The sequence below is a fragment of the Leptodactylus fuscus genome, chromosome 3, assembly GCF_031893055.1.
Source record: "Leptodactylus fuscus isolate aLepFus1 chromosome 3, aLepFus1.hap2, whole genome shotgun sequence".
NCBI lineage: Eukaryota > Metazoa > Chordata > Amphibia > Anura > Leptodactylidae > Leptodactylus > Leptodactylus fuscus.
Genome location: NC_134267.1, coordinates 180,545,026 through 180,689,204, shown reverse-complemented (window position 1 = coordinate 180,689,204; position 144,179 = coordinate 180,545,026). Strand labels below are relative to the sequence as shown.

Sequence of the window (144,179 nt, the reverse complement as noted above, 5' to 3'; positions counted from 1 at the left end):
GGACACAGATGAATGCCATAGACCTTCTGACAAGTCTAGTTTGATCTTTTTGGCTTCTTTCTCCAGGTATACCTACAGGCTACCATCAATCATTCTCCAGTTTTACGTTGCAGCACTTAGGTTACACTGTTGTGTTTTTTATCCATAATATTGGTATAAGTAAAAACTTCTCCCCTCCACTTCGAGTGCTTGTATATAAGCCGACTGCAAACTGTGTCAGGTGTTGCTAATTACGATTTTCTGCTATGTGCATTTATATATTGGCTTTGAACTGTGATTATTCATGTCATGTAAAACAGTGACAATCTCTCATAATTTATCTTCTGCTACTATGATAAGCAAATCATTCTTAAGAAATTAGCTATTAGCAAGTAATTATCTGCTCTGAAATTGAGCTTAGTGTGTAATGCCTGTTAGTATCACAAATTCACTTATAAAAACGCCATTCCGTTTTTTTTTTCCCCTTATTTTAAGCGTAATAGCTTTAATATGTAGGCTGTTCGATAAACTGAACTTGTAAGGTCAACAGTCTTAGCATTAAAATCAATTTGTTTGCTTGGATTGTACATAAATTCAAAGAGCCATGAAGTATAAACAGAATACAAGACTCTTTGGATGCATTCCAATATAATTATAGCTCCTCACCCTTGTGACTCTCTATGTGTGTAGCTCACAGCTATTTGCTTGCCCTCAGATAGCTGTATTTTTGTACAAGACGGAATCTGATTGAAATGCAAAAAAAATAAGAAAGAAAAGAAAAAAAAAAAAAACAGCACAAACCTGGAAGGGATTTTAACCAGCCTCAGAAATCATAAGTACAGAATATAATCACTGAATTTGTAGCATTTTGTAGCCGCGGAAAGTAACATGTATGTCTATGGATTTTATAGTATTACATCCCTAAAGGTTTTCTTATAGGTTTTGCCAATATTACAACCATAAAACAAACCATGGAACACAATTCATCACACTTAATTCAAGCATTTCATAAACTGCAAAGCATTTATGCAGCTGTGAATTTCATGTCTATACGTACAGTAATAAGCATGGATTTGCATATAGGAACAGCAGGCAGCAAATAAGTTTGTTTTGGGCCTTTTTAGATGTATAAATTCAGCCTTATCTAATATTTCAGCTTTAATGTACATGGAAATGATGTAGTTTTCTTTTTGCAAATATGATCATTAAAGCAAGAGGAAGCTTTTATGTATCTTTGCTGAAGAATGGCTGTTGGCGTACCAGATCACATCGCCATAACATGAGCAGTCTGCCTAAGATGTAAAAATGAAATGAGAGATGCTCAACTTCTGCCTTGATAGTGACAAGTCCCACAGAGCTATATTGATAGGGGTTGTTACATCAGAACGCATGATCGATTATGGCATATGGATTTTATAGAGTGGAATTTTCTACTTACAACCCCCATTTAGGAGCCATAGTGGAGTGCTGCTAAAAAGCCTACTCAGGGCTGCCGGGTATTACTAGGATGAACATTCATCTGAATAGCACATAATACTATTTCTCTCTTGTCACTCTTACCCTTGGTTGATATCTGCGTTTGAAAACCATTTGGGGGAGTCTGCATGCGGACCCCCCAGAATGGACCACCGAATGCACTAGCAAGCGGCGTGGGTAGTGAAAACACACGGACCCCATAGACTATAATGAGGTACATGTGCTTTCCATGTGCTGCCTGCACAAATCATGCGGACAGGAAAGTAGATCACAGACCCTATTATAGTCTATGGGGTCCGTATGCTGTCACTGCACACACTGCTTGCCAATGTGTTCGATAGTTTGTTCGGGGGGGTGTCCCATGCAGACTCCACCGAATGGATTACCAACGCAGATGTGAACGAGGCCTTACTTCTAGAGTAAACCAGTTGTCTATTATGAGAGCACATGACTTATATAGATTCTACTACAAAACTATACATAACTATAGCTCCACTACCATGAACTAGTATATTGCATGTATTCAACTGCATCTGAAATATAGGCTTGGTGTTTATACCAATGAATCAGAATCCACACTTCACTAGTGCAAATGCGCATTTGCTGATAAATAACTTGAGGTCAAAAGTTATAAAATACAAATATATACTACTTTGTAATATTATATTATCTAATGATCTAATTGCCTCACCAATCTTATTTCACTCTGGGTGTCCCCTGTCTATTGTCTCTATCTCTTTTCCCTCATAAATTATGGGCAGGGTCTTTTCTAATACCATGGCAGTGGTCACTGTTAGTATTGTACTTGTTTTGTGCATTGTATGTAAACCTTCAAATGTACAGCACCATGGAATGAATATAATAATGTAAAGCACCTTGGAATTAATATAATAATGTACAGCACCATGGAATTAATATAATAATGTACAGCACCATGGAATTAATATAATAATGTACAGCACCATGGAATTAATATAATAATGTACAGCACAATGGAACTAATATAACAATGTACAGCAAAATGGAAGTAATATAATAATGTACAGCACTATGGAATTAATATAATAATGTACAGCACCATGGAATTAATATAATAATGTACAGCAACATGGAATTAATATAATAATGTACAGCACCATGGTATTAATATAATAATGTACAGCACCATGGAATTAATATAATAATGCACAGCAACATGGAATTAATATAACAATGTACAGCAACATGGAATTAATATAACAATGTACAGCAACATGGAAGTAATATAATAATTCTACTGGTGCATTTGCTGTGGGTATCTAGTGGATACTGACTACAAACCGTGTTCTCTGCAGACAGATGCAGTAGACGCTTCCCTTAGGCCCCCAGCACACAGACAGTTTTCCCTACTGATTTATCTTGCAGTATCTTTTTTCTTCAGATGTCACACAGCAAGTAGCAATGACCAAAAAGAGCCATGACAGCACATCAGGAAAGAGGGGAGTATGTGAAGTATAGTGCCTTCCAGCTGGCACTCAGAGGGTTGCTTGTGAATCTTCTGTGGCTGATGTATAACCCTGAGATTGTCAGGGAAGGTACATTTACTTGATACAGCCACCTTCATCAGGTTTTTAGAGAATTTTGATACGTACTGTTCACTGGAAGCTACATGGAAACCATCCTAACATTTGGAGGGGTATTTTTTTATGGGCAGAACCGATACTTATAGAAAGATAGCCAGATTATTTGTAGTTAGCAAAATGACAGCATTGAAAGCATTACATCCATTAAAAAGTCACTATCATGTGAATAAGGCTTTAGGCCCCATGTACATGACAATAAAAAATGGACGTGTAACAGACTTTTTATGAACATCTGTTTAATGGCTGTTTTTAGACTAATGAGAGTCATAGGGTACATACACATAGAAATAGCGCATATCCTACCCATGTCCTGTATCTTTGTCCATTTTTCCAGCCTGACAGACCCAATACAAATCTATGGAGTCAGTTTTTAACATCAGTTTTTTGGATGATGTATAACTTTCACTGACAATAAAAATGGAGTGGATTGGGTCAAAAAATATGACCAGTGAAGTTCATCTATTATTTCATTGGTGGTTAAAAACAAATGCAAAAATGACGTTACAAATTGACACATTTCCAGAAAACTGATGAAAAATAAGCAAAACTGATGCAAAAGGAGTCTTAAATGTATGGGGGAATCAATGAAAATGGCCACACCTTGGGTGCAAGACGGCCATGAAAAATGGACGCTTTCACGACCGTTTTGCATCTTGGTCATTTGAGTGTAGTCTTAATGCAAAATGGATGTTAAAAACTTACAGTTTTATCCGTTTTTTATTTCACTCTTCTTCATAGTTGTGTGACTGTAGCCTAAAAGATATTGTGAGAAAAACCGGTATTTCAGTATTCGGAAGCTGGGCAATTAACCAAACTCCCTGCAGCAGATAAATTCCATCTTCTGAATATAGTATATAATATTTGTATATTGCTAGCATATATATATATATATATGATGTTCATATCTATTGTATGGATTGGCAGCAATGCCCAGAGAAAGGTTATTACTTCCAAGTCATGTTCATTGCATAAGGTGTGTAACAGCATTTCTAATATTTTAATAAAGGCCATATTATCAGAAGAGATGGTACACATATAAAAAGACGCATCTACAAAGAAAAAACCTTCAGCCCTATTCTAAGGTCCAGTGACTGGTGACTGGCTTATACCTATAATCTTATCTTATAAAAATGGCTGGAACTGTATAAGCACTTCTACCCCTTGTGTAACCCCTTCTACCCCATAGACCTAAGCTCTTGCGAGCAGGACCCTTACTCTTATTGTGTGAATTGATGGTCTCATGTTGTCTGTGCATGAACTCTATGATTTCCAAAATGCTGCGGAATATATTGGCAGTATATAAATAAAACTGTATTATTATTGTTCTACTCCTAACACAAAGAAATACATTTACAAATACGCACACGTTTTAGTGAATTTACTTTAGTCAGCACTGACAGAGTTAACAATAGAAGTCTATTAGAGTTATGGAAAGCCAACAATGTGATGACTGCCGCCGTCTGTAACATGGAGCTTGGCTATCTCCAGCTCGCAGTGCTTTCCCACATTAGTAGCTGAAAAGACAGTCAGTGATAGAATTTGCAATTACAGTACTTCAGTAACACATAGGGCTGAGTGAATCTGTCCCAAGTAATTCAGAAACAGGTGGCCACCCCATGTGCCATCCAGTTCATTTGAAGTTGGAATTTTATGGTACATTAAAGGAACCATTTTGGATTGGTGACAGGTGCCTTTTGGACTAAAGGCAGTAGAAATGCATTGTGTGCTTGTGTTTTTGTTACTATTGAGTCTACAAAAGATGGAGAACACCAATAGAAGTATTTGCTATACCCATCAAATAATCAACTTCATTATAAGACACGCTTAAGAAAATGCATAAAGAGGACGGAGACTGAAACCATCTACAGATTATTTTATATAAAAATTGAGATGAGAGACGCTTCAGACACCCTACTAATGGGTTGTCATCCCATATATGCCTGCTCAAAGACGAAGAGCATATCAGCAGGTGTCATGTCTGGCACCCCATAAAGTAAGTAAACATGGCTCCAGCAGAATGGTCCAGCTGTGAGATACATCATCATCTACAGTAACGTTGCTGGAAGCCATGGCACAGTAATATAAGTGGTACTCTTCACTTCTCTGCAACCTCTAGGAATAATTCTAAAACAAGGGTGTGTTAATCTGGCACTTAAGAAACCTCTCCTGTGTGCCCTTCTACTATGTGATAAACCTGCCACCCAGAGGACAGAGCGGAGAGCAGCAGGTGGATTGTCTAATCCCTGTCAGCTTTCACAAAGACACAAGTAAAAGCCGATTAACATGGACCCAGACTGTGGTGGTCACATAGAAGCAGGCACGGTCCCTCGTCTTACCTTAGCCCTCTCCCCAGAAAGAGTCAGTCATGTTGGAGTGTTAGAAAAGTATCTCAAATATTTACACAAAAAAAAAATTCTGATTAAAAAGTTAGACCAAATACCCATTTCTTCAAGGCTCTTACACAGTTTAATATTCTCAATGCATCTGTTATGCACAATTTTCATTAATTTTCAGATGCGGCAAGTTAAAGTGACATACTATAAAGGAAATATGATACTGTAATTATACTGTATTTTGGGCAACGTCTCTTTATGTGGCAGGTTTCCGGGTTTTGTATAATTATTTGTGGGGGCGCTGCATCTACATACCTGATGTGATCGGTTGGGAGTCAGACATCGGGGGCATTTATCAAGTGTCCTGCACCTTTCTAATTCTAATTCTATTTTTTAAAGTTTTAGGCTGTGTCCGCAAGACTTATATGTTTGTACCTATTTGTAAGGTTTTTATGCCACGCTCATCAATTTGCATTTTGGTTATGGAAAGTGGATGCGGTTGATCTGGAGTAACATTTTACAAAATACAGAAAGAAAGAGGCAACTGTTCTCCACAACATAGGTATCGTAAAAACCCAACATATCTGACAGTATTGAAATCACATTTAATAAATTCTGTGCAAAATTTAGGAGGCAATTGCGCCTTTTATTAAATTTAGGTGCACGGATTGCCAAACGATAAAAAATGCTTGTCAAAAAAAGGACAAAAATATGGTAAATCCCCCCTAATGCGTACACATATTAATGCAGCGAAGCATTATACAATGCTCATTAAAATCTATACAACATTTTTTGCAGTTCAGAGGACCCCCCTATTTATTCCTTAATAATCATCATCATTATTTTATAGCACCAACATATTAGACAGCATTTTACACTGCAAAGTATTGCAAAATTAGATGTTACAGAGTAAAACGAGAGTGAAAATGAAAATCAATCAGAGCAACATTAATGGATTTTGCTGTTTCCACTGTAAGATTAGAGTATGCCCGGGATATTTTTCAGATGCAGAAGGCATGAGCATACAAGTCGCGGAAAATACAGATGTAGCAAAATGCAACTTGACACTGGTAACTTGTTCCATGGAGTTTTATCACAGAACACAACAAATGTCATTGAAAGAATCAGGGTAAAATTCTATGCCACACATTAAGTGACAAGATAAACTTTGGTGATATGCACAGGGAGTGAAAGATAAAATTATCTATCTAAGCCAAACATTACCCCAAAACAGTGGGAATGCTGCCTGTGCCATGGCTGAGTATATGTAATAATGGGGTTCTCCAAAGAGTTAAACATGTTGGAGCATAAATATAAAAGTACATGGAAATTAAATTGTTATTTTAGTGAATTATAGCAATATCTATTTATTAGAGGACAATTTCCAGAGCAAAATTAACTGTAACCAATATACTATATATTATTTCATATTATGATTTATTTGCTATAGGATGAGGCTATTTTCTGAAACTACAGTAACATCTATATTCGTTTTATTGAGGACAACCTTCATTTTACATTTGCATGGTGGCGTAAAAAACAGGGTAGCGGCTGCCACAGGACACGGGCATTAGGGGACCTGTTTTTTAATAGGCCATTACCTGCTGGAGTAACATCAGCAGGCATTGAGCCCTATTTACTTACTGATCCCCGCTCCTGCTCATGGCCACCTGTGCTTCCCTTCCGCGGAAGCAGAGGTGGCTGTGGTCAGGAGCAGGGATTGGCAAGTAAGGCCGCTGGCCTGCGACCACAACACACCCTGATATCATTATATTCTGGTGTCTTTTCAGAATCCAGGGTATAATGTTCGGAGACCCGATGGAGGTGAGGGAACATAAAAAAACAGTGCTACTTACCTCTCCTTCACTCTAACAGACTGCAGGCCTGTTTGGTGACATCTCAGACGTCGCATGGGCCAGGCCGACGTCATTATGCATAGCGGCACTGGACTGGCTCATGTGATGTCTGGTCCAACATTGCACTGGAGCCGGTGAGAGGTAAGTAACATTGTTTTTTTATATTTTATCCTCCTCTGGGTCTCGGATCATAATGCGCTGGGGTCTAAAAAAGACCCAGAGTATAATAATTGTTCATGGGTGGTCCACAATGGGATATACTTTGTGCAAGGCCATTATGGGGCATAATACTGTGTGCAGGGGCCACCATGGGACACAATAGTGTGTGCAGGGGCCACTATGGTGCATAATAGTGTGTATAGTGGGCACTATGGGACATAATAGTGTGTGCAGGAATGCGGTTTGTGCAGGAGGGCATGTCAAATGTTCACCTTGGAGCGCAGCCATTTCTTACACCACTGCATTTGCAATTAATATTTGGGGTTAAGCAGTTGTGAGCCTTCAACTCCACTGCTTCTCCTGATTCCTCCCTGCTGCCTCACATCAGCTGGCTGGGACTTGTGGTGCCTGAGGTGCATGCTACCATTCTTAAAGGGCTACTCTGTTTCAACACTAGCCAATGATTGTGTTCTATACTAATGTAAACACTGATCTGGGCCTGAGCAATAAGCTCCTTCCTGTTTGCTCCTGTGCTAAGGTGTTGTTCTGCTTTTTCTGATACTGACAAGGCTTATTTGTGATTTCATGGCTTTTGTGTTGCCTGCCTTGACCCCTACCTATCATATTGCCAGAGGTTTGTCAAACCTGACTTCAGTCCACTTGACTAACACTTCATCCTACCAATTCTGTGCTGCTTTTCCCTGCAGAAAAGCCCAGATCATAATATAGGAATTCTTGTACCAGGTTTAGCGCCAATCCTAACCCATTACAGTGCAGAAGGTCCATACCTGCTATACTCATGCCACCTAGCCATAAATCTTGGGTTCTTGTGAGCAAATCTCATTTTTGGGAAATCTTTGTTGACAGTCTAAAGCATATTGAGAAGACCACTGCAGTCTGCTTACTTTTCATTAGAGAAGATCAGAGTTTTTTTCAGGGAGATGTTAAATGATCAATGACCAGGGATTGGACAGGTTCTGTACTAGGAGGTGGCTTTAGTCTGAACCCCTTACACTATGTATTCCTGAAGTTCAGCATGATAGATGTCAGATGGACCATTATCCATTAAATTGTCTTCTGTTGCACCTTTCCTGACCAATCCCTAGTGTTCAGAGATACAGAGATTGTATACAACATGTTTGCAATTGTGATTTATTCACCAATATGTGTAGAGTATATAATACAGTGACGTTTCAGTCAATAAGCAGACCTTCATCAGACTCTGTATGCAATGTAGGTAGAGTAAAAGAGAGAAGTCTTTACCCGAGTGGAATTATGGGTTGGAACCTACTTTGTAACAAAAACAAGGAGTGTCCTCCACACCTCTTTATATATTTATACAGAGAAGCACTCATTGGTAAAATAATGTACAGTCAGGCACTGTTTTGTTTTTAAGTCCATAAGTTGTTCCACCTTCCTCAATGGTGCCCTAGTCAACCATCTCTTCTGCCCAGCCCTCATTCTACCCTTGGTTCTTTCTTCATTTAAAGAAATCCACATTTTTCTAACTTGCATGATTACATTTCATTTTCTTCACCTCCTGAACCACTTGACAATAGAGAGACTCAGTAGTTTGCTTTTTCATCAGTTCTGGCTATATCGTGGGGCAGCCTTACTATTCCTATCTAATATTTAGACCCTGTAAACTTAGACCAGAAAGTCTAAAGTTGTGTCATATTTCTACAATTGTCCTATGCTGAATGATACACTTGTATCCTTAGACACTTTTGCGTAACTTTAAACCACGTAATGGTTGGCTTACTTTTCACTAAACATTTGGCAAAAGTTGGTACATGTTGAGTTACGCCTTGTTTCCTACGATCCCTTTGTCATGCAAGATGCATAAATTGTAACATACACACAAAAATTGGTACAAAGTAAGCCGGAATTCTAGTACATTTATTTTGGCTATTCAGCTTTAGATATTAGATAATGGGTGGAAATTATTAAGACCGGTATTCTGTACACCAGTCTTAATCAAGTTCTCAGCTGGCTTGAGCAGCTCCTGAATTATTAAAAGGCTGCAGGTTACAATAGTTCAGGTACACTCCCATGTAATGTGTGTAGATTTCAAGTTTAATTTACACCAGCTTTCTGGCGTGAGTTATAGTAAAATTGTCTGGCCATGTCATCCCCACACTGAACCTCTTCCTGGCTTCATCTACATGTGTAAAAAGTGGGAGTGGGGCACAGATGGAGCAATGTGGTGCATCTTTGGTGTATAAATGGGCTGTAGTTCAAAGACGTGCCAAATTTACATGTATTCACACCAGAAAACTAGCAGCACCAAACAAATATTAATGTACAAAATACCTCAGCAGAAGCAAATTTCAGCCTGGAAGCATAAAACAAATAGCACAATTCAGCACTAAATACTTAAGCAGAAGCACCAAACACCACTGGTAGCAGCATTGCCCGCCCCCGACCCCCAAACTTTCCCTCTCCTAATAGAAGGTATAATCTCCCCTTTACAACCCTAGCCCATTGGCAACATAATTCTTCACAAATAAAATTTGCAGCAAATCATTCTCACTACCACTCCCATACTGTCAGAGGCATTCCCACAAATTGAGAGAACCAATCTATGATTCCTCTGCCTCCAAATTACAGCCTTCAGCCTGCATATTCCTGAACAGTAGATGCTAGAATGAAGGGGTTAAAATTATTTTCTCCATTGCATGACATGGATCCAGTGGATGGTGCTGCCTCTACTCTGTTGTCCACATCACCTGCTGTGACGGTTAGTATTAGGCACCACCCCTTTGTCCATATCAAATCAGACAGATTAGGACTGTATTTATGGGAGGTATATTTAGTAACTATGTGAAGCATGCTAAGGTACCACGTGGTGACCCGCAGCAAAAAAAAAGCGCTGCAGGATAAACGGTTCTTCCCGTAGCACTTTGCACAGAAAGTGCAAAGAGGTTTCCTCTGCAGACTTTATGCTTCAATTATACCTATAGGAAAACCGCCAGTGTTTCTGTAGGTATAATGGTCATGCTGCAATTTTCAAAACTGCCACGGCTTTGGAAACCACAGCGTGTCTACTGTGCTTATTTTATCGCAAAATACTAGAATTCCATCCATTTTGCTGCGATGGGATTCTAGTCTCAGCCCGAGCTGAACCCTTAAGCCGCTCTAGCTAAGGAGGCTGCACTGACTGGATTAAATAATCAGTCCAAACAATCTCTACTTGTCAGCATAGAAACATGTAGACTAGACATCCAGTACAGATGACATAGAGATGTAGCCTTTAAAAAATTACAAATGACCTAAATACTTACCAAGAGGTGTGATGCAAGATGACCAGCTTTTCAAAAAAGTTTTGTGATGCTCTGTCACAGGAATAATGCTGGACCCCACTCCATTAACAATATGTAAAGCGGTTTGGGGACCAAGCTTGGAGTTCTATGCTGGTTTCACTATATTAACAGTGAAAACCTGATGGACACCCAGCGGATCCCATTATAGGCTATGGAGTCAGCAGGTAACTGCTGTTTTAGTGGACAGTTGTTGAGGTGCCCCAGCGGAGCTGAAGAACAGAGAGCCCAACTCAAGTGTGAACCTAGCCTAGAAACCTTTTCTCTACCAAATGTTTTTTGGGGGGTTTTTTCATTGCCACATTCCAAGACCAGTAATTGATTTTCAGTCAACGGAATTGTGAGTGGGCTTTATTTTTGTAAGAAGACCTGTAGATTTTATTGATGCCATTTTAGTTTTTGTTCACGCTTTAGAACAATTCTTCAGTGAGCAGAAGACAAAAAAAAGGAAATTTTTGCATTTTATTTTACATTTTTTTAATATTACTGTAGCCATGTGGGACAAATATCATTACAGCTTTATCGCTCAGGATATTACCAGACGTATCAATTCTTAATATGTCTATTATATTTAAACGTTTTTTTATAATTTAGAAAACATTTTGGAATGGTAATTGTTTAACTTTTTTAAATAAAAAACTTTAATTATTTCTTACATAATTTGTAAGTCCCACTAGGACACTTTCTTATACAATAATAAGATAGATATATACAGTATATATATATATCTGCTATTGTTGGGTTTGCAGTGTAGGTGTAAGATGTCTAATTACTACGTGCTTACTCTACCTTAAGTAATTATGAGGTTTCTCTTTATATGTTAATCTCGTTACAGTACTTATAAAAATACATAAATACAACTAATAATATATCACATTCACTTTTCTTTATGATTAAATAATTTTTAGAATGCTAAAGTGTGATTCATTGATTTCGGATTATATTTATTGACTTCTCTCCATTTGCGTATTAGTTGCTTCCACTTGTATTGTGAATTAGTGTCCATAAAACAGCTATAGTTGATACCCAGATTCTTTCAGCCCCACTATACAGTGCTGTGCCAAGTGTCATCTGGAATATGGAGCTGATTTTGGTTTCTGACTCAAATTCAACTCCAAATTCATCTGGAGTTAGTTAGGCTTAAGTCCCACATATTGTTTTGGCCACAGCAAAAAACACACTTTATAGTACCTGCAAAGCTGATGGGATTCTTTCTAATCCCATCCACAGATTGCAGAAAAAAATATGCAGCAGAAAAGCTGTGTTTTAAAAAAAAAAAAACGCTTGCATTTCATATAGGTATAATAGGACAGAAAGTCTGCAGAAGAAAATTACAGTGAAAAATGTTGTGGAAAGAAATGCTCCTGGAATTTTTTTCTGCTGTATTTTTCTGCAATGTGTGTATAGGATTCGCTAAAACCCCATCCACTTTGCTGGGACTGTAAACATCATGGTTTTTGCACTGGTTTATTTCACAATTGACGTGGGTTTTCTTGGAATCAGGATATTGATGTCCTATCCTTAGATTATGGAGAGCTGCTGAGCGTTGCACCACACAATGCTCATGTGAGAGCTGAGGCCTATACAGTTTTTACCACAGTCCATCTATATTACAGTCATCTATTTAGTAGTAGTAGTGCATTGTATTGCAGCCTCCTGCCATTCACCTGAGTGGGACAAAGCTGCAATATCATGTACATCTACTAGAAAGACTCAGCTAAACAATGACAAGGCTGTGATGTCTGTGGCCCTTTCAAATATCTGATTACACGTTTAAAACAGGCCATTAATATCCTGATCTTGAAGACCGCAAGTGGTGTAAATTAATTTTACAGTCATTGTAAAATGGATGGGATTCCCTATAGATATAATGGAAGCGCAAAGTACGCAGAGAAAACCTCTGCGGACTTTCTGTGAAAAGCATTGTGGGAAAAACTATGGTGTCAGGCAGGAGCAGACAAGGGTTGTGATTCTGAGCTCTGACACTGGCTGCCTCTGATTGGAGCTCTGAATCATGCCCCCTGCCTGACACCACCGTCCTGACATTACAGAGCTTAAATAGCACATCAGGTACCAAAATTGCCTGCACTTGTTACTTAGGAATGGCGGGGGCTAGAGAAAAAATTCCAACTGCGCTGGAATCAGTGGAGAAGAAACTATTAAAAGATGCTCAGAACTTGAATTGGTGAAGGTGGTGAAATGTTCTGTTCAAGTTTCTTCTAAAACTTCATAAGATTATCGATATACTATAATCTCTTCTACTGCATATCTCTATAGAATCGGTTGGGGAATTCCTAGTTTCAGTGTAATTCTAGCATAATTATTTATGTAACTACCACTCTTATTGTGAATATAATTATTATTGTAGTAGTAGTAGTGCGGTAGTTTTACTAGTAGTAGTAACAGTAGTAACACTCGGATATTAGTGATGGGAGCTTGTACAATATAAAGGTATTTGCCAGAAGATACTAAGTATCAAATCTTCTGCTGAAAGAGTGCTGTGATGTATGCATTGCTACAGTCGGACTGGTAATATGTGCTAATCTATTCTAAGAAAAGAGAAAGCTTCTCATGGGAACATTTGTATAGGTTTAGTTTAGATCAGAGTGCAGGTGGCTGTACAAAGCAGTTGCTAAAGGGCTATGTGTTTATACAGTTGCTGTTGGGGAATGGAATTGATTGGTTATATAACTATTAAAATAAACAACTCGGCTTTTATCTTTTGTGACTATTGTGTCTTAAGAGATTTAAAAGTGGTTTTAATTAGACTTGAATTTATTCATTGTTTTATTCCGTTCTCACCCACATTAAAACATGCTCTTCTGTTTATACAGAGCTACTTATATCCATTGCAGACAGCTAAAATAAGATATAGAAGGAAGTTTGTCATAGTCTGCATGAAGACACTCTTTAATGTGGTCAGGTAGAGACTTACAAATAAATAGTAATAAGTGTGCATTATGTATTACTGTATTGGCATGTGGGGTCAGTACTAGCCATATGGCCAGCATATATAAAACAGTACAAATAACTATATGTATAGTATAAAGAAAAATACTGAAATTAGAAAAGAAAATCTAAAATGTATGTAAATGCCAGTGGCACCATAAGTGTTTAACAGAAATTATTCGAACCAAAAATTGTTCTTTTATGGAAAGAAATATAATATTTAATGGTGGAACAACCTCTTTTTTCATAAAGCCTACTGGTGAGCTATCAGCAAGCCAATCCAGCGAAGATCACAGGATCTATAGAAAGGTATCACAAAATCAACATTTACATGTTCTCAAGATAATTTAAGATAAAATAATCCTTTAATAGTTCCACCATGGGGAAATTGAGTAAATCACAATTTATAAGAATGACTATATGCCCATTTTACAGACTTGTGCCAATTTAATATCACATAAATAACTATTTTGGGATCTCTACTGAACTACCAGGATTCTCAATATACTCAAAATACAAAAAATATTTATAATTATTTTTTTTTTGTACCTTGTTGGGGATTATTGGTTAATAGGGAAGAAATGTGGTTTAAAATGAGCCAATATGCTCAAAAGATGCATTGGATTTATCACACATGAACATTACAGACAGGCACTAGCTTATAGTTACCTCCAGGAGGAATTCCAGGCACACAGACCGAACTCAGATATAATGTATTATGGTCATTGGGTATATTCACAGGTCCAGTTTTCCAATGTGCACTACATTTGTCTGAATTCCATTGTAATGTGCAGTTATAGCATATCCCACCAACCTTGTACACTTTATATCAACATGGAGCTGCTATGAGAATAAGCCCCATAGAGCTCTCTATGTAGTCAGCAATATAGCAGCAGAATTGTCTGTAGCTATACAAGTAGTAATAGACTAAAAGTGTCCATACAGTTCACAATAAGCAGCACAGAAATCATCTCCTCTGTCAGAAATGCCTTTTAATTTACATTATTTAGTTTGTTTTGTTAGGTATATTCTTTTCATTTACGGACATCTGGTTATTAGTTTTATACGACTGTAATATGATTATATTTTCGTGCTTATATTGTTGCCTCAACCAGGACCCCCTGTATTATATGGAATTTAACCTAGATAACAGATGTTTCTACAATGATAACTCAGGTTCAGTAGCATCACAGAAGTCCAGGCGTTATGGTCATATTATGGAAGCTATTATACTTTACGGGAACCAGCCATTGTCAAACAATGCAAATAATAAATTACTGTTTGAGATATTAGAATTTGAAATTAAAATAAATCTTATAGTAATAACTGACATCCTATGTATGTAAGTAAAATTACTTTCTCTCTGCACATGAAGGTTTCACCAATAATGAATAAATTCTATATCGGGGCATTACAGTAGCTTAGTGGCCGACAATGTTGCCTTTATAGTCCTGGAGTCTTCCTCCAGGTACTCTGGTTTATTCCCACAGGCCAAACGCTTATTCATAGTTTGACTGGCTTTCAATAGTATTAAGGTATTCACCTAAATATGTGTCCAAGGTAGTGACAAGTTAGAGTGACTCGAACTGGTGCAGATGAAGATGATCTACTGAGCCGTGCAATATGAGACAGCTATTTAGGCAACAGCAAATAAATAATGTAAGCTAAAATATAGCAAATAGTTACTGATTTTGTGCCTTTATCTGTAGAACATTTACGTAACAGAAATAATAGAAATTCTTTTAAGCTAAGGCCCTAAGTAGCAGGCCGCAGCAATCGAGTGCTGCAGGAAAAAAGCGTATCATCGTAGTTTTTGCCACAGCAATTTTAATAGAAACACTTTCTGCTTTCACTATACCAATAACCCACTCAATGGTTTTTGAAATCGTAGCATGCCCACTGCGCATATTTTTCTGCAATGTGTGGATGTGATTCGCTTTGCAGGGACTGTAAAGCACTACAAGTTTTTGCCGCGGAGCACCGTGGCGATTATGCATGGGGCCTTAAAAACAATTTTATTTTTATTTTTTTTTACACTTTTTAAAGCATTATGCCTTAAAATTCTACAGAAATTGAAAATTTTACATAGAAAAAATAAAAAAGAAATCTGCATTGATCAAAAAAAAGGCCATAAAGACCATATTGACAGGCAAAACATCATTGTGTAAATCTATTTCATAATATTTGTACGGTAGCAGAAACTTTTCAGGATAAGATGCCATGCTTGTGTACATGAGAAGTAACACTATTTTAGGTCAATATATATATATATATATATATATATAGTTTTTTGAAGTTTTCGCCTCTTTGTGCTGTATCTGGAAATTTCAGTTCTCTCTGAGCTGGTGGGTGTAGACTAGCTGCCATACACTGCACACAGTAAGTAGAGGAGACACTCTCACTTAGAAACAGCCCCAAGAACATGCAAGACTTATATGGAAAGTATTGACCTATACTGATGTGAATAACGTGCTTTGGATGTGCTAGAAAACTCAAGGATCAAACTAAAAACTTTTGGTCTTGTCTTAAAACCTTATCTTCCGTTCATTCCCTCTCCTTCCCAGACATAGTCATGTGACCTGTACTCTGTCTCGAGACAGATAAAGCAGGGATTTTCTCAGTGACACTCACTTGAGCAGAGTGCGACGGTGCCTATTATAGGGAGGTCTGAGTGTGAATATTCTAAATTAAAAAGAGCAACATTATGCACCAGTCTACCACCACCATAATTGCTTCTAAACCACTTTTAGTCAGTGTACAGATGAGCTGTTAAGTGTACCGGGTACATTGCCGCACCTGCCAGAACATCTCTTTTTGCCTTCAGTCGCCACCCAGAAATCCCCCTAACATAATATTAGCCCCAATGTGCGGAAACCACTTGTGACTTCAATGCTTCTGTGTTTTTCATGTAGTAGCAGCCCCCAGATGCACTGATAAGGGTGCACATAAGCGGTTTAGAAGCGATTCTTAAGACGTCCATAGAAACAAGAATGTCAATGCCACAAATTATTCCCAAAACCTGATGTCAAGAAGATAATAAAGTGGACAAATGGGTTGAATTGAGTGATTTAAGTATTAATAGGGCCGTTGATCATTGTAATTCTCGGCAAACGCACTATATTTCTTTCTGTCAAGAAAATACATTTTTCTGCTTCCTTTTTGCAATAGTTAATGCTATAGAGAAAAGATGGATAGTACTTTAATTTAATTTCTGCAGCGTGCAGGGGCTATCTGTCTTTGGAGTGGCATAATTACAAGCAATTATATCATATTACTCCTTCAGTCTGAATGCCTATGCGTTACATGGTATGTCAAGTAACTTGGCTCAAGGGTTAGACAGTACTTAACCAACTTTTAAATGTCACCGCTCGTTCTTGTGAATGATTTGGAGTTCTGTACATTAGATGAATAATATCGGAGAAATGAGAATATCTATGCTGACTTTCTCTGTAAATGCTAGATTCCACGTTATTTGTTCACTCAGATTACAAACAATAAGCAGTCACAATGGGATTTCGCAAGAGCGGTAATTGCGCACTTCCTTTTAGCGTGGGTATGTGTAATTTTATATTTGCAGCCTACACTTGTAGATATATAACAAAATGCCGGAGCTGAATCAAAGCAAAATAACACAGGCTGGGAAAAGACAGAATCACATATTATGAATGCAGCTTTTAGCCAAGACATTTTTGAAAAGGTTATTTTCTTGGCACAGCTTGGAGACAATAGAATGCTTTAAATAGGCAGCTTCTATAATGTACTATAATAGCTATTTAACAAAGATGACTTGTGCCACTGGCTTTTAGCTTCCTTCTGTACATTTCTCCTTCTTAGGCATTTAGTCTGTCGTTATAGAATCTTTACTACAAGTACTTATACCCAACCTTTCAGAAGTGTAATTGTCAAGAAATCGCAGGGCCAATCCGACACAGTTTGTACCCGCAAAGGTCCCAGCTCAGGTTAGAAGTAAAATTCTTCTAAATAGGCCACATTTTTCACAAAGTCTTTGTCTGCATGTGTGCACGCAAATACCTTATAGGAAAAAGGACTTTATCCCAAAAATATATTCAAAATATATAATTTGTACATTTCAATATATATTTCTTTTTACAGTGACAACAGTGATATTGGTGGTAATCCAAAAAAAAGCCCAAAATAGTAGTAATATAACTATCCCCAAGCAATTAATGGTACTGAGACAGTGAGATAAGTATAAATAATCGCTTCTTAAAGGGATTCTATCATTGGGAAAACTCATTTTTAACTAAGCATCTATTTGCATAGCCTTTAGGAAGGCTATTCCAGACATACCTTTTATTTGTTAATCCTCTCAGTCATTTTTGAATTAGCCCACTTTTATTGATATGCTAATTAACCAACAAAGTGCATTCTGGAAGTTCACTGAGCACTGTGTGCTATGTGTACACATGGGGAGGTGAAAGCAGATAGGCTGCTGATGCTGACTCATTAGCCTTCCCTACTCTCAACCTCCCCCTGTTTACGCAGATCACACAAGCAGTGCTCAGAGAACATCACAGAGACTTCCGGATACACCCTGGAGGCTAATTGGCATATCAATAAAGGTAGGCTAATTCAAAAACAGTTGAGAGGATTAACAAATAAAAGGTATGTCTGGAATAGCCTTTCTAAAGGCTATGCAAATATATGATTAGTTAAAAATGAGTTTTCCCAATGATAGAATCCCTTAAATCATACACATGGTCATGACTTAAACAAACATTATAACTCAACCTGCAATCGGAACATAAGAAGAATGTAATAATGATGCATAAAGTACACTGTACTGAGTTATAACAAATCGGTCCCTCCTGTGATGGTGCCAACCCCAACACATGTTTTGGCACAGTCGTCTTCCGGAAGAACCAGGATGTGGCAAGAAAACATTCCACAAAACATTACTACACCTTCACTAACCAAAACTGTGGACACCTAGGTCAAGGATTTATATCGCATGCACCAATTCTGACACTCCCATCAGCACAAAATAAGAGAAATTTGGATTTTTCTGACTAGAAGATACAATTTTTTCTCTGACAGCAATAGCTGTCAACTTGGTTGTCTAATTCTTTACACAAGGGCCCAGATTTACTAATAATTATTAGTAATTAGACAGTGTAATCTTAGGCAGGCAATCTGACTATGCATCAAATTTATGACAGTGGCTGATACTGTATGATAACTCTAGTGTATCATTAGATTATCTAGTCTATGTTTATAATGTGTTTCAATTGGCTTTCTTTCAACCAGAATTTTACAACACAATTTTGGCACATTTTGGTGCATTTTTGTCATGCCCTCTTTCCTTGAAAAGCCACACCCACATGTCTAACATGTCACAAACACTTTAGCCAAACTATATGCACCAAGAGGCACTGAGGTGCGTCAGAAATGTGGTACATTTCATCAAGATCTATTTGAGCCATAATTATGTCAGTGTCTAGTTGTAACCGCAATAATAAATCTGGGCTAATCTGTGATCATGAACAATGAGTTGTATATTTAAAAACAATAGGAACAGCAGTGATTTGCTTGCAATTTGCTTGAATGGGTGCCACCTGTTCATCAGAACAAGTCTTGACATCCTTCTCCGACCCCTTTAGTTGATGAGTTGGTTACAAGCACCTCTACACCCCATTGCACAAGAAAACCCCACATTTTTTGCAGATTTTGAAAATACCAGCCCCCTCCCCCAGTCTAGAATCATTGACCATGAAGTCACTTTGATCAACAGATTTTCCTATTGTAACATGGATTCACACTAAAACTGTGAAAACTGACTTTATGCTGCACTCCAGGGTCACATGCCTAATGTCCAGACAGGGAATCCCAGATTATAAAAGGGCAAGCGTCTCTAGCAAAGTGACCATTGAGCATATCTATCTGAGAAATGGTTTCTTACAAGATAAAACTAACTATCCAAAACAATAATACATTGTAATAATGCTAAAGATTATATAATTCATGTCACTTTTTAAGTGTCAGGTTGTTTTTTGAATGCTCAGGCAGTCATATGGGATATCTTCCTACTCTATCGACAACTTCAATGCTGGTGTGTATACAGGATCCCTTTAAGTTCCCTATAAATTCAGAATACTTATCAAAACAAAGTAACAAGTTACCATGTAAAACACACAGACGTGTTCAGACTGGGAAAACAGTTTTTGTATCTGATTTCTGTTCAGCTGATCCAAGCTCAAACCCAGAGAGTCGTAATGCCCTTCAGGTACAATAAAATTCCTTGCATCGAGTAATGCAAAAATGCTGATAGTCTAGAATTGCAGTATCATCATTACCAGAACAGGTAACTGTATAATCCATGCCGTTATTGTAAAATAGGCTTATTTTATTCTGGACTTTATTCCAGCACTTCCCTACTCCTACTATTAATAGAATTGCCTCAGTAAGATGACTCATGTCCATATTGAATGTCCTACTAGGGACTATAGATGTTGTAAATGGGGTTGTTCCTAGGGTATTATAGTTTATTAAATAAAATAAAAAATAGGGTATGGTCATGATAGAAAAGTCTGCTCCCTGCCAATCCAGTCCTCACTGGTCCATCCAAGGTAACATCACATGTACAATGAAACTGATGTTATCACAAAGGGACCACCAAGTATAAGAGTGTCTGGGATTAAAGAAGTAGAGCTGGATTGGCAGGACATGTTGAGCATACCTTGTTCTTGTTATTTTATACACTATTATACCATTTGGCACAAGACCTTTAGGCTGGTTTTACACTAACCAAGTCTCTATCATAAGACTTGTCCCATATATGAGCTGGGTTTACCAGCCTGTAGACCATGATGGGAGATGGACAACTAGCATTATAGTTATATATGTTGCCAGCAGTCTCTGCTTTTCTACTATACACTGTACTGTAGTAGTGACTAGAGATGAGCAAACAGTAAAATGTTCGAGGTTCGATATTCGTTTCGAGTAGCCCCTCAATATTCGACTATTCGAATCGAATATCGAACCCTATTATAGTCTATGGGGGGGAAAATGCTCGTTTCAGGGGTAGGCAACGTTCGATCAAATTGCACTTACCAAGTCCACGAGTGAGGGTCAGTCTGGATCCTCCGAGAAGTCTTCTCCTTGCAGCGTCCCCGCGGCGTCTTCCAGCTCTGAATTCACTCTCCCAGGCATCAGGCCTGGGCAGAGCAGACTGCGCATGCCCGCACTACAAACGCACATGCGCAGTCGGCTCTGCCAGGCCCGATGCCTGGCAGAGTGAATTCAAAGCCAGAAGACGCCGCAGGGAAGCTGCACGGAGAAGACTTCTAAAGGTAGAAGAACCAGCGTTGATTGGCTGTCTGTATAGCATTCAGCCAATCAATGCTGGTTCTGCATCGAACTTTTGCATTCGAATAGTGAGTGGTACTCGATCGAGTACGAGTATTTCGAATACCGTAGTATTCAATCGAATACCTACTCGATCGAGTACTACTCGCTCATCTCTAGTAGTGACAGTATGGGACCGTATGTAGCGGAGAGGCAGGGACTCCTAGTATCATAGATAACTAACATGCTAGAAGTATGTTTCCGAGCATAGTGTAAAGCACAGTAGATCCAGCTCACACATGGACCAAGTCTCACATTTGAGTCTCAGTTAGGGTGAAACCAACCTTAATTCCATTTATTACTACTACATCCATCCTATATAGACATACATTATCATGCACTTTTTTTTAGTGCTGCACAGATTTCTTGGGTATTTGTTCTCTCCATATATTAATGTTTCCATTTTTGTGACAATTTCTTTGCTAAACAACTAATTTGTCTATGGATCCCAATTGAAAAAGTTTAGTGGGATTGTGCCCTTACTTTGTAGGTAATTAAATTCACAGCTCTTCCTAATACATCCAAGCTGAAGAAGAGAAATGTAATTGATACAGTATGTACTTTAATACATATAACCGCAGGCTAGTTTAGTTGGTGGTGCTTAGTATTGTAGTAAAGTAATGTAGAGATCAATAGCAACAGTAAGATGAACAGAGATATGACCAAATCTACTGCAAATGTCTTACTTTTTAAGTAAATCTGCCCTAAACATGGACTACGGCTGTTTCCCACTACAGAATCAGTCGCTGTAAGAGGGACGTGCTAAAATCAGATTATTAAAATTTATCAGCTTACATAATATGGCATGTTTATGTTATACCTGCAGCTATGATATCAATGAAATTATTTCTATATTTTTACTATTTCATTTTACAACACTTTTTTTTTTTTAATATAAATCATTTGGGGTTAGGCCATTATGGGGAAGTCCATTGCCCTTACCCCTTTAGAGATAACAAGCAGGAATATTAAAAACTTGGGGGAACATATCTATATTCTATACCAGCCAGCCGGTAATGGGCCCTATTTACTTACCGATCCTGGCAGGGGCCGGGATCGGTAGGTGATGCCGCGGGCCCCACAAGAACTATTATTATAGGGGCCACACGGTGGCTCAGTGGTTAGCACTGTAGCCTTGCAGTGCTGGAGTCCTATGTTCTCCCCAAGTTTGCATGGATTTCCATCCCATATTCCAAAAAGACATACTGATAGGGAAAAAATGTACATTGTGAGCTCTACATAGGGCCCACAATCTACATTTAAAAAAACAAACAAAAAACAAACAAACCCCAGAACTGTTATTATACTCAGGGGTCTTTTCAGACCCCCGAGTATAATGATCAGAGGCCCAGGAGAGGTAAGGGAACCAAATAAACATTGTTACTTACATCTCCACGCTCTGTACAGGCACCGGGCCTAGTTGTCTGACGTCCCCGACGTCGCATGACCGGGACCTGTGTACCAGGTAATGTGACATCCGTACGTCAATAAAGATTACCAACACCGCCGAGGACTGCAGGGGAGTTGGAGATAGGTAAGTAAAAGTGTTTTTTTTATGTTTGTATCCTCCCTGGGTCTCTGATTATTATCCTCTGGGGTCTGAAAAAACCCCAGAGTATAATAATTGTTCATGGGTGCCCACAATGGGGCATAATACTATGTGGAGGGGCCACTATGGGGCATTATATTGTGTATTGGGGCCACTATGGGGCATAATACTCTGTGCAGGGGCTACTATGGGAAATAATACTGTGTGAAGAGGCCACTATGGGGCATAATAGAGCACGCAGGAGTATGACGGGAGGTCGGTCAGTCAAGGTCGTCGTGTCAGGAAGGCAGGGGGGCCCATGTCAAAAGTTCGCCACGGGGCCCTGCCACTCCTAGTTACGCCACTGGTTTGTACCTATGGTATATTGACCCTGTAGTTCCTATATATATGACTAGGAATTCATATAATCCATATATGACTTTCATATAAAACTTTATATCTATGGGGACTCGACAGAACTTATTCTCCTGCAGCTGTTAAAATCCTTCTAAACAGAGGTAGCCATCATTGCTAGCAGTCATTCTTCCCCTCCATTTACAGAATACAGGCATGGCAAATCAGGTTCTTTTCTTCTTACAATGCCAGGAGAGCAACCACAAAGCTTTCATCTTAATGTACAGGGATTTATTTTAGATATATTTTTAGGAATGCTGGACAGTGTGGTTCATTGAGTAGCAATAGAAGAACATGTCAATCTAAAAGACATAAAACTGAACATAAAGACAATTATACAATTTTTTTAACAAAAAAAAACAAAAAAAAACCATTTGATATCTGCATATATTGCATCTGAATACACTATATTATATAAATTATATCTATATGTACAGCATCAGCATCTGGCAAATCTGAGCAATTCCCAGCTTTACTACTATTGTGGGTACACACTTGGGTTCTGGGCACTTCATTCAGTTGTAGTTGTTATTTGCTAGGTCTAGGAGACTACACTGTGTTCCTCTTTCCCTCACTATTAACAGAAACAGTCTGACTGAGATACTTGTCAGGTTAATGAAGGATACCACAGCTTATACAGTACAACCAGTCACTGTTCAATCTAAGAATATGCAAGTTCAACATGGCCAAAAAGCACTGCAGTCCACGTTCCTTTGGTACTGTGAGTTCTGTTCTGAGCCTGGTTCTGGCTGACAATAAAAGGTGTTCACCCAACCTTCAGTCAGTTTGATCACTTTAGCAGTAACCAGTAAGTGCAGTCAAGTAAGACATTAATTTAATGAGTATGTGTGTATAATTGCCTGTGTTGTGTGGCTAGTGGGAATGCTCCATATACAGGTATAGCCAATACCAGTAAGTCTGCTGGTGCGCTATTTCCCATAAATTCCCTCCTCTTCCCCACAGGTGGTGGCTCTTTGGTGGCTTTTTGATTAGAAGCTCTGCAGATAGGGGGAGGCAAGGGCTAAACTAAGTGTTGAGCTAAAGCCCCACGTTGCCAAAATGTTGCATTTTACAGTGCCTGCAAAGTGAATGAGATTCTGGCTAATCCCATCCGCACATTGCAGAAAAAAATCTGCTGCGGAAAGCTGTGTTTTCAAAAACATTGTTTATAAAAATTGTAGCAAGTCAATAGTAACAGCGATACCGTCATCACTGATAGGACAGTGTTGGAATGTATAGGGGCACCCAACTTTCTGTATAGCAATATATTTCCAGGTGGATAATGGACTAATAGTAATACTCCAATTTTGGATGCTGCACATCTTTTGAGCATCCATTTAAAAGGGTTGTCCAGGATAAACTAATAATTATCCCCTAAACTAAACTCCCTCCCCCCACATAACTTCTAATTTACTTGTAGTAATTGGCGGGATCACTAGACCACAGAGAGACAGGGCAGGGTGGAAGGAATTAGTAATGGGAGTGAGGGTGGGAGAGGTTAGGTCAGTGATATGGAGGGTTCTGTAACACAGTGAGAGAGGGGGGAGGGTTGAATGAGAGGGAGTTAATGCAGCAGCTTACACAGGAAGCTGCACAGCAGGAAGCTACAGTTTTGTAAACAAAGGCAGAGGATGCTGCAGCAACCAGAGACACCCAGAAATCACTCCACTAACTGGTAAAGGTATATAGGTGTATTTATGAACCCATCAATAGCACTAATAGACCTTTATAAAAAAAAAATATATATATTTTATGCCTGGAAAACCCCTTTAAGCATATAGGTAATAAAGTCAGAGGTGCATTTCTATGACAACAAATAGCTATAAAATAGTGGATTGGGGTTTATGCATCCAATTTACAATACATACTCTAAAAAGTCTTAGACCTGGCATATTTATACATCACTTTCTTTCTAACTAATGAAAATTAAATAGAAGTCAGCAGAAAAAAAAGCTTTAAGAGATATATTTCCGATCTGCAGTGTTCACAAAGCTAAATGGACACTTTTTTCACATGTACAATTTCTTTCTCAGTTTGTTCCCTCTCTATCTCTACTTTCCCCATTGCTAAGGGGAATAATTATGGGCTGTCATTTTGTATGCACTGATATCAAAATGTTCAGCTACTTCCCTCACACGTACGTGTTCATTGTAATTATACTGAAGCTTTGCTTTGTCTGCTCTGTAATCACAAGAAATAATGTTCTTCGGGTTATGTAACCTAAGCTGAATTCTATCAGCTTGACCTACAGTATGAACTCCAACAATAAAGTAAAGAAGGCAAAAAAGAGATCAATGCAACTTCACAAAACATATACACCCTAATGTTAAGCCTAATTAGGTCCCCTATAACCCTATTAACCCTATATACTTATCAGTACTAGTGATGTACCTATTATGGGTCTTACACACAGGGTTACATCCCAGATGGAAGGGTTAGTCTTTCTTAGTTTTTATCTTTGCATCTTTCTATCCATTAATAATTTACTTGCTTATTTAGAATGAATTTTTCACCACATCTTGCATGCTAAGGTTTCACAAGTCCCCCTATTACAGATCCATGCCGTAGACATACACATTATAGTCATGTTGGACCATACGATACCACCATGGCCCTCTTCTCAACCACAGAAGTCATACTCGGTTTTTACAGAGTTCCATTACTTTTTAGGCCAACCTACATTAGGTAAATTAACCGCAGTGTAATATCCTTTCCATCTTAATACTTAGGCTAACAGTTCTCTGAGGGCCATTTAGTGACTTGGAGATTGCTCAGTATCAATCCCCCAACTGGTACTTTTCAATGACTTTAATAACACAGTCGTCAGTTTGTCTCTTGTTGTCATTTTTGAATGAAAACTGTCTCATCAGCAATAGGCTCTTCCAGATACAAGTGTATGATACAGCCAATTGAAGAATCTTAAAATAATGATTTGACTAGTTTTGTGAAAACTGAGCAATATACCCAAAATCTTCTTTATGTATCCAAGAAGATAAGTCATTGTTTTCCTCTTCAATCTCAAAATGTTGTGTCTGAGTGTAAGGGTATGTTGATATGCCATAGTTAGGAGCTCATGTTGAGGTGGATTCCCCTTAAAGATCAGCTCCAAATTCCATTGAGCACCTGCCTACCATTGTTTTCGAGATGCTTCTACTTTCACAATGTTATAAAAAAAGAAGTGTCCAGCTCAGTCTTGTTGCAGATTCCACAGCTGATTCCAGGCACAGAACGTATGGTGCGGGACACTCCGCTGAGCCTAATGTGCTGGGGAAAATCAGTGGGAAGTCGTGGTAGAAAGTCAAAGCTCTACCATTGGAAACAGGTGGAAAACCATGTGAACCCAGCAAAAGACAACTGACTGCAACAGGAGTTTTCTCAATTGCCCTGCTGAAGTAGGACACAAAGATAGATAAGTCCTACCTGTAACTAAAGATCCTCTAAGCCTAAGTAGTTTACTATTCACAGATAAAAAGAGATCAACAGAAAATGATATTAGTATGGTTCCTAGAAGACTTTTTCAGGATCATGTAGAAATTCCTGCAGACTAGCATACATTGAAGACATGATCTTCTACTTTTATCATTCATTTACTAGTTTGAGTGTTCCTTTTAAGAGTCTTTAACTGTTGATCAGCATTTAGCAAAGCCTATTGGGAATAAATTAAGCAAAGCATACTAAAAATTGTCAAAACACATATTTTTAATTTTAAGTCTTCCATAGTTTTAAAAACTTAAGCAACTTTGTAGCGTGTACAATTTAATATAGTATATATTTACATAGTATATACACCAGAATATTTTGCTACTTTTAAGCAAGTACTCTACTGAAGTTTTTATACATATAGAAAATATGAAAAACACTCACTGATAAAAACAATACCACATGAAGGATTTGTTGGAATCAAATTAAGCTGCATATATGTGGACATAATGATGATATGTTAGAGTGAAAGGATACAATTATTGGGAAAAACTGTACATTTGAAAGGAACCTCTAGTACTATGTTGGGCCACCTCTAGCATGGATACAATATGAGGTATGGTCGGGTATGGAAGTATACAGGTTCTGTATGGTATCCCGCACACATTTGCCCACAGATGTTGTAACTGGGCCTGTTGACCCTGCATACACATAGGTATGCGAGCTGGCATCACCACCAGTTCTATAAGTGCTTGATTGGTGATAAATATGGCACAAAGCATGCCAAGGAAATATGTACTTCGTGGGGAATAAAGGGAGGGAAAAGAATGTCCACTTGCAGTATATATAATGAGAATGATTCACTCACATGTCCATATAGAGACAGGGAGGCACGGATGAGAGTTTCTTTGGCCCAGAAACAACAGCAATGAAAAGAAATGTGGTAAAAATCCAGCTTCCAACGTCTTGATGAGAAAAACTTAGCTTTTAATTAATATTCAACATAAAAAATGAGATATGTCACACATTGAAGTTACTGACTAGACTAGTCAGTAACTTCGATGTGTGACATATCTAATTTTTTATGTTGAATATTAATTAAAAGCTAAGTTTTACTCATCAAGACGTTGGAAGCTGGATTTTTACCACATTTCTTTTCAATTCCAAGGAAATGTTGGAATCTAGCACAGACACTCTTGGGAAACCCTTGCTGTGTGTGGCCAAGCATTATCCTGCTGAAGTCCTAAGAGGCAATACATGTGGCTGCAGGATGCTCTGAACATATCACTGAGCTATTAGTGTCCCTTGAATCTCTACTAGGGGTGACTATCTGTCGTACGAGATGGCTCCTCAGATTTCCACAGCAGCAGCTGGGGTAGTGTGTTGCTCCAAAGAAAAGGTAAAATTGAAGCAACCAACACAAGTGCTTCATAAATAAACCTGACTGTCATCGAATCCTGAACAGAAACTAGATTTGTCAGTAAAGATGATATAGTTTCAGTTTGTATCAGTGTAAATTTCTCTTTCATGGCACCACTGCAAAAGAAGGCAACGGTGTCTGGCTGTCAGTGGCAGGGCACATGATGGTCATCAGACACCAAATTTTCTTCTGCTAAGCTCCTGTAAATGGTCTTTTCAGACAGGTCTATCACAATTCCTAATATAAACCCTTCCCTAGTTAGATTCCCCAAAACAAACCCTCCTCTGTCCCCGCTCCCACATTACCCCACATGATATGATGTCATTTCAGGCTACGAGGCACTATCTACATGCTAAAGGACACAACTGGTGACAGCTCATACAGTGTTATGTTTGTGTAATGACAGTGACCTCTATTGAAATTGTCGGACAATTGTATAAGCAATTCTACCTCCATGCCACCCCTGCTACCTCTTGTGTCACCCCCTCTACGCTCAGTCCCATTGTGTGAACTGACTCTTTTTTTTTTTTCTTTTTTTAATGTAGATTGTGAGCCGCACACAGAGGTCACAGTGTACATTTTTCCCTATCAGTATGTCTTTTTTTTTTTTTTTTGGAATATGGGATGGAAATCCATGCAAACACGGGGAGAACATACAAACTCCTTGCAGATGGTTTTTTGCCCTTGGCAGGTTTTGAACACCAGGACTCCAGCGCTGCAAGGCTGCGGTGCTAACCACCGAGCCACCGTGTGGCCCTTGAACTGACTATCTTTTTATCTGTACTTGAACTCTACAAATATTACAGTGCTGCGGAATAGGTTGACGCTATATAAATGAAATGTATTATTATTTTTATGGGTGATAAAGCTGTCATCTGTGTCTGGATGGTGGACAAGGAAACTGTGGGTGCTTTTCATACTTATTGCTGGATCAAACAATCCTCTCTACTTGTGGTCTGTCTGGGCCATCTTAACTGCTACAACAGAACGGCCTAGATGGTAATTCAATTAAACGACCATTCTGCTTTTCTCAGTACAATGATGCACCTCCTCTCAAGCTCTTTCAACTAAGCAAGATATCTTCAGGTGTGTTGTACAGACATGTCTAGTAAACAACAATATCTTGCCAAGACTACTACCCAAAAGTAGTCTCCGAGAGCATTTATATAAGACAGTGGTTAAAGCAGTTTTTGCTCTCTTATGGCAAGACCCAATGTCTAATCAGTCCACACTTGTAATCATATACATATCTGATTGAGACATAATTATCTGGATGCATCATTCTTTAATATCAGGGTGATCTCTAATAGCCTGAAGAAGGATTTCCATAACTAAAATAAAGAGGGTAGGGGATAGGGGGCACCCCTGACAAGTTCCGTTTTTAATAATAAATGGATCTGAAAGGGAGCCATTAACTCTGATCCTAGCTCGGGGAGATGACTATAGGGAAGAGATTGCTGTTATAAATGGATGCATCATTCTTTTTGCCAATAAGAGTATAAAATAACCTACCGCCACCCTGTACATTACTGCTATAATCCATTTGGTGCAATTTTCAACAACTCCTAAACTCACTATTACACTAGGAATAAATTATTTCACTTTGTTACCCTAACTTATTATTTGATGAAAGTCAAAAATGGGGGCCCTCTAAATTCATAGAATCCATCATTATACTGTACAGTTCTCCATGTCATAGAACAGGAGTCTCATTGAACATATAAACTGTACTGTATTTGGTCTGATGATATCTCTTTAATTTACAGTACATCACATGGAGATGTCTTCTCTTAAACGTATAAAATAGTAAAACAAAAAGAGTGAAAGCCATTAGCGCAACTAAAAAAAAATTGATCTTCAAATGTCATTAAATTCAAGGGAAGCGACTACAGAGTGAAAAGTAAAAAAAATAAATAAATAAAAACTGTAGAAAATTTGTGCACACAGGCTTTTTACCAGTTCCAGTCTCAGTGTGTGCACAGTAGGTTGTTTCTTACCTGAGATGATAGTAGCTGAGTTGGCTTAATCAATAGCCACAGGCAGTCTTAGAGGCTTCCGCCATTCATTCACATGCACAAGAAATTAAAGATTAAAAATGTTTGTAAGTCAAGGTATAAAGTGGCTCATTGTCTTACCTTTCCTTGATAGAAGGATCAGCTCCACTCATTCAGAAAATATATTACTTTGGTGCTACATGTCTGGGAATCTCCGTCCCATGCGTCTGGATAAATCCTATAAACTGTCAGATGTCAAGTTTCCATGATATTCAATTTATAATGACTGTCAGTTTCCAAACCATTATATACAGGCTGTTATATATAGTGAATAGTGACTGATCTTATTGTTATATATGAAAAATGAAAGAAGTACTGTGCAGATAAAAGAATCATTATTCATTAAAAAAAAAAAACCTTTAAAAAACAGAATAATATACTGTGATAATGATTTCAATGGTTTAATCCAATTTGGATGGTTTGTCAATGGAAAAAAAAAAGTATCAAAGCATATGAGTGAGTGTTCAAAATTGTAGATATCATCATTTAAAGGGGTATTCCCATGAATCCAAATTGTAGGTATCATCATTTAAAAGGTTATTCCCATGAATCATTAATAACACATGTTAATGATTATATATGTTTGCAAATATGTTTCATTAAAAATTTTCCAGCATATTGGAAAGATAAAGAAAGCACTTACACCACTCCCTTCTGGATTTGGCTCAAAAACTACAACAAAATCTGTAACAAAAAAAGCAACTCTTCCGCAACCTAAAACTCTCCAAAATTTCAATGACTTTTTTTCAAAAAAATGTTTAACTTTAATTGTTTACAAATTTAAATATGGTTATGGTAGTGGGAAAACCCCATGTATATGATCTAGCTTTGTCTGTATCTGTTCATCCAGAAGTAAGACACCAATGTTGGATTACAGGGAGTAGTTTGCAACCTCTATTCTAGTTCGTCATAAAGGTGTATGATGGGTTGGGTTGGCCAGAGCTCTGTGTAGGTCAAGTTCTTCTACACCAAACTCAGCCAGCCATATCCTTAAGGACCTTTCTGCACTGGGGTAGAGTCAGAGTGGAAAAAAAGGGCATTCCTCAAAATGTTCCTAGAAATTTGACAGCATACAGTTGTCCAAAAGCTTTAAAATTTTCTTGCACTCAAACTAAGAACCCTAGGCGGAGCCCTAAAAAACAACTCTATTGTAAGGGGATTGCAATAGGAGAAATTCTCCAGTAGCTGCTGGTGAACCCTAGAGGGAGGGCACAATAGACCGTGAGCTCTAAGCTGAATTCCCCCCACTGTCCCTTCTTGCTTGCCGGTCCTATCCTAAGCAATAGGTGGCAACTGCTCAACGGGCCCTTCCCATATAAGTGACAACACAGAACGAAGACAAGACAATCAACAGCAAAGGGAATTCAGCTAGCCAAGGGTCCAGTAACAGTTGCAGTACATAATCAAAATCCAAGAGAGTAGTCAAAGGGTAAGTCAGAGGTCAGCAATACAATAGTTGCAGAAGAGGAGCTTAGCAGGGACAAAGTCACAATAAACAGCAAGTCTATGAGGGCTGCACTCATATGTAGGAAGCCCAAGACCCGCCCTAGGTTTGATTGGAAGACAGGCTGTCAATCACATAGGCAAGGCTAGAATTAACCATTTTATGAATAGAGGGAAACAAGGTGCAGGAGATGAGTATGGTGGAAATTCAATGACAGTGTTAGAGCATTATTCACACAGTACAATGAAAAACACTAAGCAAAGAACCAAACTGGATACGCCTCCTCGTAGCGTGCGAGTGGAGAGTGTCGCAGAGACAATAACAGGCAGAGACTTTTCCCCTATAGTATTATCTCTCCTCCACTAAATGTTACACTTGGCATACTGCAGTACGAAGATAATGTTCTCCTGGCATTTGCCAAACCCATTTTTGGTGCTCTACATATATAAAGTCAACAAAACATTGGTGATTTTAACGCAATATGTACCACCGAACTCGGCAACCCCATCTGTTACATCATGTGGGGTCTACCACTTCATGGCTGAGTTGCTCTGGTTCCTAAAAACTTTGATTTTTCAATTACACCACCACATAGGTCATGGAATATCTAGGAGTGAAAAAATTTCGAAGTGACTTTTTTACAATGGTGGTATCCTACCACGCTGGCATTCTTAAGCTCTTTTGAATGACCCATTCTACCACAAATGTGTGTAAGGGCAGACTGCAATGCTAGGGGCTGGACTTTATATACCTGTTACAATGAATGAAACACCTGAATTGAATAAGAGGTATGTCTCAATACTTTTCTCCATATAGTGTAGCTTCCTGGGAGTACAGATTCTCCTTGAAGAGACGCCACTTGGTGTAGCCAATTAGTATCCTATAATGGAATATAGTAGGCACAGGTCTAAGAAAATGATGCACTTTATCCACAGTCTCTTTCACATTAATGGTCATGTAATGTATGTGCTAACTGTTGTAGACAGTGCAAAGCTGAACATGAACATCAATTTTCCATCCTGATTGTACAAGTCACAGTCTCGGAGACAAACATGTTATCTTCTCTCCTCATGAATCTAATGTAGAGCCATTATTTTGAACAATAGTATACTTATCTCATTTAACAGCAGGATAATTGTCGCCACGTTTATAGAAATGTTCTCCTGAATGTTCCTTTTGTTGTTATAGTAGATGCTGATGGTTTCTACTATAGGGAAGATAAAGATTGTCATAAACACTTTGAACACCATGCTTATATCCCATATTTTTCTTTTAAATAACCAATATGTGGAATAAAACCAGATTGTAACATCTATTCCATGTGTACTAGTTATCACAAAAGAAAGGCATGAATTAAAGCATCCAAGAAAGAAAAAGTTTCTTAAGATATCTTAAGTCATTAGTAGAGATCAGTGAGTAGTATTCGATCGAGTAGGCATTCGAAATATTCGTACTCGATGGAATACTACTAGCTATTCGCAGTAAATATTCAATTCAGAGCCAGCTTTGATTGGCTGAATGCTATACAGTGTACAGCATTCAGCAAATCAACGCTGGTTCTGCAGCAGGCTCGTCCTTGCTAGTCAGGAGAGCTGGCAGCTTGCTGTTACGAGTGAGCTTACTTTTTCTCATAGGAATTAATTGACCGGCGTTGATTGGCCAGTGTACAGCATTCGGCCAAACAACGCTGGTTCTGCCGGAGGCTCGTCTGTGAGGAGGCGGAGTCTAAGATCAGACCACAGCAGTCTCCATTGTGGTCCAATTTTAGACTCTGCCTCCTCACAGATGAGCCTCCGGCAGAACCAGCGTTGATTGGCCGAATGCTGTACACTGGCCAATCAACACTGGTCAATTCATTTCTATGATAAAAAGTAAGCTCCCTTGTAACAGCAAGCTGCCAGCTCTCCTGACTAGCAAGGACAACCCTGCTGCAGAACCAGCATTGATTTGCCGCAGGCTCGTCTTTGCTAGTTGGGAGAGCTGGCAGCTTGCGGTTACGAGGGAGCTTACTTTTTATCAGCGCAAGCGCTGTGCAGTTAAAGCACACGGACCCCCATATAATGGGGTCCATGCGCTTTAACTACACACGCTCCTCCTAAAAACACTCCTCCTAAAAACTCTCCTCCTTGTATTCGTGGACTTAGTGACTCTCCTTTAGTCCAATAGTGGTTTCCCCTGAAACGAGCATTTTTTCCCTTAGACTATAATGGGATTCGATATTTGATCGAGTAGTCGAATATTGAGGCTTTACTTGACACGAATATCAAATCTCGAATATTTCACTGTTCGCTCATCTCTAGTCATTAGCGCTCTGCATTGTACATGTAGTGCAAGTCCTTATGGCTCAGTACTATACATATACGATGCAGATATGGCATCAGGAGGTGAGCCAGGGCCATGAGCACAGGATCTTAGCTGTAACTTGCGATAAGAGTTATCCAAAAGCATCATGACATTGACGCACCCCATGTGACTGCTGAGGTCACATGACCTTAGTGTTGACCTGGTGCCAGTGATATTACCCAGGAAATTGGAAGATGGTGCAAGAGAGGAGCAAACCTCAAGAGAGGTGAGGAGAGGTGAGTATTGATCTATTTTTTTTCCCAGCCTCCACTTAATATACTCTGGGGTCTAAACTGAAACTTGCAGGCAAACCTCCTGAAGATACTAATGCAGCAGTAGAACAGTCATGGATGTATTATCTACAAACAACCCACAACATCAATACCACCAGTGTTCAAAGGAGTCAAGAGACAAGTCTCTGACATTAGAATTGAGAGTATAATTCCCCATATACAGGGAATCTTAGGTGGGGAAGGGGTGATTACATACAGACTTCTGATGTGATTTCTATAGGTAAACTGGAAATTTATAACAGAAGGAAAGCTAAAAGGATACGTCATACCCTACTTGACAGTACAGTTGAAAACCTTGGTGATATGTCCTATTTAATGGAGTAGTGTACCAAGCTGGTTTTGTTACGCTAAATTCACTCTTGCGCTAGGGTGTCCATTGGAGAACCTGAACAATGGACACACAGACCACTTAAACAGCTGACCACCAGTGACCAACTGAACCCACTGACTAAAATGGGGTCCGTTGGATGTTCATTATTTGAAATTGAAACCACTAGAGGAAAAAGTTGCATTTTTTCGTCTGTTGATTGTCAATGGTCACTGCAACAGTCTCCAAATAGAGACTTCCATGCAGATGTTAACCAATCTCAGTGGCTGCTATATCTGCTGTAAAAGGGAAACTTTAAAAATGATATAGGGGCTCTACTATATAACACCATGACTTTGACTTCAATATGGAGGCACAAGGATTTTTCAGGCAGATTATGTATGGGAAAAATCTAAGCATTGCTCATATTGTAATCCAAGGTTGTACAGAGACACCTACTAGTTTGGAGACGCCGGGTCTCTGTGTGCCTCTAGACAGGCTATGTACACATGACTTGGCAGGTGATAGAGGATATTGTCACCCATATATATATATATATATATATATATATATATATATATATATATATATATATTTTATATATATATATATATATATATATATATATATATATATATGTACACACACACATATATATATATATATATATATATATATATACAGTCCTATGAAAAAGTTTGGGCACCCCTATTAATCTTAATCATTTTTTGTTCTAAATATTTTGGTGTTTGCAACAGCCATTTCAGTTTGATATATCTAATAACTGATGGACACAGTAATATTTCAGGATTGAAATGAGGTTTATTGTACTAACAGAAAATGTGCAATATGCATTAAACCAAAATTTGACCGGTGCAAAAGTATGGGCACCCTTATCATTTTATTGATTTGAATTCCCCTAACTACTTTTTACTGACTTACTGAAGCACAAAATTGGTTTTGTAACCTCAGTGAGCTTTGAACTTCATAGCCAGATGTATCCAATCATAAGAAAAGGTATTTAAGGTGGCCAATTGCAAGTTGATCTCCTATTTGAATCTCCTCTGAAGAGTGGCATCATGGGCTACTCAAAACAACTCTCAAATGATCTGAAAACAAAGATTGTTCAACATAGTTGTTCAGGGGAAGGATACAAAAAGTTGTCTCAGAGATTTAACCTGTCAGTTTCCACTGTGAGGAACATAGTAAGGAAATGGAAGATCACAGGGACAGTTCTTGTTAAGCCCAGAAGTGGCAGGCCAAGAAAAATATCAGAAAGGCAGAGAAGAAGAATGGTGAGAACAGTCAAGGACAATCCACAGACCACCTCCAAAGAGCTGCAGCATCATCTTGCTGCAGATGGTGTCACTGTGCATCGGTCAACTATACAGCGCACTTTGCACAAATAGAAGCTGTATGGGAGAGTGATGAGAAAGAAGCCGTTTCTGCACGTACGCCACAAATAGAGTTGCCTGAGGTATGAAAAAGCACATTTGGACAAGGCAGCTTCATTTTGGAAACAAAAATTGAGTTGTTTGGTTATAAAAAAAGGCGTTATGCATGGCGTCCAAAAAGAAACAGCATTCCAAGAAAAACACATGCTACCCACTGTAAAATTTGGTGGAGGTTCCATCATGCTTTGGGGCTGTGTGGCCAATGCCGGCATCGGGAATCTTGTTAAAGTTGAGAGTCGCATGGATTCCACTCAGTATCAGCAGATTCTTGAGAATAATGTTCAAGAATCAGTGACGCCGGGGATGGATATTTCAGCAAGACAATGATCCAAAACACCGCTCCAAATCCTCAGGCATTCATGCAGAGGAACAATTACAATGTTCTGGAATGTCCATCCCAGTCCCCAGACCTGAATATCATTGAACATCTGTGGGATGATTTGAAGCGGGCTGTCCATGCTCGGCGACCATCTAACTTAACTGAACTTGAATTGTTTTGTATAGAGGAATGGTCCAAAATCCCTTCATCCAGGATCCAGGAACTGATTAAAAGCTACAGGAAGCGACTAGAGGCTGTTATCTTTGCAAAAGGAGGATCTACTAAATATTAATGTCACTTTTCTGTTGAGGTGCCCATACTTTTGCACCGGTCAAATTTTGGTTTAATGCATATTGCACATTTTCTGTTAGTACAATAAACCTCATTTCAATCCTGAAATATTACTGTGTCCATCAGTTATTAGATATATCAAACTGAAATGGCTGTTATAAACACCAAAATATTTAGAACTAAAAATGATTAAGATTAATAGGGGTGCCCAAACTTTTTCATAGGACTGTATATATATATATATATATATATATATATATATATATATATATATAGCCACCCTTAGGCACGTATTGAAATATTGCACTGATGTAACAATATACCTAGATATATCTGGTATCCAAGACTCCAATAGTATTCCCTTCATATGCTGTAATCTCAAAGGTGTAACTAATAGAGTGCAATGGTAAGTGCAATGGTAAGTGCTGCATCTTCCATTGTCGGGTCCCACTTCCCAAATCCCCATTAATGCCCCTCTCTTGAACATGTCAGAAAATAGACACAAAGGTGCACATAATATATACAGAAGAGGCTTTGAAAAATATTTTGGTTTTATGCTAAAGAGGCGCAAAGGGCTGACATAACATAGTATGAACTGTATTAGGGATGGAGACAGTCTGACCATATCAGAATAATTCAGCTGTCTGCAAACACTGCACTACATACATATTTAATATATTGGATATCTTGCATTTGGAATTTCTGCATTTTATAATATAAAAGCTATAATAAACAAAATACGCTCTCCTTTTGTATGCAAAACTTGTACTTGTGGAAAACATCTACAAATCCAAGAAAGTTTTTCTTTCTTCTTTAAGTTTGTCTCAAATTAACAAAAAGAAAGTAACTTTATTTTTACATTAGAGGATTATTAGGCTAAGGTAAAGTTTAAAGGGAACCTGTCAGTGGGGTTTTGGATGTGAAACCGTCACCACGAGTCACCACATGTTATGACCCGGTCTTTGCTGTCTCAGCAGGTGCGAAGTGTCTGAACGGCATTCTGCATGTGAATTGTCCGATGCACGGTAGGGGAATATTCACACTGGGCATGCGGTCTCTGTAGTTGCACTCTTGCATGGATCGTGCAATGAGCTGCACTGCTGATCATTGCTGTAGTGTGTCTTGGCCTCTGATGGATTAAGTTTCTCTGCTGTGCTAGGACTCCATTCAGGTTTTGAGCGGTTCCGAGTTCTTATATCCAATTGGCGTTCTGAATACTCCTGCTTCTAGCTATTTAAACTCCACTTTGCATGATGTCTATTGCCGGTCTAAGGGCCTGTTCACACGGAGTAAACGCGTGTGTATTTTGGCAAAATACACGTGTAAAAATAAGACTCCCATTGACTTCAATGACATTTTACACATGTATTTTGATGTGTATTGTGACATGTTTTTTTTACACGTGTAAAAAAAATGTCATTGAAGTCAATGGGAGTATTATTTTTACACGTGTATTTTGCCAAAATACACGTGCGTTTACTCCGTGTGAACATAAGGGAGCTTTCACATGGAGTAAACCCTCTGCTGATTCTGAACGTAAACTCGTTCAGAATGAGCGGCGTTAAAACAGATCCCATTGATTTCTGTGGGTGTCGGCATACGTGCGCTTCCCATTGAAATCAATGGGAGGCTTTTTTACCTATTGCTTTCAATGTGATACGTGCGTATACAGCACCCATCCAAGTCAATGGGAGCTGGTTTTTACGCGCTCATCTGAATGACTTTTGCGTTCAGAATGAGCGGAGCGTATACTCCATGTGAAGGCTCCCTCACATTTATTTTCTGCACTATACTTTGTGTTCCTCATATTCACCGTTAGTCCAGTCGGACCTCTGTGGGGGGCTTTTTTCTGTATCTTTTCTCTCCTCATAAATGTGAAACTAGTCAGGGGTTTCTGTTTCACTAATAGGTGAGTTATTTCTCCGGCTGTGTCCGCGCCCACTCAGGCAAGTTAGTGGGGCCCACGGCTACTTCTAGTGTGCAAGGCAGGGTGTAGGAGTATCACACACTAGCTATTCCAAACTGCTCATAATCCTGATTTTTGTTTTTTCTTTTGTGTTTTCTCTTTTACTTAATTGAGAAGTTATCAGTCAGGGGCCAGTCCATGGTCAGAGATCCCCAGACCATAACACCACAAGTAGTTCACAAATATGGTTATGAAATTACTTTTATTGCAAATGCAAATTACTTGACCTAGTCATCTAGGGGGGCAGCCACTTTAACTAGTCACAATCCCCACTGTAATATTGCCTTTATTACCAAGACTGAAGGGGGACTGATGTCATATAGGAATCCATACAATACAATACCCAGAGTATGTCAAATGTCCCAGTGCATCTTCTGAGTTCTTACATGGGTACATCAGCTCCCCCTGCTCTCAGCGCATGCACAGCGCACACATGACATTTGTACCATTATACCTGGCTGGGGTTTTTTGTTTTATGGGCCCTTGGGTGACAAAGCCTCAGTGGGCCCCCTTGTAAAGGAGGTGGGGGAGTTGAGACACTGTGCGTCGTAGATGAAGTGAGTGACGTCACGCAGGAGTGTGGCCTCACCAACACCATACCTCCCAATTTTTAAAGAGCAGAAAGGGGTAAAATGTGCGGCGCGCTCTGCACGCCGTGGCAAGTTTGGCTCCACCCACTTTTGTGTTGACTCCGCCCATTCTCATTTATTTATCATGTGACTCCCCCAGTTTCATATACACCCTTTCTCTGCCCCCAGTTTCATGTCCCCCCTCCATCTTTGTCCCCAGTTTCATCACGTTCTCCCCCTTCATCTGCTCAGTTTCATGTCCCCTGTCTCTGCCCCAGTATCATGCTGTTCCACCCCCCCATCTGCCCCAGTTTCATGCCGTTCCCCCCTTCCCTTCATTTGTCCCCCCCAGTTTCATTGGGCCCCCGCCTTCTCTGTCCCCTGTTTCATGCCGTTCTCTCCTCACCCCCTTCATCTTCCCCAGTGTCATGCCGTTCCCCCCCTCCCCTTCATTTTCCCCCCCAGTTTCATTGGGCCCCCTCCATCTCTGTCCCCAGTTTCATGCCGTTCTCTCCCCACCCCCTTCATCTTCCCCATTGTCATGCTGTTCCCCAACTCCCCTTCATTTGCCCCCCAGTTTCATGAGCCCCCTTCATTATGTTCCACCTTAATATTTAATACAAAACAAACACTTACACTCACCTTCCATCGCTCCCCGACGCTCCTCTCTCCGCTCTCCCACTCCATTCACATAGGCGATTAAAGCAGGAGCTGTGAGCTCAGCTCCTGCTTTAAAGCTGCGGCCCGGCTTGCGTGTGTAAGCGCAATGTGATGACGTCATTGCGCCTACATATGCACGCCGGGCCACAGCTTTAAAGCAGGAGCTGAGCTCACAGCTCCTGCTTCAATCGCTTATGTATTCAGCTCATCGGCGTCCGACGGACGCCGATGAGCTGAAATCAGGACAGGCAAGTGCTGGGGCGGGCAAGTGCCAGGGGGGCCCCCAGAGGCTCTGTGGGCCCCGGCACTTGCCCAACTATGCCGTGCACCGACGCCGGCCCTGAGGGGAGTGTAGGGTTATAGAATGGACTTGATGGACTGATGTCTTCATCCAACCTCATCTACTATGTAACTATGCATATCCAGAAGTAGGAAGAACAGAGGTGCACATATGTACTAACTCAGAAGAAGCACCAGGTAGCCTTCCATCCCAGATGACTGACATGCATGTAGAATATAAGTAATTTTGGTACTATTCCGTTATCGGGCCAGCAGCAGCGCATTTCAGCACCAGCTTTCGGGACAGCAGTTCAGTTCAGCAGCGGGAATTACAATGACATCCGAGGACTGCTGGCCCGATGCTTGTGCCCAGTAGCCAGTACATCAATGACCCCCCCTCCATCTCCTCCTCCTTCCAGTGCTGCCCCCCAGCTCTCCTTACATCTACCCCGTACCCTCTCCCCGCCACATGACTAAGCCGATGCTGGCCCGATGATAGAGGCCGTGCTTGTGTGTAGTAGGCAGTACATCGATCGATGCCCTCATCCTCCTCTTCCTTCCAGTGCTGCCCCCCAGCTCTTCTTACATCTGCCCCGTACCCTCTCCCTGTAATAGGCCTCACCGTAAATCTTGAGCAATGAATGCTACTAGATAGCCGCCGGACGCTGCAGAAAGTTTGTCCCTCCGGCTCGCTGTAGCTCACCGTTCCTATAGTCGGCGTGTTTCTTGTCAGGGCCTGGATTGAGCCCCGGTGTCTTTCCTTTCGGTCTCGGTACTAGCGCTGAGGTGAGGCCTAGTCGTGTGGCGGGGAGAGGGTACGGGGAAGATGTAAGGAGAGCTGGGGGGCAGCACTGGCAGGAGGAGAAGGATGGGGGAGGGGGGTCATCGATGTACTGGTTACTGGGCACAAGCATCGGGCCAGCAGTCCTCGGATGTCATTGTAATTCCCGCTGCTGAACTGCTGTCCCGAAAGCTGCTGCTGAACTGCGCTGCTGCTGGCCCGATAACGGAATAGTACCAAAACTTGTAAACAGCTAAAGCCTGGCATGGAGGGTTTCACACCCAAATTCTACCTAACAGGTTCCCTTAAATGGGACCTCCTCTCCTCATTTGAATGGTGTAACAGGGCTGAGTACAGCAGCATACATGTGTAAGGGGAGTTCACACTTGCGTCTGCTATCCATCTGCCTTGACTCTGCCGAAATTGCATACGGTCAGTTTAAAAACTCATTCATTTCAATGGATTTTGAGAGCAAACCGCTGGTGTCCATATGCAGCCTCGCCGCCATGAAACCTCTTTTTTTGCACGGACACAAAGTCCTGCATGTTCGGCTTTGTGACCATGCAAAAAATGTGGTTTCACGGCGGAAAGGCTGCATACGGACATTGGCGGTTTGCTTTCAAAATCCATTGAAATGAATGTGTTTTTAAACTGCAAGCCGCCAATTCTGTTTTTGTGCAATTTCGGTGGAATCACAGCAGGCGGACAGCAGGCGCAAGTGTGAACGCTCCCTAAGTAACACTCGAGGCTAACAGGGGAACTCTATTCTTATGATCAGGACTTCACATGAATGGGACTGAGCTGCAGCATGGCCAGGTGACCTATGCATGTAGCGTCACTACCTGAATAGAGGAAGTGGAGCTCTTTATTAAAGAAATAATCCATGTTTTCTAATTCTGGATAACCCCTTTAAGCTTCTAGAAAGGATCTATTCAGAACATGTCTGGTATGAATATTCAGCTTTTGTGGTGGAAAATAAACCCAGCACATCTGTTTTTGGCATATGCCGAGTGTTTACATTGGGATGCCTTATATAGAATAGTGTTGCCACATAGCGTAATTTTTTTGTTCTATATGGCAGTCTGTGGATGAAGCATACAAGAGCTGCTTATGTTGGAGGCTTATACCCTATTCACATCTGCTTTTGTATTCCGTCCAGGGGGGAGTCCACGTTGAGACCCCCGAATGGAATACAAACACAATTGCAAGCACAGTGCTGAAAAAGCACACAGATCCCATAGACTATAATGAGGACATGATTCGTATGAGCAGTGCACGACAAGCACACAGACCCCATTATAGTCTATGGGGTCTGTGTGCTTTTACAGCACAGTGCTTGCAATTGTGTTTGTATTCTGTTCAGGGGTCTCCACGCGGACTCTCCCCGGACAGAATACAAAAGCAGATGTGAACAAACCCTTACCTTCAACACATAGGTCACGTGACTTTTCTGTACTATGCCCTGAATCTATCATGGTGTGAACAGAGCCAAACAGTCTAATTCAAAAAATAAATAAAATCCCATTGTCCTTTGATTCTACATAACGCCAGCTTCTCAGTGTCAATCATGATGCTACCATTTATAATTCCCTCCATCACACATAATACAACAGGTATATAGCGGACATGCATGTGGTATTATATTCTAGCTTTTTCTGGTGTATTATGTGACTATCAGTCAGGTGTTTCAGAGAGGTTTAATGCGGCTCCATGATAGTTATACCGTGCAAAACCCACATCTCAGTAGTTCAAGTATACAGACAATGGGCCAAATTTATCACCACGTATTATATGTGTCTTTATTATCCCTGCTAAGGCCATTGCAAGCAACAGAAAAACAACCCAATTTTGGTGCAGAAAGGTCTGCAAGGAATATGGCCCATGTGAACAGAAGATACAAGAATGTAAAATATCTCCCATAGACTGCTGTCGAGCTATGCCGTACATCTGCGTGCTTTCAATATTTTATGTAAACATATGGAGTATTTTTTTTCTTTGTAGCATACATATGGAATCTGTAATGTAAAACTGCGGTATGTCCCACTGAATGCTATATTGCTTCTATACGTCTGTAATACTTAGTGCATGATTGTACGGTTTATATATAGGTTTAGTGTATATACATTACGTTTTAGCTTTTTATCTAGTTTGTTGTCAATGAATTCCATGGACACTGCATAGTGTGAGAACAGAGATGTGATGATACACTAGAAAGAACAAAATAATAAAGTTCAGATTATTTTATCTGACAAACCTTAACTTTATCATTAATACTGTCATATGTAGCAGTTGTAATGTAACAGTGTTAAAAACATGTTCACTGTCTATACATAGGACAACAGTGCCACATAGTGGACAATGTCTTAATTGCATTATCTTCAATATTCACAATGGGAAATACAAGCTCTCTACAGGAACGTTTAGTCTAATTACTAATCAGCTAGTACTTCTTGGCTTATAAATGTTTATTTCTTCTATACTAGAAGGCTTTGTTCTTCTCATATTTGCTGATAATGTATATTGTTAGTAATTTTGTCATTCCTTCTTCCAATATGGGACATGAGCACACAACTAGGCTCCTCCTACTTAACTGTCTCAATGAAGACAGTCAATTATACAAAGATCTAACATGAAAAAGAAATGTACATATCTTACAACTATACCATTCAGATTTTCAATATTCAATATTGAGAACCTAAGTTACTATCTATGGGGCACTGCCATAGGATGCCACAAGTCTGCCCATAAACTGTGTGCCTTGTCACTGTTACGATGGTCACACAGAATGGATTTGCTAAGTTATAAAGCAACTAGATTCTATAAATCACCGTCCTTGGCTGTAACAACATCAGCAATACGACAAGGAGAAGGAGATCAAGGAAACATCTTATTTCCACTATTTAGACTCTTGAATGATGTGCGTGACATTGACCACAGTATACAATGAGAAAGGGAAAGGATTTATACAGATGAGCGAGTACTATTCGAAACTCCCGTTTCGAATAGCACGCAGCCATAGGAATGAATGGACGCAGCCGGCCAGCCATCGGCGAAGTCTGCGTGCCGGCCGCTTCCATTCATTCCTATGGGTGCGTGCTATTCGAAACGGCCGTTTCAAATAGTACTTGCTCATCTCTAGTAAGGATGGCCCCCTTTAAGATTGTAACACAGAAACAAATAAAATATAAACGTAAACTCGAAAAAAATTTGTAAAAAACAATCAAACATTTTCTACAATAAACTTTAATAAATATCAGTCCCAAGACATAAAATATAGCATACTCGCAACATAGTGTCATGACATGACCTTAAAATACTTTATAGTGATCAGTATGTGCTGTAAAAAGAATTACTAAAAAAAACTTGGAAATTACCTTTTTACATTTTTAAAAATGATAAAGAGAAATGAATATACCATATATACTCGAGTATAAGCAAAATTTTTCAGCACAGTTTTTGTGCTGAAAAAGCCCCCCCCTCGGCTTATACTCGAGTCAGCAAAAAAAAAAAAACTTTTTTTTTTTTTTTTTTTTTTTTTTCGGGAGGGGTGGGGGGGGGGTCTATGACCTGCCGCAATAGTAATGTATAGAATCTCCCATAAAATAGTGGGGAAAAAAAAGCTTTAAAAAATATAAAAAAAAATAAGTAAATAAAAGTTCTAAATCACTCCTTTCCCAGAATACATATAAAAGTAGAAAATTACTGTGAAACACATGGGAAGAATATGCAAATCTGCCTTCCATGATGTAATTAGGAAGACAGTTGCTGCCTCATTGTTGCAAACCAATAGAGGGCGCTCACTGTAATGTGCAAGCCTGTCTTAAGACAGGATTCCAGTGAAATAACCCAATAAAGGCTGCTCCCTTTAGCCTCATGCCTGACCTTCCAAGAGGCCTTTGTTTAGCAATGACGCTGGGATTAATACCAGGTATAGTCTCTCAATCGAGGACAGCTGTTTCGATCTGGTTGGATCTCTTCAGCCCGATGTAGAGAGGACTATACACATGTATATGTATGTACCTAAGGTACTGGGGAGTGAGTGCCTGTCCCGACTTGTATACCTCCTGTATTGTCAACATGGGTAAGCCACAGTGCTATTAAACCTGTATATAGTGGTATAGGATATACAGTATGTGAACCTATGTTGTTATAGTCACCAACGTGTGTGTATCAATACTATTACTTTAATGGATAGGAGACATATATTGGACCACATGGTAACTTTAAACTTCTAGCATTTTCTTTGAGCTGTTGTGGCAATGTGTATAACTTAGTGGCCAATCATGATATATACCTCAGCGGCTATTGACACTATTGCTATGTGTATATAATGTCCACACACGGTGTATAAAGGACTCCAATGCTGAGGTCCTTTCTGGCATTAGCTTAATCCATGTGCATTCCATTGTATGTAAATACTTAAAGGGACCACATACCATCTGTTGCACTTCATTTTTACCCAGTCAGTTTGTATTTGTAGATACTCCTTCTAATATCCATCTTTTATATATGTGTATGATGTAATAAATAAAATTATGACAAGTTTATCGACCAAGACTGGATGTGTAATATATTCCTTTTATACTAAGTGTCATACTCATGATTGTTTTTCTTGTGGATATTTGTCTGTGGAGACAGTAGTCCTCCCCCAGCTGATATGAGCCAACTCCATTTGGTTGGAGACAATGGGCATCTATCTCAAAGAGAACATCTCTTAACAATGGTGGAAAAACCAGTTAGGCTGTCAAAGCATGAACAGATAAAATTCAATTAACCCCCAGCCCTCACATATCTAGTGGATGGAGTTCAGAGTTAAGCCAATGCTGTATACTAAGCTACATGTATATACTGTAATGCACGCATGGAATTGTGAAGATTGAGGCTGCAAAGACATTCCTGTGTGTTATAGGTTTTTGACAATGTACCAGACATCATGACAAGATGGCCTCTATGGTGTCCTCAAGTGTAGGCCACCGACCATGTGCAAGCCACATGGCAAGAAGCCACTCCCACAGGAAACGACTTCACAAAAACCACATGGCAAGAAGCTACATCACTTCCTGAAGGTAGTGCCCTGGAGCTGATGTCACAGGAAGCGGATACCTCAACCAACCAATCAAACTTGCTGTTTACTTCCTGTATGTGGATATAAAAACCTGCCCTTCTGTAATAAAGTTCTCTTTTTGTCTGCACTGCTCAGGATAAGAAAGAAGTTCTTATACCAAACTTTTCTTGTGTGGTGTGGCATTTCATCGCTAGCACGTAGTCTTTGAATTTGGCCAGCCATTGTCACTCACAGTTAGTTGCTGAACAGGTGACCACTAAGGCCCCTGCTTCTGACAGACAATGCAGAGTAATGTGAACACCTCACACAGTGAGGCGGGATTCATACTATTCCATAGGAGAGTCCACCACAAAATCTGCTTAAAATCGGTGGAGAGAAAAGTCCCACAAAGGAGAAATTTTCCCTCTGCTAGTTTCAGTATAAAACCGACGTAAACCGGGAAAAATCCAGCGGATCCCTTTATAGTCGATGGCAAGTTTCCATATTCAACCGCTTTGTTAGCAGACAGGGTATCCATCTTTTGGGTCCCCATGCAAACTGAAACAACGGAAATCCAAACACTAGTGTGAACCTAGTGTTACATGACCATCGCACCCAGGAACGTGGTCACTGCATGCAAGAGAGCGGTCACACAAGAATGTGGTCACAACACAGGAATAAGGTCTAGAAAAGAGGCAAAGGTCAATAACAAAAGAAAAGTTTAGAAATGCAATATGGTATCTAAGAGTCAAGACAACGGTGCAGCAGCAATCAGGTAATAGTACAAGTAGCAAGAAGTAAGCACCAAGAGGAGTCAACAGGAAGTAGTTGGAACAGGAAGTTGTGAGTAACAGCATGAACAATGCTGTTTATTACACTAAAGCGGCGTTCACACTACCGTTTGTAGATTCCATAGCTAGAATATGTTACAAAATGTTAACAATGGACACTACACTGTCTACCAATAAATACTTGGACACCCATGCAAATGAAGATATCTGCGGTCTTGATGCATGTTAAGCCTTCCGCCGTTAAATAGGAAACAGCATTGGCTTTAGTCACATGCAAGATGCCACGAAGTGCAGAGTTTCCAAGGACCATAAACAGAGGACAGAGCTTCACCCAATAGGTTTAAACAACTTCATACAATTTTATTGAGGTTCAGAACACAATGCGTTTCTGGTCATACTATCCATTTTCAAGTGTATAAGAACCATTGCTGTTGGATGGGTGGGATGTTTATTTTTCTATATTCAATGATGACATACCCTAAAAAGTAACTATTAGCATTAGCTGGTTGAAAATGAGTTTCTCTTAAGATTTTGACACCCGACATATAAATTCTAAATTCTCAGGTCAAGAAATACAATTTCAGTTTGATTTATATTCCACGTAATCAAAAGTTCTCAAACATTATTTCTCAAAACCTAAATAAATTATGTTGTATCAAATGAAAATAATATTATTATTAGAGATGAGCGAGTAGTATTCTATCGAGTAGGTATTTGATCGAATACTACGGTATTCGAAATACTCGTACTCGGTTGAATACCACGCGGTAGATGACTTTTACGTTTACCGCGTGGTATTCGACCGAGTATGAGTATTTTTAATACCGTAGTATTCGATTGAATCCCGTAGTATTCTATCAAATACCTATTCGATTGAATACTACTCGCTCATCTAATTATTATGCATCGTTTGTAAATTATTATCCTAGAATCCTTAATATATGTCTCAAAGGCATCCATGTATGTGTTTGAGTAACAGGACGCAAATTTTGAGCACATGGACATCCCCTCAATTTGCAGATAAAACAGACTGCCAGATTTACAAGAATTCTGAAGAACAAAATAGATAATGTCTAAATAGATCTCTTGCTGTTTTCTTGGCATTACCATACTAAAAATTGCTGAAAAAGAGATATCCTAGGTATATTATGTGAAAAGCAATTTGTCAGAAAAGCAAAGCAATAATGTACAGTATTACAGATTGTGACAGCTTCATCACAAAAATGCTGCAATATGGCAAAAACCTGTACAGTATTCTCCTCTTTATACATACTGCTTTGTTAGCAAGTGAGGGGTCAGGAATTGGCTCAGTCATGGGAACGGATGTGTGGGGGAAACAATCACCAGTAGGGTTGAGCGATCGGGATCAGAAAAGATCAAATCCCGATCGGCGTTTGAGTATATTTCACGATCACGATCGGGTTCTGATCCCGCCTAAAAAAGATTGGGATTGCTGGTTGAGCAATTTCCAAATGCGGCTGCTGAAACCAGGGAGGAAGGGGAAGACAGAGACAATGATTCCTAAACTTGCCACAGCCCCTGTCTCTACCTACTTACCACAACTGTGCTAACGACAGGGACAACTTGGTGTCAGTCCCTTTTCTGAATAAGTGTTACACAGAACAGGACAAGAAAAACAATACAGAAGCAGAGTCAGCAAGCAGACTCAAGAAAAGACGAAAGTCAAAAATCAGTAAGTACAAGAGCAAGTAGAAAGTAGACTTGATTGGTAGGTAGGCTGTCAATCACACAGGTAAGGTAAGGGTCACACTACCATTGGATTCCATTATGAAGGTGTCCATTTAAAAAAAAAAAAAAAAAAAATGGACACCTATCATAACAGACATAAACGGCTATCAGTTACTGCTCATTATAAGACTGTTGCCCATAGACTTCAATGTTAAAAAAATAACAAACAATTGCCGTCCTTTCTTTTTCTAATGGACAGAAAATTCCTGCATTTTTCAAGTCCTAGGATATGTCCGCTGGAAAAAAACTGACTTGGATGAAAACAGACACAAACGGACACAAGATAAAATCCCATTGGAATGAATGAAAATTTTAACAGACTACTGACGATTCAGTTTGTGTCTGTTGCTAAAATCTTGTAATAGACAATAGCTATGGACACTGCTGATGATCACCAACGGTAGTGTGAACGCCCCTTAAGGCTAAGACTAACTATTTGAGGAGCAGAGGGAAACCGAGGAGAAGGAGATGGGTGTGGTGGAAAATCAATTACAGAGAAGAGAGAATGAGGCTAAGGCCCCAGGGGTGAAAACCGCGGCAGGAACACATCGCGGTTCTTCCCGCAGTGCTTTGAACAGAAATTTCACATAGTTTTCCTCCGCGGACTTTCTGTTACCATTATATCTACGGGGAAGCCACCAGCATTTCCATAGATGTAATTGACATGCTGCGATTTCCAAAAATGTACCGGTTTTGGAAATCACAGCGTGTCCGTGCTGCGGTTTTTACTGGAAAGTGGGCATGGGAGTCGTATGAATCCCATCCACTTTGCAAGTACTGTAAAACACCGCAATTTTTCCCGCAGCGTTTCCGCCCCGGGTAAATTGTGGCGTTTCCAGCCCGTGAGGCCCCAGCCTAAAGCAGTGTTCAAACAGAGCAACAAGAATCTAAAGCAAGGAATCATTACTGAACATGCCTCCTGCACCACAGCGTGCGAGCAGAGGGTGGCACAGAGACCCAAATAGACAAAGACGTTACGCTAAGACAGAAATACAGCATAGAAGCATTCTTCTTAACTAGACTGCTAGAATCAATCTTGTTCTACTACATGATAATTTAAAGCTGCATTTATACAAATCCTGTCGACTATATGTGATGTTAAGAGTGGTATAACTAGCTAAATACAGTTGGACCAATGGAGTTAAAATATGCATACTGTACTCATGTAGCAGTATATAACCTGTGCATTGTGATCACTGATATAGTAAAGGAGCTGACCAGGTATTTACTGTTAGGGAATTCTGTCTCATAACATTATTTATTTATTTAATTGCTTACTTATATAGCGCCTTCATATTCCACTGTTTTCCTCCATGGAGGCTGCCGGCCCGCTCTGTCTTCCGCTCTCCTGTGAAGGAGGGCCAGATCTTCCGGATTAGTCTGCGGGAATTCCGGTCTTTTCCTGGAATCAGAACTGGCACTTCCAGGGTTGGGGGATCAGTGGCGGGCCGGAGGCTACTTTGGCCTCATTCTGGCTCCGACCCACCGCTGATTATTCAATTTCACCTGGTGACAGCTCCCCCTGCGCTTTGTCCTGCTCCTGACCCTCTTTTGCTTCCACTGTGTTCCCATTTTTTTTTTACCTTGGCTTGCCTTCCAGACTACCTATCTTTGACCTCTCGATTTGGATACCTTCTGACCTCCTCGGCTTATTTCTTGACTACTCCTGCTTGACCTCTGGTTACTCCGTGACCTCTTGTGTTTGACCTGGCTTTCCTCACTACGCATTTTCTTCTTCCTCCTGCTGCCTCGTGACTTCCTGTGTACCGACCCAGCTTGATTGACTTCGTCTTGGCTATAGACAAACAAACAAAATAAGGGGAAACTAAAGCATTAAGTCAGTCCAAACGTAATATCCTGAATTCAATAATGAACAGAAAACCAAAAAACGAACCACAGGATAAAGATACAAAATATAAATTTTATTAGGGAACAACATACATATAAAGATAAATAATTAAATAGTTAAAAGGTGACTAACATCACAAAACCACCAGTTGACAGTGGGCACAAAGGGTAATTGAATGAGCAAAATAGCTGCAATAAGTATCGTAAAATATCATGAATGTGACAACTTACATTAGGAATGTACAACAAGGAGACTTGAAGCCTTGACTTCAATATCATGATAAGAAGCGCCAACTTGAGTTTGTGAAAAAATATGAGCAGTGGACAGTAGAAAATTGGAAATTGGTGATTTGTAGCGATGAGATGAAAGTCAATAGTCCACTTCTTCCAGACATTTGCACCCATCAGAGTCCAGCCTAAGGGATTGAGAAATTGAAGGAAATTCCAAGTTTGGTGGAGGAAGCCTAATGATATATGATTGTATCACTGCCAAAGCCATTGGATATTTGGATCAGGATCAACCACCAAGATTAATTACTTGGTGCACTCGAGTACTATGGGTATGAAAAGGAGGACAAAGTCTTTCAGCTGGACAATAACGAAACTGTAGCGGATGTAGAGACATGGAATCTGATAGTCAAAGTTCAAAATATTGTTAACCTTTTGCTTGTCAGTGTATATGTAAATCTATTTTCAGATACATCTGTGGCCTTATTCACCAATACCTTTCAATCGTACTTTCTCCATGCTCCTGTAATAGCTGCAAGCATAGCCACTACACTTCCGGTCACAGCCTACCCTACACATGCAACACACAGCTCACTGATTTCCTCAGAAGCCTTATTGAGGCAGCAACAGGTTGCAATGTCTCTTTAAAGTAGGCCAGGGCTGTACAAGGCAGTATACTGCACAGCAGTTGTATTCTCGGCCATGGCAGCACACAAGCTCCTACTTATACAGGGGTAGTGCTCAAGTTATATAGGTTATCATGCAGCAGTTTTTCTGTTCTAGCTTTTGGGTAAAGTCCAGGATTTCTCTACAACACTATCACAGAGACAAGTGTCTGAGAACAGACGTACCTAAATCCCAGACCATACTGATGGAACTCCCCAAAAGGCAAAAGAAAAGCTCAATTTAAAGGGAGACTTTCTCATCCCAGCATGATAGAAATGTGCCCTGTTGTAATGTGCAATGGTTATACTCTTACATCAAGACAGCAAGCAAATACACAACATAAAAAGATACCTACATTATAGATAGCACATAGTAAGTTAAGACCCAGGTACATATTTTGCATTGGGGCCCGAGAGCTTTAAGTTATACCTCTTTTGCCATCCCAACATATCATCTGGTCCTCATGATAAAAACCTTCCATAACAAAAAAAAAAAAAACTCATCTCTTCAGGAAGGCCTACAATCTAGAGTAAGCTTGTTGATGAGTTTGATGAACTCACCTAGTCTTTCCTTCTTCCTTCCCATGTAGATGGCATGCCCTCATGTGTTGTGTCCTCTTTTTCCCTGTACCAATCTGTTACTCTTATAGTTCACGTTCATTGTACTTCTTTATTAATATGGTATGTAATTGCTTATCACATGCACAGTAGCCTGGAAATAATGGTGCTCTAAAATAGCATAAATAAATGCAGTCATTGTTCAAAAACTATTGCATGCGTATTCTAGTGTACATTCACGGTTTACAAAAAAAAAATCCAAAAACATGAAATGCTGGTCTTATCTGTAGATCTTTATTCGATGGACGGCTTGAATTAGATTGTTTCCTGTATGTGTGCTTTACTTTATCTCTTAGTTTCAGACTCAAAGTCTGCACGATGTGTTGTAAAATTTTCTTAGGTTTCTTTTTACCGTCTGTACCTACAGTTCACCTTGTCTTGTCAAATTGTGGCCACCCACACAGAACATCAAAAGATTGCATGGAAACCTTAACCCCTACGCACAGTGTAAGGTATCTTTTTGCAGTACAAAGACTGGCCATGGGTAATGCAGTAGATGTGGTTTACCTGGACTTTTCCAGGGCTTTTTATACTGTTCCACATAAACGGTTGGTATGCAAAATGAGATTGTTGGGACTGGGGGAAACATATGCAACTGGGTTAGCAACTGGCTCACTGATAGGAAACAGAGGGCACTTGTTAATGGTAAATATTCAGACTGGGTCACAGTCACCAGTGGGGTGCCGCAGGGGTCAGTATTAGGTCCTCTCTTGTTTAATATCTTTATTAATGACCTGGTAGAGGGTTTACAAAGCAGGGTATCTATATTTGCAGATGATACTAAGCTTTGTAGGGTAATCAATAATGAGGAGGATAGTAGAATATTACAAGGGGATCTAAGGAAACTGCAAGCATGGAAGGAGACTTGGCAAATGAAGATTAATGTTGACAAATGTAAGGTAATGCACTTTGGTCGACGTAATAAAATGCATGACTATGTACTAAATCGTAAATTGCTGGATAAGACTGACAATGAAAAAGACTTAGGGATTTTGGTGGACAGCAAGCTTACCTTTAGTGACCAGTGCCAGGCAGCTGCTGCCAAGGCAAATAAAATTATGGGATGCATCAAAAGAGGTCTAGATTCTCATGACAAGGACATAGTTATGCCTCTATACAAATCACTGGTACAGCCACACTTAGAATATTGTGCGCAATTTTGGGCCCCGATATACAAGAAAGACATAAGTGAACTTGAAAAAGTGCAAAGACGGGTGACCAAAATTATTAGGGGAATGGATGGATTGGAGTACAACGATAGATTAACAAACTTGGGGTTATTCAGTTTAGAGAAAAGACGTCTACGGGGAGATCTAATAACAATGTACAAATAAATGAAGGGACAATACAAAGAACTTTCTAAGGATATTTTTACTCCTAGGCCAGTGACAAGAGGACATCCTCTACATCTGGAGGAGAGAAGGTTTCACCAGAAACATAGAAGGGGATTCTTCACAGTAAGAACAGTGAGGCTCTGGAACTCTCTGTCCCAGGAAGTGGTGATGGTGGATTCATTAAACAAGTTCAAAGAGGGCCTGGATGCCTTTCTTGAAGAGAAAAATATAACGGGTTATGGACTCTAGATTTTAAGGACACGTTGATCCAGAATTTTTATACTGACTGCCAGATTTGGAGTCGGGAAGGAATTCTTTCCCCTGAAATGGGGCAATTGGATTGAGCCTCATGGGGTTTTTTGCCTTCCCCTGGATCCATACTATAGGGATTGTAGGGTTATAGGTTGGACTTGATGGACTGATGTCTTTATCCAACCTCATCTACTAGGTAACTATGTAATTTTTATTGATACCATGTTGGGAAATATAAAAAAAAGTTACAGGTGTCAAAATACGGTGATTCAAAGAATTTATTTTTTTCTTCAAAATTTAGAATTTTTGTAATGTTATAAACTGGAATAAAATATATAAATTTGGTATCACCGTGATCATACTGAGCTGGAGAATAAAGCTAGCTTAGCATTTTTATCACAAAGCGGAAGCCGTAAAAACAAAACCCATAAGAAAATGGCGGTACTGCATTTTTTTCTAAACTCCACTTCATTCTGAATGTTTTTCCCACTTCCCAGTATTGCTGTACAGTATAATAAATGGTACAATTTTGAAGAACAACTTGTCATGCAAAAATCAAGCCCTTGTATAACTACTGTGACAAGTGGGGGTAGTTTAGCATCAAAGGTAAGCGTTTTTCCTGGATTTACAGAGGTGTTGGTGGCGCTGGGTGCCAAATAAACAACAGATCAGGTAATGCAATGCAAAATAAGTGGCTTTATTCAGCTTATAACAGAACAAAAATAACAAAAAGTCTAGCCCACGCACAGACAATACCTCACTTCTTGAACCCAAACTCATCTACCAAGGGAAAGATACTTTTCTGAGCTTTCTTCTCAGTGGTCTGGCTCACACTGAGCTTAACCAAGTCCTTTCTGGATAGCAGTCTTCTTGGGACAGGCCACCTGTCTGTCTCTAACTGGTTCACAGTCCGCCTGCTCCTGCAGGTCACCAGCAGCACTCTCCTGCTGTGTGCACTCCCTCTGGAGTTGAGCCCCTTACTCAGGTATGGGTGTGGTCCAGGTCCTTTTCAACCCTATTTTGGTTGCTCTACAGCACCCTCTAGGTTTACACCCTCACACTACAGAAATGATAAAATAAGAAAGTCACGGCTTTTGGAATGCAGGGAGTGAAAAAGGAAAGCACAGTAATGTCTGTGCCACGTAAGGGTAAAGTCCAACAGCTTCCAAAATATATTAAAAGGAGGTTACAGTATACAATTCTACAAAATACTGTAATATACTGCAGTTTACTTATTGAAGTAAATTGATTACAAAGCCATAACATTAAAGACACCTGACTTCTAATGTGCAGGTCCCCGTGTGCACCCTGAAGATGTCCCTGTGGTATCCAACACCACAACCTTAACATACTGTACATTGCAAGGAAGGAGCTCCACAGATAGAACGTCAGACCTGGTTCATCAGTTGTTCTTCTTAGTGCACTTTTGATAGAATCTGCTGCATGAAGATGGATCGACCTACATATCAACGTGCATTCACTGAAACCTATAATAGTCTAAAATATAACTTTAAATAGTATTAATAAAAGTTATACTCTAGACCTATCATAGGTGCTAAACAATACTTAGTGGGAAAACTCCACAAGAACTATTGGTGCTTGACTAAGTCTTTAAGATCTTCATACTTTGTCTATATTTCCCATTTTAAACATCATCTTCAAGAATTGACCGCTCATTTCCTGCCTAATATCTCCAACCCTTTGACAGTTGCCATAGTAATGATATAATAACAAGATTTATAGTTATGTAAAAACTTTTTTGTTAAAGGGGTTGTCCCAACTAGACAACCCTTTCTCTAAGGGTCTCTTCCAATGCAGTAACAACTGCAAGCCCCCCTCCACCAATGATCACAAAATTATACAAATAATACCAGTGTAATAATAGATCATTGGAAGCCACACGGGGTGGAGTTTTGACCACAACAGTGGTATGGCCCAAAAAACAAGTCCGTCCCAATGATGAGCAGATCACTGTAAGCAGGATAGTGAGGTTTTGGCCAGTCAATGCAAGGGAATTACATCTCTCCATATGATGTAATATGCTCCAGGAAAGTATATGAATATTTGTTGCCCAGCAGGATCAATTGCTTTAATAGTCTTCAAACAACAAACACATACACAAACAATCATGAAAAATTGATGACTTCTCATACAATTTTTAATACTTTTTTTTTAACATATGAAGACATATAAATAGGGTTACACAGCAACTCTCGTCATGTGACTGCTATACTTATGTTAGTGAACGGACTTGGTGGTGTTTTTGCCCCTTCTAGATGCAAAAATTTCAAACATTGTTTGACTTTTTTGTGACGGTGAAGGCACCCTCATTGCAGCTCCATTCACTAACGAGTGAAGGAGTTGAAGAGCGCCACAGCAATTTTTTAGGCATGTGATGAGAGTTGTGGCTAAAGTCACTATGTGACCCTAACCTAAAGGTAATAAATAAAAGAATACATTCACTTAAAGTGTACCAACAATAATAAAACAACTATTCATTGCCATGTGACTAAGGGTTGTGCGTGCACTTTTTCACGAATATTAGATCTATGAAAACATCACTGTTGTGTTCTTAAGGCCTTAGGGCTAGGTTCACATTTGCACCATGCTCTCTGTTGTTGGTATCTGCCATGGGATCCAAATGACGAAAAGCCCACCTGCTAAAACAGCGGTTAGGGCGGGTTCACACCTGCGCCCGCTTTCCAATTTGCAGGTTTCTGTCTTCTGCCCGAGAAACTGGACAGGAGATGGAAACCAGCAGTCAGTTTACAAACCCATTCACTTGAATGGGTTTGCAAAGTGACTGCCCATGAGCATTTTGTGCCTGTCCGCGGCAAAACCGTTTTTTTTTTTAACTGGACACAAAGTCGGACATGCTGGACTTTGTGTCTGGTTAAAAATAAACGGTTCGCCGCGGACAGGCAGAAGACACTCAACGGCGGACACTGACTGCCGGGTTTCTGTCCCCTGTCCAGTTTCTCAGGCAGAAGACGGAAACCTGATAAGCAGAGACCGGGTGCAGGTGTGAACCCGCCATTACCCATACGTTTACGTCTGTTTTATACCCATGCAGGACCTTTCTCCCAGCTGATTGTAAACGGACTCTGCCCACTTTACTTGTTGTGAGTGTTGCATAAACAGACCAAAAGTTGCAAATTTTTGTGCACATGAGGGCTTGTACAAAAATTTCCTGCATACTAGCATATTTACATTGCCAAATTCCCCCAGTGTGTTACCTTTATATGATTGTTGAAGTCTCCTATATCATATTTTCGGTGTCAGACTTTTTATTCTCTTTTTATCCTCAATGATTTCGCTAAGACATTTGCACACCTGCCTCTGAATTGCCATCTACTAATTTTCCACATGAAATGACATGCTAGTTCCCCAGTTCAATCGCTGACATGATTTTATAATGATAATTATACCTATAATTAATAATTAATTTGAGCTACAAGAATAATCATATTCTAAGTAACAAACTCATTCAGAAGAAAAAATGGAATTGTTCATGATGCCTACAGATTGTGCTGTAATGTAACAAAATATATACGTGTTTAGCGGAAATGTCTGCCTATATTTATTGCTCCTCCATCGTAAAATACAGTATATTTTGTGGTCTTCATTACAAACATTAGTCTAAATGTGAAAAGCCGTTCATACAGCCAAATTCTGAACTGAAGGCACAAAAAAACCTGCATAATCACAATGTTTCAATGTTTTTTATTGGGATTTCACATTCTCATTCACAAGGGCGGAGAGGTTTCTGTAGAGATTAGACTTCCACATGACTAAGCCACATGTTATGTACTGTAGTGGACTCAGGGACTGTGGATTATTCCCACTGAATGGGTCTAAGCCACAGGACATTATGATGCTAATCTGTTAAATGACAACATACCTTGCAACTTGCAGGTGCCATAAAACTGAATAAAACCTGTGATGCATAAAACACATCTCTATCCCCACCCATACCACCTTTTTCTTTGACAAATGTCTAAGCCCCTATACAGTATAACACCCCCAAACATTGTAATATCGCCTCTTTGTGACCTACACACAATATGATGTTCCTTTTCAGACCCAACTCAGTGTAGTGTTCCCATACTTGTCTTCACATACTTACTTGTGACTCCCATAGAGTATATTGTCCTATTATGGTCCCCACACATTATAATGCCCCCTCCCTGTGGCTGCCATACAGTAAAATTTCTCCTCATGGCCCCCACATATTATAGTATTCCCTCCTTGTGGCATCCAAAATGCCAGCAGCAGCTACAAGTGCTACTCCCTGCTTCACCACAGTACACGATTATATCTGGATCCTTGGATGCAGATAGAATTGAACCCGGGACATCCCACTCGCTATGGCTGGACAGCACCTGAAATCTGGGAAGTTCCTGCTGAATCTGGAACATTTGGTAATATAAGGATATGTTCATACATAGACATGACATGGATTTTAGTGCAGGATCCAGTCTAAAATTTACATAAAACCTGATTAAATCTGCTGGATTCTCTAATAAATGCATATTGGATTAAATATGAAGATACCCTAATAGTTACAGTGGCTACAGGGGTTAAGTTGGAACAATAAACCTGATACAAAATCTTTACAAGAACATTGTTTGAAATAACATGTTGTGCAGGATCTCAGTACATTGCATAATGATAAAGCTCTGTATACAGCTGTATACATTGTCATCGCAGCTTTATGTTACTGCCACCTGTACTTGGGCCACAGGACCAGAATATAACTACAACCTCTGCAGCTCCTATAGTTACTACACTGTAGTATTTCTTTTCTCTGCTTTAGGCTTAGGCCCCACATTGCGGAAATGCAGCGTTTTTTGTTGCAAATTTTGCTGCTTTTTTATTTTAGCCAAAGCCAGGAGTAGTATGAGCAGAAGGGAGAAGTATAAGAACTTCCTATATATTTCCCATTACTTTTTAGCACAAAAAAACCCGAAATCACAGCAAAATCTGCAACAAATAAATGCGTTTCTGCAACCTGGGGCCCTTAAAAAGTGAAATTTTTGCCACAGTCCTGTATCTGAAAACCTTAACAATGTCAGATTGACTTCTCCACTGGCACCCAGCACCCTCACACGCACCTTCAACCGTCCGACTAACTATACCTGCTTCCGCAGGTTGATATCTCGGCTTCATAGAAAGGTATCAATCACGGCACAAGGTGGGGGGGCACATCAGGACAATGAAATCACACAAAGCTAAAGTGAGGATTTGGCATGGATACCTCATTATACCCAAACTTAGCTGAACACAAACCGCTTCATAATTTTAGTAACTCATCTACTTTTTCGAGCAGCGGTGCGCCCTGCAGTTAACAATGAAGAGGATATCTACACACTGGGAAGAAATAAAAAAAATAAAAGTAGGGTACACAAAGCCGGGATCTAAGCCGCAGCTGGCATTTAAATCAAACATTTTCTCTGAGGTCAGTTTGCTGCTTCGCTTCCATGTTAGTAGCTGGAGTAAAAAATACTTTTAAAGCTATAAATCTCACAGTGTACACAGAAAGGATTCAAGCTTTTAAATATGTTGCCTTTGAAGCTGCACAGTATCACATCAAAGTATTTTCAAAGCAGTGTTTCCTGCAAAATAATTTAATAACTTTTTTTTCCATAGGATATGCATTTGATTTTCCTTTGAATTATATAACACTACAATCATTAGGTGTCTTGATTATAAGGCTGGCTTGCCGGCCACAGTGGGTTCGCTCCGTGTTGATGTATGTTTCGGCCAAGGTTTACATTGTGTCTGTGCAAGAGGGAATGTAGAGTTCAGAGCAGAATTTTTTATCATCTCTGTATAGTTCAGTGCAACACCCATTATTTATTGTACTGTGTAGTTTGAGAAAGTTGACTTTTTGGCACTAGTTTTCTGGTTCATACACATGAGCGTGTTATTTCTTACCATCGGGAGACAGATTCTAACCATTGTTATGGGTCAGTCGATTTGTCATCATCACGTCACCCGCCATGATGGGCTTTGTTCTTTTTATTTTTTTCATTTTTATCCTTGAGATAAGTCAATGATGGATTGAAAAAGGTGACACAAATTGTTACAGTATACTTTTTATTACTGAGTACAATACAGATACAATAGACAAATGAACAGTTCTGTAAAGAGAGGCTAAGGCTCCATGTTGAAGGAACACAGCGTTTTTTGTAGTAGATTTTGCTACTGTTTTTTGAGCCAAAGCCAAAAATGGCTACAAAAGGAATGGGAAATATATAGCAGCTCTTATACTTCTCCCTTCTGCTCAATCCACCCTTGGCTTTGGCCCAAAAAACTTCAACAAAAGCCGAGCTTCCGCAACATAGGGCCTCAGCCTGAGGGAGAGGCCTCACGGGTCGATCCGCACTGCTAAAGCATTGTGGGAGAAACCACAGTGGGAACACATCACGTTTTTTCCCGCAGCGCTTTGAACACAAAGTTTTCAGAGTTTTTCTACGCGGACTTTCTGTTGCCTTTATGTCTACGGGGAAGCCACTGGCATTTCCATAGATATAATTGTCAAGCTGCGATTTCCAAAACCACGCCGGTTTTGTAAATCACAGTATTATAGGCTGCCTATCACAACCTGCAATAAAAGTCTATGCCAGCCTAAGAGCCATCAATAGACTCCCGGTTTTTATGTAATGGATTATCAGTCCAAAATCTTGTCCGGCCCAAAATGGTGGCGCCCATGCAGCTCTGGGAAAATGGCACCTTAGTCATGTTTGAGGCATCTGGGGCGGTTAATGTTTCCGATCAGTGTGGGCACTGATCAAAGGCAATGCCGCTAGATCTCCACTGCATAAATAGAGCTGAACGGCCAATAGAGCAGAATCTGGTCCAAAAAACGGCTAGCCGCGACTGGATGCAGTTGCAGTGCATACAGTGCACCGGCATCCAGTCGTGGCATTCCGCTCCGGATTACGCCCAAATAAATGGGCATAGTCGGGAGGGAGATGTCAGAAGGCCTGAAGAAAGGGAATGTCGTGGAAAAAGGAACCTACTGAATTCAATGGGAGACGGTTTTTGACGTGGATTCCACGTCAAAATCCTGACCAAAAAACCCTGTGGGAACCCAGTTTAAGTGTTGCTCATAGTATACAAGCTTGGTTTATCAGGTAACCTCGGATCTGAGCAGCCCCTATTTCTTTATTGACATAGAAAGGGACACAGCAATAGACAAGTGCTGATATTTTAGCAACTTTAGGTCGAGCTGATTTTTACTTTCATTTGCCACTGGAATTTTTTTTGATACACAGATAATTTAAAGGGGTTGTCCAGCATAAAAACTAATCCCTACACTAATATAAACACCATACCTCCCAACTTTTGAAGAACCGAAAGAGGGACAAAATGTGTGGCGCGCGTAGCGCGCCATGACAAATTTAGCCCCGCCCAATCCTCCTACAGTCACCAGTAAATTATATGTTCCCCCTCTATCTCTCCCCCAGTTTCATATACACCCGTCATCTGCCCCCAGTTTCATGTCCCCCTTCCATCTCTGCCCCCAGATTCATGTCCCCACATCTCTGCCCCAGTTTCATGTCCCCTCCATCTCTGCCCCCAGATTCATGTCCCTCCATCTCTGCACCCAGATTCATGTCCCCCCAGATTCATGTCCCCCCTCCATCTCTGCCCCCAGATTCATGTCCCCCCTCCATCTCTGCCCCCAGATTCATGTCCCCCATCTCTGCCCCCAGATTCATGTCTCCACATCTCTGCCCCCAGATTCATGCCCCCACATCTCTGCCCCCAGTGTCATGCCGTCCTCTCCATCTCTGCCCGCAGTGTCATGCCGTCCTCTCCATCTCTGCCCGCAGTGTCATGCCGTCCTCTCCATCTCTGCCCCCAGTATCATACCGTCCTCTCCATCTCTGCCCGCAGTGTCATGCCGTCCTCTCCTTCATCTTACCTTCTCCTCCGCTCCCTCGCCGCTCTCTGCGCGCTTCTCTCACTGACACATATGCGGCTGAAGCAAGGAGGTGACACAGATCAGCTCCTCGCTTTGCCGCTGCGTGTCTCTCTCGCTGACACATATGCGGCTGAAGCTGCCGCCGGCTCCTGGCTTGTAGATGCGATGTGTGTCATCGCGTCTACAAGCCAGGAGCCGGCGAAACGAGGAGCTGACACAGGTCAGCTCCTCGCTTCAGCCGCATATGTGTCAGCGAGAGAGACATGCAGCGGCGAAGCGAGGAGCTGACCTGTGTCAGCTCCTTCCTTCAGCCGCATGTGTCAGCGAGAGAGGCACGCAGCGCACAGCCGCATATGTGTTCAACTCAGATCTGCGTCCTCTGGACGCAGATCTGAGTTGAAATCGGGACATACCTCCCTCCAACCGGGACCGTGGGACATGTCACCCAAATCGTGAATGTCCCGCGGAAATCGGGACGGTTGGGAGGTATGTAAACACCCTGCCCCCTCCCCCCACACACACATTGTAAATAATATTATTTATCAAAACAATCATGTGACCGTCCCACGGACACTTCCTGGCTCTGCGGTGATGATCCCAGCGCTGCTCTGTGTTCTGCAGCCGATCACACACCTCTATTTTGCATCTCCCATGCCTGCACAGTAGAGGTGGATCATCAGCTGTAGAGCACTTGGCAGTGCTGGGACAATAGTGCTCAATAGTGCGCACCAGCAGAATAAGAAAAGAAGGAGGGGCTGTCCCACAGGAAGAAGCCTGGAAGGAAGCGAGGCAAGTATATAATGGGGTTGGGCTGAGTAGGTAGGGGAGGGATAGTAGTGGGCTTGAAAAAGTGCTTTGCAAAAAACGATCGTCACTCCCTCTGTGTCAGGCGTGCCTCCTCCCTACTGTGTTTTAATATGTTTTGAAGATTTAATAAAGACTGAACTGGGTTTATGACACGCTGGTGGTGAGTGCCCTGTGAATTTACTTCTTTCTCATGCATTTTTGGACTTGTTTCTATACAGTTGAGCACCATCACCACTATTTTCCTAGATTGTCCATAGTGCCACCTCCTTGCCTCACTTTTTTTCATATTACGCAGAACAATCTAAACTGATGGGCTGAAGGAACCACAGTCTAGCACTGCTTGTTGTTGTGTTCATACTGAGTTTGGGTTGTAAGCCTGAAGAATAGTCACTGTCACAGTCCCAGGCCCATACAGGGCTCACAATTTAAAAACACAAAATTTTTTTACAGGATGTCCCTGATAGAAAAGGACAGTCAAGGGCAAAGAGTAGGCAACACTTTCCAATATCGTGACACATGCTTTTAATTTAGCACATTATAGATTATAGATATGTTCAAAGTAGACAATCAAAAATGCCTCTTTTCACTGGTCATGGGTACTGTAGATGTCCCATAAGTGTACTATGAAAATACTAGTTATTTGTTCCCTAAAGAGGTTTTCTAGGTGTTATTCATTGATGACCTATCAGCTCATGAGTGCTGCAGCCTCTTCAGTACTAACTAAAACATCTTACGTTTTTGCAGTGGCTTTGCTTAGTATTGTTGCTCATCCAATTCACTTAAAGGTGATTGTGCTCGATCAGGCCATTTGATCGATGAACATGGTGCTTCATGGCCATTTCAGCTGAAAACAGCTGATCGGTGAGTGTAAAAGTAGAGGTAGAGTGAGGCCCCATGTAGCGGGCCACAGCAAAAAAAGCTGCAGGAAAAAAAACACGGTGGGCTCTGTGCCTAGCTGTCATCTCAGCCACCCAATATATCTGTCTATAATAAACTGGGTAGTCCCTTAAATATTCTACCCAGCTTATCATAGGGGTGTATAGGTACAAGATACAAATGAGCTTTATTAGCATTACCAAAGAATAAAACATTTGGTGTTGCCAAAGCAAAAAAGGGGGTTGGGGTGGTGGAGCGGGGTGGGTATGGAGTTTGTGGGTTGGGGGTTTGAGTGTCCTTAGGGTCTCGTCGTTCTTGTTTGGGACGTGTGGGTATCGGTGGGTATGGGGTAAACAGGTGATGGGGGGCGCTTAGTGGTGTTTGGGTGGTGGGTGGGGGGGTTTAATAGTCCATGGGGGATGGGTGGTTTGATAGTCCATGCATCTCATCTTCCTCTTGTTTGGTGACAGCTGGACATGTATTGGGCAGCGATCTCCACAGTGGCCTCTTCTTCTCCCAGTAGGATGTAGAGTTTCTTCTTCTCGTCTGCAGATGTGAAGTCTGGGATGTGGGCAGAGAGTCTTTGGAAGTAAACGGCACTCACAGCTGAGTATTTGGTGCAGTGTAGCAGGAAGTGGGTCTCGTCTTCTAGGGCCCCTTGGTCGCAGTGCTGGCAGAGTATTTTCTCCCGTGGCTTGTACGTCTGCCTGTGTCAGCCTGTTTCGATCTCTAGGTTGTGGGCGCTCAGTCTGTACTGGCTCAGGGCTTGTCTATGTTTGGGGAGGCGTATTCTCTCCAGGTAGGTGGCCATGGTGTAGTCCCTTTGTAGGGATTGGTACACGGTGGGTTTCTTGGAGGTATTTATTTTGTTTCTCTATTCCTGTACTGCTCTCTGTTTGCCTCTGTGGTTGCTTTTATTTCAGCCTTGGTAGTCATCTGTTGGAGTTTTTGGTTTGGTGATTGGCTGTTGTTTGGTTGGGGGGTATTGGGTTTTCTCAGGTCTCTGTGGCTTAGCCAGGCTTGGTGGTGGTAGGATTTGGGGTTGCTCCCCTGAATGTGCACCTGGAATGCTAGCGCCCATTTCTGTATGGTGAGCCATAGGGGGAGTCTGCCTAGCTCTGCCCTGCATGCCATGTTGGAGGTGTTGCAATGGATATGGAGCAGGTATTTGCAGAACTCTAGGTGGAAGGTCTCTGTTGGGCTAGAGTCCCATTTTGGCTGGTCTGGGTAGATGGCTGGGCCCCAAGCTTCGCTGCCATAGAGAAGAATCGGGGTGATGACTGCTTCAAATATCTTCAGCCAGACCCTCACCGGTGGTTTGAGGTGGTACAGTTGTCTTCTGATGGCGTAGAAGGTTCTGCAGGCTTTTACTTTCAGGGTTTCTATTGATGCTTTGAAGCTTCCTGATTGGTTGAGCTCCAGCCCCAGGTAAGTGTAGCTGTTGGTTTTCTCTAGTGTGGAGCTGTTCAGTGTGAATTGTGGAGTGGGGGCTTTGTTGTGGCCCTTCTTCTGAAATACCATGACTTTGGTCTTCTTGTGGTTGATGGGTAGGGCACATGTGGTGCTGAATTTTTCCAGCACTGACAGGCTTTCTTGGAGGTCTTTCTCGGTGGGGGACAGGAGTAGGAGGTCGTCAGCATATAGCAGGAACTTCACCTTATGGTTGTCCAGGGTGAGGCCTGGGGTTGGTGAGGCCACCAGGGCTGCAGCCAGTTCATTGATGTAGATGTTGAAAAGCGTTGGGCTTAGGCTACAACCTTGTTTGATCTCTCGGGCCTGTTGGAAGTATGCTGTCCTTTTCCTATTCACCCTCACACTGCACTGGTTTACGGTGTAGGAGCTCTTGATGACGTCATACGTTCTTCCTTCTATTCCACTCTCTAGGAGTTTTAGAAGTAGGCCTGGGTGCCATACTGAGTCGAACGCCTTCTTAAAGTCCACGAAGTAGGCAAATATCTTGCCTCTTTTGGTGTTGTGGACGTGGGTCTTGATGAGGCTGTGCAGGGTGTAGATATGGTCTGTGGTGTGGTGGTTTGGCATGAACCCTGCTTGTCTCTTGCTGAGGACCTCATGTTGTGTGAGGAAGGTGAGGATTCTGTTATTGATGATGCTGTTGAACAGTTTCCCCAGCATGCTGCTGACGCAGATCCCTCTGTAGTTTTTGGGGTCATATTGGTCTCCATTCTTGTAGATGGGGGTTATGAGGCCTTTGTTCCAGTCTAGTGGGAAGTGTCCTGCATTGAGGATGAGGGTGAATAGTTTTGCCAGTGCTGCGTGTATTGCAAGAGAGCTGTGTTTGATCATCTCTGGTAGGATGCTGTCTGGGCCGCTGGCCTTTTTGTGTATAGGTGTGATATGCTATATGCTGCAGATCTATATCTAGTATAGTTATTGTTCTATGCCACGCAACGGTAGGGAATGGGTTAGAGGCCCACCAGGGAATCACCCGTTCATCCGTGGGAGCCAGTGCAAGCATGGATAAGGTATATGTAATATCTATAAGTATACAATTTTGAACTTAGGCTTTACCACTACCCTTTAGATGGTATTATTAGGAATTGCACAGAAAATTCTCACCTTCAGAATCCAATAATAAGAATTATCGCAGATTCATTGTAACTAAACCTCAGTTTCATATTATGTCCAACAAACCCTTTCATTCCTTCCTGGTACCTATAACCGCACATTAGTCCCCACACCTTACCTTAAGCTGTCGGACTAAAACAAAAGACAGCACCGTATATTTTAACGATTACAAATCTGTCATTTGGAGCTAAGATTAAGTGGGCAGGTCAATCTGAGACCGGCCTTGAAGTATTCTGGAGCTGTACGTGGCGACTGCAGCGTTTCGCTGTCACGGCTGTCAACTTAACAACAAATGAACAAGATCAATACATAGTATAAGAAGGGACAATAGGAATTATTCCAGTCATTTGTGTCTTATGGCAGTAATTTGCTTGATGGGAAGAGAACCAAAAGCTATTAAACTAGAAAGGAAAAATAAAACTCGCTCATAAAATATGACAGGTAATGTGAAAACCTGTGTTGGTCATGAGCGCTCTAAATCTAGATTAGCTCAATATTTCCATTCATTTTCTGTTTTAAAATGAAAAAGTAAAGCGGCATGTTCCAAGCCATTAAACCACTCTGATAGGAAAAAGTAAGCGTTAGAAAATCATTTTGACAGGCAACACTTCTGCAGCAATGAGCAAGCCAGCCAACAGCAAAGTACATAGCTAACAAAAGCCTTTTATCCACAGGCCAGGCCAACTCCATTGTAGCATAAGCACATCTATGGTGCGAAATACAACAGATGGCATAGTATCATCTTCATACAGATCTCAACTTACCTGGGGTGCCATCACTGCTTTGCATATTGGGCTTATTTAGCAAGTTTGAGCAGAGTTTAACTTATTTCAAGGTGCTTTTCATTGTTAGAAACTTAAACAAACAGTCCGATGTACTATGGATCTCTAATGACTTTTTGGTACAACACCTTTGTCATCTAATCACAAAAACCAAGGAGGACCAACAATATCTGTAATTGATGTTATCAATAAACAATTGTGATTGATGAGGGAAAGTTATATAGTGGCTCACCAAAGGCCCAAGAGCTCTGCCAATAACTGATCGGTAAAGGTACCCTGAGGAAAGACTTTACTGATCTAATAGTATTGGCCTAACCTAAGGATAGTACATCAATTTTATAGTCCCAGAAAGCCCATTTAAGCAGCCAGTAATATTAGACTATACAGCAGCCATTTAGATTAGGTGTAAGGCCCAGGTTCACATCTGCATTTGATAACCCGTTCGAGGCGTCCGCATGGGGACCCCCCGAATGGAATAATGGTACATTGATAAGCGGTGAGCAGTGAAAGCATACGGACCCCATAGGATATAATGGGGTCCGATGTTTTCCGCGCAGTGTCCGCACAAGTCATGTGGACAGGAAAGTAGATCATGAACTACTTTCCTCTCTGCATGTTCCATTCGGACACTGCACAGAAAGCACAAAGACCCCATTATAGTCTATGGGGTCCCTATGCGCTCATGAGCTCTCCGCTTGCCAATGCAGACCCCCCCAAACGGATTACCAAATGCAGATGTGAATGAAGCCTAATACATGGACAGGCTTCATCTACCAGAGTGAAAGTTGGTATTTATTATACTATCATTCACACACCTGCGTTGGCGTTTCCGTTCTTCAGGTGCATATGGAGACACAAAAGACGGAAACTCAAAACTCTTAAAAAGCGGTTACACCATAGACAATAATGGGGTCCGCCAGGTCTCCGCAGTAAAAATGCAGAGAGAGAAGTCTTGCACATACATACTTACTCAGAGAAGAGTTTACAATGAAAAAGACAAAAACAAACAACATTTACATGCTAAAGATATCACTGATTCCCTTTGTCTAGAGACACCTAACCTATTGATACTGAGCTGTACCATAAAAACTTGAAGTAAGATGGCTAAACAACAACCAAATAAGTCCAAAGTATACACAGGATACTAAAATATACAGAACTGCCATATACATCTTTATTAGTCACTAGCAGTTACCCACGACTTCGTCTGTGGGTTGGCGGTGGCGCTGAACCACTTATATGTACGCAATTGCTGCTCCAGTTTCATGTCCCCCTATCTCTGCTTCCAGTTTCATGTCCCCCCATGTCTGCCTCCAGTTTTGTGGCCCAGTGTCATGCTGTTCTCTTTCCTGCTCTTTATTTGGCCCCAGTTTCATAGGGCCCTTAGATTATGTCCCTCTGCGATGTGTAACACAAATAAATAGTTGTACTCCCCTTCCCACGCTCCCTCACGCCTACAGATGACGTGTTCAGGGGGAATGTGGTTGATCCCTGGGGACACCGGCTGGGACACCGACCCGGGGACACCCCCCCTCCCCCCGAGACAACCCCCCCTCCCCCTGGGACAACCCCCAACCCGATGCACTGACCTGTTATGTTGTGTCCCGGGTGCAGCAGCCTCCTCTTTAGCCGTCCGCAAAGTGAGTGTGTAGACGGTCTGGGATAGCTGCGGCGCCGGGACCATGTGGGTTGCCGCCATGTTCCTCACTGTGTCCCTGCTCAATCAGCATGCCCACATTCAGCCCCCAATGTATGGTGCCGCAGCCCTGGCTCCATAGCCCGCCCACACCCACCAATAGGAGGTGCGTGGACAGACCAGCGCTGGCGGAATGCCAGCTGCTACAGCCGAGCCGAACCACATTTAAAGTAGCCTATTACCTCTTCCTGGGCAGTGTGTGTGTGTGTGTGTGTGTGTGTGTGTGTGTGTGTGTGACATTTCAACAAAATCCATTCAGCTGTTTGGCTGTGATTGAGGAACAAACATCTAAACACACAAACCCACAAACACCGAACACACAAACTTTCACCTTTATAATATTAATAGGATAATTATAAAACATGAGTAAAACTATTCATAATTGTGAATCCACATACATAGATGATGGTAAGTCAGCACAACATCATGACATTAAAATAATGACAAATACTCAGAAACAGTAGAGGTGGCACTGCAATAAACGCTATATAGTGGCAGGCATGTCATGAGGAAAAAATGTATATACCATGTGGTCGGGAGTAACCAAGCCTAATTCGAGTGGTGCTCACTCCCAGATGAATATCACATAAGTCCACAGCAAAAATAGAAATAATGGGGGCACTCACCCAAGGCGTCATTTAAACTTTTCAGGTTTTATACCACTTCATTAAAAGCAACAGCGGGAGAGAGGCATGCAGAGATGAAAAACAATAGCGATGATTATTTCACACCTCTCAGGTGCTTCATCAAGCTTAGGCCCGATGCCCGATGGCAGAGCTGACAGCGCATGCCTAGAAGTTTGAAGCCCAACACAAGAAGAAGACGTAGAGAAAGGCTGTACCAGAAGAAGATAGAGGCGATTTCTCTCACAGAATTAGGGACGCCCCCAGTGCTGTTTGAGTGCTGGGGCCAGCCCCCAGTGCTGCGAGAGAGCTCATTTGCATACAGAAGAAAACAGGGATTTCTACTGAATGGCGGTGCGAAGAAGACATCTAAAGGCAGTAGAAAAATAGCTTTTCTTAAGGCTATTTCTACGTGTTAGGGAGAAAAAATGCCATTTTAATGATTGAATCCCTTTAACACTACTATGCGTCTAGATCAGGGGTGCTCACACTTTCTCAGCATGTGAGCTACTTCTTTAAATGGCCAAGCCCTAAGATCGACTACCCACTTCTTGTGGGTGGGGCCGGGCATGTAGGTGGAGCGGGGCGTGTCTGTGGGCGTGGCTGGGTATGTGGGCGTGGTCAGGCAGATCGTGAGAGGTGCCCGCCCAGACATCCACGCTGTCTGCTTCTTCACAGCGAAGGCTGAGAGTTATCTCTGGACACTGGCAGGCTGGGGCTGCGGCAGCCCCGCCTGCCAGTGTCCGTACATGGCTCTCAGCCTGCGCTGTGAAGAAGCAGCACCCCGGCCCCCTCCATCCCTGCCACAGCCCCAGCCTGCCAGTGTCCAGAGATAACTCTCAGCCTGCGCTGTGAAGAAGCAGACAGCGGGGATGCCTGGCTGCATCCCGCGATCGACCCATACGTCCATTGCGATCGACCGGTAGATTGCGATCGACGCATTGGGCACCCCTGGTCTAGATAATAGCCTCCTTCCCCCTTCTTAGAATTCTGTGTGTGAGAGACAAATACAATACAATATGGAGACAAACATTATGTAAACAAACAGTATTAGTGAAGATAAGGAGGGAGAGACCTGTCTATTAAGTGGAGAAGGAGATAGTTGTCTTTAATAAGCTATAATACAAAGTGTCTTATATTCACATTCACACATATTCAATTATCAAAAGTTCTTTATAACTGAACGTACGCTTTAATGTAAGAAATGTACAGACCAGGAATAGAACACCAGCCTTAATGCACATTTCACATGCTCTGTCTGGGGGTTATAAGATGTTAGACGAGAAGTATTTAATAGGCCATGAGTCAAACCACCAAATACACACGATAGTAATAAAATTGGTGCCATTCTACATAATTCCACAAACTGGTCTAGACAGCAATATGGCACATCTAATCTCTACCATAATAGGCACCAATCCCAGCACCAAATAAGTGTGCTAGCACGCAGAGCCAACAATAATGTCCCCAAGTGTTCACATAAGCACATATTTCCTCATGCTTCTTGGTAACGAATTGCATTTTTTCTGCTGCACATTAGGATATGGGGCAAAATGCAATGCGTGCAGCCAATCAGCAGCCAGCCCTGTGATTTCACAGCCCTTTAACCCCTTCACAAACACCCACAGCATAAGTGGCGTGTGTTAGCTGTAACTGACAGCTAACACCCTGCTCCGTAACCCCCGGTCGGAGAAAAGCTCCGATCACGGGTTTTAACCCCTTCAATGCCTTGGTCAAACATGACCAAGGCATCCAAGGGGTTCCGCCATGCTACACTTCCTCCTTGGCTCCCCCCGCGGCAAGATCGAGGGATGCCATTATGCATCTTTTGCAGCCCGGGCTGCTACCAGTCCCCTGTACCTGGTTGATCCTTCCCAGAAGGGCGGAAGTCAGCCTATGCATCTGTAGATGGCAATACACATGTATTGCAGTCTATAGTACTGAACCAGTGATCAGTGCGTTGCTAGTTCAGGTCCCCTAGTGGGACATCACTAAAAACCTCTGCAAGGCATAGTGTTCTACACCACTATACAGGCTCTCTGCAAACAGGAAATAGCTGTTTTTAATGTGATTCACCACAAATTAATTTAGATCAAATCAAATCGTATCAGAAAATTTGGTGAAGCTGCCGAATTGAATTTTTGAAAAATTAGCTCACCTCTAGTCCTGATATCAGAGAGCCTCAAAATGAATGCACAGTACATCTAGGCAGAAGGGAAAGCAAGTACGATGCTATGCTGTATAGCTGTATAATATTCACCAGCAAGAAGGTGAATATTATGATCCTTCTGTCCTTTTGTGAGACCCAAGTACTATATCTAGATCTGGAGACGTCAATTACAAAAAGAAAGAGAATGGCGCAAGGGTGGGTTACAAAAATGTTGAAGGGCCTAAAGCAGTGGCGTAACTAGGAATGGCGGGGCCCCGTGGCAAACTTTTGACTCAGCCCCCCCCCCCCCAAAGACCCCATCCAACCATGCATTGTGCTCCATAGTGGAACCAGCACACAGTATTATGTCCCATAGTGGCCCTTTCACACAGTATTATGCCCCATAGTGGCCCCTGCACACAGTATTATGCCCCATAGTGGCCCCTGCACACAGTATTATGCCCCATAGTGGCCCCTGCACACAGTATTATGCCCCATAGTGGCCCCTGCACACAGTATTATGCCCCATAGTGGCCCCTGCACACAGTATTATGCCCCATAGTGGCCCCTCACAGTATTATACAACATAGTGGCCTCTGCACATAGTATTATGCCCTATAGTGGCCTCTGCACACAGTATTATGCCCTATAGTGGCCTCTGCACACAGTATTATGCCCCATAGTGGTTCCTGCACACAGTATTATGCCCCATAGTTGTCCCTACACACAGTATTATGTACTGTAATACATAATACTGTAGTAAGTTTGCTGCCTGGGGAAGAAGGATTTACAAGTGCCACAGTCAGTGTCAGTGAAGAGTGTTCTCACAGTTCTTACTTAAAACACTCTTCACAGACACTGAATTTGGCACCTGTAACTAGAGATGAGTGAGTACTACTCGAAACTCCCGTTTCGAATAGCACGCACCCATAGGAATGAATGGATACAGCCACTTCCATTCATTCCTATGGGTGCATGCTATTCGAAACGGGAGTTTTGAATAGTACTCGCTCATCTCTACTTGTAACCCCTTCTTCCCCAGGCAGCACGCTTATAATTACACTGGTCAACATGATTTTTTATTAGAAAGGATAAAGAGCAGCAGGCAGCTGTCAGCACAGTACTGTGTGCTGTTCAGTTTACCCTGCATGCATGAGTGCCAGTGATCCACGTTCAGCTCACCAGTCTCCACTCTACAGAAGTCCTGCTGCACTGGCTCTGCTCTGCCTGAAAATGAATCCCCCACAAAGCTATCTTCTTCCTTTGCAATATCTCCACTCCTCCCCCATTGTCAGGATGCACGCTGAGGCCCCACCCCCCGCCTGGAACCTGACACGCTAGCGGGCCTCAAGCTTCAAAAAGTAAAATGTATTTATTTATTTATTTATTCGCATATTAACTAATGAGGGGGCCTGAGCTCCCTAAGGTGTTTGGCCCTGTGGCAGCTGCTACCACTGCTACCATAGTAGTTATGCCACTGGCCTGAAGATTAAACAATATTAGGAGAGGCTTAAAGAAATTAACACAAGGGGACATGACTGAAACCTTTATATAAAGCAAAAGTATAAATAAGATTCACGATGGAATTGTTTTTCATAAAAAAAACAAATGCAAGAACAATTGTCACAATCTGAAGTTAGTTGGAGGGGAAGATCAGAAGCAACAACAGGATATATAATTTTACATTTCACTGAAAGAGTAGCTGAGGCTTGGAATAAACTTCCAGCAGATGTGGTTGGGAAATCTACAGTAAGTGAATATAAACACGCCTTGGATAAACTGAAAATGAGTAGAGGGGAATCAAGGAATATTAAGCAATAGAACTGAAATGGGTTAATCCGATGTAGTAATGAGAATAATAAAATGTGGGATGAAAATGTGATTATAGATTAATTGTCAATAAAGAAATTCTGTCAATCCCCCTAATACAGTATCAGAGATAAGAAACGCTTCTGCAGATGGCTTTTAGATGTCATTTCACAGTCATGTGTTTTTACATTACAAAACATGAGATGTCTATGGAAATCTGAGCCTGTGATCTCCTTTATAATGAATGAATGTATTATTAAGTGCAAGCTACGATAAACAAAACTGTACAACTGTACGTAATAGCCAGAGATTCCTCTCCATGCACTAATTCGCGCTACTATGTGAACGGTATATAGTGCACACTGACAACCTACATCCCATGAATATTTCTTCTAATTGATTCCCTTGTTCTGTGAGCTGTAGTCATAATATACATGAGTTTGCAACATGAGATGGAAAAGTCGCTCCCTACCTGTTCTTGTGGAACATAACACCAGGTAGGAAGCCTCTGAAGTTACTCCACCTGCTGAGATCTGCCTTCCAGTCGGCGCAGAGAAGAAGGTATTGCTTTTAACCCAGCTTTCTTTGAAGAGGTGGCTTAGGCACTTCCATGACTTCTCAAGGTAAGTCAATAAACAATGGTTCTTGATTTCTACAGGCATTGATTATACAGTCGCACAATATATCAGGCTAGTGGAATGAACAGCAGCATCAGACCAGCAGAGGATCTTTATGTATAATCGACTCTCATTGTATGTCATATTACTTATAGGTGTTCCTTATTTCCTTTCTTGCATACACTACACACACCTTCGTATCTATTTATCGATGTCTGCAAACAATACTTTGCACCATTGTATTTTCAATATAATACTTTGAAAGTAATATTACTTAAACTTTAGCATCTATACTACCAGGGGTGTACATAGAAATTGTAGGGCCCCATATCTAAAATCACAAAGCACCCTTAGCCTGAAATACCACAAAAAAATTCTATAGCTGTGGACACACTGGGTGAAATTGCTGCAATTTATTTACAATAAATTTGGCGGTGGTTACGTACAATCTATGTGATCAGCACTATGAATAGCATTCAAAGAAATCCCACCTGCCTGCAGTGTAAAGTGACTTGTACTGTGGGTCTTAAAAACGCAGCATGTCAATTATTGCTGTGGGATTTACACGTGGATTTCAACCTTTGCAATCCTGAGAAATTTGCAGGTAAGGCCTGGTTCACATCTGCGTCGGTAACCCATTCGGGGGATTCTGCATAAGACCCCCAAATGGACTACCAATAACAATGACAAACAGTGTGCAGTGAAAGCAGACGGACGCCATGGACTATAATGGGGTCCGTGTGCTTTTCACACAGTCTCCGCATGGAATATGCGGACAGAAAAGTAGTTCACGATCTACTTTCCTGTCCGTATGACTTGTGCAGAGACCATGCGGTAAGCACACGGACCCCATTATAGTCTATGGCATCCGTGTGCTTTCACTGTACACCGCTTGTCAATGCATTCAGTAGTCCATTCGCGGGGGTCCCCATGCGGACTACCCCTAACAGATTACTAATGCAGCTGTGAACCAGGCCTAAGCCACAGCAAAAAAAAAAAAAGAAAAAGAAAAAAAAAAACACACACATTCAGTGATTTTAGTCTAAGAGTGTACAGTGCAAAAATACAGCTGAATGTTTGTAGGAAAATTTAGCAACAATTTCAACTGCACGGCACAAACTATCTGAAATCAGATTTTTCAGCAGTCCACCCAGTTTTTAACCTTTAGTTTGCAAAACCTACTGCAATATGTGGCATGTACTGTAAATCACTTTGCATGTCTTTTTCTTGCAGCATATGGATAGGATGTCTTTAAATGGACTGTGGAATATAATTGTACTTACTTATAACAGGGTTTTCTTGATGCTGTACATGGGAGTTCTGGCATGGTTCTGAGCCCAGATCACGTGACCAGAACCAGCCTCTATCCCCTGAGTTACTCCGCCTCCTCCTTCCTTTCCAGTTTTTTTTTTTTTTTTTTCCTAGTTACCGAAAGTCAACCAGTCCTCATAACACAGGTAAACTATCTGTGAGTACAGTAGAGGGGATGGAGTGTCTTGGGCTGGTTCTGATCATTTGAGTTGGCTCATGTAAGTACAATGAGAAAATACCTTGATATCACATCTGCTATGCTGCACTTTCTGTCCGATATCTCATAATATGTCTCCAACCTTACAAAGAAAAATGCGGCTGAATTAACCCTGTCTTCATTGACTATCATTTTCACTGTGTCTGGCCTTAAAGGGGTTGTCCCATCACAAGGATCCTATCTATACTGCTTGTTAATGTGGATGTAAGACTTTTCCTAAATACACTGCTTCAGCAAAACTGCTTTGTTTGTCCACTCTCTTACATTATTCAATTCTTTGTGGCCACAGCCCTGACTTAGCTGCTCATGAGTCAAGTGATGTATCTGCTGCTCTCAGGGGGAGAGAGGAGGGGCTAAGTGCAGGGAGCGAGCCTGTGTATCTAGCTATTCCTGTGTCTACACCACGTGACCTAGGTCCTGCTCTCAGATAGGGGAGAGGAGCTGCTTTCATTTCTTCTGTTCTCCCAGTTATCAGGCTAGCTAATTCAATTGTGTTCATTATGGCAGAGACAGGCAGTCTCTGTATGTAACACAGAATGGAGTTGCTGCTGCCTGTACTTCATAGTCCAATATGGGTGGGCGGAGCTACACGTGAATTTGAGGGCGGAGCTAAACGGCAGGTTGCATGTGAAACCCCGCCCACCAAATGATGCAAGAAACCAGGAAGAAAGAAGATTTTACAGCAGTAAAGACTGATGAGTATGTGAGGTGGGAATACCCCTTTAAAGGGGTGGCAGAGTTGGCACATCTACCCTAACATGGGTGTTTCTGGAAGAAATGGGCAGGGTTTTAAAATTTTCTACAATGGTTTCATTGTAAAAATTGCACAATGGTAAATATATTGATCTGTCTAAAATAAAAGCCCGTAGAGGCCAATGACAGTGTGGCTTCCATTTCTCAAGAGCAGAATACAACATAATAGCTGTGCTGCAATTGGTCACTTTGGGCAGCAAATAACTTTATTCGTTTTTTGTAGATTGTGAGCCCCACATAGAGCCTACAATGTACATTTTTTCCCCATAAGTTTGTCTTTTTGGAATATGGAATGGAAATCCATGCAAACACGGGGAGAACATACAAACTCCTTGCAGATGGTTTTTATGCCCTTGGCAGGATTTGAACACCAGGACTCCAGCACTGCAAGGTTGCAGTGCTAACCACTGAGCCACCAGCAAATAACTTTATTCTATGATAAATCTGCCTCAAAATGTTTGAAAATAACCAGACCCCTTCAAGACATCAAACACACAAAAATACCTCAAACACCACAAATCTGGTCTATAGCTTTAACTGTGACAATACACAGGGCACATATAACCCTCACATACATCTACCTAGAGCACACTACATTTAAGAGACTGGATCCTACCAAGCCCCATTCCTTCTCCATCAACGTCGCACAGAATCCTGATATCTGCCTTTTGCCATAATACATATAAAGCATTTGCCTCTCACCAGCCCAGAGATCTGCATTGGGATTCTTTCAGCCTTGCATGTTACAGGTGGGTGTGAAGGTTAGTTTTCTCCTCCAGCTAGAGGGTCCTTCATTCACTGACAAGAAGCAATGGGCTCAGGAAGCCTCCATAGCTCTCTCCACACATGCCTGTGTAGCGAGAAACCCTACTCCTTTACCCTCTGCAGCAGGGGCAGCTCCAGGTTTTGGTGGGGCCGTGAGCAATAGTCTTAGCAGCATCCAGTCAGTCATGGTAACCTCGCGTTCACATCTGCGTTGGTATTTCGTTCAGGGGAGTCCGTATGGGGACCCCTCGAACGGAATACCAAACGCAATTGCAATCGCTGTGCAGTGAAAGCACACGGACCCCATAGACTATAATGGGGGTCCGTATGCTTGTCGCGAGATCTCCGCACGAATCATGCAGACAGGAAAGTAGACTGAGAACTACTTTCCTGTCCGCATGTTCTCTACAGAGATCTCACGGCAAGCACACGGACCCCAATATAGTCTATGGGGTCCGTGTGCTTTCACTGGCACACCGCTTGCCAGTGTGTTTGGTATTCCATTCAGGGGGGTCCTCATGTGGACTCCCCCAAATGGAATACAAACGCAGATGTGAACGAGGGGTTAGAGACACAATCAGTTACATCCAGTTAGTGCTGAGTTTCATATAGAACAGGTGTCAGCAACCTTCAGCTCTCCAGCTGTTGTTCAACTACAACTCCCAGGATGCACAGTTGCTCTGCTATTCATGGAACTCCCATGGAAGTGAATGGAGCATGTTGGGAGTTGTATTTTCACAGCAGCTGGAGAGCCAAAGGTTGCTGACCCCGGATATAGAACATCATATAGGCTTTTTCTGTGCAAACTGTAAATACTGGTTGGATGTATACATCAATACAATTATTAAATGTATAAAATATTACATATTGCTCTCAATATATATCTTAACAAACCTTTAACCAGTTTCAGGCTCTTTCCTCATCTCCATTGTAGCTTTTGTTATAAATGCAAATCATGACACAGCGTTGATTCTGTTTCACTGCAGACATCACCTTTACCCAATAGGTCCCATACACTAACAGTGGTGTCTGTTGAGTTTTATAATTTCATGCTTTTACACTGGACATTTGTTGCAATGATATGCATACAAACTAACATGTCATATGATAGTGTATATGTATATCTGTTGTTGTAATGAGGAATCATTACAACAAATGTGTAACAGTGGTAAGGTATAGAGATGAGCGAGTAGTATTCGATCGAGTAGGTATTGGAAACACTCGTATGTGTTCGAATACTAATCCTATTCCCAGTAAAGATTCAATTCAGAACCAGCACTGATTGGCCGAATGCTATACAGTGTATAGCATTCAGCCAATCAATGCTTGTTCTGCAGCAGGCTCTTCTTTGCTAGTCGGGAGAGCTGGCAGCTTTCGGTTATGCGGGAGCTGACTTTTTCTCATAGGAATGCATTGACCAGCGTTGATTGGCCGAATGCTATACAGTGTACAGCATTCGGCCAATCAACGCAGGTTCTGCTGGAGGTTCGTCTGTGAGGAGGTGGAGTCTAAGATCGGACCACAATGGAGACTGCTGTGGTCCGATCTTAGACTCCGCTACTAAACAACTACATCTACTAAACAAGACTAAAGCTTGCCATTCACAATAGCTGTATGGCATTCAAAACCATTGATTTAGAAGGGATATGTATATGGTTCTCTTGAGACTCTGCAGATGAACGTTGTCAGGAAAGACAAAACAGATTTTAAGTAACCAATCATTTTGTTTATCTGGCAGATAAATTGCTACTAGAGGTGTCTGGTAGTGATTTTTTCCCCTATACACATACAGAACATATACATACTTGGCCTAGTGTGTATGCAAATGGTGGAGCTAGGTGACTCAGATGTTGGCCATACACTATCTAAAGTGTATGGCCAACATTAGTTAGGAATCAGGATCATATTGCAGTATAAATCCACTATACCATTGTGAAGGCCTTATGCCATTGCTAGGAATTGTGACCAACCTGATGACCGTGAAGAATAGACTCCAGTATCTGAAACTGGTTGGGTTACAAGTAACAGTATGTACACAGAGCAGACTTTGGTGCTGAATTTGTGGATTCTGCCTCAAAATCAGCTTCAAATTACACCTGAAACTAGTTTTCTTTGATGTCAATGGGAGTCAAAGGCTGAATTTTTCATAATGCTGATTTTTTCAGCTAGCGAAAAAAAATTGTTAAGCTTAATCTTCAATTGAATTCCACCTATTAACTCCTATTGAAATAAATGGCAGGCAGAAGAATTCCGGCTTACTGCTTGAATCAGCAGTGGTCAAGTGCAAATTGGTCAAGAAGAAAAAGATTTCAACTAGGAAAAAAATCTGCCATTTAAACATACCCTAAGGGGATATCAAAGAATTTATTGTGATCCATGTCATCTGTTTAAGCTAAAAGTTGGAGTAAATTTCCTATATAAGGCTAAAGCTCCACGTGATGTCCTGCAGCAAAAAAAAGATGCGGGAAAAACCATGGCGGCAATGCATTATGGTTTTTCCCACAGCACTTTTCACATAGAGTCCGCAAACAGATACAGTTGACACGTAGGTAGGTATAATTGACATGCTGCAATTTCCAAAAATGGTTTTGGAAATCGCAGCGTGTCTGCTGTGCATATTTTTCCGTAACGTGTGGATGGGATTTGCTAGAATTGTAAAACGCTGCGTTTTTTTCCATGGCGTTTCGGCCTCAGGCAACCTGTGGCGTTTACACCTTGTGGGGCCCATACCTTAATGATGGATGTGGGACAGTCCCCATGCTCAATATTGGAAAGATAAGTTATTAATAATGGATAGAATCTACATGACAGTGCTCAGTTCTGGCACAGTGTGGCCTCTTGTGTACAGACCTATAGTACTACATATCTACTATGTAAGGATCCATAATGCTATTCACATAGAGGCTCATTATACAGGTTCCATTCATTTGGCAACACATGCGCATGTATTAGCACTTGTGAGTTTTTTTGTTATGTGCATCTAAAAGAGTTTGCACTACATGTTGTCAGCTGAATGCATGTAGCATGATATAAATAATCGCACACAGAACTTGTAGCTTTGGTTGAAGGGTACCTGAGTTTTCATCAAAAATTAAAATATGTGCAGGGTCTTACAGGGCTGGAAAGCTGCTCACTGTCTAGGACTAAACTCCCATCGGCAATAACACAAGCAGCTAGTTATAAGTATACAGAAGTACACAGCTTGTTCTTACATTCTCTGTCAGCCGGGAGAAGTTGCAGACTTCTCTGTGTGTAATGTATAGGCGTAAAAGCTGTGTGGAAACAGGGTGGCTGTGAAGACAGACCCGTCCCTCCCAACTCCACTCATTGTGCTCCCATCTTGAGCTTGCCGGTTTGTAAAGATGGAAGTTACTTAGTAACAGAGAATGAATAGCAAATTAGCTAGAAGGGAGACACTTAGTGCAGGAACTTTAAGGCCGGGGCCACACGGGACGTAAACGCTGTGATTTGCCTGCAGTGGAGACGCTGCGGGAAAAATTGTGGTGTTTTACCGTGCAAGCAAAGGGGATGGGATTCATGCCAATCCCATGCCCGCTATGCGGACACACTGCGATTTGCAAAGCCGTTGCGGCTTTGCAAATCACAGCATGTCAATTATGTCTACAGAAACGCCGGCGGCTTTCCCGTTGATATAATGTAAAGAGAAAGTCCGCCGAGGAAAACTCTGTGAACTTTCTCTTAAAAGCGCTGCGGAAAGAACCGCAATGCGTTTGTATCCCCCTCTCGGTCTATTCAGACCCCAGAATATAATAATCGTTAATGGGTGTCCACAATGGAGCATAATACTGGGTGATGGGGCCACTATGGGGCATAATACTGGGTGATGGGGCATAATACTGAGTGAAGGGGCCACTATGGGGTATAATGCTGTGTGCAGGGGCAACTATGGGGCATAATACTGGGTGATGGGGCCACTATGGGGAATAATACTAAGTGAAGGGGCCACTATGGGGTATAATGCTGTGTGCAGGAGCAACTATGGGGCATAATACTGGGTGACGGGGCATAATACTGAGTGAAGGGGGCACTATGGGGTATAATGCTGTGTGCAGGGGCAACTATGGGACATAATAGTGCGCGCAGGAATGCGGCAAGGGGTGCTCAGGGTCTTTGGCGTCGGTCGGGGGGGGGGGGGGGGTCCCATGTCATAGGTTCGCCACGGGGCCCCGCCATTCCTAGTTACACCACTGGCTTCACAGGTCAGTAACAGGTTCGGATAGAACTAGAAGTGAAATTATTATACTCTTCAGCTTGACGTACACATGTGCCCAGTCTCATTCAAGTACAGGGGCTGATATCATGATAAAGAGGCATATATAGGTACTGTTTAGCCTGTCTGATCTAAAATCATAGGTGTGACTAATAAGCTGTAAGCCAGCACTGTGCCCTTCACATTATCATGTGGCTGGGACATTACATAAGTCTTATCTACACTCACCGGCCACTTTATTAGGTACACCATGCTAGTAACGGGTTGGACCCCCTTTTGCCTTCAGAACTGCCTCAATTCTTTGTGGCATAGATTCAACAAGGTGCTGGAAGCATTCCTCAGAGATTTTGGTCCATATTGACATGATGGCATCACACAGTTGCCGCAGATTTGTCGGCTGCACATCCATGATGCGAATCTCCCGTTCCACCACATCCCAAAGATGCTCTATTGGATTGAGATCTGGTGACTGTGGAGGCCATTGGAGTACAGTGAACTCATTGTCATGTTCAAGAAACCAGTCTGAGATGATTCCAGCTTCATGACATGGCGCATTATCCTGCTGAAAGTAGCCATCAGATGTTGGGTACATTGTGGTCATAAAGGGATGGACATGGTCAGCAACAATACTCAGGTAGGCTTTGGCGTTGGAAAGATGCTCAATTGGTACCAAGGGACCCAAAGAGTGCCAAGAAAATATTCCCCACACCATGACACCACCACCACCAGCCTGAACCGTTGATACAAGGCAGGATGGATCCATGCTTTCATGTTGTTGACGCCAAATTCTGACCCTACCATCCGAATGTCGCAGCAGAAATCGAGACTCATCAGACCAGGCAACGTTTTTCCAATCTTCAATTGTCCAATTTCGATGAGCTTGTGCAAATTGTAGCCTCAGTTTCCTGTTCTTAGCTGAAAGGAGTGGCACCCGGTGTGGTCTTCTGCTGCTGTAGCCCATCTGCCTCAAAGTTCGACGTACTGTGCGTTCAGAGATGCTCTTCTGGCTACCTTGGTTGTAACGGGTGGCTATTTGAGTCACTGTTGCCTTTCTATCAGCTCGAACCAGTCTGGCCATTCTCCTCTGACCTCTGGCATCAACAACGCATTTCCGCCCACAGAACTGCCGCTCACTGGATGTTTTTTCTTTTTGGGACCATTCTCTGTAAACCCTAGAGATGGTTGTGCGTGAAAATCCCAGTAGATCATCAGTTTCTGAAATACTCAGACCAGCCCTTCTGGCACCAACAACCATGCCACGTTCAAAGGCACTCAAATCACCTTTCTTCCCCATACTGATGCTCGGTTTGAACTGCAGGAGATTGCCTTGACCATGTCTACATGCCTAAATGCACTGAGTTGCCGCCATGTGATTGGCTGATTAGAAATTAAGTGTTAACGAGCAGTTGGACAGGTGTACCTAATAAAGTGGCCGGTGAGTGTATGTACATGTGACATACTAGGCTATTACCCCCCTCATGAATTGTAGGCACGTGAGTGGGTATTATATCAGTATCTTGCACCTATGCAGCCTCCACCGTGCATCATTTGGGTTTGTGAGCATCCTGCTGTGAACCATTGCCTGTTTTTCAGTAATATGATTTATAATGAGGTCTTTTTCAGTGAATTGTTTTTGATTTTAGCTTAAGGATTCACAAGACATAGGTACCCTTGATGCGGGTTGTGAGCTTGTGTATTCTGGCTAATACCGCACGGTTATGTTTGCAGGATACAGCCATGCCCTGAAATGTGGTGTGACAGACTGTAAGGCATCATTGTGCACTCCACTCTATTATATGTCTGGCACCTTATAAGCCTAATGTGTGTACATTTGTAGTACTAAGCATCCGCCCCTCTCAAGGATTGCAGGTGTGTGAGTGGGTGTTATAGCAGTATCTTGCACCTGTGCAGCCTCCACCATGTACAATTTTGTCCTACCTGCTGTGAATTATTGCTTCATCTAACATCAGGTAAATCCTACTAATCCTATCCTACTAATATTAGTGAAAGTTTGTGGGTTTGGATGTTTGTTCCTCAATCACGCAAAAACAGCTGAACGGATTTGCATGAAATTTGCCACATACATACATAGGAACCCCGATTAAAACATAGGCTACTTTTTATCCCGGTAAATGACATCACTACACGATCGCAGTGAAGGAATGTAGGTTCACACAACACTAAAGGACCTGTGATTGTTAGGAGTATTTAGGTTCATTACTTTCTATTTTTCTTACCTGGGGAGTTTTTGGCTGCGCAGTGTCTGGGGTGGCATCCTGGCGCTGCGGGGTTGTCCTGTCGTGGGTATTGGTGCACACCTTCTGACTTGCACGCGTGCACTGTTGGTAGGCAGCTTTATTTCCTGGTTGATTAGTCTGTCCTCCCATTTGCACCTGGGAGGAGTGGTCTCTACTCTGTATTTAAACCCATGCCTCCCATGGTTCTGTGCTGAGTGTCGCTTTTACAGAGCTAGGCCTTAGCAGGAGGAGTAGGTGGTTATCTTGGATAGAGGAAGTTCCGTGGTTGGTTTTTGGGAGGTTTGGGTGAACTAGTTGGTTTGTGTGTTTTCCCTTCTGTGTTCACCAATCCTCCCTCTGTGTATAATTGACTGTGTGAGTGAATTGCCTTATCCTTTGATTTCTACTCAGTTTCCCTGTGTTTGTTTCCTAGTGTAAGGTACCTTCCCATATTGGTTTGGGGAAATCCTTTCCCACATTTTTCCTGTGTGCTGCTTGTGTTGTTAGTCAGCGCACACCCTTGTCAGTCCCTGTCAGTAGCAGCTTCACTAGTTCGTTAGGGGTGACCCCCTTTAGTCTCCAGTCCCTAGAGATCTTATAGGGCATTCCTTCTCCCACTTCCCTGTAGGCCTACGGTATCAGTGAGAGAGGAGCTGTCGGGGTCAGGCTTAGCCTGAGTACAGCCGACCCACACCCGTGAGGCAAGGACCGGGATAGCTAGTGGGAGTAGTGCAGGGCGAGATTTCCTACTGCTATTCCTTAGCCCCGTTGCAGCTACCTGGACTAACATAACAGTGATGACATCATCACTGGTTCTTGAGCCATTCTAGAATAGGATCATGCTAGGCAGTGGGCAGAGCTACACACTATTTTGTGGGTGGAGCTATATAGGATGAAGCTGGACAGTGTGAAAGCTGATGAAAATGGAGTATCATGGAAGATCAGGAGATTACAGAACATGCAGGATGTGTATGGGCAAGAGGAGTATATCGGGTGTAGAGTTTCAGTGAGTATGATGGGGAATGTGGTGTTTTGCCTCTGATGAGGGAGGGGGGAGAACTTTGGCACATTTCAGCAACATCCGTTCAGCCCTTTGTAACACAGAAGCTGCTCAGACAGTCACATAACAAAACCCCTGTAATCACAATTGCCCGATGTAGCAGAGCTTATGCAGCGCTGTAGCACACCTCTGTAGGCTCTCCATATGCAAACATGTACATACAGCTGGGTATCCTATGCATATGCAGCAATGTCGCAAGACACGGGAGCAGGCTGATCGAACTTTGGCACATTTCAGCAACATCCATTCAGCCCTTTGTAACACAGAAGCTTCTCAGACAGTGACATAAGAACACCCCTATAATCCAAATGGCCAGATGTAGCAGAGCTTAAGCAGCGCTGTAGCACAGCTCAGTACGCTCTCCATATGCAGAGATGTACATACAACTGAGTATGCTGCGCATATGCTGCAATGTAGCAGAGCCGAGACGCGAGAGCAGGTGGATCATCCACAACAGAAATTGGCTAAATATAAGTGGCTCAGCGCCAACACCAACCCGCAGACGAAGTCGCGGGCATATGCTAGTTAGTAATATAGCCCCTATACAATGTACATCCCTGAGTTTGGTATTCAACAAAGAGGTTGCTGCAATAAACTGAACATTACAGTTTTTTTAAACAGCTAATCTGTCAAGATCCCTGATGTCAAACACCACTTGATCAAATATTGATGACCTATTCTAAGGATAGGTCATTAATAGATATTTATTGGAAAAAAAACCCTTTAAGGCTGGAGCCCCACAGGACAGAAACGCCGCGGGAAAAATCGTGGCATTTTACAGTACGGCAAAATGAATGGGATTCTACAAATATCATACCCAGTTTACAGTAAAAACCGCCATGCGAATACTCCGCGATTTCCAAAACCAGCGCAGTTTTGGGAATCGAAGCATATGAATTATACCTACGGAAATGCCAGCGGATTCACCATAGGTATAATTGTAACAGAATGTCCGCAGAGGAAAACTTGTCAAACTTTCGGTTTAAAGTGCTGCAGGAAGAATTGCAGTACTTTGCCACTGCAGATTTTTTTTTTTTTTTTTAAATGTAGATTGTGAGCTCCACATAGAGCTCACAATGTACATTTTTCCCTATCAGTATGTCTTTAGAAATCCATGCAAACACGGGGAGAACATACAAACTCTTTGCAGATGGTTTTTTGCCCTTGGTGGGATTTGAGCACCAGGACTCCAGCGCTGCAGGGCTGCAGTGCTAACCACTGAGCCACCGTGTGGCCCCCCTGCCACTGCAGATTTTCTTGCAGTGCTTTTTTTCTGCGGGTTGACCCATGGGGCATTAACACAAAACTAATGCTCCATATAGCAAAACACAGCAAAAAATGTTGCAGAAAAAAACACAGCGGAAGCACACTTTTTTTTTTTTTTCTTTTACATGGTTTTCAATGCGTTTTGGTTGAGTTTTTCACCTTGGATTTTACCTTAGGGGGCATTCACACAGAGTTTTGTGGCGCTGTTTTTGCCACGAAAATCATGTAAAGAAGCAGTGATGTAAAACAGAATACCATTGAGTTCAATGGGTTCTGTCTTACGCGCTCTACACATTGAACTCAATGGGAGGCTTTTTTTACACATTCATTTCAAAAGGTTCCATTTAACGCGTGTAACACATTGAAATCAATGGGTAAAAAAGCCTCCCATTGAGTTCAATGTGCAGCGCGTGTAAGACGGAACCCATTGAACTCAATGGGATTCTGTTTTTACAGCGCTGATACTTCACACGAGTTTTGTGGCAAAAACAGTGCCAAAAAACTCAGTGTGAATGCCCCCCTATACTGTACCTATAGGGAAAATACCAGGTGTAATTGACATGTTGTGATTTTCAAAAATGCGGGTGATTTGATAACATAGCTTTTTCAGCAGCAGATTTTTTTCTGCTATGTGTAGATGGGATTAGGGCTCATTCACACGGAGTAAACGGCAGCTTATTCTGAACGTAAAACACATTCAGAATCAGCGGCGTATAAAGTAGTTCCATTCATTTCTATGGGAGCCGGCATACGAGCGCCCCCCATAGAAATGAATGGGCTGCTTTTTTCACTACGAGCACTGCCATTAAAGTGAATGGAAAGTGCCCACGTGTACGGTTCGGCATGAGCAGAGCTAGCCGTACACGCCGGCACTTCCCATTCACTTCAATGGGACTGCTCGTAGTGAAAAAAGCAGCTCATTCATTTCTATGGGGAGCGCTCGTATGCCGGCTCCCATAGAAATGAATGGAACTGCTTTATACGCCGCTGATTCCGAACGTGTTTTACGTTCAGAATAAGCTGGTGTTTACTCCGTGTGAATGAGCCCTTAGCAAGAATTTTATTCACTTTTTAGGTAATGTAAAATGCAGTGTTTTTTGCTGTGGTTTTTACATAACGTGAGGCTTCAGCCTAAAGCAGATCTGTCACCTTATTATAGAGATAGGCCCGCTATACTACTAGTCCAAAAAGATACAAGAAAAATAGTGATGTGACTATAATCCCCTATATTTTATGATGCCCAGATATTCTGCAGCACCGTGAGGGCAGAGCAGGTGGGTGTTCCAATCGCCAACTAGTGACAGAAGGTAAGTACCTCCCCCATTTGCCCCATTTTATAATTTAGTTCCACCTCCTATACCCAAAACACCTCTCCAAAGGGAGGAGTATATGTTTATTTGAAAAATCAACTTTCAGTATGTAGCCACCCAACAGTCATTGCTCTTTTCCTTATACACTTCAAGGCCTTCCAGGGGATCAAATGATCCTCCTCCTACTGATGGTCTATCTGGGCCATCCGAAGACGGTTGCTCTGTGTGCTTATCTTCATGTAACCACTACTCCCAATACCTCCTAACAGCTAAGCCTAGACATTGGCATTTGGCTTAAAAAAAACATCCTGCTTCTCTTGATCCATTGATGTGCCCCATCTCAAAATCTCCAAACTGAGTAAAATGTCTTCAAATGCGTTGTAGAGGCATGGCTAGCAGCCAACTACTTCTCACCAAAAGGTACATTTTCAAGCCCTCTTTTGTCAAATCCCAGAGTCTATTCAGACCTGTCCAGTAATTACATGCATATCGGCATTATTAATATAACTGCATACCATATATATGTCTGGCTGCCACACCCCACTCCTATAAGCCCTGCCCATTTGTCTAAAATTTAGGAGACACAGAAAACACAAAAAGTCAATTATTTTGGTGAAAATGAGGCTTTGAAAAATTCTCCCAATGCCATGTGGATTGGATGTATGGTATGATCACCAAGATAAACCATCCATTGGTCCTATGGTCTGTTACAAAATAACTACAAGCGTTGTAAGAAGATTAGGGATATGGAGATCTTGTAGAAAAATCCACATAGCTGATGAACCTGAAAACCAGAAAATTTGCAAGTAGACTCCATTGCAGATTGTTAAGCTTCCATGTAACAATAAGATAATTTAATTACCTCTCATCCAGAACACAAAGGAGCCGAGCAATGAGATACTGAAGCGAGTGGAGATCGCTGTATGAATTATTTACTGCATACTTATACATTTTTAAATAGCAACTCAAAGAGGTTTGGGAAACTTTTTCAGGGTGGTCTGGCACTAAACAATAGAAGGTAGCGGTGGCAGGAAGAAGTGATATGTAGCAGCTAGACTCTCTTGTGATGTCAGACACTGAAGTGTTTGCTGTTCCATTATGTCTAATTAACACATAAGAGACAATCTGCAGTAAAAGGCATTTACTGAATTCACTCATTTTCAGAATAGCTAAGCTGGAAAAAAAAGACTTCACAAAAGGCATTTCAGTCAGTGGCATTAAGAATGTCAGTACAGCAATTATCTATACTGATTAGCCGAAAGCAGCCGTTCTTAGCCCAGTAATGGAAGCAAATGATAACAGAATTGACACTCCACTTCCAAAAGAAGGGGAAAAAACAGCACAACCTTTCCGGAAATAATAGAGCTGTCAACTCCGGTTTGTTAAAGGACAAAGTGGTCCAGACGTAAGGAAAAAATGACCACCGCATCATCGGCTCTTTAGATATACAATGACACTTGTGCATTTACTAACAGCCGTGCTTATGTAATATACACACAGAATAGGGGTCCACCTCAAATAAATAAAAGCTACCAGCTACCAAATGGGGGTACATAGACTGTCATGTTTCCTTATGCCTAGGGTATCTGTAATTTAACCACAAAAACCTCCATCCAAACCTAGTTGCAGATGATTGTGTGCAGTGTGCGGTCCGCAAAAAAGTAATCCGTGTTCCTTATTTTTCAGCTCGTGTGTCATCACTGCGTGTTCAGCATCAATGCTGCATGTCAGCAAAAACAGACAGTGTGTCATCACCCGATGCGGATTTTCTGTGAAAAGCCCTGTGGGAAAAACCCTCATGGGTTGCCGCCGCAGTTTTTCCCACAGCGCTTTTTTGCTGCGAGATGCTATGTGAGACATTAGCCTGAAGGAGTGTATTTAGTTGTCTATATATATCAAAAGTCTCAGACTACAGTCACTGATTAGATGCGACCTAATTGAGCAAAGCAAAAAAGCAGCCCAGCACCCCACTCTGAAAAAGAAACACTAAACCAAAAAGCAATCTTGTCTGTATATGCAATGCAGGGTCCTCCAATGGGTCCACTAAAAGCAAATCCTGAGACATATCTAAGTCCAATATCAATACTTCTCAGAAATCTTGAATCCTGAGCATCTCCAAAATATTTCATATATAGGCAAGTGTGTTAGTAGAATCTAAAATCAACTGGGGAGTGGGGATCAATGAGTACTGGCAAAGTTAAAGATAGGGTAGCTTGCAAAAGCAAAATCTCATTAGATAGTTCATCTCACCCTCTAGCCAATGTCTTCCTTCCTTAGACACATATTGTAATATTGTTACAATAAATTCACACAGTAATAGGAGCTGAGCTGCAGTAACACAGCACGGCCACTACACAGGGTATGGAGTAAACTGCTTAGACTGTGTTAGTTCTGGTTCTTGGTGTCAGACTCCCCCCTCCCCAATTCGATATTGAGAAGTCTGTGGTTACATCTCATTACTAGAAAATCCCTTTAAAAAACATAACCATCCTTAAGAAATGAATCAACACAGTATTTTAAACCTATTTACATTAAAAAAAAAAAAAAATGGCTTGGATGGATAAGTATCATAAGCCTAAGGCCCCAGGTTGCGGAAATGCAGCTTTTTTTGTTGCAGAGTTTGCTGCGTTTTTTTGAGCCAAAGCCAAAAATGGCTACAAACGAAATGGGAAATATATAGGAAGTTCTTATAGTTCTACCTTTTGCTCAACCCACTCCTGGCTTTGGCTCAAAAAACTGCAGCAAAATCTGCAAAAAAAAAAGCAGCATTTCTGCAACATGGAGCTTTAGCCTTAAGGAGTTTTCTCATGCAGTGAAGTTTGCAGGACCTTTCTCCCTCTAAACATTCAACCAGAGCGCAGTCAGGTGGTCTAAACATTCAATTCAGTAAATCTATCTTGATCTTTCACATTGAAGTGAATGGGAGCACCCAATGCCTTTAGTCCCACATTTGGCTGGGCTCAAGTTGAATGTGGAGAAGGAGAAAGGTCCCGGAGACCACGTCATGGAACAAGCTCCTTCAAGCTTTAGAATACATTTGCACTTGCATTTTATAGGGATGTTGAGAAACGCAAGACCCATTTTTTTTTTAAGCAGCTAGCACTAGTTCGTGAGCTTTGCCTAAAATTCTAACATTATCATTATGAAGAATTCAAATTTTCTATACAAATTAGTCTCTTAATCTCCAAACAGCTCATCTTTGCAAAAAAAGATACATCAAGAAAATGTGATACATTTACAGTATTTTTTATTTTTTTTTGCAGATACGACCTCCGAGGTAAATAAAGATGGTCAGGATATTTTACCAGGTACTCCTCAACCATCGGATAATGAGAAAAAGGATTTTCCTCCACCATGGAAATCTCCAGATACAAAACCTCTAGAACCTAAGTTCTTGGTCCCACCAGGTCTCGAATATCTGAGCAAGGTGAGACTTTGTTTCAAAATCTTTAAATACTATAGGTTTGGTTAAATGTTGCTATACTGTGCTAATATCTTGTAATACCAACCACATTACTTCCAAGGATAACCAATAAATGGAGTGGAATCTCTTCAATCTGTCCTAAATTCATTCATGTCTCTTTTATAAATACTGTATATTAAATATCATATGTGCATATGAAGATACCTGTCTCGAAGTAGGATCTCTCCCTGACTTCTCTGCATAAAATAAAAAGTACTTTTACAGCACTTTTAAATTGTTGACCCAAGACCCCCACGGATCAGCAGTAGTGCTCCCTGAGCTCCATTTCCTCTTTATATGCCACATTTACTGATTCAATGGCCTGTTCAAAGAATTGCCTGAGATGCAATATGAAGCTCAGCTACTGTACAAATGTAGAGCACTATGCTTGGTAAGTACTAAAGAGGGCACAGTACTCGCCCAAATAATGCAGTTGATCAGTCGGGGGCCTGAGTGTTGGACATCAATGAATACCTTATATACTCGAGTATAAGCCGAATTTTTTAGCACAGTTTTTGTGCTGAAAAAGTCCCCCTCGGCTTATACTCGAGTCAAGCTTTAAAAAAATAAAATAAAAGTTCTAAATCCCTCCTTTCCCTAGAATACATATAAAAGTAGAAAATTACTGTGAAGCACATACACATTAGGTATCCTTGTGTCTGAAAGTGCCCGGTTTACTGAATATAGGGTATCTGCAGTGCTCCTGTTCCATCAGGAAGGGGTTAATAGGAGCCAGGCTGAATTCCAAGTGGGGGAAAAAAAATCCCCAACCATCAAGCTCAGGGAAGGGGCAGATAGACAATCAAAACACCCCCTCCCTTTTCCCAGCAACTACTGCACCCAAAAACTCCGACCATTTTCATTTTTGAAATTTTCCAGTAGCTGCTGCATTCCCCCCCCCCCCAGGCTTATACTCGAGTCAATAAGTTTTCCCAGTTTTTTGTGGTAAAATTGGGGGCCTCTGCTTATATTCGGGTCGGCTTATTCTCAAGTATATAAAGTAAATCTCAGGAAGGCCCTTTTAATAAAATCCAAGTTTTTCTGAATCTTTTCCCACAAAACTAGGTATCCGTCTTCTCAGCGCCTCCTGCTCTATAACATGCTCCCTGCAGATTGCAAGATTGCACTACATTTTCCATGTGAGGGCGTGTTCACACCGGTCTCCGCTTTGCAGATTTCCATCTTCTGCCCGAGAAACTGGAAAGTCGGACATGCAGGACTTTGTGCCTGGTCAAAAAAAACAAAAAAAAACGGTTTCGGCGTGGAGAGGCAGAAGACTCTCAAGGGCAGTCACTTTGCAAACCCATTCAAGTGAATGGGTTTTAAAACTGACTGCCGGGTTTCCGTCTCCTGTCCAGTTTCTCAGGCAGAAGACGGAAACCCGCAAAGTGGAGACCGGGCGCTGGTGTGAACCAGCCTTTACAGGTTCTCTTCAATGATAGCAATCATCTAAAAACTTGTAAGCATTACGGGAATCTGACTCCTGCCTGCTTTATGTAGGAAATATTAATATAATTATTGGACAAACCAAAAACATATAATCATGTCACTCCCAGTGGCTTAAAGGGGTTGTCCAGGTTTTTAAAACTGATGGTCTATGCTAAAGAGATGTGGTCCTGAAATGTTTGCCATACGTTTTCATAAAGCATATAAATAGAGGTTATCTACATGAAACAACCCCTTTAAAGTTTAAAAAAAAAAAATTCATAGGAAGATATCGGACATTTTATATTGAGTCGAATAATATAAGCGACATTCATAAATGATGTACTATAATAATTGGTATATGTATTGTATGTAATAAATGCATTGCCTTCACAACTGACTTTGGATATTTTTTTAGATACAGCACATTATTATTCACCAAGAGGTGGAACTTTTGGGAGGTAAGTAGAGTAAATATTCTTTAGGCTGAGGCTCCACATTGCAGAATTGCAACATTAGAGATTATTCTATACAATATCAGATTAAACCTCGTAGAAATTAAAAACCATGATCCAAAAATGTTCAAAATTTCTGGAAATCCATTTATAGCGTAAGATACATAATGGCGACCTGTGTACGCAATTCATCCTCCTTCACATTCCTATTCATATACTGTTCTTTATAGTATTCAAAATGGATTCAAGCTTGGCACCCCAGAGAATGGTAAATTGACTTTAAATGAGAGCATTTTTGGATCACTGTGCATCTCCACATATCACAAAGAGTCAGCCCCATTTACTTAGGCATTTTTATGATATTTCACTCCTGCCATGATGCTAGTTGTATTTACAGAAATCTGCCACCAATTAGCCGGCAGACTTCTGGAAGGAATATGAAAGAGATAATGTACATGACGAGAGTGAGATTTAACAAAAGGGCATTTTGTCTTAGATTCAATTAAGACTTGTGTCTTAGTAGGAGACAAGTATTAAACAACATAGCGAAAGGACCCCACAGGAGAACAGGCCCAGCTTGTAACTGACTCCATGCAGATAATCATGCCTACGGCTATACAAACTTTGATGCCTTCAGTTTTTTTCCTTTGCAAAGGCTGAGATATTTAATGGTTCTCTTGCTGTAATAGCACAAAAAGCTCAACCAGGTATTGGGGAGGTTGGTAAAGAAAATACAAAAAAAAATTCAAGCTTGATCGATCACTGTGGGGTGCATATTATGTATTTAATATAATATTCACTGATGGATTCTCCATGATAGAAACTGAGAAAAATCCCCCCGGCTTTTTTAATGTTTCACTTAACTCTCACATTTGCTGTTTTTGGTTTTAGTTACTTTTAGAATTTTAAATATTGCTTAAGGAATTTTAATTACAAAGTGATAGAGGAACGGCATGTTCCAATGTGTAAGGGTTAAACAACTAAAGGTAGAAGGTTCAAGTGCGATAGATAGATAAATAAATATAGCAATATTTATTTATTGTGCTTGTATAGCGCCATCATATTCTGCAGTGCTTTACAGACATTGACAGTCACTGTCCCGTATAGGGCTCACAAACTACAGCCCCTATCAGTATGTCGTGTGGGAGGAAACTGGAGTACCCAGAGGAAACCCACGCAAACACGGGGAGAACATACAAACTCCTTGCAGATGTCATCCTTGGCAGGATTTGAACCCAGGACTCCAGTGCTGCAAGGCTGCAGTGCTAACTACTGAGCCACCGTGTTGCCCTCATGATACATGATAGATAGATTATACAGCTCAATAGTAATGTATTACATTCTAAAGTAAAAATGAATATACTGTATGGAAATACTGTACACCAAGTAGACGATTAAATAGAAATTCTAAATGTAAAAGTGTTAAGACATTTGGTGGTTTCATACTAAAGCCATGTACAGTAAATCTAGAGATGTGTTCAAACCCTACTTTTTTTTAATAAATATAATAATCTATATTGGTTATCTACCCCATTTGTCCAAGCTATCCTACAAGGAATTTTGTGCTGATTTTGACAAATAAAACTTATGTTTATTTTCTTTGACACGTTGGAGTAGAGTCAAGAATACTGTCTAAATTTAACTGGTGCAGATTAAACTGTACCAGATTTATCAAAATGTTTACTGTCCTCCAGTCCGCTTAAAAAAATGCAGAGAGAAAAGTAGGATTTTTCGGGCGGACCCCATTATAGTGTTTTTAAGTGGATTGAAATTCCATTTTTTTGGGTCTCCAAGTGGACCCAAAGATTGGAAACCCAAGCACAGGTGTGAACCTAGAGTCAGGCACACAACAGATTTTGTAATCTGAATGTCTTCAGATGTTCCAATTATTTTACAGCATGTCCTATTCAGATATCCGAACTGAAGCCAATGTAAAATGGCCGACACTCAGATGTCATCCAAAATAGAATTTTGACTATCATTAGGGTAAAAATTACTGTTATTTTTACAATCTTTTCTCAGATGTCATCCAAGTATCTTATGTTGAAAAAACATAGTGTTAGGGAATAGCAGATGATAATTCCCCAGAAGCTGCTGGTGAACCCTGGAGGGAGGGGCACAAGGGACAGTGAGCCCTAAACTGAAGCCCCCCACTTTCCCTTCCTATTGCCAGACCCTATCCTAGGTGATAGGCGACAACCACGAGGAAAAACCCTCCCTGAATACGTGAAACACAAAACGCAGACAAGACGCACAACAACAAAGGGAGGTCAGCTAGCCAGGGTTCGGTAACAAGAGAGCGATGCAGTGCCAAATCGGAGTCAAGAGAATAGTCAGTAGGAAGCCAGAGGTCAAGGATAAGAATACAAGTAAATAACAGCAAGCGATACCAGAAAGCAAGAGGCAATAACCGGCACCAGTGTGACTGTGAGCCAAGACTAAATAGGGGAGGAAGAACCCGCCCTGAACCTGATAGGAAGAAAAGCTGTCAATCACAGGCAAGACAGATTAACCACTTAATGAACAGAGGTAACCTTGGCAGAAGACGGGTGTGGTGCAAATCCAATTAAGGACAGAGCCGTGTTCACACAGTGCAACTAAAAACCTTAAGCAAATTGTCAAACTGCACACGCCTCCGGCGCCGCAGCCTGCGAGCAGAGGGTGGCGCAGAGGCCCGAACAGGCAGAGATGTTACACATAGACACTTAGATTGCCAAGTCAGTCATGTGCATGAAGCCTTTTGCTATTTATTATCTGTGTAGTATAACTTTACTCCAATTATTACTTGGTTGAGGTTACAACAAACAGTATGCCAAAATTTGGGCACACAGTGTCACAATTTAAGATGTGCCCACTGTCCCCTTTTTATACAAGTCATGAAGGTGTCTAAATACTCGCTAAATGCGTTGCAAGGCAGGTTAGTTTTTTTGGTGCAAATTATGGCAGAAAAACATCTTAGAAGTGATTAAAAACCCTCTTTAAAGCTCCATTTTCATAAAAATCTTTATATTATTCTTATGCAAATTAGCTGAAGTGTGTGCCTTCATGTCTTCTTTGTTTTTGCTGTTGTAGCATTTCTTGGAACTGAGAAGAGCAACAAGTATGAAATAAAAGATAACTTTGGACAAAGAATTTATTTTGCAAGAGAGGAAAACGTCTACCTCAATAAAAACTTGTGCGGACCGTTGCGGCCTTTCACCATGCACATTGCTAATAACACTGGCCGGGAAGTAATCACAGTTATTAGGCCCTTGAGGTGCATTACTTGCTGCTTTCCCTGCTACTTGCAGGAGGTTAGTGACTTTGTGTTGATCACTTGTTATTATTACTGCTTTTTTGTGATGAGATGCACAAGTTCTCTGTTAAACCTTTCTAAATGTTGTAGCCTGGATACAAATAGTTTCAATATATATTCCATGCAAAGAGAATTCTTATATAATTCTGAAGGAAATTGTGAAATTTGTTCATAAACTTTCATCTTACCATGTTAGACTTAAAGCATGCAATAAGGGAACACATGTACTAAGGAAACCACATTGTATGGGATAATAAATCAGACTTTGTCCAGCACTATAGCAACATCCAGGTATAGATTATGCATGTAAACTGAAATATATGTAAATTATTGGCAAGCTCCAACCTATAGGCACAATTTTTTGGTGCATCGTGCAGGTACTGTCAGTGATGTACAAACTCCATCCTTTGACAACATAAACAGTATATATAAATCACTAGAACTGTTGTTTCGGTAAAGACATTTCTGGGCCATACAATGATCCTCATTCTCTTATGAATGTTTACTAGGGTATATTCTAGTAAGCATCTGGGCATTTAAATGGACAAATACATTCTTAATAGAGATAGCGAGTAGTGAAATATTCGAGATTTGATATTCATTTCGAGTAGAGCCTCAATATTCGACTAATCTATCGAATATCGAATCCCATTACAGTCTATGGGAAAAAATGTTCGTTTCAGGGGAAACCACTATTTGACTAAAGGAGAGTCACCAAGTCCATGAGTAGCAGGAATAGAGTGTTTAGGAGGAGCGCTGTGCAGTTAAAGCGCACAGACCTCATAGACTATAATGGGTCCGTGTTGGTAGTCGAGAGAGCTGGCAGCTTTCGGTTATGCGGGAGCTGACTTTTTCTCATAGGAATGCATTGATCAGTGTTGATTGGCTAAATACTATACGGTGTACAGCATTCGGCCAATCAACTCTGGTTCTGCCAGTGGAGGCGGAGTCTAAGAGCAGTCCACAGCAGTCTCCATTGTGGTCCGATCTTAGACTCCGCCTCGTCACAGACGAGCCTCGGCAGAACCAGCGTTGATTGGCCGAATGCTGTACACTGTATAGCATTCGGCCAATCAACGCTGGTCAATGCATTCCTATGAGAAAAAGTCAGCTCCTGCATAACCGAAAGCTGCCAGCTCTCCCAACTATCAAAGAAGAGCCTGCTGCAGAACCAGCATTGATTGGTCGAATGCTATACACTGTATAGCTGGTTCTGAATTGAATCTTTACTGCGAATAGCGAGTAGTATTCGAACGAGTATGAGTATTTAGAATACCATAGTATTCTATCGATATACCTTCTCGATTGAATACTACTCGCTCATCTCTAATTCTTAACAAAAATAATATAAATTGTAAAGGTACAAGACAAAAGTTTAATAAAAATATACAAAATATACAAAAAATATACAAAAATATATATAAAAAATATATGATATAATAAATAAATGGTAGAAAATAAATATAAAGTATTATAGTGAATATTAGAGAGACAGAGACATATATCAAACTCCAAATTTTTTTGTTTTTACACCCTTGAAAGTAAAAACAGATATAGGCATATACCCCAAAATGATAGAAAATCACAAAAATCAAAGCATCAATCGGCAATGAAGATGCAAAGATAGGATATGCAATATATCAGTTTAAAGAGACAAAAGAAAAATATGTTCTTGCAGGGTTAAAGGTGATTAATAAAACTAAGAACTTAAAGTGGTAAAAAAAAATTCTAATAGCATTTAGTACATTTATGTATAATGTATTATATAATAAACAACAAAGCTCAGGATTTATCCATTCATTCTGTACTGTAAAAGTATGTAAAGATTCTGACTTTTTTTCCTATAATGACCCTATTTGTTCTGTTCATACATAGCAGCAGGCACAGCAGGACATGATTCAGACTGTCAGAGCAACATACTTCTATGTGACCAGCTTTGTCACCTGCCAGTCGCAGAAGTACTGATGGCTGCTGATGTACTGTCAGCACGTTTATACTTAAAATAATGAATAGGTCAGTCAAGGTAGATAAACCGGGGGTGTAGTCAAGGGTTTTATTATTCACTTGTGTATTTTAATGCTCCTGCTAATTCTGTATCATCAGTTATGATCCCTATATTGCTATCCTATGTAAGGGTAAGTTCACACAGGTTTTTTGTTCAGGGTTTTGAGGCCGTATTCTCCTCAAAACCCTGACTAAAAAGACAGCTATTGAAATCATTGAAAAAAGAAGCAAGATGTTTGTTCTTCAGGCTGTTTCGCCTCGCGATTTGGCCTTAAGACACTCCCTCCTCGGCTCCTCCTGACTAGGCCCATTCATTGGGCCTAATCTGGAGCGGGGTGCGTGGCTGGGTGCCAATGCAGTGCACTGGCTTTCAGTCGCGGCGACCCGTCTTTGGATTGGAACCTGGCGCTGGGTTCACACCAGCATTCGGCAGTCCCTCCTGACCATGGCTCCCGACATGTTTTTAACTTTAGTCGCCCTGTCTCGGTAACGCTGGTCTGCAGAGGTCCTGATGGTGGGCCCCTAGAAACAATTCCACTGGTGGGCCCTAGACACCCCAGTCCGACACTGTATAGCTTATATGAAAATAACAGCTTAGTGGATGGGGGTTTGTACATAACAAATATGTTTGCTGTAGATCTGTTCACATAAAAATGGATAAAGATTAGGAACTTTTTAAGATGCCAAAATGTGGATTATACACAACACTGAACAAGTAAATCCTTCATAGTATTGGTTCTGTGACAAGAAGCACCATGTGAATTCCAGCTAGTGATTTCTATTAATGACATCTTCATGCTATTTTGCATTAAACAGTGATCATCTGAAAAAATTGCATGAATGTTTAATATTTACACCAAAAACAACATCTAAGAATACATCAGCACATATACTGTAGATGAATGTAAAATAATACCGACTGCCAGATTGGAGTCGGGAAGGAATTTTTTCCCCTGAAATGGGGCAATTGGCATGAGCTTCATGGGGTTTTTTTTGCCTTCCTCTGTATCAACACTGTACAGTAGGGGATTGTAGGGTTATAGGTTGGACTTGATGGACTGATGTCTTCATCCAATCTCATCTACTATGTAACTATAATGCTCTACGATGAAGAATGGGATCACGTACCAAAATGGTTTTGATTATTTAATGCAGTAACTGAAAATGCCATCAGTATATTTCATGTCAACAGAAGTCTTGTGTGATAACCAGATGCCACTCATAAAGTGAGCGGTTCATCTTTAATGCTGGCCATACACATTAGGTCTTAGACTGCTGAACTGTCTTCTGATGGTTGTTCACATATAAAGCTAAGAACATTTGTCCCATACATCCAACCATAAACTAAAGTTGGATTTTTCAACCATCTGCTGTAATTTTTTTTACGTACGAACTGACTGTGGTTGATCTGTGTATTGAATGCATATGTTTGTACTACTAACACAAGGCCACAAAGTGCCCATCATGTACTGTTTCCATTACTTCATTAGCACTGAACGACTTTAATCTGTTAATTTTCCAAGTATTTGTAGTAAATGGAAGTTCATTGGAAAATTTGTGTCGTCAGAACAACAACGAATGATTGTTCTGGATGAATGACAGCAGTCTAAAATCTAATGTGTTTGGCCAGCATTAGGTACAGTATGCCTAAACCACTGCATAAGCAGTTTATATGCAGAAGCTAAAACTTTATAGTGGACAAACGACACAGCATATTAAAGGCTATGTTATAAACAATGCAGTAAACACGTATAGACTTATACCGCAAAATTGACAACTCAAAACAGAAAAAAACACCCCAACAATGTTAACAAATTATGGTTGTGGTATTGCTATAATAATGAATTGAGGTAAAGCAGTGGGATAGAAAACTGTATGAGCTTCTGATGATAATGATGTCAGTGGCGTAACTACCGCCATAGCAGCAGAGGCAGCTGCCACAGGGCCCGGGACATTACGGGCCAGTGACAGCCGCTACTGCTGCTATCATTATACTCGGAGGTCTTTTCGAACCTCTGAGTATAATGATCGGCAGACCGGGAGAGGTAAGAAACATAAAAAACACTGTTACTTACCTCTCCACGATCCTGGCCAGGCCTCCTTCCTAGTTGTCTGACGTCTCTGACGTCACATGAACCCGGCCTGCGTCCCGGGTCATGTGACGTCCGACGTCATTGAAGAAGGACGGCAGCAGAGGCCGACAGCCGGGGGACAGGTAAGAAACAGTAGTTTTTTATGCTTTTATTCCCCCGGGTCTCCGATTATTATACTCTGGGGTCTGAAAAGTATAGTAATTGTTTATGGGTGTCCACAGTGGGACATAATACTGTGTGCAGGGCCCACTATGGGGGATAATACTGTGTGAAGGGGCCACTATGGGGGGATAATACTGTGTGAAGGGGCCACTATGGGGGATAATACTGTGTGAAGGGGCCACTATGGGGGATAATACTGTGTGAAGGGGCCACTATGGGGCACAATAGAACGCGCAGGAATGCGTAGGAGGGGGTCGGTCGAGGTCTTCGGCGTCGGTGTCAGTCGGGGGGGGGGGGAGTGTTAAATATCTTGTATTCGCTGGTGAGACTTGTGTCCACTGTTAAATATCCGGACCTGGCCTTGTCCACGATAGGAAGAAGTCAGCTTGTTATAAATCAGTGTAGAGGTTTATTAATATCTTGAAGGAAAACACAGGAACAGGGAAAATGTCCAAATAACACAAATATCAGTCAATTGTCAATAGCTTACATCTTCAGAGAAGTTAAATCATCTGGATATCTTGTAGTTACAGCTTGGTTCATGCTTGTCATCTGGTTGGTGGACTTGGGCTGGTTACGACGTCCATGGATGTCCATCTGCCTGGACCACCCACCCTGGTGTTCCCAAAGACAGACCTCCTGGTCTTCCCCTGGTCTTCCCAAAGACAGACCCAGACATGTGTATTTCTTACTCATTTATATTCATGAGAGTGGGTGTTACCTTCCATCTTGTAGCTATGTAAGGAGATTTCTAAAATGGTCTACTCTAACCGCACCCATGCACCCAAAATATAAGACTATGATGTCAGTAGAGTGTTAACCCCATGTCTGCTAGAGAATATTGTAAATATATAATATTTAACAGGGAGCCCATGTCAAAAGTTCGCCACGGGGCCCCGCCATTCCTAGTTACGCCACTGAATGATGTCTATGGAGAGGGAAGGGGGAGAAGTAGAGACATAAGACTGTCTACAGAATTAACAAGAGTCATTCTTGTCAGGAGAAGTCTGGATAGTAATTCCTGATAACCCAGCTATGTTGGGAAAAAGAACGGTCTCTATAAATTGTGAATGTCTCGCTGTTTGCGGAGTTCTCCTTTTCTCCCTCCATAGAACTTTTTTATACAGATTTGATCAGTGACACAAAGAGGAAAAAAAGTGAAGAAACAGACACTTTTCTTATATAAAGTATATTACTACAAAGCTTGTCTTCTTCACGTGAACTATGGATTTATAAAAAAGAAAATAAAAGTTTAGTTAAGCTTTCATGTTTCCTTGTCAGGTTTCACTATTCGAAGGCAAAACACTAAGGCCCCATGCACACAACTGAGAAAAATGGATGAAAAACTGACTTTTTTTGACGTCCTTTAACACATCTTTTTTTAGAACAATGACAGTCAATAGGTGCATGTATATGAATTATATTGTAAAATTTTTTCAGCTTGATGGACACAAGTCTATGGGGTCAGTTTATAACATGTTTTTTGAGTGATGTATCCGTTTTGCTGATGTAGAAAATAAAAAGACCAATGAAGTTAATCAGTTTTTTTTTTCACTGACACATAAAAACCGATGTAAAACGGATGTTGAAAAGTGACAGCTAGATAGAAAACTGATGGAAAAATAAGTGGCATGATGATGGAAAATGGACCTTATAAACTGACAGTTTCATCCATTTGTAATACCGTTTTTTTTCAATGTTGTGCACATATAGGCTAAGGCCTAATTCACAAAACTTTCAGCATTTATGAACAAGGCTATACATGTCAATTGTGAATTTGTTTTGCATTTGTTCTGTTTGTTCATTTGTGATAGTCCGGTCATCCGTTCTGAATCCATTTTTAATGGACCATTAAAAAATCGACTGTAAAAAATCAGTCAGTGAATAGCTCCATTCATATCAATTGATTTTAATGCATTTGTACGACTGCAGTTAAAAAACAAAAGAGTATTAACGTTGTTTATCTGAATACAGTCTAAGACTAGATGTGATTGCCCTGAGGAGGGAACGTGCTCTACTCTCTATGAGTGGCATCTGGTTCATCACACAGGACTTCTGTTGACATGAAATATACTGGTGGCATTTTCAGTTTACTGCATTAAGTAATCCAAACCATTTTGGTACGTTATCCCATTCTTCATCGTACAGCATTATAGTTACATAGTAGATGAGATTGGATGAAGACATTAGTCCATCAAGTCCAACCTATAACCCTACAGTCCCCTACAGTGTTGATCCAGGGGAAGGCAAAAAACCCCATGAGGCTCATGCCAATTGCCCCATTTCAGGGGAAAAAAATTCCTTCCCAACTCCAAGTTGTTTTTGGTGTAAATATTAAACATTCATGCAATTTTTTCAGATGATCACTGTTTAATGCAAAATAGCATGAAGATGTCATTAATAGAAACCACTAGCTGGAATTCACATAGTGCTTCATGTCACAGAACGAATGGTATGAAGGATTTACTTGTTCAGCGTTGTGTATAATCCACATTTTGGCATCTTAAAAAGTTCCTAATCTGTATCCATTTTAATGTGAACAGATCTACACTAAACATATTTGTTATGTATAAACCCCCATCCACTAAGCAGTTATTTTCATATAAGCTATGGCACTATATGATGAGTACTGACAATGCCCAATTGTGTAAGGACCATCTATTGATGAGGGGTTTGGTAGCCGCTTGTTGTCGATTCATTAATACATTGACAGGAGGGGAAGCACAATGCCAGAGTTTTTGATGATGTTCAAATTTTTTTTCAAGGTACTTATTTAAATGGATATGTAAGTGGAGTCATTGTGTGCCATTCATATGAGACTTTCAGGGGAGTCTATCATTGCCAAAAAAAAAATTCACTAAAGACTCGTTGGAATAGCCTTTAAAAAGGTTATTCTACTCCTACCTTTCCTTCTTGGATTCTCACTGCCGTTTCTTCTAAAACTGCGTTTTTCTATTATGCAAATGAGCATTAAGGAGCAACGTGGACATTGACCAACCTCTCCAAGCTCCCCCCTGCATCATACATGTACAATTCCCCTTGGATGCTTTTGCTCCACCCCTCCTCCTCTTTTCCTGAACTTGGGCCGAGCACTGCCCTCTGATTCTGCGCTGTTCTAGCAATCGTCTCTCTCAGTCCCGGTCCTGGCTGAGCCTACTGCGCATGTCCGAGCAGCCATTTTGGTGTGGTCAAGTACACAAGTGTACTGGCGTAAAAGTCGCAGTTTGGCCAAGGCGGGAATGCTATACAAAAAAGCACAGCATTTTACTGTCACTAGCGCATCCCATCCACACTTTGCAGAAAAATACACACAGCGAACATGCTGCAATTAATTAAATGCAGCATATTTATTATAACTACGCAAAAACCTCTGCAAACTTTCTGTAAAAAGCTCTGCGGGAAAAACTGCAATGCGTTGCCAACTTCCACAACAAAGCGTTGGATGGAATAGTGTAATGCACACAGTGGGAACATTTTCTGGCGGATGACGAATCGCACTTCACTACTTCGTAGTCTGATGGCTAAGTCTGGGTTTCGGGAATACCAGGAGAATGATACCTGTCTGACTACACAGTTGTAATTGTACATTTTGGTGGTGGGATAATGCTATTGGGCTGTATTTCAGAAATTCTCCAAAGGTCCTTAGTTCCAGCGAAGGAAAATCTTAATGTTTCAGCATACCAAGGCAGTTTAGGCAACTGTATATATCCAAGTTTAGGGAAGTACTTTTCTCTTTCGGCATGACTGTGCCCCAGTGCACAAAGTAAGGTCCATAAGGGCATATTTGGGTGAGTTTGGTATGGAAGAACATGACTGGCCTGCACAGATCCCCACCAAACTCCTTTGGGATTAACTAAATCAGAGACTGCAGCCCAGGCATTGTCATCCAACATCAGTGTCTGACCTTACTAATTCTCTTTTGGATATATAAGCAAAAATTTGCACAGACACATTCCAAAATCTTGTAGAAAGCCTTTGTTTTAAGTTTAGTTTTAAAAGGGGGAACCAACTCCATAATAATGTATATAGATTTAGAATGGGATGTCATAAAAGTTCCTGTAGGTGTAATGTGTAGGCGTCCCAATATAGTACTTTTATCCATATAGTGTATGTATATACTGCATACATCAGCACGTACACAACTACTTAGCGCCTTCCATTCAGATGCATGGAGCTTTGAGTAATGCATTTTTGTGCACAATTAAACACTTTACAACATTTGTGATGGTTTTTGACACACACAGAGGAAATTACAGCTTTCTTTGTAGTATAATGGACATATTGTGGAGGACAGATATTGCTGACTGGTTTGCTTTGACAATCACCTCTAAGTGACAGCCCCCTGGTAATGTCAAGGGTATTGAAAGTTACTGTTCTAGATGAATTTTGCAGTATGGCTAATTGAACTTTTTTCTTTTTAGCTCGAAGTACAAACTCCTCCTGGGACAACTGTTGGCTTCATTGTCCAGAAATGGGATCCTCTTCAGCCAAATTTCACAATTCAGAATGAGAGTAAGGAAGATGTATTGAAGATTGTTGGTCCATATTTAACATTTCGCTGCTTAGGTGATGTCAATTTTGAGGTAAGATTTACTAAATTCTAACTTTTATAATCTGTTGTGGTTTTAAAATGACTGAATTCAGCATATAAACCTGTTCTTCTCTCAGCTCCACTACTACTATACAACACCTCATCTTTTACGCTGAACTCCTTTCTCTTATTAAATGGGTCTTCTCACTAGGTCAGATTGTAACCATGAGTTTGACTAGGTGACATATTTGCCATATTGATGGATCCCTTATTCTAGAGGATTTAGCACGACCATGCATTATTTGGCTACCCCTTTTTGAATATACCTGTTAAGATGCACCCATTTTGCTGGAAGTAACGTGATAACTGGCATACGCAAGATAAAGAGTTTATCCAATGGACTTGCATACTTGGTACAGAGTAGGGTATGATAACATTTTAGTCTTGTATTGTAGGCCTGTTTTTATATTTTACACTGTTACTCTGCACCTGGGTTTCTGTTCTTCGGGTCCACTTGAGGCCCGGAAAAACAGAAACCCAATGCACTTAAAGGGGTATTCCCACCTCACATACTCATCAGTCTTTACTGCTGTAAAATCTTCTTTCTTCCTGGTTTCTTGCATCATTTGGTGGGCGGGGTTTCACATGCAACCTGCCATTTATCTCCGCCCCCAAATTTGTGTGTAGCTCCGCCCACCCATATTGGACTATGAAGTACAGGCAGGAGCAACTCCATTCTGTGTTACATACAGAGACTGCCTGTCTCTGCCATAATGAACACAATTGAATTAGCTAGCCTGATAACTGGGAGAACAGAAGAAATGAAAGCAGCTCCTCTCCCCTATCTGAGAGCAGGACCTAGGTTATGTGGTGTAGACACAGGAATAGCTAGATACACAGGCTCGCTCCCTGCACTTAGCCCCTCCTCCCTCCCCCCCTGGTAGCAGGCAGATACATCACTTGACTCATGAGCAGCTAAGTCAGGGCTGTGGCCACAAAGAATTGAATAAAGTAAGATAGTGGACAAACAAAGCAGTTTTGCTGAAGCAGTGTATTTAGGAAAAGTCTTACATCCACATTAACAAGCAGTATAGATAGGATCCTTGTGATGGGACAACCCCTTTAAAAGTGGATCTGCTGGGTTTCTGCCCAGTTTTCATAGAAAGTTCTCCGCATTTTTCAAGCGGATTCAGGGACAGAAACCTAGTGTGAACCAAGCCTAACTAATTAAAATTTATTTCAATAGAATGTGTCCACCCTTCCCAAATATTACTTAAAATTGGTGGTGTTATAGTCATGTCAATCTGGTTGGTAATTTTTGTGTTGATGTGCCATAGTCCATCAGTAGAGCCTAATAAAAAGGTGTAGACTTTTCAATTCAGATAATCATGTTGTGGTCGCCAGAATAGTCCCAGTTGGTGGTAGATGTGCTGAGAGAATTGCAATATAGTGAAGATCAGGGCAAAGGGAGCAAGAGCTCCAGGAATGGAATCAGACATCCATATGACAAAGTAGAAAATATGTAGCTATATAGACTGGACCAATGGTCAGAACCAGAATACGGACAACCAACACCAGGTGACAAATCCAAGGGGCAAGACAGCAGCAGAATCAGTATGAAGCTAAAGTCAGGGTAAGTGCTCATTCACAAGAAAGGATTCAATGTCCATGTGCTATCTGTTGTATTAATGGCCAGCAAACAGCCCCCTAAATATTAATAGATCAATTCACGTGACTGTTGTTTTAACAGCTCATGTGACTGATCCAAGAAAAAACAGAACATGCTGTTTCCTGAGCCAAATTCACAGATCCTTCAATAGACTCAAGTCTGTGCGGAATCCATGAAAATAGGTTAACCTCGGGTGTACACTCAACTGAGTAAAAAGTACTTGGTACTAGAGATGAGCAATTACTATTCGAAATGGCTGTTTTGAATAGCACGCACACATAAGAATGAATGGAAGTGGCCAGCACGCCGACTTTGCCGACGGCCGGCCGCTTAACCCCCTGTGTGCCGGCTGCATCCATTCATTCCTATGGGTGCGTGCTATTCGAAATGGGAGTTTCGAATAGTACTCGCACATCTCTACTTGGTACCAATGTCTGAATGTGGATTTAGAGACAGAGACAAGAATAAGAAAGAGTCACCAAAAGGGATGTATCTTAATAGCAGGCGAGGTGGTAAGGCCAAAATCCGCTTTAAATGGGCCACCATACCAAAGTCATTGATGAGTAGTGGTTTCCATGGCAACTCAACTCCGCAGCCAGCATCTTAGAGTAGGAGATCGACGGCAGAGCTATGGCTGCCAGCAGGAGGCATTTCTGCAGGGGGGGAAAGCCGAATATGCTTTTATGCACATACAGTATGTGAAAACCTAGGAGGAATATCTAAATGACCAAAATTACCACATAACCTCTTTAAATGAACTTTCGAATGAGTGCGAAACCAAAACTTATATATATGGAATATTTATTTAATATATTAAATATAATTTTCGATTTCAAACATGGTAAAGGTATAGGGACTGGTTGTCACTTATTTTCTCAACCATAGATGATGAAGATAGTGTCAAAGGAATAATTGTATCTCCGTCACTATAAGTTAACCTTTCCACCATATTCTTGTTAATAACCACTTCCAATGCAATCATATATTTTATTATCCACAATAAAGTGCAATGACCAGATTAGAAGACACTCTGTGGGCTGCGTGCACCATAGTGAGAATATTAATGTTGTTCTACCCATTACCTTGTATTTCTTCATTTGAGTCCAGGAGTATTAACTGGTTTATGGTTCACTGTACTATTGTGTCTGAAGGAAATAATGGGGATGTAAAATGTAAAGCAAACAACAGCATGGGTCCAGTGCATTTGTTGTCTATGACACTATTTTATTGGATTGAACCCCTAGCGCCTGATTTTTAGCCTAAAGGAAACCACTTTTTTCCACTGTCTTTAGAGGGAAGCCCTGTTCTGTACAGGTCGTCTTAACTCTTTCTTACTGATCGACTCAATAAGTGATATGTTTATTATTAACACATCCTGCCAACAAAATGGTGCTTGTGTATACTGGAAAGTATTACTGTCATAATTGTATGTAAAAAGTTGAAGCGACCCTCCAGAATTTGACTTTACATAGTCGACATACAGTATAGAACAGGGGTGAACTTATTATTGGTGCAGTTTGTGCTCCTGCACAGGAGCCCAGTCAGTCAGGGGACCCTATCATTTTGTTGTTTTTTTTTGTTTTTTTTTTGCTTTTACCAGATTATTTTGGAGATTATAGCATGGTATATATTTGGGGCTCAATAACTCCATAGGGGACCCTATCATCTTACCAGCAGTTTTCTACTACCTATTAGATTGCAGGTAAATGCCTAAGCTAATGAACATCATTGCTAAAAAAAATTCTGGGGACTGTTGAATCCAAAAAGGAGTTACTCTACTCTGCAATACTGAAAAACAAGTGGTCCATAACTGTTCTTTCACATTGGTCCTTACTTGGTATAGCTTCTAACTTGGTGCCCTTGGAGAGCTGTAGCCTTCATGCCTCCTTTCTAGAGTCCTCCTGTCTGTAAAATAGCTACCACAATCTCAAACCATGCACAACCTGCTTAGAATGTGTGAATCACAACCTTTTTCCACCCTCAGCCCCAATTTCTCTGCTCATGCAACTGAACAATATATCCTGGTGAGGAGTAGACCTGCAGGGGAAGATACAGATGGGATAAATACAGCATTGATGTAATTGGTGCTGGTTCTTGGAGGGTTGGGTGAGGTGTCTCATGTCTAGCCTCAACTGGCAAAGGCATGTTTATTAACCGATCCATAAACAATTTCGGTTTAGTGTTTTCATCTTTCATATCATACCCCCTTACTTTGCAGGTCTTCGCTGTGATTTTCAAATTATGCCGGTTTTTGTCTTCATGCAAATTATGCTCATAGAGTTCAGGGAGTCTTCTCCAATGTACTGAATACAGGATTGTCATTGCTTGCAGCACCACCTCTGTGTCTACTTCATGATGCCCCCTGCTTCAGTCCCCTGCCCCTTTGCTGCGTCAGCAGCCGAGGATCTTAACTTTGGGCCACTTTGGTTTGGGCAGAGCAGACTGCGCATGCATGGTATTTTGATCCTGAAGATAAGATCGTCGTATGCTAATGCAGCAAAGAGGCATGGAACTGAAGCAGGGAGTGTCATCAAGAAGACACAGAGGCGGCACTGTGAGCAGTGGCATAACTAGGATTGGTGGGGCCCCATGGCAAACTTTTGACCCCAAAAGACCGGCCCTCCCCCCCCAAAGACCCTGACCAACCCCCTCCTCAACATTCGTGTACGCACTATTATGCCCCATAGTGGCCCCTGCACACAGTATTATGCACCATAGTAGCCCCTGCACACAGTATTATGCCCCATAATGGCCCCTGCACACAGTATTATGCTCCATTTTGGACACCCATGAACAATTATTATACTCTGGGGTCTTATCAGACCCCAGAGTATAATAATCGGAGACCCAGGGAAGGATACAAATATAAAAAACACTGGATACAAACATAACACCTCTCCCTGGCTCCGACAGAGTCCCTGCTGATGTCGGCCATCTTCAATTACGTACATGACGTCACTTAAGCGAGGGCTTGCGTTGCGACGCATAATGACGCAAGCCCTGGCCCATGTGACATCAGGGATTTCACATAATTAGGCCTGAAGCCTGTCTGAAGCCAGGAGAGGTAACTAACACTGTTTTTTATGTTCGCTCACCTCCCCTGGGCCTACGATCATTATACTCTGAAAAGACTGCCTAGTATAATAATAGTGTTTGTGGGGCCCGCGGCCTTACTTACCGATCTCGGCTCCTGCTCCATTTCTGATAAGGCTCTGAAATATTTCCATACCTAAGAGTAGTTGCATTTAGTGGTTATTTAACCCTTAAATACTATCATAGCGTCTATCATACACCACTACCATTGACATATCATTATGATAGACACCATAATTGTACTTAACGGCTAATGAAGTGGACCTTAGAATTAGATTACAATTAACCCTTTATCACAAGGACATCCTTTCTAAAACACCATCTGTTTTATTATTGTCCAGTTCTGGCTAATGAACATAATGTATGATGTCATTCATTACCTTATGCAGAGGAAGATAAACAATGCTAATAGTTCCCATATATTTCCCATTAACAGAGAGGCCTTTTCTTGAACCCTATATATATATATATATATATATATATATATATATATATATATATCGCTAGCTCATGGTTATGCATCTAATTATCGCATAGGTCTTTGTTTCTGAAGTTCTTTTTGTTGGCACCGAAGCCAGCATGCGTTGCAGGTGTAGTGAGGAAAATCTGAGACTAAAAGCAGCCTACGAGGCAAAGACGTCTGCTTTGAGCTTTGAAGATTTTACTAAAAAACACATTAAATATTCCCTTTCTCTGAGATTATGATATGATGAGCTTAGTGCTGCCAGTAATGTGTTACCGTTATGAAGGGTCTGGTATCCTGCCACACAAAAAATAAGCGTGAACGCTTTATTGTGCTGTGTGTGGTGCACTAGGAGAAGAATCACAACTGCACTTTGACGGAACACAAACACAAGAATAAAGAACAATCCCTGCCTAAAACAAACCTGCAGCTGGCTGCAGTATTCAAAGGCCTAATGGTATATGGCTCACATAGCATATATGCAAGGATAGATACAGTATGTCAAACATAGTGTTCATTTCTTTAATTTGCTGACACCTTGGATGCTGTCCATTTATTTATTGTGGCCTGTATAGCACCGACAAATGCCCTTCTGACAGTGAAGAGCTACGGTACTGGCACCGATAGCTCTTCACTGGAGGCACAGAACTTGAAAGCCGGTGTGTTAAACTGCATGTACCCCAAATGGTGATAGGTCCTCTTTAACTGCTTGAAGACCACTCATTGACTATATACATCCAGACGGTCAGCAATTAACTCTGCAAGGTTGTACATATAAGTTGTTGATGAGATAAGCAATGACAGGAGCAGGCTGTTAGTAACAGCTGGACATTTCAGAGAGAAGGTAGGGATAGTTTATTACTGTCTCTGCCGTCTTTATTGCTCTATATAGCCCTCAATAAATGCTGTATGTACAGCTAGGATAACTGCCATTATGCAGCTTCCACCTGACTCGATGATCATGTAATCTGCTGAGGACCAGAAACTGCACGAGCTGCTGGGTTCTAGAGAACCCAGATAAGCTCTGCATTGTATACCAAAGGCTATATTCTATTCTATTATGTGCAATATGCAAAAACTTTATTTAAAAAAAAATAAATAAAATTAAAGTGCCATTACCACATGGACCCCATAGACTATAATGAGGTCTGTGTGGTTTCCACACGAAACATGCAGAGAGAAAAGTACTGCAAGCAGCACTTTTCTCTCCGGTTTCCACTCAAAACGTGCAAGCGGAAACCACACGGACCTCATTATAGTCTATAGGGTCCATGTGGTTTCTTAGGCAATCACTTTTAAATGTGTATAGGTTTGCAGCCCAGAGTGCTACTGCTTCATGTGTTTGTCTATTGTGCTTCTGGGTTATGTTGGTATGTGAGTCTGAGATGCAAAGGGAAAACAGATATTCTGGAGGAGATTACAGTAAGATATGTATCTCACCAGAGCTTTATTCACATCTATACAATTTGGTTCTGCAAAACCTGCTGAAAAACTATTGTAAAAAGTAATATAAAAGAAAGAAAGCTTACTATGTCCTTCAGCAGCTTGTTCCTCTCTGCTAGCTTTTACCTCTTTCTGCTCTACTTCCCCTTCCCATAGACCACAATGTAATCTTATATGTAAGGCTGAATTCATAGCTGTACTCATTGCCCATTCAGGAATTCCGTCCTCCATTCTGCTTGAAAAATGCAGAAATTTTTCAGACAGTGACTAGGCAGAAACCCGGCGGACCCCATTATGGGGCCCGCAAGTTTCCATAGGCAACTGCTTTTTAAGTGGATTGGGTTTCTGTTTTTCAGGTCCTCAAGTGGACTCAAAGAATGGAAACCTGAGTGCAGTTGTGTATCTAGTGTAAGGGGGCGTTCACACTACCGTTGTTGTCCGTTATGAAGGTGTCCGTTTAAAAGAAAAAAAACGGACACCTATCATAACGGACATTAACGGACACTAACTGATGCTAACTGATGTTAATGTGTCCGTTTTTTTAACTGATCCATTTAATGGATCAGTTAAAAAAAAACGGACACATTAGTATCAGTTAGCATCAGTTGGTGTCCGTTTTTTATACTGTCCGTTTTTTCTTTTTTGCTGTTTATGCTTTCTGAGCATGTGCAGAAAATAAACGGACAGAAAAAAACGGACTGTAACTGATGGCCATCAGTTACTGTCCGTTATATGTCCGTTGCCCATAGACCTCAATGTTAAATAAAAAACGGACACTTTCTGTCCGTTTTTTTAAACGGACAAAAAAATCCTGCATGTGTGATTTCTCTGTCCGCTTGAAAAAACGGACATGGTTGTTAACGGACCCTTAAGGACACAAACGGACACAAACTGACAACAGATGAAATCCCATTGAAATGAATGGAAATTGTAACAGACACAGCTAGTGTCCGTTGCTAAAATCTTGAACGGACAGTAGCAACGGACACTGCAGTCGGACACCAACGGTAGTGTGAACGCCCCCTAAGGGAGGTAAACCATCTTAACAGTGAAGACAGATCTTACAAATAATGTAATGAGCAATTTGTCAGGTAAGAGAGGAGCTAGGGAGAAGAACAGGAGATAGGACAAGATACAATACAAAATTTCTTGCATTCAGCTGAACCATTAATCTGCAAAGAAATTAAGACAGTCACTGTTTAAGTATTAGGACTTTGAAATCTGCCATACGGTGCTTTGGTCCAGAGGAGTGTTTTCAACTGAAATTTTATTGTATAACTATGTAAATTAATTCTGGATAGAGATGAGCGAGTACTGTTCGGATCAGCCGATCCAAATAGCACGCTCGCATAGAAATGAATGGACGTAGCCGGCACGTGGGGGGTTAAGCGGCCGGCCGCCGTCAAAGTGGAAGTACCAGGTGCATCCATTCATTTCTATGGAGCGTGCTGTTTGGATCAGCTGATCCGAACAGTACTCGCTCATCTCTAATTCTGGACTATAGTTTTAGTTTAGTTTCTTCAATATACTGTACATTTCTTCATTGGAGTACCTGCTACACATTATCATAGACATTACACTGGAGAGTGCACATGACAATGTGCGTTTAGTATGTGGACAAAGGGCTGGCTACAGCACCCTACACACTCAGGAAGGTTCCGGGGCCAAGAGCACCTGGGAGGCCCACTTGGGTTCGGCAATGAGCACTTCCATCAATACAGATGAAAACACTCATTGCACTGACAGAGCTGAGCGGAAAGTATAGATTTCACTTTCACTTACTGCTCATAGCTCCTGGAACCCTCGCCCCTTCCCTACTCTAGGAACCCTGTCTGTGCTAGAGCAGGGAAAGGGTTAGGGGTCTAAGGAGCTATGAGTAAGTGAAATCTGCAAGTACTGCTCTATTACCATAAAATATGGGGTTAAGGCATTAAGGGGGCATTATATAAAGAAATAAAGAGACACTATATTGTATAGGGGCATAAAAGACCATTATATGAGGGAATAAAGGAGTAGTGTACTGTATTGCTACATCTTTGAGAAAGTGACAGTATCATACTGTATATAACAGATATAATGTGCTATGACAAAGGACCCAGAAGATGGTCCCCCAAAACTATTTTACCTGGTGGGCCCAAAGATCTTCACTTTGATACTGTTTCAATGTGTCAACCAGTTTTTACAGCTAAAACACAATTATTCTATGCATTTCTCATGCAAAACAGGCATGACAAATAACATCACAAAACTGCCGTAAATTGCTATATATTGTCATCCGCAGTGTGTAAATCCAGCCTATATATAAATCCAGATGCACAGCCCTCATATTGTTCCTGAAAATCCTTACTGTGACCAAGAAGATGAAAAAAGATTTTCCCTAATGACAAAATCTTCTACTTTCTGCTTTATATTCTGTAGGTGAAAACGTTGAATGAGAAATCAATCATTGGGAAGATTTCCAAATACTGGTCTGGATTTGTAAATGACGTGTTCACTAATGCTGATAACTTTGGGATAGAATTTCCAGCAGACCTTGACGTGAAGCTGAAGGCGGCTTTGATTGGCACCTGCTTTCTTATAGTAAGTACTGTAAATGTGCCTGTTATACGTGGCAGAGCCGGGTAATTAGTCGGGCTCCCATGGATATCGCTATTTAATTAAGCCTTCTGATCATGCTTTCAGAGTAATTCTTACAGTATCCCAGCTGACTGAGAGGGAGGGGAAGGCTAGGGGGTGGAAAAGCATTACTTTATGCACAGTGCTTAGCATTGTTCCCTTGCAGTGCCGGAGCGTTTGCTTCAAATCCACACAGAGTGCTATGTACATGAACCTTGTATATTCTCTTAATGTTTGCAGGGTTTCCATCAAGGGTTCTGTTTTCCTCCCTCCATTCATGCTCATACTGGTAGGTTAATTGGCTTCTAACTAGTTAAGTGTGTGCCTCTTATTGGGAATTAGAAGGCCAGGGATCGGTGTGCATAAACATTTTATGTTCCCTGTAATAGAAAATTGTAATAATATCACATAATTAATAGGCACTTTACTAAAGAAATTACCAAATTTTACAAAGGCAAGTATTTGCCTTCATCTATACACCAACCCATTCCGCAGCCATGTACCAAGTAAGGATGTAAGCTATGGGGGTCATGTTTTATTTTTATCTTATGCTCAAACTAGTCTAAGGATCAGAGCTGGATTAACTGTGGTCAAGGCCCCATCCCCATGAGTGTGTGTGTGTGTGTGTGTATATATATATATATATATATATATATATATATATATATATATATATACACACTACATATATATATATACACATACATGCTAGGTATGGGGTATGGCGTCCATACCCCATACCTAGCAAGTCCCTAGCGCAAACTAAATGGACCAAACTGAGCCAAAGATGTACCATGTTTATACCAGTGCCTTGTCATGATCACAATAATAAACCTTGGCTATTCTGTATTTGTATTTATCCCCAGCACCAAACTGAATGAAAGGTGCATATACATGAAGCATATGTAGCAGAGCTAAATTTGTGCCCCAATGAGGGCAAACTCGTGCCAATACATCCAATGGTCCGATACTGTAACTCTTTGTTCCCTATTTAATACGGAGGCCCCAGAGATGATATTTTACAGATCCTAATAGTGTTCACTGTACAGTATAAATAACATTTTATCTTTCTTTCTTTATATTTGAACGGCAGTACCACATTTGTATAGTTTTATTTCTTTTTAAAGAGGAATAATAATGCCCAATGCTGTTTGATTCAGGCTCGATTCACATTTGCATTCAGGGAGTCCACTTGGGGACCCCCTGAATGTGAACCTATCCGCGTATAAAAGCAGTTACCTAAGGAAACCCACAAACCCCCCATAGTGGGGTTCGTGTGGTTTCCTTTCAATTTCCACACGAAAAATGCAGATAGAAAAGAGCTGCTTGCAGGACTTTTCTCTCCGCATATTTCATGTGGATAGGTGAACAGAATGGCCCGAACGCAGATGTGAACCGGGCCTAACCTATCTATCTGTGGAGCTGGTTGTTATGCTGGGCTTTGGTAACAGACTCATGTCTGTAAAATGTCCATAGTATTAAAATGCAAGAATTGCTGCTTTTCTGTCATCTCCCCTCTCCAAAAACATGAAATAAAAATTTGATCTAAAAAAAAAAAAAAAAAAAATACCTTTAAAACTGTAGCAATAAAAAACTACAGCCCCACCACAAAAAACAAACCCTAACATAGCCTTGTAGATGAAAATAAAAAAAAATTGCCCTTTTGAGACCAATGACTTTTTTTAAGTTTTATTCCTTAACAAAGTAGTAAATCCTAACAGTGAGAATATACATTTGGAATCGCTGCCACAGAATGAAGGTAGCATATAATTTTTACAGCATAATGAATGTTGTAAAAAAAAAAAAAAAAGTGTGGAGTTACTGGAGGAGGCGGATGGGTCCTGCTTGGTGTTAGGGGGCATTCACACAGAGGAAATTGGCGCTGATTCTGGCACAATAACTCGCGGCAGAATTAGCGCTGAACAAAAGACTCCCATTGACTTCAATGGGTTCCGTTTTCCGCGCAGAACCCATTGAAATCAATGGCAGGCTTTTTGTCCCATTTATTTCAATGGGTTCTGCATGGAAAATGGAACCCATTTAAGTCAATGGGAGTCTTTTTTTCAGCGCTGATTCTGCCGCAAGTTATATTGCCAGAATCAGCTCCAACTTCCTCCGTGTGAATGCCCCCTTAAAACTGTGTTTGCTCTACACCCAAGAGGTGATGTCAGAAAATAGTACTAGATAGCACCAGGCCTTGCTAGATTCTTCCCACAGCACTATTCACAAAAAGTACACATTTCCCTCTGCGGTCCATCTGCTTTAACTATCCCTATACAGAAAATGCTAGCATTTCCATAGGTATAATTGACATGCTACAATTTCAAAAAACATGACGGTTTTATAAAATGCATTTGCACTGCGGGTATTTTCTGCAAAGTGTGGATGAGATTCCCTGCAAAATGGAAGGGATTTCGATGACTGTATAATGCCATGGTTTGGCCTCAGAATGAAAACCTTAAACCACAGAGTTATACAGTCCCTACAAAGTGGATGGGATTACGCCGCGTGGGGCTTCAACCTAAAACTGTAGGGTAACCAAGCCCTGATAGGAAACTTCCACATGGGAATGTGAAAATAGCAGTGCTTTCTCTCTCTCTCACAGACTGTAAACCTGTCAGGCTTCCTTCCCCAGGAATGAACATTAGGAAACCGCACCTGGGATTAGGGAAAAACCTGTAGTGAACTAGGGGGTGTGGACTGGAAGACTCCCACTGCCAACCTGTGCTCAAGTCCAAAAATCATATAACTTACACAAAAGAGTCTTAGCAGACTATGTTCTAGTAGAGCAGCAGCAGCATTTATCCTTCTGGATTTCCTTTATCTCGCCTGGTTGAGGAAACCAGGTGAGATATACACCCTGTCCACCACTTTACCACTATATATATATTAATATTACATATCAAGAAAAAAAAAAAAGAAAAAACAAAACAGTTAAAAACAATTTAAAAAGAATAGCATCGAAAATGTGTGTGGAGGTCACAGAGTCACTTGTAGATAACAATAGATAACATATAGGAGTCAGTACTGTTGCTGTATTATGCCCATTAATTAATTCGATGTACATCCATTGTAAGCCCATGTAGTGTGGGTGATATAAATAATCATATAAATAAATGGGGTCATCCAGCTGAGGCAGAATCAAATATAATAAAAGGTTAGGGTTTGTTCACATCTGCGCCCGTACTCCGTTCTGCAGGTTTCCTTTTCCTGCACAAAACAGGGGCAGGAGACAGAAACCTGCTGGCATGTTTCAAGCCTTTTCATTTTTGATTGATCTAACAGTCGTTAAAAATGGACATACATGTCTGTATTTGATTGCTGCTTTGCATTCTTTGTGCATCCGTTCTGTTCCGCTTTTACACCCGAGTGTCATCCATTTTTAACAGACTTTTGAAAAAAAACTAATTCATTTCATTGGTCTTTTTTGTGACCCATTCCCAGTGATCCATTTTCAACAGATGTAAAATGGACTTCAATCCGTTTTAAATCCGTTAATATGAGATCTGTTGTTTTCTTTTGATCCACATGGCTGTTAAAACTGACATAGAGCATGTAAGTTTTTTACATGGCTGTGAAAAATGGTCCATCAAAACAAGCAACGTGTGAATAGACACACTGAAATCAAGGGGGCACATTTATTTAGAGTGGCTCCAGTCTCTTCATAAGTCACTTAGCTATCACTGCGCCATACAATGTCAGTTAGACATGAGTTAATAAATATGCCAGGGTTGAGGCATCCCCGGTTATCTGCAAAAAGTTAGGCAACATCTTGCATTTCAGACCACTCCATTTCTGAAATGGGGGATGGAAGGGATTAGCCTGTCTGTACACCAGATTTAACAAATACAACTTCTTAAAAAGTTGAAAAAATTGTAAACGTTTTACTTTAGTAAGCGTGTTATGTAAGACGTGGAGTTACATCTCAGAAGTATCTAAGTATTAAGGGTGCATGCACTTAACACATTGAAATCAATGGGAGGCTTTAACCCATCGATTTCAATGTGTTCCGCACACTAAACGGAACCCATTGAAGTCAATGGGATTCTGTTTGCAGCGCTGATCCTTACTCGAGTTATCGTGCTAGAATCAGTGCCTCGTTACATCGTGTGCATGCTCCCTTAGACTTAAAATATGCACCACAAACAACATGCGGCATTGAATAAATCAGAGAAAATTATGACATCGCAGACTCCAGCAAAACTGGGCTCCACTTGCATTGTGTCTATTACAGCAGCAGCTGCTCAGAAAAACAAGCAATACTCTCTAAGGCTCAGTTCACACGTAGCTTTTTGGTCAGGATTTTGAGGCCAAATTCGCCTCAAAATCCTGACCAAAAAGATTTTTTTTTTTTTTTTTTTCTTATGGTAGAGTTGGAAGGGACCTCAAGGGCCATTGGGTCCAACCCCCTGCGAGTGCAGGTTTTCCTAAATCATCCCAGCTATATGTTTATCCAGATTCCGCTTGAAGATTTCCATTGATGGAGCGCCCACCACCTCCCGTGGCAGCCTATTCCACTCTCTCACTACCCTCACTGTCAGAAAGTTTTTCCTAATGTCTAATCTGTATCTCTTTCCCTTTAGTTTCATCCCATTGCTTCTTGTACTTCCTTGTGCTAATGAGAATAGGGTAGATCCCTCTGCACTGTGACTACCTTTCAGATATTTGTAGACTGCTGTTAAATATTGAAATCAATGGGAGCCGATCAGTTCTTTTTTCCAGGAGCCGTTTGTTCTGGCTCCCAGAAAAAAGAAGCAACATGCTCAATCTTCAGGTGGATTCACCTCGCGACTCCCTCCTCCCAACTAGGCCTGTTCATTGGGCTTCTGCCTCAGTTTCCGGACCAAAAAACCCTGTGTGTGTTAGGAGTATTTTGTGTCGTGGGTATTGGTGCTCACCTTCTGACTTGCTCGCACGCACTGTTGGTAGGCAGCTTGATTTCCTGGTTCATTAGTCTGTCCTCCCATTTGCACCTGGGAGGAGTGGTCTCTACTCTGTATATAAACCCATGCCTCCCATGGTTCTGTGCTGAGTGTCGCTTTTACAGAGCTAGGCCTTAGCAGGAGGAGTAGGTGGTTATCTTGGATAGAGGAAGTTCCGTGGTTGGTTTTTGGGAGGTTTTGGGTGAACAAGTTGGTTTGTGTGTTTTCCCTTCTGTGTTCACCAATCCTCCCTCCGTGTATAATTGACTGTGTGAGTGAATTGCCTTATCCTTTGATTTCTACTCAGTTTCCCTGTGTTTGTTTCCTAGTGTACGGTTCCTTCCCATATTGGTTTGGGGAATTCCTTTCCTACATGTTTCCTGTGTGCTGCTTGTGTTGTTAGTCAGCGCACACCCTTGTCAGTCCCTGTCAGTTGCAGCTTCACTTGTTCGTTAGGGGTGACCCCCTTTAGTCTCCAGTCCCTAGAGATCTTATAGGGCATTCCTTCTCCCACTTCCCTCTAGGCCTACGGTGTCAGTGAGAGAGGAGCTGTCGGGGTCAGGTTTAGCCTGAGAACAGCCGACCTACACCCGTGAGGCAGGGACCGGGTTAGCTAGTGGGAGTAGTGCAGGGCGAGATTCCCTACTGCAATCCCTTAGCCCCGTTGCAGCTACCTGGACTGACATAACAGTACACTCAGCCGGTAAAAAAAAAAAAAAAAAAAAGGGTTCGTTTGCATTATGACGGACCTGAAACAGTTGTACCAGGCGGTGCAGCAGATCTCCTCTGAGATGGAGGGGATCAAGCTACGAATGGATGCCATCCAAGCTTCTGGCGTATCTCAAGTACAGCAGTTGGCTCAACACACAGCCTCTCAGGTGGAGGGCATACAGAGGCAGGTGAGTAGCGCCCCTGTGGGTCGGCCTCTGGAGCCAAAAGTCAGCTTACCTGAACCCTTCCGAGGTAAGAGGTCAGATTTTTTCCGATTTCAAAAGGACTGTCTTTTGTATTTCCGGCTACGGCCGTTTTCCTCCGGTTCTGAGGTACAGAGAGTTGGGATTATTATTACTTTATTGAGAGATGATCCCCTCATCTGGGCACATTCGTTACCAGCCGACTCAGCTTGCTTACTAACTGTAGAGGCGTTTTTCTCCACAATGGGGTTACTGTATGACGACCCAGACAGGGTACGCACGGCTGAGTATAACCTACGACGTGTGGTGCAAGGGGATCACGCTATAGAGAAATATTGCACAGAGTTTCGTAGGTGGGCAGCAGAAGTACACTGGAATGACCCCGCTCTACTTAGTCAGTTTGAGACAGGGCTCTCGGACCAGGTTAAAGATCATCTAGTTTCTCACCCTGTTCCTGGAGATCTAGATGAGGCCATGCAGCTGGCAATTAGAGTTGGACGGCGCCTCCGGGAGCGTGGAGACAAGAGTCCTGGGGGGGTTAGCCCTCCTCAATTCTCTGTTTTTGGAGAGGACCCGGGGGACCAACCCATGCAGATTGGGGCCACTGTGCGAAGTGCTAGACCCAAGAGTGAAGGGTCCCGCACAGTACGCTGTTTTGTGTGTGGAGGGATGGGACATGTAGCAAGGGTATGCCCCTCCAGAGAATGGTTCGCCAAGGAGGGTAATAACCCCAGGTCTATTGAGAGTAAGGGGAGAAAACCTACTAAGGAGGGAGGTGTGCATATTTCCTGTACTCAGACTGCCGGGTTGACCCTTGATGGATGGGTAAATGGGCAGAAGTGCCGGATTTTGGTTGATTGTGGTTCGGCAGTCAACCTTATTGACTCAGAGTTTTGCGAGCAACTAAGGGTGAGTCCTTTGGTCTTGAAGTCTCAGATACCGGTGTGGGCTATTGATAAGACCCCTCTACAGCAATCTGTCATCTCCAAACAGGTGGAGGGTCTGGAGTTTATTGTGGGTGGCCACAGGGAAGAGATTGACTTGTTCTTGTTGTCTAAATTACCAGCACAAGTAGTGTTGGGGTGGCCCTGGCTGAAGCAGCATAACCCTATTATCAACTGGGAGACCGAGACAGTAGTTTCTTGGGGGCAGGGGTGTAATGGTCGATGTCTGCCCATATCCGTGATGTCTTTGTCTATAGATAATTTGCCTCAAGAAATATGTGAGTTCAGGGAGGTCTTTGAGGAAAGGGCAGCCAAGACATTACCACCACATCGCACCTATGATTGCTCGATTAAATTTATACCAAATGCTGTGCTACCCAAGACAAGGTTGTACAATCTCACTATTCCGGAGAGGGAGGCGCTCAAAGAGTATATTGAGGGGAGTCTAGAGGTGGGGCATATTCGCCCATCTAAGTCCCCAGTAGCAGTGGGGTTTTTCTTTGTTAAGAAGAAAGATGGAGGGTTGCGCCCTTGTTTGGATTTTAGGGAGATTAATAAAATCACGGTGCGGAATCCCTATCCCATCCCGTTGATCTCGGATCTTTTCAGCCAGATTACGGGAGCTCGCTGGTTTAGTAAAATAGATTTACGTGGGGCGTATAACTTGCTGAGAATCAAGAAGGGGGATGAGTGGAAAACAGCGTTTAACACACCCCTAGGACACTTTGAGAATCTGGTGATGCCTTTCGGTCTAACCAATGCGCCCGCGTTTTTTCAGAATTTTATTAATGATGTACTAAGTGCCGTCATAGGGAGGGGGGTTGTGGTCTATCTGGACGATATACTCATTTACACCCCGGATTTGGAGACTCATTGGGAGAGAGTGAGAGAGGTTTTAAATCTCCTGAGGGTTAACCAATTAAGTGCTAAGCTGGAGAAATGTGTGTTCGCGGTCAATAAATTATGTTTCCTTGGCTATATCCTATCGGACAAGGGGTTCGAGATGGATCCTGAGAAGGTCAGGGCAGTCTTGGAGTGGCCGCGACCTGAGAACCTAAAGGCGGTCCAACGGTTCTTGGGATTCTCCAACTATTATCGCCAGTTTATTAAGGGATTTTCTGAGGTTGTGAAACCCATCTCGGACTTGACTAAGAAGGGGGCTGACTGTGCTAAGTGGTCGCCAGAGGCGCTAGCCGCGTTTGAAGAATTGAAGAAGCGATTCTCCTCCGCTCCCATTTTGAGACAGCCGGATGAGAGGTTGGCCTTCCGAGTGGAGGTGGATGCCTCCTCGGTGGGGGTGGGTGCAGTACTTTCTCAGGAGTTCGAGGAGGGTACGCATCCCTGTGCCTTCTTTTCTAAGAAATTCTCTGCCTCTGAACGGAATTATGACATCGGAGATAGAGAACTACTGGCAATAAAACTAGCGTTCGAACATTGGCGTCATTTCCTGGAGGGGGCCAGAAGGCCAGTCCAGGTATTTACCGATCACAAGAATTTGGTTTATCTTGGGTCGGCGAAGAGATTAAATGCACGGCAGGCCAGATGGGCTCTATTTTTTGCGCGGTTCCATTTTACCGTGACTTATGTGCCGGGTTCAAAGAATGTTAAGGCTGATGCTTTATCCCGGTATATGTCGACTGAGGAGGAACGAGAGGCGCCGGCCACTATTCTTGGGGATGGAGTGGTGGTAGCAGTATTGGGCACGAAATTGGAGAAAGCCTTGATCGAAGCGCAACACGCTGCACCTTCCAAGATACCTAGAAACAAGCTGTTTGTCCCAACTACTCTCCGACAAAGTCTACTGAGGGAGTGTCACGAGTCGGTTCTTGCTGGTCACCCGGGGGTTTCAGAGACCATGAGATTGGTGTCTAGGAATTTTTGGTGGCCAGGGTGGAGTAAGGATGTCTTGCAGTTTGTTCAAAATTGTTCGGTCTGTGCAAGAGCCAAGGCGTCGCATACCCGTCCCCACGGTCTTCTACATCCGTTAGAACCTCCTAAGGCACCTTGGACTCATCTGTCTATGGATTTCATCACGGGCCTTCCAGTGTCTAAGGGTTTCACGGTCATTTGGGTAGTCGTTGACCGCTTCACGAAAATGTGCCATTTGATCCCGTTTTCCAGGCTGCCATGTGCCAAGACACTATCAGGGTCATTTATTAAAGAAATTGTAAGGTTGCATGGTCTTCCTGAGGAGATCGTTTCGGACAGGGGTCCGCAATTTGTGGCTAAATTCTGGCGGGCTTTTTGCAGCAGGTTGGGAGTTACACTGTCGTTTTCCTCCGGGTTTCACCCGGAGTCTAACGGGCAAACAGAGAGGAAGAATCAGGATGTGGAACAGTTTTTGAGGTGTTTTGTTCGAGAGAATCAGAATAATTGGGCTGACTTTCTTCCCCTGGCAGAATTTTCCTTAAACAACCATGATTCCAACGCCACAGGTACCACACCTTTTTTTTGCTCCGGTGGTAGACATCCTGTTTTCGGAGTATTTTCTTCCATTTCGTCCCCAGTTCCGGAGGAGGAGCTATTTTCTAAAAAGCTGCAAGGGGTATGGTCCCGTATCCGAGAGAATCTGGTGCGGGCGTCGCACCAGGCTAAGGTCCAGGCGGATAGGAAGAGAGGGGAGTTGCAGTTCTTCCCTGGTGAGATGGTTTGGTTGTCCACCAAGAATATCAGGTTGAAGGTTCCTAGCAAGAAGCTGAGTCCCAGGTTTGTGGGTCCTTTTAAGATCATCAAGATGGTAAATGAAGTGGCGGCGCAGCTGCAACTACCTAAAAGGTGGAAGATAAACCGGGTGTTTCATGTCTCCTTGTTAAAGAAGGCCAAGAAGGGAACGTCTCCAGTTAAAGTTCCACCAGTTTCTGAGTCCGGGGAGTATGAGATATCCCGAGTTCTGGATAGCAAATATGTTCGGGGGAAGCTACGGTATCTGGTGGCATGGAAAGGATACGGTCCTGAAGATAATTCTTGGGTTCTGGAGTCGGATATGTCAGCCCCCAGACTCGTGGAGAAATTCCACAAGGAGTTCCCGAAGAAGGATGCTCCTAGAGAATCCGGAGTCTTCTCCTTGAGGGGAGGATCCTGTTAGGAGTATTTTGTGTCGTGGGTATTGGTGCACACCTTCTGACTTGCTCGCACGCACTGTTGGTAGGCAGCTTGATTTCCTGGTTCATTAGTCTGTCCTCCCATTTGCACCTGGGAGGAGTGGTCTCTACTCTGTATATAAACCCATGCCTCCCATGGTTCTGTGCTGAGTGTCGCTTTTACAGAGCTAGGCCTTAGCAGGAGGAGTAGGTGGTTATCTTGGATAGAGGAAGTTCCGTGGTTGGTTTTTGGGAGGTTTTGGGTGAACAAGTTGGTTTGTGTGTTTTCCCTTCTGTGTTCACCAATCCTCCCTCCGTGTATAATTGACTGTGTGAGTGAATTGCCTTATCCTTTGATTTCTACTCAGTTTCCCTGTGTTTGTTTCCTAGTGTACGGTTCCTTCCCATATTGGTTTGGGGAATTCCTTTCCTACATGTTTCCTGTGTGCTGCTTGTGTTGTTAGTCAGCGCACACCCTTGTCAGTCCCTGTCAGTTGCAGCTTCACTTGTTCGTTAGGGGTGACCCCCTTTAGTCTCCAGTCCCTAGAGATCTTATAGGGCATTCCTTCTCCCACTTCCCTCTAGGCCTACGGTGTCAGTGAGAGAGGAGCTGTCGGGGTCAGGTTTAGCCTGAGAACAGCCGACCTACACCCGTGAGGCAGGGACCGGGTTAGCTAGTGGGAGTAGTGCAGGGCGAGATTCCCTACTGCAATCCCTTAGCCCCGTTGCAGCTACCTGGACTGACATAACAGTGTGAACCCGGCCTAAGTGAGTCTCCATCATATCTGCTTACATTTGCCATTGCACTGTCTTGCACTACATTTTCTTATTTCTACTTACAGTATAATGCCATCTGTACAAATAACATAATGCTCTGTTGGCGCCATCTCATTTTAAGAATTTTCTAGGCAACTACTTTGGGACCCATGTCGCTTTCCTAGCAATCCTGACAGATTTTCGACTGACTGAACATGGTGAAACTACCAATGCCTAAATGAGACAACCTCTTTAAATAATAAGGCTCGTTTCTAGGTTGGATAAATATTCTTCCGTGGGTATAGAGATTTGTTTCCTTTATACTTTTGATGGATAAAAATTGATACATAATTCTTTCTCTCCAAAGGTTCTCTATAAGCACACTTTTACCTTAATTTCCTAAAACATAGTAATCTAGAGTAGAATTTATAAAATATAAATGTAGCACACATTATCATAAGGAAACAGGGTTTTTATTTGTTTAATCTACTATTTTGCCACTAGATGGCGGTCTTTGCACAAACGATACACACTCATAGCATTCCATGTGACGGCTTTAACATTCATAACTAAGAGTAATATTTATTATTCATTAATTTCTATAGATCTGTTGTTACTCAGAATGTATTCACCTACATTATTCTCTATATCTCTCAAATATCAACAACGAGTCATCTATGTTAACTGCTTTACATAAGAGTATATGAATGTGTGTGTGTGTGTGTGTGTATATATATATATATATATATATATATATATATATATATATATATATATATATATATATATAGTGGAGCTACTTCAGCGGTATCAGACGCCACAGGGCTTGGAACATTGTTTGTTTTTTAATAGGCCATTCCTGCAGGTAATGAGCCCTATTTACTTACCGATCACCTTTCCTGCTCACGGCTGCTAGCGCTTCCCCTTCTGCGGATGTGGCTATGAGCAGGGGAGGGGATCAGTAAGTAAGGTCGCGGGCCCGCGAATCTCACAAACACTGCCACACACACTCACAGGCTGTGCTATTGATAGCACTAACTTCCAACTCAACTCTGACTCTTCTGAATCTGACTATGATTCCAAATCCAACTTTGACTCCTTCATAAAGCTGGGGTGTGCAACCTTAGACAGCTGGAAAGCTACTGTTGTAACTTGAGAGCATTTTGAGATCTACAGTAATTAGTACCAAGTTGTGGCAGGATTTAATAAAGAGGACTTTTCACCACGTCCAACAATTCCAGCCTCACTGCTGCTCCACTGATTCTGGCACAGCTAGAATTTTCTCTCTAGCCCAGACTGTTTCCAAGCGATCAATACTGTTAGTTTTGGTGCCTGATATGCTATTCAGACTCTGTACTGTTAGGGGGGCGGTGTCAGGCAGGAGCGGACAAGGGGTGTGATTCTGAGCTCTGATACTGGCTGTCTCTGATTGGAGCTCTGAATCACTCACCCCTGCCTGACACTGTCCAAGAGTGTCCAGCAGTCAGTTCTGATGAATGAATGCCCAAGTACATTTAGTATGGCACACCATTCCACCAACAACCATTAATAATTGATACTCATTGATAGCATGCCAAGTGTGTAAGTGTATAGATTTCTGTGTATGACACGCTTATTCAATACTGGATAAATCGAGATGTTTTGAATCTTTTTGTTCTTGGTGGTAATTTCAATGTTCATGAGGATAATACTATGCACAGCAACTACGGATTGTGACTGCACTTAGTGTGAGCTCTTCAATGATGTAGTCAATGGCGGTACTGAGAGCTGGACCCACACCGATTTACTGCTTATATCAGTGATGGCAAACCTTTTGGAGACTGAGTGCCCAAACTGCGACCCAAAACCCATCAAATTATCGCAAAGTGCCAACACAGGAATTTAACCTTAATAATGTGTGGATCCACAATTGCAGACATTTACAGATCTGCAAAATATGGCCATGTAAATGGGGCTTTTTAGAGCTTTCTGCTCCACTGTGACCCCCACACAGTCCAATCTGCTGCACAGTGACCCCCACACAGTCCAATCTGCTGCACAGTGGCCCACACAGTATAATCTGTTCCAAAGATGGGTGCCCAAAGATGGGTGCCCAAAGAGACGGCTCTGAGTGCCACCCCTCGGCACTCAGGTTCTCCATCACGGGCTTATATGATAGACTATTTTAAGAGATTCTGAGCCAGGGTTTGATGCAGAAGCAATGCTGTATTTTGGAATCAGATACAGTTTATAATATTTTGTATGTTTTTCAGGACTTGATGTACTTTGAACAATCGTCAGATCGGATATGAGGATTTTTTCTAAATGTGCTAATAAAAAACATGAACTGATGAAAAAAGAATGAAAGAAAAAAGACCCCCCCCCCATATGATCTTATGAATAGACGATACATACAAGAATTTTTTAATGTATTATTTGTAAATAAAATTGTTAGACAATGGATGAAAAGAACAGAACTTGCAGCTTATACAATGATCATTTATTTTATTGTTACTACTAGTAATCTAAAATGTTTTGTGTGTGGATGTTTAAAGGAATTTTGGAAGAAATGTCTATTATATGAGGAAATAAATAACACTGGTATAAGTTTAGATACAGCGTTTGGTTAGGGTATGTTTATGTATCATAAAAATACAGCAGAAATTCCTATGAATGATTGATTCTTTATCATAGTGTTGCAAAATTCTATGCATGTCCTGGAGAAACGCTTTAGATGTATGGAATGGATTTTTTTAGTTCCAAAAAGGTTTGCAACAAACAGGGGCATAGCTGGGGGATAAAGAAGGGCACTTGCCATGGGCACAAAGAAGAAGGGATGTGGGAAGGGGCTCTGAATGAAGATATTGGGAGATCCTGCCTTCCCCTCTGTATTGTATCTACCTTGTGTTCCTTTAAGTTACAGCACCCATTGCATCTTATTGGCTGTTGTAACTTGATACAGATGTCAGGTCTATTATGATAGACAGAAGAAGGAAGAAGCAGGAACTCTCCCCACCATGTTACCACTCTACTTCTGAAATGTGACAGCTCTGCAGGAAAGGTATCCGTAATTAGTATAACCATTTGTATGTGTAACATGTATATAGTTGGTATATGTATAAATACATTTATGTTTGTTTGTATACATGTTTGCATAATCTGTGTTATTATCAATATTATGTGTCCATTTAATGCATGTGCCATGAGTATTTCCATTGCATTTGTTAAGCGGTTGGGCAGCCACCTTTGTTTCTCACCAGCTATTGGGAAACTACAACACCCAGCATGCCCTGTCAAACAGAGTGTGCTAGTTGTTGTACTCTACAAACAGCTGAGCCTAGCAGACCTCTGCTCTTATATGAGGAGGACACATGTACAGTGTATAATTCTGGGTGACTACTGACCTGCACTGTAATAAGCCTGACATCAGGGACAGCTCACACGATGGATTTCAGATGGCACTCCAAAATTTCTCTCTATGTGGATAATGGTTTTATTCTAGTAGATGACATCAAACACGGCAGTTCAGTATATCCAATGGCATTACAGTATATGTCTAACAGTATTACAGTAACGTTTCGGGAAACCCCTTCATCAGGCATAGAAGATCAGAAACAGGAACAGTGGCAGGTATGGTGTGCAGTGAATCCAACGGTAGAGAGACAGGAGTCAGGAGTCAGTCAAACCCTCACCAAGAATAAGTCATTTATATGTGACTCCCTGAAAACTCCTTTAACATAACACTCAGAATCTGCCCAATAGCTCTTTACAAAACTTGGCAAGTATGTGATAAAGTCTGCACACTGCATGTTCCCGATGTCGGAGCCTCCTTTGTACATTCTGTGGTCTTAGGAAAAAAAAGTGCTGTATGGGTCACTATTTTTACAGACAAAAAGACATGCAACTTATGCTAAGTTCACATTAGTGTTGTGTTCTCCTCGAATGGATCAGAACAACGGACCACTAAAACAATGGACATGCACAGAGCCATTGACTATAATGAAATCTGTCAGTAGTCAAATGCTCGTATCTGAAACCATCGGCCAAAAAAGTGTCATGAGCGCAGGACTTTTCCATCCAGGGATTTAGGCAGACACTGTGACGGAGACTCCAATGCAGATATGAATGTCGCCTTAGCAGATTTCTGTCACACGGCTTATTTCTACAGATGTGCAATCCTTCCACAGTTACTCGGAGCCGACCTCAAGAAACTGTCAGTCCAATTATGACCTTAAAACCTATAGTACATGCCAGCTAGTAGCAAATTCAGAAACAAGGATTTCATGACATCATCAGTGGTTCTTTATTCAGACAGGAACACACAGGAGCAATGGTTTGACTTGCACAAAGCTTTTTTCAAGTTGGTAGAGACTTTTACTGGATGTTCCCAGCAGAGGGCAGCATAAGCCTGACTGCAAGAGAGAACAGAATAATAAGTGCATGTCTTTATGTCCTAGTAGTAGTCAGAGACTACTACTATAGGGGTGCGGAGGCAGCAATCACTACCAGGCCCAGGAGTCTCAGGAGGTACAACATAAGAAGATGCCAGTTTTATAGATAACACATAATAAGTGGGGGCTCCATTACATATTTTACATATTTTATTTTACCCAGGAGCTTCACGTTACACCTCAGGTAGTAGTAGAGATTTTTATCAACCATTTTTACCTAAAACTTACTTAAACATTTACAGTATGTTTATAAGATTCGCCAAATGAACTAAACCCTTTCTATACATCATATATCCAAAGTGTTTTTCATTGACGTACATTTAAAATAAACAGGTAGATTCTGTTAATAAATTGCAATGGACATGGATGCAATTTTGAGATTTACGTTTTCACCACATGGCCTGTATATACATCTTTGCATTGCAGTTACAGTAAGAAGCCGTAAACCTGTGGGCAGTTTTGCTGAACATGACCTGACAGAGTAGCACACAGTTAATATATTGGATGTATGATACAGGGTGATTTAAAAGAGGTTTTTTCTGCAGCCTTTCTGCTTCAATAATACCTAGGAAGCGTTTCTCTAGGTATAATTGACATGCTGCAATTTCCAAAACTGCAACGGTTTTGGAAACCGCAGTGAAACCGCTGCGCGTATTTCCCTGCAATGTGGGAATGGGATTCGCTAGAATCCCGTCCACTTTGCTGTCACTGTAAAATGCATTTTTTTCCCCGACTTTTACACCACGGGCATTTACGCCACGTGGGACCTCGTTCTCAAACTACAAAATGGTTGAGGCCATATTCACACAGCATCATTTAGATAAAGCAGTTTGTTTATCAAAGCCTATTTATCACAGCAGATTTCTATCTGTGGGCAGACATTTTCATGGATCCCTTGTAGACTTGAGACTATACAAGAATTTGTGAAAAATGACTCCTATCAAGTTCAATACAAGCTATATAAATCCATGTACAGTAAGCACCCACGTCCTTCCCAGTAATGGCTGCATAAAGCCAGATTTATATCATTTAACAAGGGTCTTATTCACAAATATTAGGAAATTTTGGACTGAAACGTCACAGTGCATTTGGGGCAGCTCTTGAAGTCAAGCGAGTCTGCATGCACGTCTGCTATATTCATAATACCAGGCCTGATGTATTATTACGGTATGTGTACAGTCTTGTAGAATATGTTTGCAGGCAAAAAATACCTTGTAAATGAAGCAGATAAATGAGGCACAGCTTGTGTATCTGCCTCGGGTCGTCTTTGGCTATCTCCATACAGATGATGACTACGTGTTCATGTTGATTTTTATTCAGTGTTATTTATAGGCAGCTATTAGGTGAAGTAAACTGAGAACTATGGAATTTTTTTTGCATATAGTTTCCCATACAAATGCTAAGGCCAGTATGCAAAAGTAAACAGAGGTTGCCTAAGTTAATAGGAAGCAGATGGAGGAAAGCATATTATCTGTACACTGACCATAGTGGTGATCAAATAGAGCAGTCAGTCCCCTGGACAATAACACTCCTTACAGTGCAACTACATTCACGCATAAGCAAATGTGCACTGTCTATTGTGAGCTCACTCCATCCATTTTTTTTTAATAGCTATTTGTATGTTTGTTAGAGAAAGGAGGACGAACATGGCTGGCGCCGGGGTAGCAGCTGTTTTTATTGGAGATTCTGAGCCCCATATAGGGCTTACAATGTACATTTTTTCCCTAGCAGTATGTCTTTGGAAAAGGGAGGAAATCCACACAAACATGGAAAGAACATACTGTACAAAATCCTTGCAGATATTGTCTTTGGCAGGATTTGAACCCAGAACTCCAGAACTGCAAGGCTGCTGTGCTAACTACTGAGCCACTGTGTTGCCACTAGGGGTTGTTTTTTAATAGGCCATTACCTGATGGAGTAACCCCAGCAGGTAACAGGCTCTAATTACTTACCATTCCTTGTTCTTGCTCACAGTCGACTGCGCTTCCCCTTCACCTGACAGTACTCGTACATAGACTAGCACTGGGCGGGGGGGTTTTCTCATCGCTCACTGTCATCTCTGGGCAGTAATGAACGCCCTGTCTGACAGTACAGCGCTATGGACAGTACTGTTTAGGGAGGGCGTTCCTCACAGCCCAGCTAGACTATCAGAAACACTCTCTTGCTCCGGGGAACATAATGGGAAAGCCGACAGTGTGCTGAATTCAACACAATGACAGCTTTCTAGTGGTATTAAAAAAACACATATACTTGAGGACATTAAGGTGCTCGTTAATAGCTGAACATTTGAGTCACCCAGTAAAACCAGGACTTGAGTATGAGCCTGGTTCTGCAACAACACCGAAATTCCAGACCCATACTCCAGCCAGTCATCTTGTAGATACCAGCCACCTCAGTGGAACGTACCTACCATCTACAATTTTTCCCTTTGCCTGTCTACATTTCTTCTAAAGCGCCATTATATTCTGCAGCACTTTACAGACATTGTCAATTACTGTCCCACATAGGGCTCACAATCTACATTCCCTATCAGTATGTTTTTGGAGTGTGGGAGGAAACCGAAGTACTCGGAGGAAACCCATGCAAACATGGGGAGAACATGCAAACTCCTTGTAGATGTTGTCTTTGGCAGGATTGGAACCCAGGACTCCAGCATTGCAAATATGAATATACAGATCTCAGTATTTTGCTTTTTATATTTCGGAACAGTCAGTGGAATCCTTATAGGACTTATTGAAAGGTGTTTAGTCCTAACGAAAATGCAAATATTGTAATAATTGAAGAAAAATAACCGTATTGAACAAACTCTCGTCAGTTATCCTGGATGATGTTTGGTTTCAGTTATTTTTCAATTAATCACCCATTTTATCATAGAATCATTGAGCTTTAAGAGATATGTTATGTTAGGGTATATTCACTATATTATATACAGTCTATATGCAATAGAATACACTGTATAATAAGTGCCTCTATATTACAGCATGCAGTGGAACAGACCAGATTTCGTTTCTTCATCTTTACATTGCTAGTTCTTCACTGCTGTGTGGTATTGATGTGATATATTAAGTGTTGCACACAAGTATTGTCTATGGGTTTATGTCTTATGCTTATATGTATATACATCTTCAGTAATTAAGTATTCCAGCAAGCTTTAATGATTGGCAGTGTTTACAGTATAGCCATATGTGAAGCAAGCAACGTCTAAATATATCAGCTGAAATGTATAATCTGTCAAGGGAATAAATCTTGTTATTCAGCTAGTTCCTGGAAAGTAATCCCATTATGATTCATGCGTGTTCTACATCACAGAGCTACAGGGTAAACAAGACAAACCCATAGGAGAGCGGTAGAGGAAAGAGACTACAGTAGACCCATGAAGTACAGTAGAATTCCTACAGTCACAAACGAGATGGATGGTAGATTATAATGTTTCTTGGATTATTGGACAGTTGTAAAAAAATTGTCCACGGTCTTATAGATGAATAAAGATTCTAGTAGAGGATGATTTATACATTTTTATTGGTTCCCTGCTTAACCTTTGAAGGACACAGCATGGTTTGGGTGTTACCGCTTGGTGACTTTTCATCTCTGCCTTCCAAATTATATAACTTTTTAATTTCTTTGTTGACCCACCTATCCATATGAATGCTTATTCCTTGTACAACAAATATTTTTAGCTACAATAATTTGGGGGTACATAGGATTTTTGATTAGTACTTATTATTTTTGGGGGGCTCTGTGTCAAAAAACATAAAAAATTTTCATTGTATTGTTTGCGTTTAGTTTTTAATGGTGTCACTCTGCTTTATATATGGCATGGCGACTTTTTCAGTTGGGTCACTGCGATAATAGTGATACCATATTTATATTGGTTTTATTATTTATTTTATCACTACTTTGTAAATAAAATAACATTTTGCAAAAATAAATGATCTTCTGGGGGGCGCCATATTTTAAAGGCCGTTTTTTTTTTTTTATTGAGCTGTGTGGGGTCTTTTTTGAGAGGCAAATTGAAGATTTTATTGGTACCATTTTCTGCCTTGTGATCAATTTTTATTGCTTTTTTTGGCAGGAAGGAAAGGTGACCAAAACATGCATTACATGTATTACACTATTTATTCTTATTTTCAACATACAGGATAAATTACTTTATTTTTGGATACGTTGGACTTGTATGTACATGGTGATACCTGATTTATTTATATTTTTTTACATTATTTTTGAAACAGGAAAGGGTTTGTTTTTTAACTTTTTATTACAGGGATCTACATTGACCTTCGACACGCCAGCTATTGTTAAACTACACTCCCCAGCATGGACACTTGGCAAGCTGTTCTCAGAACCCCCACAGGAGGTAGTGGTAGATTCACAATACATAGATTGCCAAAAGTTGCTGATCCCTGTTTTATTATTGATTTTTTTTTTTACTTTTTTATAAAAAATTTCACTTTCTTTTTTTTTTTATCCCTTTTTCCAATGTGTATTAGGAAAAGGCATTTAAGAAGCCATTGATTGTCCTTCTGGGTATCATGGCAACCCATCGGAACCCTACAATCTCACTGTTTGTGGGGGTAGGGGCAAGGGGGTGAAGGAAGGCGGTGCTTTCCTCCAAGCACTCAGATGCCATGATTGATACTGATTAGAGATGAGCGAACACTAAAATGTTCGAGGTTCGAAATTCGATTCGAACAGCCGCTCAATGTTCGTGTGTTCGAACGGGTTTCGAACCCCATTATAGTCTATGGGGAACAGATACTCGTTAAGGGGGAAACCCAAATCCGTGTCTGGAGGGTCACCAAGTCCACTATGACACCCCAGGAAATGATGCCAACACCTCTGGAATGACACTGGGACAGCAGGGGAAGCATGTCTGGGGGCATCTAACACACCAAAGACCCTCTATTACCCCAACATCACAGCCTAACAACTACACACTTTACACACTCAATACCACCTCTCTGACAGTAGGAAAACACCTTGAAACATGTGTATTTGGCACTTGCAGTGAGGAGAGCTTGTCACCAGCAGTGAATTTGGCCCTTGTAGTAAGTTGAGGTTGGCACCAACATTTGTTTTGAAAATCAGGGTGGATTGAGCCTCTAACCAGCAGAGTTTGGGCAAATTCATGGTGGAGGGAGCCTCTAAACACCCCAGTTTGGGCAAATTCATGGTGGAGGGAGCCTCTAAAAACCCCAGTTTGGACCAATTCATGGTGGAGGGAGCCTCTAACCAGCCCAGTTTGGGCAAATTCATGGTGGAGGGAGCCTCTAAAAAACCCAGTTTGGACCAATTCATGGTGGAGGGAGCCTCTAACCAGCCCAGTTTGGGCAAATTCATGGTGGAGGGAGCCTCTAACCAGCCCAGTTTGGACCAATTAATGGTGGAGGGAGCCTCTAACCAGCCCAGTTTGGACCAATTAATGGTGGAGGGAGCCTCTAACCAGCCCAGTTTGAACCAATTCATGGTGGAGGGAGCCTCTAAACAGCCCAGTTTGGGCAAATTCATGGTGGAGGGAGCCTCTAAAAAACCCAGTTTGGACCAATTCATGGTGGAGGGAGCCTCTAACCAGCCCAGTTTGGACCAATTAATGGTGGAGGGAGCCTCTAACCAGCCCAGTTTGGACCAATTCATGGTGGAGGGAGCCTCTAAACAGCCAAGTTTTGGGAAATTCATGGTGGAGGGAGCCTCTAACCAGCCCAGTTTGGACCAATTCATGGTGGAGGGAGCCTCTAAACAGCCAAGTTTTGGGAAATTCATGGTGGAGGGAGCCTCTAACCAGCCCAGTTTGGACCAATTCATGGTGGAGGGAGCCTCTAAAAAACCCAGTTTGGACCAATTCATGGTGGAGGGAGCCTCTAAACAGCCCAGTTTGGGCAAATTCATGGTGGAGGGAGCCTCTAACCAGCCCAGTTTGGACCAATTAATGGTGGAGGGAGCCTCTAAACAGCCCAGTTTGGGCAAATTCATGGTGGAGGGAGCCTCTAACCAGCCCAGTTTGGACCAATTCATGGTGGAGGGAGCCTCTAACCAGCCCAGTTTGGGCAAATTCATGGTGGAGGGAGCCTCTAAAAAACCCAGTTTGGACCAATTCATGGTGGAGGGAGCCTCTAACCAGCCCAGTTTGGGCAAATTCATGGTGGAGGGAGCCTCTAACCAGCCCAGTTTGGACCAATTAATGGTGGAGGGAGCCTCTAACCAGCCCAGTTTGGACCAATTCATGGTGGAGGGAGCCTCTAACCAGCCCAGTTTGGACCAATTAATGGTGGAGGGAGCCTCTAAACAGCCAAGTTTTGGGAAATTCATGGTGGAGGGAGCCTCTAACCAGCCCAGTTTGGACCAATTCATGGTGGAGGGAGCCTCTAAACAGCCCAGTTTGGGCAAATTCATGGTGGAGGGAGCCTCTAAAAAACCCAGTTTGGACCAATTCATGGTGGAGGGAGCCTCTAATTAGCCCAGTTTGGACCAATTAATTGTGGAGGGAGCCTCTAACCAGCCCAGTTTGGACCAATTAATGGTGGAGGGAGCCTCTAAACAGCCCAGTTTGGGCAAATTCATGGTGGAGGGAGCCTCTAACCAGCCCAGTTTGGACCAATTAATGGTGGAGGGAGCCTCTAACCAGCCCAGTTTGGACCAATTAATGGTGGAGGGAGCCTCTAACCACCCCAGTTTGGACCAATTCATGGTGGAGGGAGCCTCTAACCAGCCCAGTTTGGACCAATTCATGGTGGAGGGAGCCTCTAAAAAACCCAGTTTGGACCAATTCATGGTGGAGGGAGCCTCTAAACAGCCCAGTTTGGGCAAATTCATGGTGGAGGGAGCCTCTAAAAAACCCAGTTTGGACCAATTCATGGTGGAGGGAGCCTCTAACCAGCCCAGTTTGGACCAATTCATGGTGGAGGGAGCCTCTAAACAGCCAAGTTTGGACCAATTCATGGTGGAGGGAGCCTCTAAAAACCCCAGTTTGGACCAATTCATGGTGGAGGGAGCCTCTAACCAGCCCAGTTTGGACCAATTAATGGTGGAGGGAGCCTCTAAACAGCCAAGTTTTGGGAAATTCATGGTGGAGGGAGCCTCTAACCAGCCCAGTTTGGACCAATTCATGGTGGAGGGAGCCTCTAAACAGCCCAGTTTGGGCAAATTCATGGTGGAGGGAGCCTCTAAAAAACCCAGTTTGGACCAATTCATGGTGGAGGGAGCCTCTAATTAGCCCAGTTTGAAACAATTAATTGTGGAGGGAGCCTCTAACCAGCCCAGTTTGGACCAATTAATGGTGGAGGGAGCCTCTAAACAGCCCAGTTTGGGCAAATTCATGGTGGAGGGAGCCTCTAACCAGCCCAGTTTGGACCAATTAATGGTGGAGGGAGCCTCTAACCAGCCCAGTTTGGACCAATTAATGGTGGAGGGAGCCTCTAACCACCCCAGTTTGGACCAATTCATGGTGGAGGGAGCCTCTAACCAGCCCAGTTTGGACCAATTCATGGTGGAGGGAGCCTCTAACCAGCCCAGTTTGGACCAATTAATGGTGGAGGGAGCCTCTAACCACCCCAGTTTGGACCAATTCATGGTGGAGGGAGCCTCTAACCAGCCCAGTTTGGACCAATTCATGGTGGAGGGAGCCTCTAAACAGCCCAGTTTGGGCAAATTCATGGTGGAAGGAGCCTCTAACCAGCAGAGTTGTGGGAAAGCAGGGTGGAGGGAGCCTCTAACCAGCAGAGTTGGTGGAAATCAGGGTGGAGGGAGCCTCTAACCAGCAGAGTTGGGGGAAATCATGTTGGAGGGAGCCTAGTATTAGCAGAATTGTGCAACGCTTATGGTGGATGAGTATGAGGATGCGGAGGAATTGGAGAGGTTGAGTACAGACATGGAGTTTCATGTTGGGGTGCTTTACACAGGTGGGCACAAAAATGAAGGCTCTATCCAGTGGTGGTTCATTTTTATCAAAGTGAGCCGGTCGGCACTCTCAGCTGACAGACGGGTGCGCTTGTCAGTGATGATGCCACCGGCTGCACTGAACACCCTCTCAGATAGGACGCTGGCGGCAGGACAGGACAGCACCTCCAAGGCATATAGGGCAAGTTCAAGCCACAGGTCCAACTTCGACACCCAATACGTGTAGGGCGCAGAGGGGTCGGAGAGGACAGGGCTGTGGTCGGAAAGGTATTCCCGCAACATGCGCCTATACTTCTCACGCCTGGTGACACTAGGACCCTCCGTGGCGGCACTTTGGCGAGGGGGTGCCATCAAGGTGTCCCAGACCTTAGACAGTGTGCCCCTCGTTTGTGTGGACCGGTGAGAACTTGGTTGCCTACTGGAGGAACTGCCCTCCCTGCCGCCACTGTCACATGCTGGAAACATCTCCATCATATTCTGCACCAATTGCCTGTGGCAAGCATTGATGCGATTGGCCCTCCCCTCTACCGGAATAAAAGACGAGATGTTGTTTTTATACCGGGGGTCAAGGATAGCAAAGATCCAGTACTGGTTGTCCTCCATGATTTTGACAATACGCTTGTCGGTTGTAAAGCACCCCAACATGAACTCAGCCATGTCTGCCACAGTGTTAGTTGGCATGACTCCTCTGGCCCCACCGGAAAGTTCAATCTCCATTTCCTCCTCATCCTCCATGTCTACCCATCCGCGCTGCAACAATGGGACGATTCGAAGTTGCCCGGAAGCCTCCTGTATCACCATCACATCATCGGACAACTCTTCTTCCTCCTCCTCCTCCTCCTCCTCCATTAAACGCAGTGAAGCGGACAGATGTGTGGACCTACTCTCCAGCTGTGACGGATCGGATGCTATCCCTAACTCCTCTGTGTGATCTGAGTTATCCCTGATGTCAATCAGGGATTCTCTCAGAACACACAAGAGCGGGATTGTAAGGCTCACCATCGCATCCTCAGAGCTCACCCTCCTTGTGGACTCCTCAAAGACCCGTAGGATGTCACAAAGGTCTCTCATCCATGGCCACTCATGGATGTGAAACTGAGGCAGCTGACTTTGTGGCACCCTAGGGTTTTGTAGCTGGTATTCCATCAAAGGTCTCTGCTGCTCAACCACTCTATTCAACATCTGAAACGTTGAGTTCCAGCGTGTGGGGACGTCGCACAAAAGCCGGTGTTGTGGCACATGCAGGCGTTGCTGGAGAGATTTTAAGCTAGCAGCGGCTACTGTCGACTTGCGAAAGTGGGCGCACATGCGCCGCACTTTCACCAGTAGCTCTGGAACATTGGGGTAGCTCTTTAGGAAACGTTGCACCACTAGGTTGAAGACGTGGGCCAGGCATGGAACATGTTGGAGTCCGGCAAGCTCCAGAGCTGCTACCAGGTTCCGGCCGTTATCACAAACGACCATGCCTGGGCCCAGGTGCAGCGGCTCAAACCATATTGCCGTCTCATCGAGGAGGGCATCCCTCACCTCGGAGGCAGTGTGCTGTCTGTCCCCCAAGCTGATCAGCTTCAGCACAGCCTGCTGACGTCTACCAACGCCAGTGCTGCAACGTTTCCAACTCGTAGCTGGGGTCAATCTAACAGCGGAGGAGGAGGCGGTGGCGGAGGAGGAGGCGGTGGCGGAGGAGGAGGCGGTAGAGGAGGAGGAGGAGGGGGGTGTTCTTCTCGTGTCCCTGCCAGGAATGTTAGGCGGGGAGACGAGGTACACCGGGCCAGTTTGGGAAGCAGTCCCAGCCTCAACTACATTCACCCAGTGTGCCGTCAGTGAAATGTAGCGTCCCTGTCCGCATGCACTTGTCCACGCGTCGGTGGTCAAGTGGACCTTTGTGCAAAGCGCGGAACTAAGGGCCCGCCTGATGTTGAGTGACACGTGCTGGTGCAAGGCGGGGACGGCACACCGGGAGAAGTAGTGACGGCTAGGGACGGCATAGCGAGGTGCCGCAGTTGCCATCAGGTCCAGGAAGGCGGGAGTTTCAACAAGCCGGAACGCCAACATCTCCTGGGCCAGCAGTTTAGCGATGTTGGCGTTCAAGGCTTGCGCGTGTGGGTGGTTAGCAGTGTATTTCTGCCGCCGCTCCAATGTCTGAGAGATGGTGGGTTGTTGTAAAGAAACGCCTGATGGTGCCTTTGATGGTGCAGGAGAAGGAGATAAGACAGGACCAGGGGAGGATGAGGTAGAAGTCAACAAAGTGGCGGAGGCAGATGAAGTGGTGTCCTGGCTCGTCCTCTGGAGTGCATCGCCAGCACAGTCAGCAGTGGCAGTGGCAGAGGCAGAGGCAGAGGCAGTGGCAGTGGCGTGAACGGCAGGCGGCCTTTGTCCTGCCGTTGCTGCCTGCCACTGATTCCAGTGCTTGGATTCCAAATGACGGCGCATTGAAGTGGTGGACAGGTTGCTCTTCTCAGAGCCCCTAATCAATTTCGAGAGGCAAATTGTGCAGACAACACTATATCTGTCCTCGGCGCATTCCTTGAAAAAACTCCACACCTTCGAGAAACGTGCCCTCGAGGTGGGAGTTTTTCGGGGCTGGGTACGAACTGGAACATCTTGGGAGATTCCGGGTGTGGCCTGGCTTCGCCTAAGCTGCTGACCTCTGCCTCTGCCTCTAGCTACCCTTTTTGGTGCTGCACCTGCCTCAACATCCACACTACTTTCCCCGCTTGACATCCCCCCTGTCCAGGTCGGGTCAGTGTCCTCATCATCCACCACTTCCTCTTCCAACTCCTGTCTCATCTCCTCCTCCCGCACAATGCGCCAGTCAACTGGATGCCCTGACGGCAACTGCGTCACATCATCGTCGATGAGGGTGGGTTGCTGGTCATCCACCACCAAATCGAACGGAGATGGAGGAGACTCTAGTGTTTGAGCATCTGGACACAGATGCTCCTCTGTTAGGTTCGTGGAATCGTGACGTGGAGAGGCAGGTTGAGGGACAATGAAAGGAGCGGAGAACAGCTCTGGGGAGCAGGGACAGTTTGGGTTATTGTTCTGTAAAGCTTCGGAATTTTGGGAGGAAGGAAGACAAGACTGTTGGGTAATAGGAGGAGAGGAGGCAGAGTCTGACTGGCTGCTGGACAATGTGCTGTAAGCGTTCTCTGACAGCCATTGCAAGACCTGTTCCTGGTTCTCGGGCCTACTAAGGTTTGTACCCTGCAGTTTAGTTAATGTGGCAAGCAACCCTGGCACTGTGGAGTGGCGCAATGCTTGCTGCCCCACAGGAGTAGGCACGGGACGCCCTGTGGCTTCACTGCTACCTTGCTCCCCAGAACCATTCCCCCGACCTCGCCCACGGCCTCGTCCACGTCCCTTTCCGGGAGCCTTGCGCATTTTGAATTCCTAGTTAGAAATTGGCACTGTATACCAGTAGTAAAAATTGTGGGTGCACGTAACCCCAATATATTCTTTGAATTCCCAGTCAGACACTGGCACTATATGGCAGTAGCAAGAAATGAGGGTATTTGTATTCCCAATATACTCTTTGAATTCCCAGTCAGACAATGGCACTGTATACCAGTAGTAAAAATTGTGGGTGCACGTAACCCCAATATATTCTTTGAATTCCCAGTCAGACACTGGCACTATATGGCAGTAGCAAGAAATGAGGGTATTTGTATTCCCAATATACTCTTTGAATTCCCAGTCAGACAATGGCACTGTATACCAGTAGTAAAAATTGTGGGTGCACGTAACCCCAATATATTCTTTGAATTACCAGTCAGAAACTGGCACTATATGGCAGTAGCAAGAAATGAGGGTATTTATAACCCCAATATATTCTTTGAATTCCCAGTCAGACAATGGCACTGTATACCAGTAGTAAAAATTGTGGGTGCACGTAACCCCAATATATTCTTTGAATTACCAGTCAGAAACTGGCACTATATGGCAGTAGCAAGAAATGAGGGTATTTGTATTCCCAATATACTCTTTGAATTCCCAGTCAGACAATGGCACTGTATACCAGTAGTAAAAATTGTGGGTGCACGTAACCCCAATATATTCTTTGAATTACCAGTCAGAAACTGGCACTATATGGCAGTAGCAAGAAATGAGGGTATTTATAACCCCAATATATTCTTTGAATTCCCAGTCAGACAATGGCACTGTATACCAGTAGTAAAAATTGTGGGTGCACGTAACCCCAATATATTCTTTGAATTCCCAGTCAGAAACTGGCACTATATGGCAGTAGCAAGAAATGAGGGTATTTGTATTCCCAATATACTCTTTGAATTCCCAGTCAGACAATGGCACTGTATACCAGTAGTAAAAATTGTGGGTGCACGTAACCCCAATATATTCTTTGAATTACCAGTCAGAAACTGGCACTATATGGCAGTAGCAAGAAATGAGGGTATTTGTATTCCCAATATACTCTTTGAATTCCCAGTCAGACAATGGCACTGTATACCAGTAGTAAAAATTGTGGGTGCACGTAACCCCAATATATTCTTTGAATTACCAGTCAGAAACTGGCACTATATGGCAGTAGCAAGAAATGAGGGTATTTATAACCCCAATATATTCTTTGAATTCCCAGTCAGACAATGGCACTGTATACCAGTAGTAAAAATTGTGGGTGCACGTAACCCCAATATATTCTTTGAATTCCCAGTCAGACACTGGCACTATATGGCAGTAGCAAGAAATGAGGGTATTTGTATTCCCAATATACTCTTTGAATTCCCAGTCAGACAATGGCACTGTATACCAGTAGTAAAAATTGTGGGTGCACGTAACCCCAATATATTCTTTGAATTACCAGTCAGAAACTGGCACTATATGGCAGTAGCAAGAAATGAGGGTATTTATAACCCCAATATATTCTTTGAATTCCCAGTCAGACAATGGCACTGTATACCAGTAGTAAAAATTGTGGGTGCACGTAACCCCAATATATTCTTTGAATTCCCAGTCAGACACTGGCACTATATGGCAGTAGCAAGAAATGAGGGTATTTGTATTCCCAATATACTCTTTGAATTCCCAGTCAGACAATGGCACTGTATACCAGTAGTAAAAATTGTGGGTGCACGTAACCCCAATATATTCTTTGAATTACCAGTCAGAAACTGGCACTATATGGCAGTAGCAAGAAATGAGGGTATTTATAACCCCAATATATTCTTTGAATTCCCAGTCAGACAATGGCACTGTATACCAGTAGTAAAAATTGTGGGTGCACGTAACCCCAATATATTCTTTGAATTACCAGTCAGAAACTGGCACTATATGGCAGTAGCAAGAAATGAGGGTATTTGTATTCCCAATATACTCTTTGAATTCCCAGTCAGACAATGGCACTGTATACCAGTAGTAAAAATTGTGGGTGCACGTAACCCCAATATATTCTTTGAATTACCAGTCAGAAACTGGCACTATATGGCAGTAGCAAGAAATGAGGGTATTTATAACCCCAATATATTCTTTGAATTCCCAGTCAGACAATGGCACTGTATACCAGTAGTAAAAATTGTGGGTGCACGTAACCCCAATATATTCTTTGAATTCCCAGTCAGAAACTGGCACTATATGGCAGTAGCAAGAAATGAGGGTATTTGTATTCCCAATATACTCTTTGAATTCCCAGTCAGACAATGGCACTGTATACCAGTAGTAAAAATTGTGGGTGCACGTAACCCCAATATATTCTTTGAATTACCAGTCAGAAACTGGCACTATATGGCAGTAGCAAGAAATGAGGGTATTTATAACCCCAATATATTCTTTGAATTCCCAGTCAGACAATGGCACTGTATACCAGTAGTAAAAATTGTGGGTGCACGTAACCCCAATATATTCTTTGAATTCCCAGTCAGAAACTGGCACTATATGGCAGTAGCAAGAAATGAGGGTATTTGTATTCCCAATATACTCTTTGAATTCCCAGTCAGACAATGGCACTGTATACCAGTAGTAAAAATTGTGGGTGCACGTAACCCCAATATATTCTTTGAATTCCCAGTCAGACACTGGCACTATATGGCAGTAGCAAGAAATGAGGGTATTTGTATTCCCAATATACTCTTTGAATTCCCAGTCAGACAATGGCACTGTATACCAGTAGTAAAAATTGTGGGTGCACGTAACCCCAATATATTCTTTGAATTACCAGTCAGAAACTGGCACTATATGGCAGTAGCAAGAAATGAGGGTATTTATAACCCCAATATATTCTTTGAATTCCCAGTCAGACAATGGCACTGTATACCAGTAGTAAAAATTGTGGGTGCACGTAACCCCAATATATTCTTTGAATTACCAGTCAGAAACTGGCACTATATGGCAGTAGCAAGAAATGAGGGTATTTGTATTCCCAATATACTCTTTGAATTCCCAGTCAGACAATGGCACTGTATACCAGTAGTAAAAATTGTGGGTGCACGTAACCCCAATATATTCTTTGAATTACCAGTCAGAAACTGGCACTATATGGCAGTAGCAAGAAATGAGGGTATTTATAACCCCAATATATTCTTTGAATTCCCAGTCAGACAATGGCACTGTATACCAGTAGTAAAAATTGTGGGTGCACGTAACCCCAATATATTCTTTGAATTCCCAGTCAGACACTGGCACTATATGGCAGTAGCAAGAAATGAGGGTATTTGTATTCCCAATATACTCTTTGAATTCCCAGTCAGACAATGGCACTGTATACCAGTAGTAAAAATTGTGGGTGCACGTAACCCCAATATATTCTTTGAATTACCAGTCAGAAACTGGCACTATATGGCAGTAGCAAGAAATGAGGGTATTTATAACCCCAATATATTCTTTGAATTCCCAGTCAGACAATGGCACTGTATACCAGTAGTAAAAATTGTGGGTGCACGTAACCCCAATATATTCTTTGAATTCCCAGTCAGACACTGGCACTATATGGCAGTAGCAAGAAATGAGGGTATTTGTATTCCCAATATACTCTTTGAATTCCCAGTCAGACAATGGCACTGTATACCAGTAGTAAAAATTGTGGGTGCACGTAACCCCAATATATTCTTTGAATTACCAGTCAGAAACTGGCACTATATGGCAGTAGCAAGAAATGAGGGTATTTATAACCCCAATATATTCTTTGAATTCCCAGTCAGACAATGGCACTGTATACCAGTAGTAAAAATTGTGGGTGCACGTAACCCCAATATATTCTTTGAATTACCAGTCAGAAACTGGCACTATATGGCAGTAGCAAGAAATGAGGGTATTTGTATTCCCAATATACTCTTTGAATTCCCAGTCAGACAATGGCACTGTATACCAGTAGTAAAAATTGTGGGTGCACGTAACCCCAATATATTCTTTGAATTACCAGTCAGAAACTGGCACTATATGGCAGTAGCAAGAAATGAGGGTATTTGTATTCCCAATATACTCTTTGAATTCCCAGTCAGACAATGGCACTGTATACCAGTAGTAAAAATTGTGGGTGCACGTAACCCCAATATATTCTTTGAATTACCAGTCAGAAACTGGCACTATATGGCAGTAGCAAGAAATGAGGGTATTTATAACCCCAATATATTCTTTGAATTCCCAGTCAGACAATGGCACTGTATACCAGTAGTAAAAATTGTGGGTGCACGTAACCCCAATATATTCTTTGAATTCCCAGTCAGAAACTGGCACTATATGGCAGTAGCAAGAAATGAGGGTATTTGTATTCCCAATATATTCTTTGAATTCCCAGTCAGACAATGGCACTGTATACCAGTAGTAAAAATTGTGGGTGCACGTAACCCCAATATATTCTTTGAATTACCAGTCAGAAACTGGCACTATATGGCAGTAGCAAGAAATGAGGGTATTTATAACCCCAATATATTCTTTGAATTCCCAGTCAGACAATGGCACTGTATACCAGTAGTAAAAATTGTGGGTGCACGTAACCCCAATATATTCTTTGAATTCCCAGTCAGACACTGGCACTATATGGCAGTAGCAAGAAATGAGGGTATTTGTATTCCCAATATACTCTTTGAATTCCCAGTCAGACAATGGCACTGTATACCAGTAGTAAAAATTGTGGGTGCACGTAACCCCAATATATTCTTTGAATTACCAGTCAGAAACTGGCACTATATGGCAGTAGCAAGAAATGAGGGTATTTATAACCCCAATATATTCTTTGAATTCCCAGTCAGACAATGGCACTGTATACCAGTAGTAAAAATTGTGGGTGCACGTAACCCCAATATATTCTTTGAATTACCAGTCAGAAACTGGCACTATATGGCAGTAGCAAGAAATGAGGGTATTTGTATTCCCAATATACTCTTTGAATTCCCAGTCAGACAATGGCACTGTATACCAGTA

At 41.8% G+C, this 144,179-nt stretch overlaps 1 protein-coding gene across 1 annotated transcript; it reads left to right on the top strand.

Annotated features, from left to right (window-relative positions):
• The first annotated feature begins 73,001 nt into the window (after window positions 1–73,001).
• LOC142196913 (phospholipid scramblase family member 5-like) lies at window positions 73,002–112,966 on the top strand. Its single transcript, XM_075266893.1, has 7 exons — window positions 73,002–73,014; window positions 89,422–89,585; window positions 91,465–91,507; window positions 94,574–94,794; window positions 103,477–103,638; window positions 112,673–112,834; window positions 112,937–112,966. Exons 1-7 carry the CDS (start codon window positions 73,002–73,004, stop codon window positions 112,964–112,966), a joined length of 795 nt encoding a protein of 264 aa, XP_075122994.1.
• Window positions 112,967–144,179: the final 31,213 nt, after the last annotated feature.

Excerpts from the sequence above, each read along its gene's own strand:
- LOC142196913 (XM_075266893.1), top strand. Across the intron at positions 94,795-103,476 it reads TTCCCTGCTACTTGCAGGAG|CTCGAAGTACAAACTCCTCC; the intron begins GTTAGTGACTTT and ends TTTTCTTTTTAG. Across the intron at positions 112,835-112,936 it reads TTGGCACCTGCTTTCTTATA|AGTAATTCTTACAGTATCCC; the intron begins GTAAGTACTGTA and ends TCATGCTTTCAG.